Source organism: Lemur catta, chromosome 15 (genome assembly GCF_020740605.2).
Source record: "Lemur catta isolate mLemCat1 chromosome 15, mLemCat1.pri, whole genome shotgun sequence".
Taxonomy (NCBI): domain Eukaryota; kingdom Metazoa; phylum Chordata; class Mammalia; order Primates; family Lemuridae; genus Lemur; species Lemur catta.
This window is the reverse complement of record NC_059142.1, coordinates 29,511,654-29,655,832: the sequence shown is the minus strand read 5'-3', so window position 1 is coordinate 29,655,832 and position 144,179 is coordinate 29,511,654. Positions and strand designations below refer to the sequence as shown.

General features: G+C 45.7%; 2 protein-coding genes, 1 long non-coding RNA gene and 1 pseudogene across 4 annotated transcripts; 1 reads left to right on the top strand and 3 right to left on the bottom strand.

Moving 5' to 3' along the window:
* Positions 1-67,678: 67,678 nt before the first annotated feature.
* Positions 67,679-74,212, bottom strand: LOC123620455. Its single transcript, XR_006728842.1, has 3 exons — positions 74,165-74,212; positions 71,482-71,658; positions 67,679-67,749 (listed from the first exon to the last, which is right to left on the bottom strand). It is a non-coding gene; the product is annotated as an uncharacterized LOC123620455 (long non-coding RNA).
* A 6,365-nt stretch (positions 74,213-80,577) lies between these two features.
* C15H17orf67 (chromosome 15 C17orf67 homolog) lies at positions 80,578-97,391 on the bottom strand. Its single transcript, XM_045525701.1, has 4 exons — positions 97,320-97,391; positions 96,027-96,127; positions 81,599-81,735; positions 80,578-80,994 (listed from the first exon to the last, which is right to left on the bottom strand). The coding sequence occupies exons 1-3, from the start codon at positions 97,372-97,374 to the stop codon at positions 81,619-81,621; spliced, it is 273 nt and encodes a 90-aa protein (XP_045381657.1). The 5' UTR covers positions 97,375-97,391; the 3' UTR covers positions 80,578-80,994; positions 81,599-81,618.
* A 10,265-nt stretch (positions 97,392-107,656) lies between these two features.
* Positions 107,657-108,737, bottom strand: LOC123621166 (annotated as a pseudogene). Its single transcript, XR_006729015.1, has 2 exons — positions 108,646-108,737; positions 107,657-108,549 (listed from the first exon to the last, which is right to left on the bottom strand). The product of XR_006729015.1 is annotated as a U2 small nuclear ribonucleoprotein A'-like (transcript).
* A 225-nt stretch (positions 108,738-108,962) lies between these two features.
* On the top strand, positions 108,963-130,072 carry DGKE (diacylglycerol kinase epsilon). Its single transcript, XM_045525699.1, has 12 exons — positions 108,963-109,055; positions 109,562-110,047; positions 117,103-117,262; positions 119,300-119,419; positions 121,201-121,344; positions 121,622-121,779; positions 122,117-122,168; positions 123,628-123,741; positions 125,397-125,468; positions 128,020-128,147; positions 128,372-128,483; positions 128,851-130,072. Exons 2-12 carry the CDS (start codon positions 109,584-109,586, stop codon positions 129,028-129,030), a joined length of 1,704 nt encoding a protein of 567 aa, XP_045381655.1. The 5' UTR covers positions 108,963-109,055; positions 109,562-109,583; the 3' UTR covers positions 129,031-130,072.
* The last annotated feature ends 14,107 nt before the right edge of the window (positions 130,073-144,179 follow it).

Sequence of the window (144,179 nt, the reverse complement as noted above, 5' to 3'; positions counted from 1 at the left end):
CATCTTGAACATGATGCACATGCTCAAGGCAGAATACTTTCCAACCAAGTCAGGGCAGCTTGACTCACAGTGACTTCCACACCCTGTCCGGGGAGCACTGGTCATCACCATGGTGCATCTGTCCCTCTCTGGAGCATGAGTGGGCTCCTTCCACTCGCTTATGCCAATTAGCGTGGTGGTGGGCAAGTATAGAGTTGGGATTTCTCCAGAACATCTACCCTCTTCGACATCCTACCCTGGTGGAACAAGCCTGGGTAGAGAGGCAGACGGGGGGTGTAATCAGAGTTCATCACGGTACAGAGTAAAATTGTGTCACAGCACCAAAGGTGGGTCAGTAGTAGGTTTATTTATTCACAAGGACATCCAGCCTCATTCCAGAAGGAGATGGTTGGGCTGGGAAAGAAATCAGAAATCTTAAGTCTAAAGGAGAAATGCACAAAAGGGACAAGGACCCAAGAACTGGATGCAGGTGCAGGGGACCAGAATGGGGGAGCCCAGGTCTTCCCAGCAAACCCTTTGCTTGCTCCCAGAGTGGATTCCAGTTGGCTGGCTGTGGATGTCCCAGCTCCTCTACTCTACTCAAGGGATATACCACAAACCCCCTGTCCACCGAGGGACTGTGGGTTTAGGCAGAGCATTTTCAAGGCAGTTTCTGCTTCTCTTTCTCCCCTAGGTCACATTCTTAAACTATCCTGATTTTCAGCCTTTTTAACAAAGTCCTGGCCTGAGTCTAAGCTGTGTCTGCCCCGGTCAAGCGTTCGGATGACTGTACCTCCTGCTGATATCCGGCCTGCAACCTCCTGAGAGCCCTGCACCGGGACTGCCCAACTGCGTCCCTCCTGATTCCTCCCCCAGAGAAACTGAGATAAGGAATGATGAGTGCAGCCCCTCATGCCCCACCCCACAGACCCACATTGGACATGTAGCATGAGAGTGAGAAAAATCCCTATTGCTTTAAACAACTGATACTTGAAGGTTGCTTGTAACTGCAGCATAATCTAGTCTCAGCTAACTAAAACATTAGGTTCTATAATACATGTGTTAAAATAAAATGCATGTCCAGAAAGCTACTACAAGTGCCTATATTTTACAGGTATCTCGGTAAGGTGACAATAATTCTTGGCTCCCTGCTGGAAACTTTCCCCACGCCGTGGATCTCCTGTGCTCACGGAAAAGTGTATTTAATGAGAGTGAGACCGATGCCTTGCTGAGCAAGTGGTACTCCAACGTTAGCAGGCGTAAGATTCACTGCAGAGGTTGATAACATACATTCCCAGGTCCCACTCCCAGGGAGTCAGCTTCAGGGCATCTGGAGCTTAGGAATCTGCAATTTTAGTAAGAGCACCAGGGGATTCTGACACACTCAGTCTTCAGACTGTACTTGACAAATCTCTGGGCCAGTACGTAGTGGACACCCTGCTGAGGGACGGCAGCCGTCAGTACGGCAGAGTGTGGGGTTGCAAGGTAGCCCAGTGGGTGTCGCAATCAGGCAGAACTGGGTGAGAATCCAGGCTCTGCCATGCCCTCCCTGTGTGACCTCGGGCAAGTGACTTCATTTCCCTGCACCCCCATTTCCACATCCAAAGATAATCCTCACCGTTTCAGAATTATTGTGAGGATTCCACGAAATAGTGTATTTATATCACTTGCAGTAGGATCTGACACATCGTAAATGCTCAGTACTTGGAAGATGCCATTATAGCCGTGTGCAGTGGTGGAAAGAACAGTGAAATGAGGTGTCAGAGTCAGGATCAAGTCCCACCTCATAAGGTTGTCGTGAGGATCAAATACGATATAGGCATGTGATGTGCCCGGTACATACTAAGCACTCCCTAACTGTTGACTTTCTTAGTCTCCCCTCTTTCTAACATCGCTGCCGTGGCTGCATCTGACAGACTCTGTGTTTCCAGGTTTTCAAAGTACGTGGAAACAAACAGCATATATAATATTCTGTTCCTGTTCCATGTACATCTGTGCCTTTCTACATTAAACAGCACTGCGAAGACATGTCTATAGCATATCAGAGATAGAAAGGAGCCTAGAGGCCCAGTCCAACATGCTCCCTACCCACCCATTTTACAGAAGAGAAGATTGAGGTCTTGAAGGATTAAGGGATACGAGAAAGCCCCACATGCAGTGAGTGGCCATGTCAGGTCAGCCTTGAACTCTGTCTCTCCACTGTCGGCCTTTGGCTCTTTCCTTCCTAGCATTGGAGTACTGTACTTGACGTTTGCCCATGCACTGGGGGCAGCGGGGTCAGGCACTGGGAAAGGGATGGCTTTAATGACACAGACACAGAGGAAGCGTGGGCTGTGTGTGCTGGGGCAGAGGGAGGCTCAGGAGGGAGCTCCAGGCCACTGACTGTGCCAGGCTCCAGCTCCAAGTTCCAGATGCTTTGTCACAGAGCCCCATCCACATGACATCCAGCACCATGGCACATGCTGGAGAACATACCCTGCCTGGCTCACATTTTAGAGGCTGGAGAACAAGAGAAATCTTCCAGAAGAGAGCCTGGATTCTGTGCCTAGCTCATTAAGGACACACGGGGAAGCTAACCTGAAAGGTAGGGCGGTAGAGTAGAAAGCTCATCGGACTATAAAATTCAGTTCAAGCCTTGGTTCTGCCAGTGACTTGCTGTGTGACCTTGGGCCTCTCCTTTGACCTCCCAGAGCCTCAGTTTCCTCAGTTGTATTAAGAATAATAACACTTGCTGTTCTACCTACTCACAGTTGGAAGAAGCCTCAGAGAGTCTAATCTAACCCCCTAATCTGATAGCCATGGAGCTCACAAATTCATTTGTAAAAAATCCTAGGCACGTGTGAGATAATAGTGTAAGGCGGTTTGCACACCCTTGTGTCTAAGAATCAGGGTAGATGAAATTAGCCAACCACACACGGCTTACTGAGAGTCCAGAGGCTGGGGACATTTCAGCAGCCTCCACCTTGAGGTAGGTGGGATTCTTGAAGACAAAGGGAAGAGTGTTCTCAGCTCCTTTGTCAAGAGAGAAATAGCCACAGATGTCCTGGAGGGAGACACCCAGGATGTAGACTGGGAGAGAGCCCTGGGGGACCCAGGGCCCAGGGAGCCCTGGGAGCTCTGCGTCCTGGTTCCCCACACCAAGCTCCAGGGCAAGGCCCGGAGGAAGGACGGTGGCCAGGCAGGAGCATGTGGCGGGAGGGAAGGCGAGTTGGCAGGCTCTGGGGATACACCCCACACATCCGGAACCCATTGCTCAAGCAGGGCACCGGGCTCCGGAGACATGCGGAGCGGAAGATGGTGGGGTTTTGTTTTATTTTTGGATTTTGCCAAATCAAAAGAATTTGGGAAATTGTGAGAACTGTTGTACTGAAACGCAGGCCCTGCCAGGTTGGCGTAGGACTGTTCCTAAGTAATTCAATCTGGGGCAGGGAGGAGTTGCAAGCGTGCATGCACGCACACTCGCACACACTCACACACACGTACTGCCTGCACAGGCCGGTGGCAACAGGGAGCCTGATGGCCCCTTATTGCTTCCTAAGAGGGTGGCCAAGGCGCGTGGGATCCAGGCCAGCATTCATTCATCAATTCACTCCAGCGTTCACTGAGTACCTAAGATGCATCAGGCACATGGGAGGCTCCGATAGTCCAGTAGCAAAGCAGAGCAGCCCTTCTCCCCAGTACTGAGGCTCTGGTGGGCTACATGGCTGTAGGGGATGCAGGTCCCCCAGCCTTTCTGTCTGAGCCTGAGTAAGTAGAGAAGAACGGGGCATTAGTTGGAGAAGAGATTGTCAGTGAAGAACAAGGGACAAGGAGTCGGGCGCCAGGTTCCAGCAGCCGTCCACCCATCAGCCAGCCACACTTCTGGCTGTTGCTCTTGCTCAGGCAGCAGTCAGGGGTCCTTTGATTTGAAGGAGGGGAGAGAGCCTCCCCAGTCTTAGGGTGTGCATCATAACAGGACTAAAATAATCGTGGTCATCTCATCCCTTGGTTAGCAATTGGCCCGAGGGTAGCGACATATGCCCACTTCTGGCTAAACAGCTACAAGAACTCTCCTGGGGAGAGCTAAGCCCTTTGCTCTTCCCCTTTTTTCCGACTGGCACATGGACATAATAGCTGAAGGTGTAGAATCCACTTTAAAACCATAAGGCAACATGTCAACAAGCTAAGATGACAGGAGTAAAAGAAAGAGCCTGAGTATTTGACAGTACTGAGAGCCACTGCCCCACAGTTGGACAGCCTGCCTTTAGACACCTGTCAGCTGGGACCCCCAAAAAAGAAAAAAAAGCTCTATTTCTTGAAGCTGCTTTTAATTGAAATTTTCTGTTACTTGCAGCAGAGCACATTCCTGAAGCATCTGAGAGAGGATGTTACTAGTATCATCACGAGGAAGCCATGTCACAGGGGATAAATAGACCCTAGATCCAGGGAGAGCCATTGGAAAAAGCCAGGAAATGAAGAATTCAACTAAACATTTTTAAATAACATGGTCTCCTGGATGCCTATGCTCTATTAGGTGCTGAGAGTACGTAGGATGGAGGACCACCTTTATCGAGGAAATTTAGCCTCAAAACTCCTTTTTTTTTTTTTCTTTTAGAGATAGAGTCTCCCTCTGTCACCTAGGCTGGAGTGCGGTGGCACAATTGTAGCTCACTGCAGCCTCGAACTCCTGGGCTCAAGCAATACTTCCACCTGAGCCTCCCAAATAGCCAGGACTGCAGGCGTGTGCCACCACGTCCAGCTAATTTTTAAAATTTTTTTAGAGGTGGGGTCTCATGATGTTGTCCAGGCTGTTCTCAAACTCCTAGCCTCAAGTGATTCTTCTGCTTTGGCCTCCCAAAGTGCTAGGATTATTGGCATGAGCCATCATGCCTGGCCCAAAACTCCTCTCTGAAGAGGACTCACTAAATCTTTCCAACCCCAGTTTCTTGCTCTTCAATGTAAGTTGGTATTATCATTGCATTTGGGGGCTTCAGTAAGATGGGACTTTAAATCCTGTGTGTGTGTGTGTGTGTGTGTGTGTGTGTGTGTGTGTGTGTGTGAAAGAGAGAAAGAAGGGAGTTGGTGTTTAAAAGTTGGTATTGCTCCGTGTCTAATAATGGCATTCAACTGCCTCAGTTCAAATGTAGCTTCTCCCTACCCATAAGAAGTGATGTGACCTACACGTGCCTCACTTTTCTCCTCTGTAATAGCCACTACTTCATAGAGCTGTTTTAAGGATTAAATAAATTAATTCTCAAGTTTAGAATTAAGTCTTATAACAAGTGTCCAGCACATGGTAAATCCTCAAAAAATATCTTTAATAATTTCATTGATTCTGAGATGCACACAGTTTCACATTTTTAACATCTCTGAAACCATAACGTCCCTCAGAGAATGGTATGTGTCACACATAACTGGAAGCATTTGCATTTTTTTCTTGGCAGCTTTTTTTTAATCTGCAGTATCTTAGATTCAATGAAGTGTGGAATTATTATTATTGGAGCAGATTTCCTTGTGGTTAAAAAAAAAAACACTTGTGTAGTCCTGTAGGCATAAAGATATGTAAAGCAAATAGGCACCTCACTGTCTCCAGGAAAGGAGTTTTGAAGGCTTGTCAAAGACACCCTACCCAAGACCTTTCCTTTGCAGAGCTCCGAGTCTCTGGTGGAGGAATGGGCAAATTTGCATAGGGGACCCGCAGATTGAGACGGAGATCAGTGCTTTTTTTTTTTTAACTTTACTTTTTTAGAGCAGTTTTTGGTTCACAGCAAAACTGAGAGGAAGGCACAGAGATTTCCCTTATTCCTTCCTCCCCTCACCCATGCACAGCCTCCCCCATTGTCAACATCTCCTGCCACAGGGGAACATCTGTTACAATCCATGAACCTACACTGACACATTATCACCCAGAGTTCATAGTCTGCATTAAGGTTCACTCTTGGTGTTGTATATTCTGTGGGTTTTGATAAATGCCTAATACATGTACCCACCATGATAGCATCATACAGAATAGTTTCCCTGCCCTAAATATCCCCTGCGCTCTGCCCAGTCAGCCCTCCCTCACCCCAACCTTGGCGACCCCTGATCTTTTTAGGGTCTCCACAGTTTTGCCTTTCCCAAAATGTCTTACAGTTGGAATTCTACAGCATGTAGCCTTTGCAGATTGGCTTCTTTCACTTAGTATAATAATATGCGTTTAAGGTTACTCCATGTCTTTCTATGGCTTAATAGCTCATTCCTTTTTAAGCACTGAATAATATTCCATTGTCTGGGTGTACCATAGTTGATTTATCCATTCACCTCCTGGGTTGCTTCAAAGTTTTGGAAATTGTGAATAAAGCTGCTATAAACATCTGTCTGTAGGTTTTTGTGAGGACATAACTTTTGGTTAAATACCAAGGAGCACCATTGCTGGATTGCATGTTAAGAGTATGTTTTAGTTTTGCAAGAATCTACCAAACTGTTTTGCAAAGTGGCTATAATGCATTGTATTCCAACCAGTAACGAATAAAAATTCCTGTCACTAGACATCCTCACCAGCATTTGGTGTTGTCACTGTTCTGGATTTCATATTATTAATATGTGGAACATCTTTGCATATGCTTATTTTCCATCTGTATATCTTCTTCGGTGTCTGTTAAAGTCTTTAGCCCATTTTTTAATCTGGTTGTTTGTTTTCTTTCTGTAGAGTTTTAAGGTTCTTTTTAGACTTTGAATAACAGTCCTTGGCCGGGCACGGTGGCTCACACCTGTAATCCTAGCACGCTAGGAGGCCGAGGCGGGAGGATCATTTGAGCTCAGGAGTTCGAGACCAGCCTGAGCAAGAGCAAGACCCCGTCTCTACTAAAAATAGAAAAAAATTAGGTGGGCAACTAAAAATATATAGAAAAAAATTAGCCGGGCATAGTGGTGCATGCCTGTAGTCCCAGCTACTTGGGAGGCTGAGGAAGGAGGATGGCTTTAGCCCAGGACTTTGAGGTTGCTGTGAGCTAGGCTGATGCCAGGGCACTCTAGCCCGAGCAACAGAGTGAGACTTTGTCTCAAAAAAAAAGAAAGAAAAACAGTCCTTTATCAAACTTTTGCAAATATTTTATCCCAGTCTGTGACTTGTCTTCTCATTTCTTAGACATTGTCTTTTACAGAGCAGAAGTTTTTAGTTTTAACAAAAGCTAGCTTATCCATTATTTATTTCATGGACCATGCCTTTGGTATTATATCTAAAAAGTTATCACCATACCTAAGGTTATTAAGATTTTCTTCTATGTTATCTTCTAGGAGTTTTATAGTTTTGTATTTTACATTTAGGTCTATGATCAGTTTTGAGTTAATTTTTGTGAAGGATGTAAGGCCTGTGTCTAGACTCTGTTTGTTGTTGTTGTCGTTGTTGTTGTTGTTTTTGCATGTGGATTTCTGGTTGTTCCAGCATCATTTGATGAAAAGGCTGTTAGAGCAACCCTTTTTTTGGATGCAAGGTCATTCAAACATCTAAAGAATTGAGGTTGTACAGTAAGGACACCCGAGCAGAAAGGACATGAAGAGCCTCTCAAGAAGGTGCAGAGAGGAGGCCTGAGACCTCATCTAGAGCCAGAGCCGAGACTGTCACATGGGGATGGGGACTAGTTTTTCTAGAACCATGTGTGGCAGAGGTGGGATTAGCACAGCCAGGGCCTCTACCAGCTTCCAGGTGACACACCTGCATCTAATAGAATCCCCTTTGGGGCCAGGTCTAGTACAGATAAGCATTTGGCAGGTTGCAATTTATCATGGAAGGGTAGACACCAGGAAGAAGAAAACAGCAATCTTCTAATGGGGGAGACAGGAGCTACAACCAGTTTCAACTTGAATAACAGGAGAAGCATGGCCTTATTTTTTAGCTCAAGTAGAAGCAAGTCATATGAGTGAAATTATTATTCATTAATAATCATTGATAATATGACATTATTGCCAGTAGCTGCCAACATTTGTCAAATACCGCACTATGTGTGAAGCACTGGGCTATGCACCATGTACATACAGTCACACTTACTTTACACAGTCAGGAAGTGGCAGCAGTGACTCATTTGACAGGCGAGGAAATGAGACCCAGAGAGGTTAATTAACTAATCTATGGTTACACAGCTGGCATAAAGTGGGGCTCAGGTTCAAACCTGACTTGTCTTACTCCAGAGCCTGAGTTAATCTCTATTCATGATAGAAAATGAAGTTTCTCTGCAAAAATACTAGAGGAAAATCTAGGAAAAACTCTTGTGCACATTGTCTAGGCAAACCATTAATGACTAAACCAAAAATAAACAAATAGTACTTAATTAAACTACAAAGCTTCTGCACAGGAAAAGAAATAATCAACAGAGTGAATGGACAACCTGCAGAATGAGAGAAAATACTTGCAAGCTATACATTTGACAGGGCACAAATCCAGAATTTACGAGGAACTCAAACAACACAACAACAACAATAATTTTTAAAAAAATTAATCCCATTATAAAGTAGGCAAAGGACATGAATAGAAATTTTTCAAAAGAAGACAAATAAGTGGCCAACAAGCGTATTAAAAAATGTTCAACATCACTAATTATCAGAGAAATGCAAATTAAAACCACAATGAGATATTATTTTACACCAATCAGAATAGCTGGTATTAAAAACACAAAAAATAACAGATGTTGATGAGGGTGCAGAGAAAAGGGAACTCTTGTACACTGGTGGTGGGCATGTAAATTAGTGCAACTTCCATGAAAAACAGTATGGAGATTTTTCAAAGAACTAAAAATAGATCTACAATATGAGCCAGCAAATCTCACTATTGGCTATCCACCCAAAGGAAAAGAAATCAATATATAAAAAAGATACCTGCACTCGTATGTTTATCATAGCACTACTCACATAGCAAAGATATGGAATCAACCTAAGTGTCCATCAAGGGCTAATTAGATAAAGAAAATACATATACATGCTGGAATACTATTCAGCTGTAAAAAAGAATGAAACCCTGTCTTTTGCAGCAACATGGATGGAACTGGAGGCCATTGTCTTAAGTAAAACAAGTCAGACACAGAAAGACACATATTACATGTTCTCACTTATAAGTGGGAGCTAAAATATGTGTACGCATGGAAGCAGAGTGTGGAATGATGGACAATGGAGACTCACAGGGGTGGGGGAGTGGGAAGGGGGTAGATGATAGGAAGTTATTTGGTGGGTACAATGGGGTTTGCTTAGTGATGGATGCACTGAAGGCCCTGACTTCACCACGATACAATGTATCAATGTAGCAAAATTGCACTTGTACCCCAAGAACACAAATAAAAAATAAATGGGGAAAAAAAGAAAATGGAGTTTCTTCTTTCAATGGCAGTGTTCCAATTGATTTCTGACTGCTAAGTCTGCTGAGTGGGCATGGCTTTTCCCTCTGCCTGCAGAAGTGCCATCATTCCTCTTTAGTTCAATGAGTATTATCCAGTGCTTGCGGTGTGCTACGTGCTCTGCCTCAACACTCCTTTCCCAGATGATCTTCCCTTAAGTGGCATATTAGTCAGCTCGGGCTGCCATAACAAAATATCATAAATGGGGTGGTTTACACAACAAAAATTTATTTCCTCACAATCTGGCACTGGAAAGCCAAGACCAAGGTCTGGTAGGGTTTAGTGTCTGGTAAGGGCTCCTCTCTTCTGGGCTTGCAGAAGGCCGCTTTCTCTCTGTGTCCTCACATGGCAAAGAGAGGGGGAGATCTTTCTCTCTCTTCCTCTTTTTATAAATCCTATTAGACTAGTTCCCCACATTTATGACCTCATTTACCCTTAATTACTTCCCAAAGACCCTGTCTTCAGATACAGTCACATTGGGGATTAGGGCTTCAACATATGAATTTGAGAGGGACACAATCCAGTCCATGGCAAGCAGTCATGTTATTATGTTCTTTAAAAGGATGAAATTCCAGCCTCAGCAAGAGCGAGACCCCGTCTCTACTAAAAATAGAAACAAATTATCTGGCCAACTAAAATATATATATAGAAAAAATTAGCCGGGCATGGTGGCGCATGCCTGTAGTCCCAGCTACTCGGGAGGCTGAGGCAGTAGGATCGCTTAAGCCCAGGAGTTTGAGGTTGCTGTGAGCAAGGCTGACGCCACGGCACTCACTCTAGCCCGGGCAACACAGCGAGACTCTGTCTCAAAAAAAAAAAAAAAAAAAGTAAAAGGATGAAATTTTCCATGAACATCTACTCTCAAGGATCTCCAAGACCCCATAATTTAAATATTAGATTTAGATCTAAGAAGAATCTCAGAGGAATCAAGCCCAAACTCTTCATTTTACAAACCAACACATGTGACTCAGAGATGGTGGGGACTTGCTTGGAGCCACATGGCTAGTTAATGGTAGAGCTGCAACTACTAATAGAGCCAGGTCTTCTGATTCCAATGGTGTAGTAGCATTTGTTGCTAGGTCTTGAAGGAACAATGATGATCATGATGATAACTACCATGTGACAGGCATTGTATGATTCACTTTATGGAAATCGCCTTATTTAATCTTCCCATTAGTCCAGTGTAATGGGTACTATTATCCACTGATACAGATGAGGAAACTGAGGTTGAGAGTACTCAAGCTCACACAGCTAGTTGGTGAGTGGAGCCTGGATCTGAAGTCTGTGTTCCTTTGGTCTCACTATACTCTGTTTCCACTGAGCAAGCGGGCTCCCTGGTGGGGCCAGGGAGGTGGCCCTATGGCTATAAGCCAAGATTTCAACCCAAGTCAAGGTCATGGATACTCAGAATCAGCCCTGAGGACCAAGGGGCTGCTAGAAGTGATAGAATAAAGAAAGGAAAGGAAGGAGAGAAATAGGTAACAAACCTTAATAGCATCCCAGCATTGGCGTTGTCCTAATTGAGGAGTTCCAGCTCCATCTGCCTGTTTTACCTAAGGAGCCAGGACTTTTTTTTTTTTTCTTTGTCTTCAAGCTCTACATCTCTTTATCAGTAAACTAGCCTTGCAGACAAGTACAAACTCTGCCAGCCCACCCTCCCTTCGGGCTGCAAAGGAAATGAATTTGGCATTCTGTAGTCCTCACCTGGTGTGAATCACATGCAGCCCCCAGGGACCGGGACAGGCTGGATGTCAGGCTGATAGGCAATTGTCTGGAGCCTGGAGAAGGGAAAAAGGAAGGCTGCTTGCAGGAGAAAGGTGAACAGGCTGGCCCTGGCCCAAGAACGACAGGAGCGCCTTGCTCATGCCGCCCGGCTCTGCTTCCCTGGCCCACGAACAATAATGAGGCGCTGTCAGGAAGTGACACTGAAACGCCATTCTCCTTATACCTTGTTCAGCCTCTGGCAAAAGGAGGTTCCCGGAGGGAATATTTTTAGTTTGACAAATGAAAGCCTGGGACCGAGGACAGGAGGGATTAAGGGAGCTCTTCTCTGACACTCCTGGAGACGGGGAGATGATGAGTCAGATACAGAGGGCTTAGGCACGACTTCTCAAGACATTCCTCAAGCATGAGCACAAGCCAGCCGCTCGAATTCCTCCTGCGAGGCCGCCAGCCGGCACTCGGGACGGAGGGGCCGGGCCAGGGGAGCAGCTCTTCTCCTCTGTCTTCCCCTTGGCACATTGTTGGACAGCAGCTCTGGGAGATCAAAGCCGCCCCGGTGTTGCTTTTCCGGAATTGGGACTCAGGAGACCTAGGTTCGAGTCCAGACTTCACCACTTGCCAGCTATGACGCTGGGTGTCCTCATTTCTCCCTTTGTGCCTCAGTTTCTTCATATGTAAATTGGGAGTATTGTAACACCTCAGAATGATTATTATGAGGCTGTGCCTTTGGAAACAGCATTGAGAACGCTGTGCTGTAAAGACATTGTTTGTCCATATTGCTCCCAGCAGCCCATGCACAGATGTGCTCAAAATCTCACATTGTAACGATAATAATAACCAGCATTTTTTTAGGAGTTAATTTTTTTTATTTCAGCATATTATGGGGGTACAAATGTTTAGGTTACATATATTGCCTTTGCCCCACCCGAGTCAGAGTTTCAAGTGTGTCCATCCCCCAGATGGTGCACACCGCACCCATTAGGTGTGAATATACCCATCCCCACCTCCCCCTCCCATCTGCCCGACACCCGATGACTGTCACTACTATATGTGCATTTAAGAAATAACCAGCATTTATTGAGTGCTTCCTATAAACCAGCCTTGTGCTAACTGCTCTCTAATTCAGTCCTGTCAACAGTTCTGTGAGGTAGAGCTCATCGTCCCCACCTTGCAGACAAGGAAACTGAGGCAAAGAGAAGTGGTGTGGCTTGCCTAAGGTCACAGGCTAGCAAATGGTAGGTTGACATTAGATGCCGGCTCTCCCTGACTCCGCAGCCCGTGTTTCGAATCCCTGTGCTGGTAACCCTCTGGCAGGGCCTGTACCCAGCAGGAGAACAGCTCTTCTCAGAAGCCACGGGTGACGGTAAGATCAAGGCAGTGCACCGGGCCAGGCACAGACCAGGAGCCAGAGAGAGGAGAAGGGCCAGAACAGATACGGGAACCGGAGCCCGGAGCAGCAGGTTGAAGGAGCAGGGAAAGCCGCCCCGGGCCAGAGTCGAGGCCTTGGCAGCCGTCCACACTTGGCTCCAATGCGCTTCATGGCAAGGCGGTGGGTGCACGGGTGGGAGGGTGAGTGTGCCGAAAAGTCAGAATCTGCTCACTTGGTTGGAAGAGAGAATGAGACAACGAATGGTCTGTAAATAGGCTTATTTCTCACTTTCTAAACAGCTGGGTTGGGTGGTCCCCTCCCAGGGATTCAGCACCAAGTCACTGGGTGAATTCTACCCAAAATATGTAAAGCCATGATGAGCAACCCACCCTACAGGCCACACATGGCCCCCCTAGTATCATCGGGTCTGCAGTGTAATTTCAGGATGAATATTAAGAGGCCATCAATGTGTGCTGCCTCTCAAAACTGTGCCCACAGAGACATTTTTGTTGCTAAATTTACTGTAATTTCACTCATTAGCATCCTTCTCTTAAGTAAGTGGTCTAAGTTCTGAGAATTCACTTTTGATCCCCTCATAGGAGTTAATAGAGTTATTTTGTGTTAAACAGAAAACAAAAGGTGGCCCACAAGGTCAGTTATTTTCTTCTTTAATTTTCCCACAGGAAGGAAGGAAGGAAGGAGCGAGTGAGTAAGGGAAGGAGGAGGGAGGGAGGAAGGAAGGGAAGAGGGAGGAGGGAGGGAACATCCGGAGACGGTCACACCACAGCTCTGCCCTCCGTGTACTCATAGGAAGGGGTCCCCACTGCCACCACTGCTGAGCTAAGGCCCGGGAGCCCTGTCACAGTTCCACTCTCTCCTTCTCTGGGGGCTCTCGCATCCGGCATCACTGCTGCGGTCCAGGGTCTCACTAGTGTCCCCACCATCACTCAGCATCTCCCTGGAAGATCCACGAGGAAGCTGCTCTCAGACCTGCGTCGAGGGAGGGGAGCAAGGGGCCTGCTTTTAAGCGGTCATATTTTCATTTTTGCCCTGGCCGCTAAAAATGCTGAGAGCTGATTTTGCATCTTTCCTTTCATAATCGTGCAGGACTCCACAACACAAATGTAGGTTCCACCGTGGATTTCCCTGCTGACTAGACATGGGACCTCGGGCAAGTCACTTGAATTGCAGGAGCCCCACCTATATGAAGGGGTTAATTACCACCTACCTCATAAGACAGTTGTAGAAGTGAAATTAGACAGAGACAGACAGATGGACCATACGAGCCTAGCATACCGTAGGTGCTCAATGACCCACAGCTAGTGTGATTATTAGTCTCAGCAGCACCCTGACATTATGTGTACTAATGCCCTTTGACTTCATTTGACTCAACTACCTTTCTTTTTCTATTGCCCCAGAATCTCTATCTTTTTACTTTTCATCTTATGGTAGTATGTGTTTGAGGGTTTTTTGGTTATTTTTGTTTTTGTTTTTTGGAGGGAGACAGCTGTAATCCACCTCAATATTGTGGAGTAGAGCAGGTCAAAAAACACCCCAAACAGGTATAACACTGAAGTAAGGACTCTAATTTGTTCTTTCCCAGCCTCCACAGCCAAGTTGAAGCTGTTTTTTTAGTTAAGCTTCTTCCACTGCAGGATCAGAAAATCTCTTAAATATTAGGAATGTGGGGTGGCGGGGGGGTGCCCCCAGGACACCTGTGAGGAAAGAGAAATCTCGTTTGGGGTGCAAGAATGAGAACAGGATGTGGGGAACCCTTGCAAAACCAGGCCCCTCCCGGGGCTGACAGCTTGTCTCCCTTCTGCTAGGCACTGACCAGCTTCTCTCGTGGGCACACGGACACGCAGGGGCCGAGCTTCCCCGCACGTGCTGTTGCCCCGCTCCCAGCTGGCCTGCCCCTCCTTTGCTCTGCGTGCCTCTTCTCCTGCCGATGGCTTCAGCCACCTACGGTTTCTGCTGCCTCGTGTGTGGATTCCAGAAGGCCCAGAAGGCATCGGCACCCTCTGTATGTCACAGACCTTCAGCTTCGTCTAATCCTGTGGGGTGGAAGGGCCGGGATGGGGGGATCTGGCTGTCCTTTGAGCAGGGCTATGAGAGAGACAGCTTTCCCCTGAAAGGCAGGCCCCATGGTTGACATGTGAGGACATCCTGGCACTTCCAAGTACTCTCCCTGTGGTCTCAGCCTGCACTTCGGCTGTGCTCAGAGGCTCTAGACCTGGAACGACTGGAACCCAAATCCCAGCCACTGACCAGCTGCTCTGTTTCCAGCAAGGATTCTCTCAGACTCTCAGATTCCTCATCTGTAAATAGTGACCCCATAGCATAAACCCCGTAGGGTGGTGACACGGAATAACTAAGATAAACAGAACAGAGCCAGACACGTAGCAAATACTCAGCACCCACAAGTTTTTCTAACTACTATTATTGCAATTTAGAGCTGAGTAGAATTGGCTTCTATCCCACTTGAGAAAGTTTCTTAACTCGTTAAGCCTCAATTTCCCCATCTGTACCAAGGGGACTCCAACACCTACCTCACAGGGCTGGTGCAAAGGGTTGATGCATGTAGAGATCTCAAGCCTTACTTGCTAGATACTAAATAGTAACAAATGCTTGCTCTTCTCTCCCTCATTCCTTATGTTTCCTAAAAAGCCAGGCTCCTCCCCACGCGGTACCTCTAGAAGCGTCCTATGCAGAGCTCAACCTCTGGGTTCTTAGAACCAATCACTGGCTAAAAACTCATCCTCAAGAAGCCATAAGAGGGTAAAACAGGAATCTTGGAGATGAGCTGATCTCATCGCTTACAGATGGGGGAAACTGAGGCCAAAGACAAGAGGCAACAGACCCAAATGAGAAAGGGGCCAACCCAGAAACAAGACCCCGTCTCTCCTGACTTTCCATCCAATGCTTATGTGACACTTTCTAGTCAGCAGACACACCATGCACACGCCTGGGCTCCCATGACTCACCCCTGTGAAGACTTAAAGGCAAGGGCCTTGAGGCAAACTGAAAGTGGGAACAAAAACAGCCCAGGACAGGGGACAGTGGCAACAAGCAGGCCCTCTGCTCAGCCTCCCACACCACGGAGCCCCGGCTCAGCCTTTACAACAGTGACTTGGGAGTTACTGGGGACGGGAGCCTCCGAGCCGTGACATCATGTGAATGGCGGGTGTCTGGGGCCTTGAAAGTGAAAGGGGATTAGGCCAGGGTTCTGGGGCTGGGCCATGCGGCCCTGGGGGCCCGAAAGCAGACCACCTGCCCTGTCTGAGGCATGCTCGCCGAAGCACCAAATAAGAAATGAATTTTAAAATTTGACATTATTAAAAACAATCAGCTCCAATTTCAAAGGCTGACAAGTCTGCCCCTGTGCCCCTACCCGTCCTGGCCCAGCCCACCCCACCAGGACAACTAGCCCGTGACATCAGAGCCTGCCCTCGGGAGAGAGTCTGGTGAATTAGCACTATCTACAGAAGAGGAGGATGGAGTTACAACCTCATCAATCGGGGAGAACTCAGGAATCCCTCCTGGCTTAGCTCATGCTCCTGACTGCTTGTCACAGCGCACATGCCAGGCACTCACTGTTGGCTCTTGATGGCCAACCTCTTGCTTCCCACACTCCTACAGAGTGGGACCCAAGCCCCAGAGAGGAGGCCAATGGCACCTACAGGGAAGACACCAGCCCTCTCAATCTCACCTGCCAAAACAGCTCATAACTCGCTCTCCCTCCAGTCTAGGGGTCCCCAACTTGGGCTGAACTTGGGATGCCGCCCAGGTCCAGAACCTTGACACTGGGTTTTTTTAAAGCACCCTGGGAGACAGGAATGAGTAGCCAGCCAGGATGGACAGCCCAGACGCAGCCACTCCATCCTCGACACCACAGCCTGACCACTCTCTCCAAAGCACAGATCTGCTGCCACCTCCAAGAGGAGGGACCCCAGCTCCTTCCCTTGGGGTCCAAGCTCCTTGACCGAGTACTGCCACTCTTGCCCCATCTTCCTTCACTCCCCCTTACACTCTACTCATCGCATGATCCTCATTTTCTAAACAAACCACCTCTTTCATTCGACCTCCTGGCTCACGCTGTTCCCTCTGCCTGGAATGCCCTGCCCAGCTCCCATCCATACCTGGGAAAGTTTTCCTTAACTTCCAAAGCCCAACGCCAATGTTTCCCTTCCCCGGAAGACTTCCCCCGTGGCCCACGTGGTAGTCATTGCTTCCTGCTGGTGGTCACAGACAGCGCTTCAATAGCGCTTGCCGTGGGGTGGGTGCCGTACATCATGACAGTTCTGCATATACTTGATGCATGTCATCCTCTCCTCAGCCCTGCAAAGCGCGTATTATTATCGCCCACAGTTGACAGACGAGAAAACAGAGGCAGGGAGACGTGAAGTGACTTGCCCAGGATCCCCTGGCTAGCGAGTGATCAGGGAGGGACTAGCCCAGGCTGTCAGGGTCAGAATCCCCTGTGCTAGAGATCACCATGGAGTGTCTTCTTCTCTTCTCTTTCTCTATTATGGGCCGGTCTTACCCTCTAAACACCAGGCTCCTTGAGTGTGGGAATTGTATCTTATTATTATAAGTGTTACAATAGTATAACTGTTGCTATTGCTACTAGTAGATGACTACATCAATAGAAATATTAATAATAACAAACACCGCAATATATGGAGTATTCTCTCTATGGCTTGACCTGCTCCTCCTTTATCTTCTCTGTAACTCAACAACAGCGTTAGGATGTTTGTCATCTTCACTTCATAGATAAATCATCGGATTTATCTGGGAGGCTCTGTGAGGTTAAAACCCAAGGTCACCCGGCCTCTGCCCTTGTTTCCCCAGCACTTAGTCTAGACGCAGTGATCTGTTGGATTAAACTGAATGTCTCCTTCCTAGACCTCTACATTTGAGCTCTAAGATCACAACACATTAATGGAAGATTAGGACTTACTAGTAATTAACCCCTATTCCCTCGGTTCCATGTCCAGGGAATGGTGTTGGGGGCTCCATAGGCATCAATTTGTTTATTCCCCAAACCCCACGAGGTAGGGCGAGTTGTTTGCCCCACTTTTAGACTCAGAGAGGTTGTGACGTGTCCACGGTCGCAGAGCTGGGAGGGGACTGGGCCAGGGAAGGAGCCCTGCTTCTGGGGGCTGTTGCCGCCCCCCCAGCTGTCTCCTGCACCGCAGGTGGGCCTGGACAACCCCAGGCAGAGGCGTGGGGGGCTGGGAGTGAGGGGGCGTGGCCGTGAGCCGCAGGGTCACATGCAATTTTCTCACGTTTCAGCAGCCACCTCGGTCCCTGTAGGACCAGCTCGGCTCTAAGGCACAGGATGAAACGGACCGTCCAGTTGCTGCCAGTGACATCTTCTTTCTGCTCCTTCCGGGCCCCCGCGGCGGCCCCTGTGCATTCCTCGTGACGTCACCCAGCTGTGCTCCCTCATCTCCCGAAGGAAGCTCTGTCACCGTCAGGAAGGCGGAGGGACACGGGATGGCACGGAGACAGGCCGCCTCCGGCGCCTGGAGGAATGCGCTCTGGCCGGCCCTGCGGCCCAGTTTGGGGAGGGTCCCCAAGCAGGGTCACTTCCTGATCAGAAGGTGGACGCCAGGCCTGAAATGCCCAGGCTAGAGATGAAAAATAATCCAACTGAATAAATAAATCACCAAAGAGAGCAGCAACCACCGTCTGCCAAGAAATTTAATCCTAAATGTGGAGAGAGTTGGTCCGGGGTGGGGGTGGGGGGACAGGGAGGACCGAGGTTCTGAAAAGATTTAATTGGTGATAGGGCCCTAAGAATATGTAAATAGTCTCTTGGTTTCTGTCCTAAAAGGAGAAACAGATGCCAAGGACTCCAAGCTGAGTTTTCATATGAAAATCACTAAGACCCTGAGAATGCCATTTAAAATGTATATAATTCGATTGTTATCTCCTATGGGGGAGGGCTCCTTGCTCGAGGTTTCCTTTTACATCAGCCCCCCCCCCCATTGTAAGACCCAAGGCTCCATTTTCCGTCTGGCTGGCCTCCCCCTCCTCCAAAGCCCTACAGTCAGCTCAAGACAGGGAGGGGACAGAGAGTTCAGTGTGGCCCTCTGCTCTCTTAGGCTCTCAAAAGCCTGTGGCTAAACCTTTAACTCAAAGATGATCGAAATAAAGTTAATTTCCAAGCCCAGCCTCTGCTAAGAAACATCCCGCCACAAGGAATCGGTTCCCTGTTTCTCCCTAGGCAGCCAATCCTATTAGTTTGGGCAATATTGATTCTTAGAAAGTTCCCCCATATGTTGAATCAAGTTTGTCTCCATGAAGCTTTTTACTTCCGCTCCTTGGCACTACACAGAACACAATGGGTCATTCTTCCCTACAGCAAACCCTTCTAAAAGCCCTCTTCGGTTTCAGATACTTTGGTTCCTTAAAAAAAGAAGCCAAGGAGTCTAATGGAAGGAGTTTGGGGCCAAGGAGAAGTCAGGACACCTGTGTTCTCAGGCCAGTTTTACCTCCTGACTTTCAAAGGCCTCAGTTTCCTCACCTGTAAAATGGGAAGACTGATCCCTACACCCTTCAGCAATCAATAGGGTGAGGATAAAATGGAGAAAGGGGGATTATCTATTTTGAAGGTAAAACAATCTTATAAAAGTGAGTTGTAATTAAAACACCACCTGAAGCCATAGAAGTAAAGGGATTGGGAATCTTTTCCTCCTCTACAAATTGAGGGGGTTGAACCTATGATCTCCAAAGTTCCTCCAGCTCTGGTGAGCAGGAAGTTGCATGTGAATGGGAGCAGAACAGATCCGAGCAAATCAGCAAGCACTGGCCCATTCGTCCCTGGCCAGGGTGGCTCCTGTGGGCGGATATATTTCCAGAAGTGCAGGGAAAGGGGGTAGAATGGCAGGAGGAAGTGGGGAAGGGGGGCTCTTCTCATTCATTTAACCATTCAGCAAACATACAGCAAACTCCCACTGCATGTAGCACATTGGACAAAGCCCTGTGCAGCAGAATTTCCCTAACGGTGGTAGGTCTGCCAAGGGGCCACACAAGATGATTTTGCATGTGCGGTAGCCTAAAGAAAGAAGCCCCCCAAAGATGTCCATTTCCTGATACCCAGAACCTACGAATAAGTTACCTTGCACAGCAAAAGGTGACTTTGTGGATGTGATTCAAGTTCATAATGAGTTATCTTGGAGTATCCAGGTGGGCCCAATGTCATCACAGGGCCCTGAGACGAGGGAAGCGAGAGGGTCAGAGTCGGAGGAGGCCACGTGGTGAAGGAAGCAGAGGTCAGGGTGACGCAAGGCCACGCGCTAAGGAGTGTGGGCAGCCTCCAGAAGCCAGAAGGGGCAAGGGAACAGATGCTGCCCTGGAGCCTCCAGAAGGAACACAGCCCTGCCGGCTCATTTTGGACTTCTGACCTCCAGAACGGTGACAGAATAAATCTGTGCTGTTTTACGCCACTAAATTGGTGGTGATTTGTTACAGCAGCAATGGGAAACTTTCTATGTCAATTGTTACGCAATTATTCTTTATCTTTTTTTTTTTTTTTAGTGTTTTGTTTGTTCATTTATTTGTCTAGAAACAAGATCCTGCTCAGTCACCCAGGCTGGGGTGAAGTGGCACAGTCACAGCTCACGGCAGCCTCAAACTCCTGGGCTCAAGCGATCCTGCTGCCTCAGCCTCCCAGTAGCTGGGACTATATGCATGTGCCACTGTGCCTGGCTAATTTTTTTATTTTTATTTTTGCAGAGATGGGGTCTCACTGTATTGCCCAGGCAGGTCTCAAACTCCTGGCCTCAAGCAATCTTTCTTCCTCAGCCTCCCAAAGTGCTGAGATTACAGGTGTGAGCTACCAGGCTCAGCCAATTACACAATTATTTTAATCTCTCTTAGAACACATGGACCATGTAAGATACACACATACACACACACACACACAGAACAAGCACATCAACCGAAATTCAATCCCACCTAAGGGCCTTTGCACATTCTATTCCCTCTGTCAGGAATGTTCTTCCCATAGCTCTTCACATAGCTCCCTCCTTCTCATCTCTGTTATCTCTGCTCAAGCTTCACTTCCTTGGAGACTCTTTTCCTGGCCGCCTTATCTAAGGTAAGTGCCATGCACCCCACCACCAGTCCCGTGATGTCCCAGTGTTTTTCAGACTGCAGGCTGCAATGCATTAATAGATTCTAAGATCAGTCTTCAGTGGCTCATAACCAGAATACTTAAAAACAAAATAGGGCCAGGCGTGGTGGCTCACGCCTGTAATCCTAGCACTCTGGGAGGCCGAGGCGGGCAGATCGTTTGAGCTCAGGAGTTTGAGACTAGCCTGAACAAGAGCAAGACCCCGTCTCTACTAAAAATAGAAAGAAATTATATGGACAACTAAAAATATAGAAAAATACAGAAAAAATTAGCCGGGCATGGTGGTGCATGCCTGTAGTCCCAGCTACTCAGGAGGCTGAGGCAGGAGGATCGCTTGAGCCCAGGAGTTTGAGGTTGCTGTGAGCTAGGCTGATGCCACGGCACTCTAGCCTGGGCAACAGAGTGAGACTCTGTCTCAAAAAAAAAAAAGAAACAAAATAGAAAAGAAGAAAAAATATCAGAATACATTGCATGCAGTAAAAGTAAGTATTGTTTCTTAACATTTTCATTTCTCTTTTATGTATACTGGGCTGCAATGTAAAATCATATTCTTACTGTGGATCAAAATTTTTGATCTAATATATTACCCTGCCAAATTTTCTTTTTTTTTTTTTTTTGCCCCACCACCCCGTTGAATTTTCTTCAGAACCACTAACATTCTCTGAAACTCTCTTATATGTGTATTTATTCCCCATCTCCTCCAAGACAATGTAATCTCCTGGTTTTATTCTCTGCTATATCCCCAGAATCTAGAACAGTGCCTGTCCCCCGTAGGCATTCAATCAAGATTTGTTGAGGGAATAAATGAATTAATTAATGAGCCCATGGCTTCATGAATATTATTGTTTAGGACAGGTATAACATTTTTTAAAAGTAAGTTAATTTAAAGGAGCATATTAAGTAAATTATAATACAAGTGGTACCCAGTGAAGCAAAAATCATGAAGATGATACTGAAATACTAAATCTGAGGACTTGAATATTCTCTGCTGTTGAGGGGCCCCCAAGCTAGCTGGGGAGACACGCTGCAGAGGGGTCAAAGAGCAGGTGAATCCTGTCCTGGGATGCTGGCAATCACGTCCACCTCCTTTCCTTTCACCAACGAGAATGCCGCAGCCCAGCGTGCAGGAGTGACTTCTCCAGGCCACGGAGCGGCCAGTTGCAGAAGCAAGAGCAGAACCCCACGTCCTGCCTCCCAAGGCCGAGTTCTGTCTCCTTTCAGCCTGAATGATGGCTCTGGGCATGCTGAGCTCCCCGTGAGTTTCCTTCTAGTACAAACACACTTGGGCCCCTGAGTCCAAAAATCCAGGACAGGAAAGTTCATCCTAAACTCTAGCCCTACCCTGCCCACTCCCTGCTCCCATCCACTGCCTTTTTCTCTTCTGTGACTACTGTCCATGCCGTGGAAAGACACCCAGCTCAAGGATCGGACGGAACTCGCTTCCTGCAGGCCTGGTCTGTTACTGACTAACCAGGAACTTGGACAGTTTCTTAACCTCCCTGAGCCTCACTTTCCTCCTCTGTAAAATGGTGCAAATAAATACCTCTGTGAAGTGCCCTCAAAAAAGTGGGTTCTCAGGAAATGTTGGTTCTCTTTCCCTCTCTGTCAGGGGATTTGTGCGTTATTTTTGTGGCTTCATCTTTCACCAATGCCCACAAAGGGTGGGCACCGTTCAGATGCCATCAGTGACAAGCCTGCCAGGGGGTCCCATCTTCAAGTGTCAGCTCCAGGTGGTCCACAACAGGTGTCCCTGCAAGAGGGCTTTGTCCTCCGAGGTGGAGGGTGCTCGTTCCAGGGTAAAGAGATGCTACAGCAACTATACAAGCGTCAGAGCACGAACGGTGGAAATGGTGACAGGCCCCCTTCCAGCGCTGAGGGTCCCTTTGCCTCCTCCCTTTCCCATTAAGGTGTAGTTTGGCCAGAGCTACGTGATGACTCTTGTGGGCTCCTTCCTCCATAATACCAATATTCAAGCATATTTTACAAGTGCATTGGTAGACAGACAAAAACTAATATTATATCATAAAACATTTTCTTTGACCTAAAAGTACAATTTTTTTCTGATTTGAAAAGAAATTAAAATACATCCACAGGCCCCTAAAAGTATTATATGGCCTCGGCACTGTGGCCGTGGTGCCCTGATCCAGCCTCCCTCTGCTCACAGGGCACAGGCCACCTCGGGGTCAGGTCTCCTGGACTTATTAGAAAGTTCTTCACAGTGAGTAAAAATCTGCGTGCCTTGAACTTTCACCCTCCTCGGCCCCAGCCTTAACGACAGAGAACCAGGGGGCTCCTGCTGCCCTGTAAGAGGGTGGCTGTCTGCAGTGGTTCAATGGTGGCCCCCTAAAAAGATATGTCCATGTCCCAGAAGGTCTGAATTTTACCATATTTGGAAAAAAAAAAAAGTGTCTCTGAGGATACAGTTAAGCATCCCCAGGTGAAACCATCCTGGATTATCCAGGTTGGCCCTAAATCCAGTGACAAGTATCCTTGTAAGATGCACACAGAGGAGACACACATGGAGAAGATGAGGCCACGTGAGGATGGAGGCAGAGATGGGAACTGTGCAGCCTCGAGCCACGGACGCCCCGAGGCCACAGAAGCTGGAAGAGACAAGGAAGAATTGCTCTTCCTCCCAGAGCCATCGGAGAGGGAGTGTGGCCTTGCTGACACCTTGATTTCGGACTGCTGGCCTGCTGACCTATAAGCCACTCAGATTATGGTCATTTGTCACGGCAGCCCTAGGAAATGAACCCGCTGTCCATTCTGTGGTGCTGCTGCCCACACCCCCACCCCAAGCTCCCGCCTCCGGGAGTCGTGGAAAGAACAAACGCTTCCGAGTCCAGGTTCTGATTCTGACTCTGCCAGTTCGTATCTGAGCAAACTGGCCAAGTTACTCAGCCTCTCTGTACTCTGTTAGCTCATCTGTACAATGGAGACAAAGATACCTACCTTGCAGGGTTGGTATGAGGATTAGAAATAATAACTAGAAAATCAATTCCTGTTGGGCTCCAGGAATCGTGCCCAGCGCAGGCCTCTCCCTTGCTCGGATTCCTAAGCAGCCTGGCCCTGGCACTTGGGGAGAGGATGGGATGCCTGGAGTTTTGAGAATAAGGAGCCAGCTCTCAAGGGAGTGAATTCCAGGAATATTCCCAAGTTGGAGGCCCTGTTTGTCTTGGCCGAATGGCCTGGAGCATCCAGGGGTGCACTTGGAAGAAACCTGGGGTCCACTTTCCTCTGGAAAACCAAGAAAGCATTTGATTTTTCCCGGACATTTTCCATTTGATTATTTAGGGGAAGAGACTGTGGGCAATTGGTGGCGGAGGAGCATCTTCATGAACAGGAGTGAGTCCCGGCAGAAGGTTCAGATCAGCAGGGAGGCCATGGATGGGGAGATGACCCGAGTGCCCCGTCCTGAGGCAGGGGGGCGTGCAAAGGGCAAGGGGCCGTGGGGGCTGCAGGCAGTTAGGGAAAGGAGATGGGAATTATCAGTTTGGGCAAAGAGACATAGGAAGGGTAGGAATCGAGGCGCCCCAAGAGATGGGATATGTGGCGGATGCAAAACAGGCAGTCAAAAGCCCCAGGTCCCAAAGGCATCCCTAAGGGCACCTGAAAACACTCGGCTCAAGTGTGATCTTTGCCGGGCTGCCCCCCTCGGGGCTCCTGTGGGTTCAAGGCAGGTGGCTACAGGGGCAGGAGGCAGAGTGGGGCACCTACAAGTGCTGAGATGGGCCGGGCAGACCTGGGTCCGTCAGTCAACTCTGGAGCCCACACTCTGAACCACGAAGTTGCATGTCCCCCCTCGACTATAAAACGTAGACAGTAATGTCTTTTTCACAGGCTGTTTTGAGGATTAGAAACAACCCACTTACCATCCCTAGCGCAATGTGACTGTGCCCGGGCCAGATCCCCACCTGTCTCCCAGGACTTTGTGGCTGACCAATCACTTTGTTAATGCAGTATTAATATTCTTATTCTAATAAATAGCATATGCCTCTCCTATAGCTCCCCTTGTCCTACATAGGACAAATAAAAAAATTATTGAATTTTCTATTTCCATGTATGCAATTACAACTGTCAGTCTGGGCCAGCATGTATCTCCTTGAAAAATGAGGAAAATAAAAAGGAAAGCTGATTTGTAAGTCCAGAAACAAGAAGATGCAAGTGATATATGCCGGGGAGGGGGCGGGGCATGAATTACCCTGTAACTCTTAGGTAAACATGCTGTTTCCACCAAGAGAATCCGCTGAGATGGGAAAAGGCCAATGAATAACATCATGTCCTAAGACAAGAAATAGCACCGTGCTCTATGGTGGCACAGAGATGCCCACATCCACCAAAGAACTCCTGGAAGACCACCCTGGTTCCTTAAATCTTGGCCCCGGGTCCTGACATTGTACAGGCATTTCCCAGACAGTCCATCTCCAGCTATGTACAGTAGAGGCTGGAAGGCGGCTGCGCAACTCACAGATCACACCCCACTTTCTTTGTACCCCCAGAACCTGAAGATTTGTAATCAAACAGACCTGACTTCCAATCCTGGCTCAACTTGTACCTGAGAACTTAACTCCAGTTACTTAAATTCTCTGAGCCTCCATGGAATGGAGATGACAACTTCCTTGGGCAGTTTTAGGGCACAAATGAGGCGACCTATGGAAACAGTCAAGACAGATGGCAGGACTCAAGGACTGGTGGCTCTTTTTACATCACGGCAAGCTTTTTTCTCCGCACAATTCTAGCGTTCCCCAGAAGGCCGAGACTGTGAGGCTGTGTGTTGGGCCAACAGCACCACCTGGTGGTCAGCGTGAGATCTGGCAGATCCCTCCCGTGGCTTTGGACTTGCTCAGCCTGGTAGGGAAGCTCATGTCACAGAAAGAGGACTGCCCCCAAAAAGGAATCTGGTTGAAAGAGGCCTCACAGTCAGGAATGGAGCATAACCAGAACTATTTATAATTAGTCCCGAGGGAAGAAAAACTGGCCAAGAAGGCGGACATTGGTTTCAGTCCACCTTAGGCAAGACATTGCACTTCCCTGAGCTTCTGTTTCTTTATCTATATAATGAAAACAACGGTACATGATTGTAGGTATCAAAAATGAAATAAATATAGGTCCAGCAACAGACATCTAGTAGACACTCAAGGTAATTTTTTATATTTAGGAAGCAATGGAATATGTCTGATCCCCAAAACCATTACCTGATCTTGAGACATACCTGGGATATGTCTTGTGTGCCCCGGGAAAGTTTCCAAGGGGAAACACCCAGCTGGCTCCCCTCTCCATGTAATCTTCCCCTCCCCACCTCCACGGGGACGGCTCCAAGGTCAGACCAGCTTGGGAAGCACCCACCAGGTGAGGTTCTTGAAGACTGGCCAAGGAAGAACATCACTCATTCATTCGTTCATTCATTTAACAAAAGTGCTGAGCATTCGCGATACAAAGAGGGTTTTGACATGGCTCCTGGCCGCAGGGAGCTTCCATTCTAACTGGGGAGCCAGGAAAATAAAGGAATCCTTCAGTGCACTCTGATAGAGATGAGTAGTGTTCAGGAAAGTAGCACACAGGAGGAAGTAACCATCCCAACCTGGGCGAGTCGGATGGATTCAACAGTTCAACAAACATGTGGAAGAACCTACCCAGTGCCGGGACCAATGTGAGGACCTGGGGATACAAGGATCCATGAAACCCAATCGTTGGCCCAAAGAGGTTGTGGCCAACTGGGGTGAGGGAAAGACACAGAGGGAACATGACATTGGGACTGTGGGAGAGGTAGGTTAGGGGAGGTTGAGGCAAAGGGAACAGCCTGAGCAAGGAATGGCTCAGAGGTAGGGACAGAGCAGTGTCTGCCAAGTGGCTTCTCCACAACCACCCACTGCATCTTCTGAGCTGCTTCCTCTGCTCTGGGATTCAGGAAATGTGATTTTTTTTTATTCAATGACATTTTTAAAATTTGTTTATCCTTCACTCTGGTCCCTTTTCCCAAGCGTCCCAGATAGGCAAGCACTGTATCACATCACCCAGAACACACCCAGGCAAGCCCCCTCCTTACTCGTGCTGCCCTGGCACGGGTGATACCCTCATCCCTGGATGCCCAGCTGTGACTCCTTCCCCAGGTCCTGGCCCACCTTCCCCAGGTGCTGAAGCCACCAGCCTCCCTCAACCCCCAAACTACCTGAGGCTCCAGTATCCCTCTGACCCACCGATTGGAGGAGGTTGGGATGGGGGCAAGCCACAGGGGTGTCATGGTGAGGGGGGTGCCCACGGGTTCTGAGCACCCCTCCTGCTGGGTCCCAGGAGAAGAGAGTGGAAACTACCACCCGGGCAGCTCCATTTCCTGAGATCCTACTGTGCTCATTCGCTCTTCAGCTGCAGCAGAGAAAGGCAGTTAAGAGGCTGGGACCTGGAACCCACATCCAAGTTCTGCCACCTCCCAGCTGCGTGGATTTGGATGAGTCACTTAAACTCTCAGTGCCTCCGTTTCTTTATCTATAATGTGGACAATACGGCTGTTGTGAGGATTAAATAAAATAATACGACAAAGTACCTAGAAGACTGCCTGGCCCACAGCTCAGTAACTATCAGCTATTATACAGCAATAACCATTTCTTGAGCATCTGCTATGTGCCAGGACCGGAGCTGCAGCTGTGAACCAAAGAGACCCAGTACTTGCTGCACGGGGTTTACGTTCTGCTGCAGAGACAAACTGAAAGTGAGCAAGGACGCAAATAATCGTATAATCACCCCGTGATGAGCGTGGTGGAGAAAATGGATAGCATGAATGGAGGGGATAAAGGAAACCAGAGGAGGCGATGGAATTAGCTGAGGGGTAGTGACATTTAAGCTGAAACCGAAAGGATGTGCAGGACGAGGTGATGAGCTTGGGAACAGGTGCCAAGGCCCCGCGGCGGCCAAGAGCACTGAGCCGTCAGGAACTGGAAGGAGGGGGACAGCGTGGCTGCCCTGTGGGGAGCAAGAGAGAGAGGGCCCTGGGTGAGGGCCGAGCAGCAGGCAGGTGCCAGCTCCCCCTGGGCCCTGTGAGCCACACGTGGAACCAAGCGTTTCACTCTCAGTCGGCAGGAAGTTAGTGATGTATTTTGGGGACAGGATACACTGTTCAGACACGGCTTAATTTACATTTTCAGAAGATCACTCTGCTGACGGCCATAAGAGTAGAACTGAAGACATCAGAAAGGAAATGATTACAAGATGGAAGGTAGCAGGGGCTCATGCAGGGACGTCGGGACACACTGCAGAGGGACTGGATGTGGGAGAGTAGGGAGGCGGAGGGCAGAGATGACATCTCACCTGGGGAAAGACTGGAGGAGGAGCAGATGTCAAGCAGGATCAAGAGTCAGGACTCGGCACAGTGGGTCACACCTGTAATCCTAGCACTTTGGGAGGCCAAGGCGGAAGGATCGAGGCCAGGAATTCAAGACCACCCTGAGCAAGACTGAGACCTCATCTCTACCAAAAACAGAAAAATTAGCTGGGCTTGAGGGGCACACACCTGTAGTTCCAGCTACTCGGGAGGCTGAGGCAGGAGGATCGCTTAAGCCCAGGAGTCTGAAGTTACAATGAGCTACGATGATGCCACTGCACTCCAGCCCAGACAACAGAATGAGATCTTGTTTATATATATATGTATATATATATATATATATATATATATATATATATATATATAAAAGAAAAAAGAAAGAAAGCACAAATCCACTGGGATGCAGATACCCACTAAAGGCTCCCGGAAGTTCTCAGGTCTCTGAGCTCACCTGTTTCATCCCCACCACATCATTAATTATATATATATATATATATATATATATATATATATATATATATATATATATATATAAAAGAAAAAAGAAAGAAAGCACAAATCCACTGGGATGCAGATACCCACTAAAGGCTCCCGGAAGTTCTCAGGTCTCTGAGCTCACCTGTTTCATCCCCACCACATCATTAATTGTGTCCAAATGTCCTTGGTCCAGGCATCACACACCAGAATAAGGATGAACGGGCCTTCTCCTGGATTCTTGGTTTGCCACATGTCACAAATTGGGAGTCCCCAACAAAGAGGTTGAGGCCCCCTGTATTATGCAGCCCTGGATCCTGTCACTCACTAGCTGTGCAGTTGTCACCAAGCACTTTACCTCTGAGATTGTGAAGTACTCATTGATGTGTGTCCTATGGTATTTCCTGTATTTCAGGTCCCTTACCCCATTAGGCACTGGACTTTTCAGCATCTATTTCTTCAGGGAAGGAAAACTACATCAGAAGCAAAGAAAAGCCTTTTGATTTTCAAAAATAGATAGACCCTGGAATCTCAGCACATGGCAATTCCGTGATGAGTTAGAAATAGGTTGCATGACCCAAGATCAATTGAAGGATACCGCCCCCCCCTCCCATATAAAGAAATAATGGCGGGGTGGAGGCGTGCTAGCTGTTTCCCAAGCCCTTTTCCCCTTGGCCGGAGCGTGCAGGTGGACTACATTTCCCAGCTGCCTCTGCAGGTGGCCATAGCCCTGGGACCGAGTTCCAGCCAACAGAGCGCTGTCAGCGCTGATGCGCGGCACTTCAGGCCTGGACCTAAACAGCCTTCCAAGTCCGATGCTTCCATGCTCCTGGCTAGTCCCCTGGCCTGATGCCGACACTCCTGGCCGCCCTGGAAGCCACACGTTGAAGATGAGGCAGCTACAGGTGGAAGGTGCCCAGAGGGCCACCTGCCAGTTAGGACGCCCATTTTGGATTTCATGTGACTGATTAATAGATTCTACAGTGTTAAAACTATCACGCATTTTTGGGATTAGCATCTAATGTGGCTTTCATTAATACAGCTGATGAATAAATGCTTGGTTGTGATCAGGGCGGGATGGGAAAATAACAGGCTGGTCTTATCTCGGTTTGTGGGATCTGAGAACAGCAGAGACTTTGCCTCATTTCCCGAATGGGCCCCTGGAGGAGCTGGTGTCACGTCCAGAAAAGGAGGGCCCAACGCAGCCTTGTCACTTAAAAATCACCAGAGTGGCGGGAGAGCAGGTGATTGTCCCCTCTGTAGCCGAGAGGGGCCCGAAAGTTAGCTGGAGAGGGCCGGACTCTGGCAACAGAGAATAAGGAATGGCTGGCACGACAGCAACCGCATGCCGCATTAGCCAAGGGCCAGATGGGTCAAGGGACATCTCAGTGGGGACCTGCAAAGACAGGTCTGCCACTTGGAACTTCGACAAAACCCCAAGGGAAACACTGTAGGGCAGTGCAGGGGCTGCAGGGAAATAGAACTGACCAACAACCAAATTTTACCCACACACACAATGGGAGTTTGAAATAGACATTAAAGTTGACTATTTGCACATCTGAGTTTGTGGGCTGAAATCTTTACTTGCTGCTTTTCCAGTAATGGGGTTAAAAATCCTGTTCTGCCTTCCTCGTACAGTTTTGAAAATCTAAATCAAATAATGTACTTCACAGTAAATATAAATTGCTCTGAAATATAACTTATCCCTTTTGTCATCATCATTAATCATCATCATTACTAGCTTTGGCCAAATTGGTGGGGGAGGGAGCCTTAAGTGTCCAGCTCAGGGAGCAGTTAGAGCATGAAGGCCGGGCAGTGCCGCCAGCCCAAGGGAAAAGGAGGAAGGTCCACGGTGTGAGTAAGGCCTCGACTCCCCAGGTCACTGGCCCTAATCCTGAAGAAATGGCTCCTTCTCTACTCCGCGACTCCTCTTACCCTCCTCAAACACAAGCAGCCCTGTTTCCTGGAGGTCTATCAGCTGCTACTGGTGACAAGAGAGAAAGAGGACTGGTTTCTTTTCTGAGACAGAGTCTCGCTCTGTCACCCTGGCTAGAGTGCAGTGGCGTCAGCCTAGCTCACAGCAACCTCAAACTCCTGGGCTCCAGCAATCCTCCTGCCTCAGCCTCACGAGTAGCTGGGACTGCAGGCATGCGCCACAACACCCAGCTAATTTTTCTATTTTTAGTAGAGACAGGGTCTAGCTCTTGCTCAGGCTGGTCTCGAACTTCTGAACTCAAGCGATCTTCCTGCCTCGGCCTTCTAGAGTGCTAGGATTACAGGTGTGAGCCACTGAGCCCGGCCAGAAAGAGGACTTTGGATGGAGAATGGAGCATGAGAATGCTGAAGGGTGTAATCACCTCACTCGGGAGAAAGGGCTGGGTCTCCCTCACGGAGTCCAGGCTGCCTGGAGCCCGTGCCCCATGCAGGAACATGACGCTCTTCCCCTCACAGAAGGCTCCCAGCAATGGGACCTACATTTCCCCCTGGCCACTCACATTCTTTACTATGTTTGGCCCTTAAGGGAGACATTGCTTTGTGGAAATAGATAAATGTTATTTCACATCCAGAACAATGGCTAAAACTAATTCGTCAATTTCTTAAGCACTTGCCCGGTGGCAGGCACTGTACTGAAAACATTAACACCACATATCGTCCTCACGAAAAGTATGATGAACGTCATTTCGAAGACGAGGCACAGAGACAGAGGGGAGAGGGAGAGGGAAAAAAAGATGAGGCACCTAAGACTCAGAAAGGCTAAGTAACTTGTGGCTTGAGCGTGACAAAGTCAGAATTCAAGTCTAAAACTATCTGACTTCAGAGGCCACGCTCTTACCCATTAAGCCATGTGGCATCTCATTTTCTGTCTCTGTCATCATAGGCATTGAGTGCTCTACACATGCAGCAGCTCTGACGCCTTTTAAAAGGGATGTGTGTTATTATCACTGATTACAGGCCTCCTAACTTTGTACAGTACCATGTTAACTGGAATTCGTGGCTAGCAGTACCATGTTCTCACTTTGCAAATCTCAGTTGCCATGAACTGTGCAAGGTAAGGACGGCCTGTGTTACCCTCATTGCCATTGTCAGCCTATCAGATTACAATAATGCTGCATAACAGACCTTCCCAAAACTCAGTGACCTCAAACCACATGCATTTATTTCTGTCGCTCTCAGGTCTACGAGGTGGCTGGGGTCCCTCTGTGTCAGGCCAAAGGTCAGCTGTGCTTGGCTCCAGGCTGTGGGCTGGGTTCAGACCTATCTGTGTGTCCATGCATTCTTCTTGGACCAGTGGCTACCGGGCATGTTCTCGCAACAGATCTTAGTAGCGTACACGAGACCAAATTGCACAAGAACATGGAAGGCCTCTGAGCACTCCCTTAGCATCCCATTGGCCAAAACAAGTCAGACAGCCAAGCCACTGTGAATGGGGTAGGGAAGTCTACTCCACCCACAATGAGGGGTCCACTCCTTCAGTTTCCCTGGCTCTGACTATTGCAGAGATAGTGAGGTTCTCATCAAAACCCAACTGAGCCAAGACAGGGCTTAAGCAAAATTCAGAATCAAATTCATTATAATAAATAAAAGGCCCTCAACTTTGCAGCTGTTTCCTCCTGACTTAAGCTTCACAAGTGTACAAAGTACCCAGGGCTGGACGTGTTTTCTGGGTTCCCCACTGTACTGAAGAGAAAACTGAGGCTCAGAGATGTTATATGATTTGCTACAAGTCTCACGGTGGCATTAACAGTGGCCCAGCCCAAAGCTGAACCCAGGTCTTCTCTCTCCAGGCCCTAGGAATGGGAGGAGGGAGGAAAAGTCATCAAACCCAGATCCTGCAAACAGCTTGGGTTGGGCAAGTCAGACTCGGTTGGGAAGAATGTCTGGGGGGAAGGTGTGTCCCACGAAGATGCCCTGCACACACTTCCCTCCGGAAGCTTGGTCTGCACGGCTGTCCACAGTCCCGCTCCCAACAGTTCTCCATTAGGACGTGGCCAGAGGCATCTGGGCCACAAGAATTTGGTGTCCCTCTGAGTGTCTTCAGAAGAGCAGACTTTCATCTTAATTCTAGGAACTGTGTGAGTTTATTCAGATGCCTCACAGAGCACCGAAGAGATACAGTGTTCTATTTCTGCAGCCACCCCACGGCCGCCCCCATCTTATCCAGGTATGAAGATCAGCTCCTGGTTGATTGGGTTTGAAATGGGATAAAATATTTCAACAGAATTCATGGTGCAGTCTTTTTAGCTGCAAAGTGGTGTTGCTGTGTTGGGGGCATGATAGTAAAGTAAGGATTTTTTTTTAATTTAATGAATTGGCTGACATTATGATGTCAGAAGGACTGGAGCCAAAGGTGTTTTGCTAAAGGGAGTCTCCCCACAGCCCCCGCTCCAGACGACACAGCACCCCTGGAGCCCATAGTACTTGCGACTGTTCACGCTGTTTACACACTCGGCTCCCCTGACTGCTTCTTTGTGGGAAGTTGTTTACATGAATTTATTTTGGGAAAATTCCATTAGACAGGACCAGGATTTCTTCACAAATCATTGCCTCTCACTTGTGTCTTGATCAAATCTGGGCAGGCGACTCTTTCTCCAGAGCCCTGTCTCCCTGTGCTTCTGTCAGGGGTTGGGGGGGGTGACCAGGGGGAGGGGACGGGGAGGACAGTGAAGTGGCCAGGGGTGGCTTGGAAAGAAGAGGCCTGTCTGGTGGGACTGGGAGCAACAGTTAGGAAGAACAAAGGGGCCCCCACTGGCTTGGGGATTGCAGACTCACATGTGTGGTTTTCCAGGCTACAGCTATGCCTGGATCTGCCCCTCTTGTGCCTGGCCCTGTGCTAAGGTACCAGGACACAGAGACAAATTGACAATGCTCCCTAAACTCAAGAAGCTCATAATTTAAAGAAAGCGAGAGCACTGAAAACAAGCAATTCCAATCAAATGGTCTTGGGGTCCTGGTTGGGTCTCCACACCCTTGCCCCACCCAAGCCTTCACCAAGTGTCACCTCACTCTTGCCATTCCCTGCTATCAAAGGAGAATCCCAAACGTTGGATGCACCCCAATCAGTTGCCATTGGTTTGACCTCATGTAGGCATCTCATATACATGCCCACGTAGCTGCTGCATTAGTGCCAGAGCAGCTCCTTCTCATGCCCCAAGGATAGGGGACACCTACCTGGTGCCACACCCTGGGGATCGGGAGATACTGAGACGTCATCCTTGCTCTGTAGGAGCTCAGTCTGGGCCCAGCAGAGGAGGGGAAGGAATGGGACCACAGATAAGCCATAAAGCAGACACCCACGCCAGATGAGGGGGGCTGGCTGTGGTCCAGGTGCACTCCAAGAAGAGCTGGACGGAAGGGGCAGCTCCTGGCAGTAACCAAGTGCCATTCATGGGTCGAGCCACCTTGTGCCATCATCTGCCCAGCAAGCCTGGCTTCCCTGTCGAGAAACACTTCTCCGGACACTGCAGATTACCAAAGCACGTGGTCACAGAGCCCACCGAACAACCCCGGGAGGGGTCTGCTTCTCTGGGTGTGTTTCTGCATCTCTAGCAGGAAGCGGCTGCAGCGTCAGGTTTGCAGAGGCGTCAACTACGGGAACCTCTGCGGAAACAAAATCTTGGGCAGTGCTAATGGCCCACATTTATTGAGCCCTCACTATACACTAGGCACAGGTCTAAGTGCTTCACCTGTGTCCATTCACTTACTCCTCACAGCAACCCTGTAACTTAGGTACTTCCTGTAGTCACTCCTTATTCACAGGGGGCACGTGCCACGACCCCCAGTGGATACTTAAACCTCAGTACCAAACCCTATATGTACTACGTTTTTTCCTAGACATACATACCTATGATAATTTATAAATTAGACACAGTAGGAGATGAACAACAGATTAACAACTAATAATAAAAGAGAACAATTATAACAATACACTGTAATAAAAGCTATGTGAATGTGCCTCTCTCTCTCTCAAAATACTTTATTGCACTGTACTCACCCTTCTTCTTCTTGTGATCGGTCAATCTGATAACCAAGACAGCTAGCTACTAAGTGACTAACAGGCGGGTAGTGTATACTGCATAGACATGCTGGACAGAGGGATGATTCAGGTCCCAGGCAGGAAAAATGGGATGGGGCAAGATTTTATCGCACTACTCAGAATGGCACACAATTTAAAACTTAAGAATTGCTTCTTTCTGGGATTTTCCATTTAATATTTTCAGACCACTGTTGGCCGAGGGTAACTAAAACCATAGAAAGTGAGGGAGGACTACTCTACTACAGATGAGCAAGCTTATAAAATAATACATAATTTGCTCAAAAATCCAATACATGAAACAGGTAAGAGGACAGTCCCTTTGTCCGTGAGAGAGTGGGTTTGCTTTGTCCCACAGAACTGCCTCAAACCAATCCACGCCCTCCGGGAGTTGAGGAGCCACTGCCAGGATCCAGTGAGCAGGGGGTCGTGGGACAGGGTAGTGTGTGCATTTGCTTCAGAGTCAGATCTCAGTCGTATCCCAACTCCATCTCTCACTGACAGGGTGAGTTATGTCAACAAATTCCTTAAACTTTCCAGATCTTGGTTCCCTCATAGGGTTGTCATGAACATTAAATGAGATAATATATGCACAACATCTAGTGCGGCATCTATGGTAGATATTCAGAAATATAGTAACTGTTATTCTTATTAAGATGGGTACAAGGGGCAGCATGTTGCAAGGAATAATGCAAGATGTTGTGCCATTACAGGCTGTATTTGGGAACTAGAGACTGTCAGAGGACTGGCCTTATTTTACTTTATAGTCCCCACTGTTCTCAACACAATGCCATGCACATCACAAGTGCTGTTGAATGAATGAATGATTTAGTGGGTGGATGGATGGTTGGTTGGATGAATGGACTGATGGATGGATGGATGGTTGGATAGTTGGATGGATGAAAGGATGGATGGGTGGACAGATGGATGATCTAAACTGATCAACTCCCTATAAAAAATCTCCACCAAACCCCTGTGTGTGTCTCATTTCAACACCTCAGGGAACACTCCAGTCTTTGACTCCACTCTACTCTTTCAAACCTGTGGCTCATCTTGCCAGATAACCTCCTTGTTGTCTCCTGTCCAGCCTCTTCAATGATGCATTGTTCTACCATCTAGTAGTTCTGGACTCTGGCTTCACCTCCGAGCAGTGTCTTTTGGAGTCACACACCACATGCCATGAGCCTGTTCCATCCCATTTCCCAGTTCTACTCTCCACCACCCCAGCCTGTGCACAGTGCTGTGTGGTTGTTAAGGACGAGGTAATGTCCAGGCATTCATTCCCTGGAGCCCCAGGCCCTGGAGACCTGGGCTAGAACAGTGGTTCTTGTGTGTCTTGGCATTCCATGGCCAGACTCCAGCCATGCCCTGGGGTGGTTCCATGCACACCCTAAGTGCTCTGTGCTCTGCCTATACAGGAGCCGGGAGCACATCCGGCCTGAGGCTCTGTCGCCCTCCATTGGCAGCGGCTAGAAGCAACAGGAAAGCCTCGCCTCCAGCAGAACATGGAACCTTGGCATCCATGTCTCCCTGGAGGCCAAAGCAGCCCCCAGCTGCAATCAATCTAAGTGCAGCTGCTTCCCCAAGGTCAGGGCTGCCAGCCAGGCACACTCACACACCACCTAATATACCATTGTAGCTCTGCTCTTACCATGACCAGTTCCAGAAAATCTACCTGACACCTTGGAGAATCTGTCCCCTCCCACTTACAGGTGCAGTGGTACCAAGAAAACCTCAGATGCGGGTCCTTAGGGGATAGCGCACATCACCTTCCTGGCTTCGTACCTGGTGGGGAGGGCAGAGAGGCCGACTGATGTCTGTCCCACGACTGGGGAAAATAGTGAGGCCAGGCTTAGGCTGTCAGAGCATCAACAGGTCCCTGTCTTTTTTCACATCCCAGCCTCAATTTCTGGAAAGAATGGCCCACATTGCATCAGAGCTCTGGGTGGTAGGATGCTAATTAACAATTATAGACTCAGTGAGAGGGCACCAGCTCTCACCTGCCTCAGGCCAGGTCTGTGCAGACAGACACTGATGACAGATGGCACTCACTAGCGGGAAAGGGCAGCTGTAGCCCACAAGTCCTCCCCCACACTGCACGTGGGGACCGTGTCCAGAGGGTGATGTTGTCTGCCACTTGCTGCTCACTTCACCCTTTGGTCACTGGCCTCTCGTGCCCAGGGGCCCTGCCCCAACCTTCTCCCAGGAAGCCCACGACCTCTGCCTCAGTGCTGCCTTGTCCTGGATGCCACCGTTGTGCTATTGATTCCAGAAGCACGGATTTTATTGGGCTGTGGAGGTAGAGGCGCTGCTCGGGAATCGCTCCCATCAGATTCCGCCTGGAGCCCGTCTCTGTGATAAGCACATCCATACCCCTTGCAAAGACACAACACCAAGCCAGGAACGGGGGCAGGAGGCTCCTTGAAGGACGGAGCAGGCGCCTGAATCACCCAAGCAGAAGGTCAGCTCCCAAAGAGACTTGTTAGTTTCAACTTTGGCTAAGGTTACCCGATTGAGCTAAAATTTAGGGTTTGGTTCTTTTTTTTTTTTCTTCCCTTCCCCCACCTTCCTGGAGAAGAAGAGGCTCGTGGGAAGAGAAAATGTTATAGAAAAAGGTCCTTGAACCATAATTTCACTGCATATATGATTATAGTGTGCAGAAATGTATGTCCCCATTGAAAACACACATGCAGTGACCTCAGAGGGGGACGAGAGGATTAAGGGAGACGGCGTCCAGTGCTTACACTGGCTCCTGGCTCAGAGTAAATGCACGATCTCCTGGCTCAGAGTAAATGCACGATTAAGTAACTGCAATTATTATTATTTTATCAAAACGAGGTTTATAATTACTCTGCTTCAAACATCCTAGAGGTGCAAAGAGACCTCAGGGCTCTGACTTATCCCTCTCACATCTGGGCCTAGGGATGCAGAGACCTGGTCTGACAGGTGCAGCATGTCGCTCAATTCCATGGCTGGGGCCAGAGCCCCTGTCCCTGAGCACTGGCTGCTGCAGGCCCAGGCCCTTGGGGTTGCTGGGGACAGCAGGAGTAGAGCAGGGCACGGTTCAGAGGACAGCTGCCTACTCCCATGACTTTGACCCTGGCCACATCCCCGGGACAGGAGTTTGGGCTTTCCCCAGTCCAGGCTTACTCTGGGCAGGACCAGTAGCAGAGCACCTGGGCCATGCAGAGGAAGCCACCATGTGCACCAGAGAGCTGGGTGCCAGGGTGCCAGTGATGTTCTGTTCTTGATCTGGGTCCTGGCTGCAAAGGTGCAATAACCTTGTGAAAATTCCTCAAGCTGTATGTTTAGTATTGGTGTTGTTTCCTGCATTTTTTGTTACGCTTTGATTAAAAGTTATTTTTAAAAACCATCAGAAACCCAAATGCCTTCCCCACAACCTCTGGGCTCTTCACAGCACCTGCCTGCCGGGCAGCGGGCAGCATCCTTACTGCTGTTACTGTCAATTGTCCAGTTTAATCCTCACCATTGAGAGACTGGGTCAGGCCAGCCAGGGACCCCATGAGATATCTTACTCTTTTGCCACAAAACTCAGAATCTGATCTTGATTCATTTTTTCATTCATTTAAGGTATTTATATGCACCATACGTTTACACTCGTCAGGCCCGAAACTGGACTCCCCATCCCTTACCCGGTAACCTGCTGGCCTCCGGTAGCCGGGTCATCACCACTTACCCAGAGACAGAGCCCAGAAGTTGTGATGTCACCTCTAGTCCCCCCACCTTCCTGGTTTACAACAACTAGTTATGCTGCAAATGCTGCCTCAGAAAATTCGCCAGACTCCATCTCTTCCTCTCCACGCACACAGCCAGTGCCCGGTCTAGAGCACGTGGGCCAGTACAGTGGCTTCCTACCTTGTATCTCTGTCTACAGCCTCCACGACTTTGAAGGTGACCTCTCACGCTGTTATCAAAGACAATGTCATTCATTACCAAAATTTGTTGATGTCACCCTACTGCCTATGGGGAAAGGGTCTTAACCCTTTTGCTTGGCCAACAAGGCCCTCCATGACCCAGGCCCACCTCCCCTGCATCCCTCCATTCACCTGCCACCAACTCTCCACTTCCCACGGACCCCTAGCACGTCTTTATTTCCGTGGCTTGGCTCACACTCTGCTCCCAGTCCCAGATACTCTCCCCACCTCCCCACTTTTCGCCATTTCACTCAGCCTCCAGGGCTCCGCTCAGAAGTGACCTCTGAGACGCCTTCCGTAATCCCCTGATCAGATTTAATTGCCTGTTCACTTGGCATCTACTACATGCTGGGAACACTTTAATACCATTTTGCCTTCTCTTGTCATGAACATCATGTGATCGGAAAAACTAGCTGCCTCTCCCCACAAACGGATTCCAGCATCTGGACGTTTCTAACCACCTCCCAGACCTCACGCTGGTCCAAGCCATGGCATCTCTTGCTGGGATTTTGTCAGTTGTCTCCTAATTGTTCTCCTTGCTTTTATTCTGGCCTCCTCCTCCATGGGAGCTCTTCCTCAAAGAGCGATGCTGTCAAACATGTCTCAGGTCGTATCGCTCTTCAGCTCAAAGTCTTTCTCAGAATAAAATCCAAAGTCCTCACCAAGGGATGCAAGGTGCCTGGACCCACAGGACCAGAACCAGTCACCTCTCTACAATGTCCTGGGATGGGGCCCAGTTACACCCAACAGGGTCCTATGGAACAGGGCTCTGTCACCTTACAAGGTCCTTTGGGAAGGGGCCCAGGTACCTCTCTACAAGGTCCTACAGAATAAGAAGGTCCAGTCACCTCCCTACAAGCTCCTCCTCAACAGGGCCCAGCCACCTCTAATTTATTTCCAGACTTGTTCTAGTGGTAGAAGCTTTTCTGCTGAGGCCTGAATATAAAGCAGTTAAAGATGGGAGCACCCTAATTGAAACAAGGGGGCAGGGGGCTGCCTGTTCATCTGTTCATCCCTCTAGGCCTTGCACCCCCCACCCTACAAGACTCAGGCTCTGCACAAAACCCATAGGACCCCATAGATCTCAGTTTAACCCCCCCCCTTGGCCCATGAGCTCCTTAAAAGCAGGTTTATATCTTTTTCATTCTTCTTTCTCTAGCCCCCAGCTCTGTATATAAAACATGTACGTATTGGTTGATTCATTCAGTGAAAGAAGGATTCTATCCAATTGGAAAGCAAAAATATTTCATATGAAATGCCTAAAGAATTGTCACTACAAGGCACATGAGCAAATGCATAGTTTTATATTTCCTTAAGTTTTATGCATTTTTGACCCAAAGAAAGCACCCTAAGTTGGGTAAGGAAAAGCAGGGAGGGCTTTCTAGAAGAGGAGGCTTTTAAACTAGATTCTGGAGGATGCATAGGACAGCAGAGAAAAGCAGGGACAGAATCCAATAAAGAGAGACAACAGGAAAAAAAAGACATGAGTCAGGATAGAGTTTCAGCCATGTGGGCAAACCCAGGACTCAAATAGGGGGTTAACAAGTGAAGTCTGGAGCACACATGTATTCTCTTTTCGTTTTACATTTTCCAGTGCTCCAGTGGAGGCAGACAGGGGTCCAGCAAGAATGCCAAAGCAGCCACCTCATGATTTTGACAACATTAATCTGAACTGTTTCATGTTCACTGTGTCTTCTATCTCAATCAAATTGTAGGACAGAATGTAGTAGAAGGTATTTCATTCTATTGCTAATGAAAAGGATGAGAAGAAAAGACACTGCTCCTTTTTTTCATTCATTCAGCTAATATTGGTTGGGCACCTACTGTGTGCTAGACACAAGGCTAGATGTAGGTGGTATCAAATTATTAATAGCTAAAACTCACCAACCACGCTGGAGGTGCCTTGGGCTAATAGATGTGTAAACAAATAATTACTGGTGGTGACCACAGTAATGGAGAGAAGAGACACAGGTGCAGAGGAGGAAACGGCTAACTCCGCCAGAGAAGTCAGGGGAGGCTTCAAGGTGGAGGCAACCTCTGAACTGAGTCTTGAATCTTTTTTGTAAAGGGCCAGATAGTAAAAATGTGAAGCTTTGTAAGCCATACAGTCTCTGCTGCAACTACTCAATTCTACCATAGATTGGAGCACGAAGTCAGCCACAGATGATAGATAACTGAATGGGTGTGGCTGTGCTCCAATAGGACATTATGTATGGACACAGAAATTTGAATTCCATATTATTTTCATGTGTCATGAAATATCACTTTTCTCCTGCTTTTTTCCAACCATTTTAAAATGTAAAAATGTAAAAACTTGGTTCGTGGGCCACAGAAAATCAGATAGTGGGCTGGATGTGGCCCCCGGGCTATAGTTTGCAGACCCCTGCCTTAAAGGATGAATTGGCTTTCCCCAGGTGAAGATGGAAGGATGGTTTGGGGATGACAGCAAAGGTGAGTCTGCCGTGTTAGAGCCTTAGCAAAGTCTTAAAGACACATAAACATAGAGTCTAGTTGGTAAATAGAGGCTTAGTAAGAGCAGGGCTTGGGGTCCAGGTTGAAACGAGAATTTACAACAGCTTTAAATTGAGTAAAAACATTATCAGGTTTGTATTTTAGGAGCATTAACTCTGGAAAGAAGAGAGACTGGGGAGGGGGGCTGGACAAGAGACAGTGGCTTTCATGTGGGTGATGTTACCCTGCATCCCGCTGACACCAGCCCACAAAGGCAGATTGTTCAATATTCAAGAGTTTTTATAAGATAGCTGTTGAACACCGTCATTGTTTTAAAATTACACTATATATTAATAGAATTACAATTAAATAAGTTACATTTAAAACAAAGGTAACAAATACTCAAAAACTCATCACTTCTTCATTATTTTATGACACTTCACTATTATCTTTGCTCTTGAGATTTACATGGAGTGCATCCATCTGGTGGAGATGCTGTATAATCACATGCTACTGGGTATCTCTTCCCAACTCTGTATTCAGCAGATCTCACATGGGTAGTTTGAAATTGACCACGGTGGGAATGTTTACACCACAGGACTTGACAAATGCTACAAATCAGGGCTTTTTTTTTTTTTTTTTTTTTTTTGGTCCCCCAGGGAATCAATGATTAAACATTTACCAGCAGGCCACTGAGTGCAAATGCAAGGAGATGAGGCCAGGACTAGGGTAATGATGGCAAAAGTAGAGAGAAGGGAGTGATTGGGATAGAATCAGACTCAGCCAGGTAGCTTTGGAGGGAGGAGGGAGAAGAGGAAGAGAAGGCTGCCTTCCAGCCAGAGAGAGCAATGTCCAAAGAAGCGCTTGGAGCCCCAGACTTCTTCCACGTGCGTGCTCACAGACGCCCAGAGGTGAGTGTGCGCCGCCCTGTGCGGCACAGGGACCTACTCGCCGGAAATCACTCGAGGGGGCGCTGCCCCAGCCCTCCCCGCAGCCGCATCCCTGCACCGGGCCGCGTCTGTGTGTGTTGCCATCTCCTACATAGCTGCATGCACAGCTATCCGGGCCCCCACAGCGCTCCACGAGCGGTCTGTGTGCAGTTATAACCACACAGCCATGCACGGACAGCCCCACATGCAGATCTCCCCTCCATCACTTCGCACAGCCCCGAGGTGCCCGGGGGCTGCTTCCTGCCCTCGCGCTGGGGACCTCGCGCCCGCTAATTGCCTCTGGTGGGAGCCGCGCGCCGCCAGCCCGAGGCACGCAGCCCACCGCCCGCGACCCGGGGCAGACCTGCCCGGGAAGCTGTGCGACGGGCAGCTCTCATCACGCCGCAGGCCGACCCGCGTATGGAAATGAGGCTCGCGTTGGCGGGGCGCCCAGCCGCAGGCCTGCGGCCTCCCGCCGCCAAGTATCTTTAGCATGAACTCCCTTCGCGTCGCCCCCGCCTCCCCCTCTCTCCCCTGCCCTGTCTTACACTCCCACTCGCTGCTGCCTCTCTCCAGGCCGGGGTCTTACCCTGCGGCCTCGCATCCCGCATCTGACAATCGTAATAACGATGGCATCACAGCTGGCACCTCCTGCGCTAGGCACTTCACGCCCACTATCTCTTGGATGTGCAGCGAGGCCCCACTTTAGAAATAAGGATCCTAAGGCTGTAAGGGGGCAGGCCGATCGGTGGAGAGGTCCAGGACTTGAGAGGTCAAGGTTGCGTGGTCTGGGCGGCTCCCAGAGCTGCACGCGCCAGGTGGAAGGGCCGCTGGGGGCAGGGCGGGGACAGGGAGGCCAGCACTAGGCCGGCGATGGCCCGAGTAGAGAGAAGGGGGTGATTGGCATAGACTCAGCATCAACCCGGTAGCTTGGGGAGATGAGGGAGGAGGAAGCGGAAAGGAAGGATGCCTCCAAGCCAGAGAAAGAGCTGGTGATGGAAGACAGTCCTTTTCCGAGCCAGAGCGGGGCAAAGGCCGTTCAGGGGGCTGCGATGGGGAGGAAGACACCACCCTGGCCGCGCAGGCTCTTCCCGGTTGGGCCGCTGCTTCCTCTCAGACAGGGCCAGGCTGCTCCCTGAGGGATGTGATCTGGAAGCTCTCCTTGAAGACGCAGCCCCAGGACATCCCTCGAGAATGTCAGTCCATCGTTTCATCGCCATCCCCGGCGTTGGGGTCCAGCCACCCTGGGGAGAAGGGAGGGAAAGGAGATAATAAGATTTCTCTTGTTCCCAGGGGACAGCGGCTGGCCGGGGAGGCTTCCCAGGACTTTGTTCTCTCAATGCTGAAGTTAACCCAGGCTGGGGCTGCACTCATCTCCTGCTTTCATTTGACATGTCACTGTCCCTTGCAGATTTGCCTACTAAAGTATATGTGTATTAGTATATAAAAAGTATATGTACGCTCCTCTCTCCCCGCTGCCTTCCCTCCTGCCTTCTTCCTGTTCCCTTTTTCTACAATTCTAGCAGAATAGTCCTTCTGGAGTGGAACCACTATGGGCCTCCCTGTGGTCTCTACCCATCTGCTCCTGCTTCTGCCCTCTGGGGACATAGCAACCTCATAGAATAGATTCTTTTATCATCCCCATTTTAGAGATGGTGAATCAGAGCTTTGGAGGGATTAAGTAACCTGCCCCATATTTCATGGCCAACAGGTGGCAGAGCTAGGATTTGGACCCAGGTAATCTGATGCAAAAGCCAGTTCTCCTAACCACGGGGATGCACACTGGTTTGCCTCTGTCTTCCATTTGCAAATCTTCAAATACTAAGACTCTCCACATCTCAGTGAGCCAAGATGCTTTGGCTTTATGGCCATGCACCTGCCAAGCATCCAGTCACTCAGTCTAGTGACACAGTGAAGCCACATCTTCTCTACCCTGCTCTCCTAAAGTGGATTTGTTAGAGCTGAGCATAAGCCCTAACCCTCATGCCTGCCAGCCACCTGCTTTTCAGCAGGAATGCATTGGCCATGCAAATCCACTGTATGTCTTTTAGAGACCTTAGAGATTCAACCACAAAGGAGCGATAACAGAATAAACTGTGCTGAGCATATATACCAAGAAATATGCCCTCCATCTAGTTCTGTCACCCATTAGGGGATCGTCCCTAAGTCAACCTCCCATCCCTCCCACTGCTCCTTCAGCACATCTTCTCTAATTCTGTGCAGGTGGGTCTTCACTGCCTACCCTCTGTCCGAGGCTCCCATGCCCCGGGCCATAATAAACCTAGCTGAAATGCAAGTCCAAGCCCTGCCCATTGTCATCGCAGTAAACAGCCTGGACCCGAAGACCACCCCCCTCACTCCCCAGAGGATTAATAAATCAGATTCAGACGCCTATTGTTCTGCACACAGTCAGAATCAATTGCAGGATTTTAAATCTCTCAGCACAGAGCAGCTGGCTGGCAACAAGAGGCCCCGCTATGTCTCTGGGAAAGCTGGCCAGGGATGGAAATAAGAAAGAAAAAGGGGAAGACCAAATAATCAATAGCGACCATGCACTCTTGGTCATGTCCACACAGTATCACTCAGGAGGCGGGTCCCTAACTTTATCGCCACTCTCACATAGTAAGTGGCCGGGGGAGGGGGGCTGGAAAGAACCAGGTCTGGTGGACAGAGGGTTAGTCCTCAGGTGGGTGGAGTGCTCCACACCCACCTCCTAACCTGACCAATGGCTAATTTCATCTGCAAATGTTTGAATCTTTCAAAACAGAACACTCACTGCCCAAAGCCACACCGTGAATTCTAGCTTATTATCCCAGAATTCCCCGGAAGAATTCATAGAAATCCTTAATATCTTAATTACCACTCTCTTGCCATCCCCACCCCACCCCCCAGGCTTTGGTTTTATTTTGTTATTGCTGTTGTTGTTTTTAAATCCCTTACTCTCATGGGAGACATAGTGTGCCTGCCACTGCCGCCTGAGTGGCTGCTAGCATTTTCCCTAGCTGTTTATGTGGAAAATCATAAAAATATTTGGTGGCCAAAAAAAGAGAGGGGAAATGCTTTGGTGGTCTGATGCAACAGAAATGCTTTTCTGGAAAAAAAAAAAAAGCTGGATGTCTTATTCTAATCCCAAAGCATGCATAAATGCTGTATTGATTGAAAAGTACTAGGTGGAAGGCACATTTTTCTCGGAGACCTGCCCCACCCCACCCCCTCCAAGCAGACAAAAGCACTGTTGGCAGCTGGCAGAGGGTAAGTCACTTATAATCTGGCCACAGGGTTTGGGAAGAGCTGAAAGCAGAAATTCTTGAGGGCTGTGCTCCACCCTGGTTCTGATATTACAGTCCTGCCCCCATGGCCTAATTCTCTTTGGCTGAAAGAGGAGGCAATGATGCTGATGCTGATGTTGATGATGATGGTGATGATAGTGATGCAGATGTTGCTAGGCCAGGCACAGTGGTGCATGCCTGTAATCCCAGCACTTTGGGAGGCCAAGGCAGGAGGATCACTTGAGGCCAGGAGTTTGAGACCAGGCCGAGCAATGTAGTAAGACCCCATCTCTACAAAATATAAAACAGTTAGCCAGACATGGTGGCCTCCCAGCTACTCAGGAGGCTGAAGCAGGAGGCCAGAGGATCATTTGAGCTCAGGCATTGGAGATTGCAGTGAGCTATGGTAACACCACTGCACTCTAGACTCTAGCCTGGGCAACAGAATGAGAACTTGTCTGAAAAAAAAAAAAGCACGTGAGAAAAAAAGAGAGAGAGGATACATTTCTGTTGTTTTAAGCTACCAAGTTTGTGGTAATTCATTATGGCAGCCCTAATACAGAACTAATACAGAAAGGAAAGGCCAAGCCAGACATGCCTTCTTCTGAAAAATCAGTAAAGACGTATGATCAAAAAGAGCTTGAAGTTCAGAACGTGAACTTAGTGCTGGCTTCCCTATCCACACTCCCCCAACTGCTTGTGAAACTAAATAAGCTTCCCTCACCTTCCCTGCCATCTGTCTCCCATTATGGCAATTATACCATGTCCTGGGTTTACTATGGAAAGATAAAGCCTTAAACGAAGAGTCTGAGTAATTCAAATATTGTCCCATAAAAGAGGGAACTACTTATGCTGGGTGGCCGATGAGGGCAGGATGAAGACCAGAGAGTAAAAGAGAGGAAAGCCAATTTCAGCTCCACCTGTAGAATTTCTGAACAAGCAGAAGTGATCCAAGGCAAGTGGGCTACCTCAGACGGGAGCCCCTGATGAAAGCTGGCCCTGAAGGTATTACAAAGAGGCTGGGGGATTTCATCTTTTTGATATCATCAAAGGCATCCCTTTTAGGACAGGTGAACACACTGATGATCACGGGCCCTCATCCATCAATACAGAAGCAGTAAAGCTCTGAAGGGATTGAGGCCTGAAGTGGTGACTCCTTCACGGGCCAGACTCGGGTGGGATACTGACACGGGCAATGTACAAGATGAGGTTCAGGGTCTGCTGGGCCCCAACCTCTGGAAGACATGGCGCACTCCCCATAACACATGACTCTGCCCCTGGCCTTGGCTAATTAGATTCTCAAGTATTTTGACTAATATGGACACTAATCAGGGATCTCTAGGGGCTAAAGCAGAAAGTTGCTTGGATAACTGGGATCACAGCAAGTCATAGCCATGTGCAAGTTAAATTTACAGGGTGGCAGGACATAGGAGTAAACAGAAAAAGCCAACAGGTGGGGAAAGAGCAGAAAGAAGCAGATTCCCAGTGTTCTGCTTATTAATTTCTGCATATCAAACTACTCCAAAACTTAGTGGCTCAAGACAACAACCATTTCCTTACATATCATGAATTTGTAGGAATTCAAACAAGGCTCAGCTGGGTGATTCTTCTTTTTACATGGAATCAACAGGAGTCACTCCATGGTAGTCAGCTGGCCGATGGGCTGGTGCAAAGTGTCCAGGATGGCTTCACTCACATGTCTGGCACCTGGTGGGGACAGCTAGAAGGCCTGGCTCAGCTGGAGCTGTAAACCAGAGTGCCTACCCGTGTTTTTACAGCGTGGCCTCTCAGGGTAGCTGGACTTCTTATGGGGTGGGTCAGTGCTTCAAGAGCTAATGTTTCAGTGGACAAGGTGGAAGTTGTGTGGCCTTTTATGGCCCAGCTTTGGAAACCACATGGCATCACTTCTGACACACTCTATTTGTTGAAGCAGTCACATGCCACCCAGATTCAAGGAGCAGTGATATAGACCCCACCTCTCCATGAAAGGAGAGGCCAAAGAATTTGTATCCATGGTTTAAAACCATTATCCCAAAGAGGAAAAAGAGATAGGAAGAGTTGCCTTCTAGTTCACAATTCTCATGAGGTAGCTTCATCCTTAAAAATAAGCCCTCTTTTTACTTAGCTAACATGTGTCAGTTTCTGTTCCTTGCAGCCAAAGTAGCCCAGTTATGGGTGAAATTATGTCACTCAAAAAATTCATATGTTGAAGTCCTAACCTCAAGTACTTCAGAATGTAACTGTATTTGGACATAGGGTGTTGAAAGAGGAGATTAAGTTAAAATGAGGTCATTAGAATGGGCCTTAATCCAATATGACCAGTGTCCTTATAAGAAGAGGAAATTTGGACACAGATAAGTACAGAGGAAAGACCATGTGAAGACATAGGCAGAGGACCATCATCTACAAGCCAAGGAGAGAGGCATCAGAAGAAAGCAACCCTGCTGACACCTTGATTATATACTTCCAGCCTCAACTAATAGGCTCAACTATTAGCCTCAACTAATTATGAGAAAATTAGTTTCTGTTGTTCAGCCACCCAGTTTGTGGTACTTTGTTATAACAGCTCTAGCAAACTAATGCACACCTTGACAAAAACAAATGTGCCCAGTGTATGAATCTTGGTGCAGATACCAGCAATGGGGAGTCCGCAAGCCTGCCAGTTAGAGCAGGGTCTGGCCCACGCCAGGCAGCTCCAGGGTGCGGCAAGACACGAAGCACACTCTTGGCACAGGTCAGCCGCCTGCCCAGCGCAGCCACTGGAATTGGGAGATATGAAATGAGGGACCCATTTCTCCCATCTCCACGCCCGGCAAATGGAAGCACTTGCCATCATCCTCTACAAAGGCAATGGGATGTTTTTCTTTGCAAAGAGAAACACTGTCCTCATCCAGCTTTCTTACAAAGACAGAAATGTAGGCATGGACCAACACTCTCTCTCTCTCATATGCACACACCCTAGCCTTCTGCACTCCCTTCCTAACTTACTTCCTTCTCTGGTCCACTACAAATGCCCAGCAACAAACCAGAAGCCAGGAAACCTGGGTTTGGTCCCAGTTGTACTAGATTTTGCTTAATTTTCCTAGATTTCTGTTTGTTCAGCTTTAACATGAAAGGATTGGCTGATAGGTGATTTCTCAGGTGAATTTCCACAGGAAAGACTCATGGTTCTGTGATCTCCGCACAGTGAAGGTGCACTGGGCCAGCATTAGGGAAGGCGAGTCTGCTGCCACTTAGCCGCGAGCTACTCACGTCACGTCTCCCAGCCTCGACCTCCCCCACTATGAAACGTACGTAATGGTCTCAGGCTCCCTCTGACCGTCTGCACCCAAGCCTGCTCTTTTTCCTGCGAACTCAGTTTCCAGACTTCATTTGTCCTTGCCCGTCCTGCCTTGAACCAAAACATCTCCCCCATCATCCTGAGTCTCCCCTGCGTCCCCTTATTGCTTTATTCCCTCCTCCTCTGAGTCCTTCCCAGTGCTCACCCGAGGAGGACCCCTGCTCCCACTGTTCCTCCTCCTCCCCAAGCCTCCCATGCGCAACCCTGGCCTCAGTCAGTGACTTTCACGTCCCTCTGTTTCAACCCCCCCCCCCCCGCAGTGATCACAGTGGCAGCCCTCCGGGGTCCCCTCTTAAGGCTCACCGCCAGCCTCTCGCATCTCCTGCTCACCTACTCCTATAAGGCCCACCCTTTGTCCTATGAGACCCCTCTTTCCTGCATGCTGAGTCCACCCCCTCCTTGCCTGCACGATTCCTCACTTAAACCGCCCTCCTGCTATCACTGTCAGCCCCTCTCCACCTTGTCCCTCAGCCACATTGGACCGGTCAAGCCTTGCAACTCTATAGTCAAGCCAGTAATCAACCTTCTCCATCCCCAGCTCTGGACACCAGAATTCCCCTAGAGAAAGACCGTCCAACCGCGTGGACGGGACCAAAGCGAGTGAAAGGCCTCCGACAGCAGCCGGCCCTCAGCAGAGACTGACCGTCCCTCCACTGTCCCCCCACCCAGTCCTTCCTCTGTGCCCCCGCCGTGTCTTCGCAACCTCCCCCTCAGGCCCTCCAAGGCCCCAGCCTGGGAAACTGACTGTCTCACTCTCACAGGATGACTTCGCCTCCTACTTTGCGGAGAAAATAGAGGCGATCAGGAAAGGCCGCCTTCGCCTTCCTGCCACCCCACCTGCAGCTGTGCACATTTGCAGTGTCCTTCCTGCGTCCCTCCTGCTGCATGGAAGGAGCACTCCTCCCCCTGTCCAGGCCTAATTCCACCACCTGTGCTCCAGATTCCACCCACCCCTTCTCCCTGCAATTCCCAATCCTCATTAAAAAAATCTGTTTTCTTCCTTCTGCATTTTCTTGGTCCTTTTTGACATGATGGGCTGTCAAGCAGACAGAATTTGAAAATACTGTCGAGCTGTACAACTATTCAGAGTCCACTGCAAACAAACACAGTGCACCGTCGCCAAACGCTGGTAACAGAATGGCGTACTCGACCCCTTATAAACTCTCGCCAATCAGCCTCGTGCAGTACTGGTGCCAGTCAGGTGGGGGAAGTTAGGACTAACTCATGAGCGTAGCAGCCGTCAATTTAGCCCTTATGGCTTGCTAATGTTCTAATTGTGCTGGTCAATCAGGGAGGATTATTTCGTTGAAACTTATTTTATCCTTTGGTATTTTAAATATTCATTTTTTAAAATATATATAAAAGATGAACAAAAATGTATTAATAAAAATAAAAGAATTTGTTCTATAAGATCTGGATTCAGTCAAAAGGCTGCACTTAAGGACCTAGAAGGCCACATGTGGCCTTAAGGCTGCAGGTTCCCACCCCTGTCCTAGACTTTTGCCCTCGCCTTTAGCGGCAACTTCTTCCCCCCTTTCCTACCCTGGCTGGGAGGCCTGAAAGCAGGAACCAGTCTGGAACTTCTTCCTTATTTGCCACTGATGGATTTTAAAAGTGAAAATCTGTTAGGGTTTTTTTCTTTCTGTTAATATAAGGGTATAGGCTCATGGTTTATTTACAAAAGAGTGAAACAATGCAGGAACATTTAAAAACCGAAGTGGAAATCTCTTCTACCAGAGAGAACTACGTCTAGCATGCTGCTCCCAGGCATCTGACTAGTCACACACGTGTGCACGTGCCGGACTCTGCACAGACGGGTTCAAAGTCGCTGGATGGTTCTATAACCTGCTCTTCTCGCTACACAATAGGCTGTGGGCATCCTTCCACGTCAACAAATACGGATGCCTATCATTACTGACAGGATTCCGTTGTGTGGACTTACTTCACTGGTCTGTATTAATGGGGTGTTGAGTTTGCAACTTACACTTCCCCTCCTCACTCTGCCTCTTGTCAAGTAAAACAGAAACTTATTGCAAGCATTCAAGGGAATCTCTCCAGGTTCAATGGCAGGAAGCACAGTCAGGCCACACAGGCCAGGAAATATCAGACCCCTCTCTTTTCTCTCTTGCTCTCTCTCCACTCTGATGGCCTCCGATCTCTGCTTTCTCCTGGGCATCCACTTAATTCTTCTGTCTCTACCCACCAGTCCCCCTGTCCGCCCATCAGTAGGTCCATGGTCCATCGAGGCCACCCACGTACACAGTCACAGGTGTGGCATGGGGAAGTCCCCCTGCCAGCCCCCCATGAGCACCGCAGCCTTGGCAGATCGGTTGCCCTGAGCCTCAGCCTCCTCCTGTGTGAAACACAGAGCACTTCGTGGTATCCACCAGGGGGCTACGGGGAACAGAAGACACAGGGTGGGGTGGGTTGGAAGCGAACCTAGTGAAGGAACTATGTATCCAGGTGGGAGCAGGGTTAGGGGACCCCACATGGGATGTGATTTTTTGTTGTTGCTGTTGTTTTTAGAGACAGGATCTCACTCTGTCACCCAGGCTGGAATGCAGTGGCTTGATCATAGCTCATGGTAACCTCAAACTCCTGGGCTCAAGCGATCCTCCTGCCTCAGCCTCTGGAGTACCTGGGACTACAGTGGCCTGCCACTACATCCAACTTATCTTTTTTTTATTATTATTATTTTGTAGAGACGGTCCCCCTGTGTTGCTTAGGCTCCAACAAGGGATGTTGAGGCACTGAGGGACCAGCAACAGTGGGAAGCTGCTGCTTCCCCCGGAGCCGAGAGGCCAGGGAAGAGCTGGAGACAGGGAAGGGACCCACCACTAGAAGTTGTCGCTGCCAAGAGACATAGAACGGTGGCACAAAGGGAGCACAGAGGAAATGCCCCAACCTCTCTTCCCGCCCTCTGATGTCCTGCGAGTATCTCCCCTTGGGCAAACCCAGCAGGAAGCCAGAGAGCAAGCAGGCAAAGAGTGACATGGACAGGGAACGGCATCGCACTCTCTCAGAGCTCGTCTGTGAAGCTGGAAGAGGCAAGCGCTGCGAGCTGTGTGGGGCAGTGCCTGCCCGCAGTAGGCACCAGAGCACCCCAGTTCCTGTCGTCATCCATTGCACTGTGCATGCGGCGTGAACACACACCCTGCCCGCCGCTCTGTTCTTCTGTCCCCTCTTCCTCCCTTCCAGGGGATGAACTCAGCTGTCCTTGTCTTCTTAGAGAGGAAAAAATTGATAAAGGTGACAACATTCAGCTCCATTTCAATGATCAAATTTCATATCCAGCCTCCTTTCACAGAGTTGATCAGGGTGCTGCGGACAAAAGCAGCTGAAACACCAAAACCTCCGGTATCTTCACCGAAGCCGTACAACCCTTTGTGCAGCCTACCAAAAAGTGGCCGTCAGGGCTTCATCCTGCATGTGCTCTTTGTCGAGGAATCAAGGAAATGAATCGACATTGACTGAGCCCTGCAGTGTGCCCTGCACATGCTGTGCTCGGGCCAGTGTCACTTACTGGTTAAGAGCATTCACTTTTTGGAGCCAACCCTGGGCAAGCTGGTGGGCGTCTCTGAGCCTCAGTTTCCTCACTGTAAAAATAAGAAAGCTGCCCTCCCGCAGGTGGCCGTGAGGATGGACAGAGAAGGCCTGGCCCAGAGAAGACCTTCTGTAACCTCTTGTAGCAAGTGTGACAGATGAAGGAACAAGGATCAGAACAGGCAAGGGACTCCCCCGGACCCACACCAGCAAGCTGCTCCCGGCCCCAGGTCTGCCTTGGCCCAGAGCTGGTGGCATTCCTCTCTCTGCCCCTCGCAGCCTCTCCCAGTGACACAGCCCCATCAGAAGACAGAGAAGGCGAAGCCAAAAACATTTCTTTCTGCTTGGTTTGAGAACACGTTCTGTAGTTTTACTCGTCTGGTAATTACTTCTTTATTGTTAGGGACAGATGGGAATATGGGTGTCGAGTCACTGGCCTCCAGGGAGGGCAGCTCTGGAGACAGCTCAGAAGGACATGGGTGGCAGAAGGGACGACTTCCACAGCAGGCAGCGTCAGGGTGGCCCGTCCACACGAGGGAGTGGAGGGGCTGCCTGCATCTTGTCTTTTGGGTTTTTCTTTCATGGAAACGGCCAGCATTGAGCACTGGAGTCAGAACCCTGGGCACCCCAGCCCTACTCCTGCCCCACCCATAACCCGGAGCAGCGCTTCCCCAGGTCCTGTCCTGCAGGTCTAGAAAAGGGGTCCTTCCTTCTCCTGCAAGGCTATGGGGTGACATCAGATCTGGGAGCCAGTAAGTCCCTGTGGGGAGTGGTTCAGAAAGGAACTTTGGAGTCAGCTAGACTTGGGTTTGGGTCCTGATGTGAGCTTTTTTCTGTGTGACCTCCGGGAGGTTACATAATCCTTCTGGGCCTCAGTTTCCCCATCTGTGAAGGAGGGGTAATAAAGAGTAACTCCCCCTGTCTTTAGGAAGGTGCAGTGAGGTCGGGGGAGGCCTTTACATAGTGCTGGGAGGTGCACGTGGGGACAGGGCCCCGGGGAGCAAAAGCCACGCTCTCCCGCCTGCTCAGGCCAGGAGTGCCAAGAGCAGCTTCCCCGGGGCGCTTCAGGGAGACCAGGCTCCTGTCTGCCGGCCCTGCTCAGCCCGGTTTCCTGTTGTCCTCTTTCACTCTTTGAAAGAAAAGAAAAGAAGCATCCTTCCTCTGGAGACCTTTGTCCTGGAACTAGCCAGGGAGCTAGAGACATTCACTCCATGCTGAGTATGATGAGCTACTTTCTGGAGAAAATAAATGTTATTGTTTACCTAATGGTTCTCCTGCGAGAAATGGGTGTCTGTTCCTTTAAACAGGCGCAGCAGACAGAGTGGCTCCGGGGTTGTTTGCAGCGGAGGGGAGGGGGAGAAGGAGGGCATCCTGTTGTTGAGTAGAAGGGACAGAGAGGGGCAGGCAGACAGACAGACAGCAGGGGTAAGGTCAGCAGAGACACGAGCAAGGGAACCCAGCTCCTTTTTTTTCCCCCCTATGGAGAATTTTCTTTTTCAAAAACAAAAAATTTATTTTTTTTTTTGACCTGTATTTTTCCAGTCTAACCCAAGATACTACTGGTTCACTTAAGACAAGGGAAACTTCTCCAACTGGACTCTACCAGGGGTGGCGTTTTAAGAGAAAGAAGGTCCTGACAGTCTCAAATCCTTTATGTAGAGCTTTTCCCAAATTCAGGCCTTGGAAATAGGAATCACGAAAAACACATCTCATTTCCTGAATGGCCCTGTTTTTCCTACATTATCTCCAGTCCTCCCAGCAGCCCTCCAGAGAGGTTTATGCATCCCTATTTTACAGACGTGGAAACTGAGGTCCAGGCAGATCAAGGTCGGGCCCAAGGTCAGACAGCAAGTTGTGGGCTGAGGTTTCGCCACTTCCGGCTGCTCTTCCTGGCATCCCTCACTGCCTCCTTTGTGAACACAGCAGCAAGCCTGAAGGTGGACTTCTGACTGCGTAGTTCATCAGCCTCTGGTTTAAACACTTCTAGCAACCCTGTAGTTCTTTAGGGTTCTCCAGTATCAAGGAACAAGCCCCAAATTGTAAACTCCCAAGGGTGTGTCTAATTCAACCACCACCATTCTCAACAACATTATAGAGTATTTAAAAAATTGAAGCATTTTATCCATGGCCAAATCAGACTGGGTGACTCTTCTGCCTGCATTTAGCAGGTGGCTCCCAAGCCCCCACAGGATCTGATCTCTGCCTATCCCTCCAGTCCCATCTCCTCATTCCCTCCCTGGCTCACCATGTAGCTCCTGCGACACAACCCTACAACGCTACAACACTACCCTTAGTGAGAACGGCAGCCTCAGGGCAGCAGCACCGGCATCACCCTCTGCCCTCTCCAGAACAACTGAGTCAAAATCTGCCTTTTAATAAGCTCCCCAGGTGCACATCGAAGTGTGAGAAGCATCACTATTGCACATTCAGCTTTTTCTACCACTGGGCCTTTGCACATGCAGCTCCTTCTGTCTAGAACACTCCTTTTATTTATCTTGACCTACCTTGGCCCTACTCATCCTGAACTCATATGTGACTTCCTCCAAAAGGGCTCCCTTGACCCTCCAAGAAAGTTATTCTCTCTTAAGAGTCTAGTTCTTTTCTTTCATAGCACTTTTTGCAGTGTGTAATGACATACCATCTTACTGAATGTCTGCCTCCACGAAGGCTGAGGACACGTCTCTCTCACTTGCCAGGAACATAGTAGGAGCTGCACAAACGCACATTGAATGAATCAACATGGTGCTATTTCTGGTGCCTCTTAGAAAGAGAAGTTCACAGAGTGAACTTGGTCTCTATTAGGCATTTGGTCTCTGCATGGGACGGTTGGTCTTTATGGACATCTTCATTCAGTTTCAGCAAATATTTACTGAGTGCTATTATGTCTCTGGAGCTGGAGTCATACATGTAAGTACTTGCGACAGAGTGGACCCCAGAATTTGGAGCAGTGATTCTGTAGTCTTGTTCAGGGAACAAGGTGGGGGCTGAATGAAACTGGCCCAGGAAGTATGCATTCCTGGTGGTGACAGCAAGAGACCCTCAAAAGGAGGGAAAGGAAATTAACATTTCCCAGCCCCCAGGCTCCTCCACAACTAGCAAGTGTCAGAGAGGAATTTTAAATCCACTAGAATAACATATGAATGGCTTGACTAAAACCCATGACTTTTGCCCTGTTTTTTTTTTAAGTAAAATTAAGAATTCACACAGTTAAAAAAATAAAATACTCCAGAAGTGCCCTCATCCCTACCCCATGCTTAGTTCCAGTCTCCAAAGATAACTACTTTTGAACTCTTTTACCCATTTCTTCTGGTAGTTTATTTCAAATCTCTAAATATATTTAACTGTTTCTTGGTTTATTAATTTTATATATTGGTTATAGATTCCTTCTTATGACATCAAGAAGAAAATTTAGCTGTTTTATAGCACTCCCACCTCCTTTACCTATTCTCCCCAAATAATTATATCACTATTAATTATCTTTGCAAATCCAAGTAATGTACTTATATCTCAATGTCTTAATCCATCACCTATTGCCGGTATTTCTTAACTTTCTACTTTATAAAAATATTAGGGCCTCTATCTTCTCCTGGCTCTCCTCCCCATAGCTGTCTCCCAACTTCTGACATCTGCATATTTACATTGTCAGGACTGAAAACATTTACATTCTGCTGTCTGGCAAACATAAATAAGTCTTCAATTCTCTATCTATGGAAACATTCTAAAATTTGAAAATAAACAGTATTTACATTATCATTATAAATAATGTGTAATAATTATGTCTCCTTTATTCTAAGCTTTATGATTTTCCTTGAGTTTCTGATCGCCTTTTTCCTTGCTTGATTTGTCTTTTTTATAACCTCTTCCCTCCCCCAACCCCAAACTCTCTATCATGCAAAGTATTCAGTTAAGCTCATTTTTTTTCCCCAGGAGACATCCCCAGCAACACGACCCCCTTCACCCCCACCCAACTTCCACACCATGGTTTCTTTCTAGTTGTCTGGAAAACTGCTCTTCTGGGTTAGACCTATAGTATTCTGAAAGCTGTGACTTCCTCTTTCTTGTTTTTTTCCCCTCATTTTTACTGGAGCACATTCTCAATTAACTTCCTAAGAAAGAATTTGTGAGAGACACCTTCTGTAAATCCTTGTACCTTTTGAAATATCTCTTGCTTAGTTGATAGCTTTTCTGAATAGAGATATTTAGGTTGGAAATCAGTTTTCCTCGGAACTCTGAAGTCATTTGCTTACTTACGTATTCCAGCATTCAGCATTCCTAACACCTCTGATTCTCATTCCTTTATAGATGACGTTTTCTTTCTTTTTTTCCTTCCCTCCTTCCTTTAAGATCTTCTCAATTCCCTTTTTACTCTGATATTTCACAGTGATGTACCCTTTTTCATTTGCTTTTTCACTCACCTTTCCATCTGGAAACTCAGACACTTCAGCTCTGGACATTGTAAACATTATTTCATTTGTAAATTCTTCCCTTGTATTTTCTTTATTCTCTTTCTGGAACTCCTATAAATTGAATGTTGTACCTCCTGGATTATCCTCCATCTCTCTTATTTGACTTTTCCCAGTTTCTATCTCTTTATCTGCTTTCTGGGATATCTCATCATTCTTATCATCCGGGCCATTCCCTTGATTTTTTTTCATATTACTTATATTTTTTATCTCTAAGAGCTATACCTTATTCTGTAGTTGTTACTTTTTTGGCATGTTGAATTTTCATGGCATAATATCTTCTCAAATCTCAGAATAATAATTAGAAGAAAAATTTTACTTCTTTTCTGATCTCTAACTTGTATTTTCTAGAGTCATGCAATTCTCAATCTTCTCTTTCTCTCTCTTTCTCCCTCCCTCCCTGCACCACCTCTCCTCAAGGTGTTTCTCAAATATTAGGTGATCTTTAGCTATGATTTTACATTTTTAAATAAGGCAAAAATAGCATAAAGATATTTCTCCCAACTTAATTATGCATTCATATATATCAGATCAAAATTTCAATAGGATTTTCCATGGAATTTGATACACTGATTTTATAAGTATATACATATGGGCTAGAATTAGCCAAGATAATTTTGAAGAAGACAAACAGAGAGGGAAGTGTGCCAAAAAATGGGTTGTTCAATAATTGGTACTGGGCAAATTAACTATACATATGGAAAATTTTAAATGAGATTTCTGACCCACTCTACAAATGGAAATAAGTTTCCAATGGATTAAAGACTAAATTTGAAAAAAGAAAAGCTTAAAAATTTTTAAGAATAATAGAGGAGAGTATCTTTATTATATTGGCATATAAAAGGATTATTAAAACAGGATGGGGAAAAAATCCAAAAAGAAAATGATTAATATATTTTTAACTAAAGTAAAATTTAGAAGTTCTATACAATGAATGATACCATAAACAAAGATAAAAAGCAAGTCTCAGAAAAGATGCTGAATTCACATGACTGACAATGGATTGTAATAGATTGGTACCCAGAATATATAAACACCAGCTACGAATCTCTAAGAACCAAACAAGCAAGAAAAGAAAAAAGCAAAATAAAAAGAGGAAGGGCAAAGAATGTTCCTAATTACCTCCAAAAAGAAAAACCCAAGTGAGCAATAATCATATGAAAATGTAGTCAACCACCAGGCACAGTGGCTCACACCTGTAATCCCAGCACTTTGGGAGGCTGAGACGGGAGGATCACTTGAGGCCAGGAGTTTGAGACCAGCCTGTGCAACATAGTGACACTCTGTCTCTACAAAAAATTTAAAAATTAGCTGGTTGTGGTCATGCATGCTTGTAGTCCCAGCTCTTTGGGAGGCTGAGGCAGGAGGATTGCTTGAGCCTAGGAGTTCAAGGCTGCAGTGAGCTATGATTATGCCACTGTACTCCAGTCTGGGCAACAGAGAGAGACTCTGTCCGGAAGGAAAGAAAGAAAGAGAGACAGAAAGAAAGAAAAAAAGAAAGAAAGAAAGAAGGAAAGAAGGAAAGAAAGAAAGAGAGAAAGAGAGAAAGAAGGGATGAAAGAAAAGAAGGAAGGAAGAGAGAGAGAGAGAAAAGAAAATATGGTCGAGGCCAGGCACAGTGGCTCATGCCTGTAATCCTAGCACTCTGGGAGGCCGAGGCGGGTGGATCGTTTGAGCTCAGGAGTTCGAGACCAGCCTGAGCAAGAGCGAGACCCTGTCTCTACCAAAAATAGAAAGAAATTATATGGACAGGTAAAAATATATATAGAAAAATTAGCCGGGCATGGTGGAGCATGCCTGTAGTCCCAGCTACTCAGGAGACTGAGGCAGGAGGATCACTTGAGCCCAGGAGTTTGAGGTTGCTGTGAGCTAGGCTGATGCCACAGCACTCACTCTAGCCCGGGCAACAGAGTGAGACTCTGTCTCAAAAAAAAAAAAAAAAAAGAAAGAAAGAAAACAGAAAACATGGTCGAACACTCTGATAATCTGGGAAATACAAATTAAAACAATGAGTCACTCAACAGATTACAAAAATTAATATATCTGTCCACACTAAGTGTTGATGAGGATGTGGGGGAGATATTGATTCACCACTGGCGGGAAGGTGAATTGATGCAACCACTTTGAAGAGCAATTTATCAATATTCAGTAAATCTGACGATGTCCAAATGGCACAACCCAGCAATTTTACCTCTGGGTATGAACCTTAGAAAAACTCTTTCATGTAAGCATGAGCATTTGTATATGAGGGTTTTTTGTGGCATTGTTTAAAACCAAAAAAAGAGAGAGAGAGAAAAGAAAAGAAAAAAGGAAATGACCAAAATGTTCAAGAATTAGAGAATGGATAAACAAATTATGGTATTTTTTAAAATGGAATTGCTTACAGCCGTTAAAATGGAGGGAGGAGAGGAAATGCATGCATGTGCCATTCTAACCCAGAAACCAGAACCCAGCTTACTGCTCCAGATGAATTAAATCTTCGTCTTTAGCAGCCCTTTGGCTGCAGCTAACAGAAATTGACTTTGATTAAATAAAAGAGAAGAGAATGTTTTGGAAGGATGCTGAGATAGCCCACAGATTCCTTGGAAGTGCCTGGGGAAAGGCTGGGACGAGGCATCTCCAGGACCTCGGCAGAGGAGCACAGAACCCATTCCTCTAGCGCAGGCTTTCTCTAACGGCACTGCTGAGATTTGGGGCTGATAATTCTGGTCGTCGGGGCCTGTCCTGTGCATGGTAGGATGTTTAGCACCACCCTTGATCTACCCACTGGGTGCTTGTAGCAGCCGCCCCCCCAGTCACGGCAATCAAAAATGTCTCCAGACACAGCCAAATATCCCCTGGGGGGCAAAATTGCCCCTGGTCAAGGACCTCTGAGTATGGTCGCCTTAGGAGCATCAACATCACCTGAGAACTTGTTAGAAATACAAATTCTCAGGCCCCACCCCAGACCTGCTGAACCAGATGCTCTGAGGGTGGGCCCTGCCATCCGGGTTGCAACAAGCCCTGGGATGGTTCTGGTGCTCATTGGAGCTCGAGAACCGCCGCTTGTGGGCTCAGCCTTGGGATAACCCAGCTGCGACTTCCCTCCATCCCTATGTACCCGCTCAGGATTCCAGTGCAGGGGCACATGTGTCTCCTTAGTCTGGTTAGATCACATGCCCTTCTCCGCTTCACACAGAACTATGTCAAATAGGGAAACTCCCCCAAAATTGGTGGTGGAAGCTGCTGTTTCCAGAAAGTGGAGAGAAGGGATGCTGGGCTGGGTCTTGACAGGAGTCTTTCCTGAGGTTGATGGCACTATTGAGCTGCAGGTTGGCCTCAGATGGGTACAGGGGCTGTATTTGGAGGTGCCTGTGAACTGGAAGTGGAAGACTGGGACTCACCCCTACCTCTGCTCCTTGCCAGCTGCATGACATTAGGCTCCGTGAGCCTCAGTTTCCTCATCAGCAAACGGGAACAATTCTTACCCCTTAGACTGAGGTGAGGGTCAAATAAAATAATGTTAAGGTACAATACAGGTATTTATTAGTATAGGAAAGGCATAGGTCTGTAGCAGGGGACAGGGTAGGCAGTGGAGCGCAGTTGTTTTCTCAGCATTTCGAAAATAACCAAATGGCCCTGCTTCGTGCCAGACTCACGCTGTCTCTGGTTAAAGCACCAGCAATGGGAATTCTCATGTCTCCACAGCAGTATCTTGATACCTTATGTTTATGTGGTGCATCAGAGCTTGCAAAGTGCTTTCTCATGCATTACTTTATTGGATTTGATCCTTCCAATATCCCCAGGAGGCAAGGAGTACCAGCATTCAAATGCCTATTTTATAGGTGAGGAAATTGCAAGTCCGCATGATGAACACTTGACCAAGATCAGAGAGCTAGCAAGTGTTAGCACCAAGCTCTAGTAGAACTGGAACCAAATGCAAACCTTCTGAGACAGGGAGCTTGTCACCGCCGTGCACTCTGATGCCAAGAAAGGACACCCTACTACAGTGAAACACACAATTTAGGAGACCTTTATGAAGCAGAAACCTACACATGTGACAAGGTTTCCGAGAACAAGTGAGTACAACTCACAGCCCACTTCTTGCGCCTGGAATGGCTTAATCCAGAGCTGACTAGCTGGAGACCCACTGGTTCCATCAGCATGGCAGAGAGTTTTGTTTAGCAGCTCAGTGTTTTAAAAAGTGGTGTATCTGGGCCGGGCATGGTGGCTCATGCCTGTAATCCTAGCCCTCTGGGAGGCCGAGTGCAAAGGTAGGCAAAAGGGGGTGTGCAGGGGCTGAAATCCAGCCTGCCTCTACCCCCAACATCATGCCCAGAGCTTAGTAAGTGGAGTTTAGACTGTATTTTGGCCTCCAGTTGCCCTCTCAGCTGAGCGGTCTTGTGCAGTGTCCAACCTGTACAAGCAGACATGGCAGCCCAGTTTCCCCGAAGATGATCAGGCAACACCAGGCCCCATTCCCACATGGCAGCGACTGCAGGGAGCAAAGTCATAGCTGCCCTCCTTGAACAAGGCACACACTGTATCACCACACTCCCCTCCCAGCCTGCTTCCCTTGTTTGTGTCACCTGCCTGGCCCCTAAGGTATTTGAGCTGATGACCCCTGTCTTAAACAATGAATATTTTTTACTTTGGTTTATCCAGGTAACTAGTTTCATGGTCTATTTCTGAACAGCATTTTTCTTTCCCACCCAACCCCCTTTCCTAGCACTCCTAGTTAATCTATTTATTTTTACTCTACCTCCCTCTAAAAATACATACAATACACGATTTTTTTTTAAAAAGTCAGACTCCTGGTAATCTCTGGAATGTGGGAAAAGCACTCTTACCACAAAGTTATATTAAGAAGTTTAATTATCAGAAAATTGCTGTATAATAAATATATCAAACATGAAGTATGTACACTGTATATATACACTGAGAATTCCTGGGCAACCTCAGGCTATAAACCCATGCACCTCACCCACAACCTCAGCCCACTCTTTATGTCTTTTCTTTGACTGGCATGGGAGACTTTGAGGTCCACTGGCTTCTGTACAGCCTCCCACCTTTCCCAGAGCCCACAAGTTTTGCTGAGCTTTCAAAGCAGTAAGGAGAACTTTCTAAGCTCATCCCGACCGCTATGATCATTTCTCCTTTCTATTGACACTGGCCCAATCCCAATTTATTTGTGCATTTCCTACCTTTGAGGAAGCCATGGGGCTCCAGGTTGCTATTGTGGGTTGTCTCAGTCAGCCACTGCTGTGTAACAAACAACCACAAACATCACGGTGGCATACGACAAAAGGCGTTTCTCACCCATGTGCCTGACTGAGGGTCAGATGGGGTGGCTTTGCTTCAGGCTACCAGTCCACAGGTCACCTGGGCCCATGTCATGTTTTTCTCACAGCAATGGCGGAAGTGAAGAACAGAAAGCTCCAAATAGCACAAGTACATTTCAACTCCTTCCCACGTCTCGCCCATTGACATCTCATTTGCCAAAACAAGTAAAATGGCAAAGCCCAAAGTCAAGTGCAGGGAAGTGTACTTGCCCCCCGGGAGACAGATGGATGAGAAGAGGGTGGAGTGAATATTTACAGACAATGCTCACATTCCACTCCACCCTTTTTGTTCTTTCCTTCCCACGTTCAAAATCCACTCACTCCATCCCTAAGACACTCCAAAAATCTTAGCCAATCCGGGTCTTGAGCTGGAAATCCAGAATCTCATGTTCTACCTCAGATCTCACAGAGGTGCCTCTTAATTTCGTAGGGACCTAAAAATCAAAAAGACAAGTTGTTTTTCCAAATGTCTCCAACATACAATGGCAGGACAGGCAAAAACCTTCCCGTTTGGAAAGGGAGAGAGAATGGGAGGCACCTGGCACTCACTGATCTCACTGATTCGGGTGTTTTGCCAGAGATTTGTGGCTAGGTCCACCTAACCTGGAAGTCTAGAATGTTCCCTGACTTGGCCCCTGTTCTACACTCTCAGCACAGCTCCCAAGTCCTTTCTTGTCTGGACTCTGGCTCTGTCCTCCGGTAGGGCTTCGCTTCCCATCAGACTTGGCCACTTCTGAGAAGCACATTGGAGAAGGTGACAGGGGCCACACTGTCAGTCTGCTTCCCACCTATAGAGAGGTGGAGACCTAGAAATTTGCTTACATCACCAACAGTCTCATTTTCTTTCCGGTGGTGATTTTGACAATAAGCTCTCTGCAAAACTTTGTTGGTTTTCAGTGAATTTGATTCCATTCAACTCCAGATACCAAAAGCTGTACCCACAATTCTTTTGGAAACATGCCTCTCTCTTCTCTAGACTCTTACCTTTGATTTTTCTAGTAGTCCTTTTGTCCATCTGAAAGGGTATAGAGACTCCTGCCCTCAGAGCAGCTATAGCTTAGTGGAGCTCAGAATCAAAAAGCTTAAACTAAGGAAAAGTAGTGCAATTGAACAAAACTTTCACCGAGTTTCCTGGTGGCCAAGGCACAAAGGAAAACCTGACGAAGTGCACAATTAAAATATGCGTGCTAGTTTGTGAGGCGGTCACCTTTTTTTCCTAGGAACCACTGAGTATAATAAGCATGGTAAAATTCAGTTGGAGACAACTTCCTACCATGAAGACAACTTCCCACAGGCCTGAGAACTCGATAATGACCTTGGGATTAAAAAGGAGGGCCTGTCAGAGCTCAGGCTGAGGCATCATATCCTGAGGGCAGCATCCTGTTTCCTGGGAGAGAGAGGAAGTCAGGGTGGGGACACAAGAGAAGACATTTAGAACACCTTCCAAGAGAGAGAAACTCAAGATTTATCCAACTGTATTTTATTTTGTTTTTCAAGCTGCAAAAAGCTGAGGACCATCATAAATTAATCAGCTCAGTTAACTATAGAACAAGGAGGAAGATATATTATTTCAGTTCCTTGATGTGTTCATTTGCTGGTTTCATTGTACTCTGGTGACTTTGGGGATATTACTTGGTCTGATGGCTGAAGACTGATGTGGGTTTTGTTTTTTGAGGCTGTTGGGGAGACAAGATCCTGGGGGCTCCCATGTGAGGTTTGGGGAAGAGTCATCCACTCCAGCCCATGGGCTACAGTGTCTCCTCTGCTCTGGCAGGGCAGGGTATGTGCCGAAGGAGAGTTATTATGTTAGTCATAGGAAATGTTAAAAAGAGAAGCTTCTTGTGTTGAAATTCTGTTTTACTAGATGCAGTGGGATTTGGTTCCCAGGACAATCAGTTTCCAAACTCACTGCTCATTCATGGCCTTTGCAAAACAGTGTCACCTCCTCCGGTTCAGTAGTTTACATCATTACATTTTGTTCTAGAAACCAGGCTTCAAAGCTCTGGGGGCTGCTTTGTCAGAGGAGGACAGGCAGATGTAGACATTGTATTTACAGCATATCCCTTGTTAGGAATTTCAGGGAAGGGAGCTGTCCTCTCAGTTCAGAGCTACCTTGAACACGACACTACTGTCCTCAGTTTGGCTCTGTTGGGCTTGAGGCAGACACGGGGGCTCAGAGAAAGGAAGGCAAGAGAGTTCCCTGGATCCCAAAGGTGGAGTTGGAAAAGCACCTTGGAGCTGATGCCACCAATACAAGAGGCAGTTTTGTCTCCTCGGCCTGGTTCCTGCCTGGTTCATGGCAGAATACCAAAGCCAAACTTTGCTCAAACTCTTTCCCGGATTCCCAGTTGGGTCTCCCCTGTCCCGGGTTACTGGAATTTTCTCTTCTTACTAAATGTGCTTTGTGATCTCAGTTGGTGGGCGGCAGAAAACCCACTGCTAAACAAGGAAGCAGCTGAAAACCCAAGATGCCACACCTCTAGCCTGGTACCCGGTAATGCCCCACTCCATTCATTCATTCGTCTCTCCATTCACAAATATCTGCCCTCTGTGCGCTAGCCCGTGCGAGGGCCTGCAGGTCTAGAAGTTTCATTCAAAACTGGAAAGCATAATCCGTGGTGGTCAGAGTGGTTGGAACAAGGGGAAGTGCCTTCAGTCCACGGTGACAGGGTTGAGCGCAGCCTGGAGGCAGGGTCTCCACTTGCGACCCCTCTCCAGCTGGGGTATCCTAAAGAGCAGCGTGAAGAATGAGATGGAGCCAGCGGGTTAGTAAAGCAATTAAAGGACAAAATTAAGACCACTCTCAGCACCGGTCCCCAAAGAGGGTTAAGGATTAGAATATAGCGCAACAAGCCTCATCTGCACCTCGCCTAAGAGCCCGGCCCCAGGATGCTGCGGAACTCGGGGCGGCCTCCCCGCTGTGGGGCGGGCATCCTTGGCGGGCGAGGAAATCATCAAAGGCCCCAGCAGCAGGAACGCTGCGGCCATTAGACAGTGGAAGACAGATTTCCTCTAAAACGTGCCTTTAAAGCCAGCTCATTTACCTTCCTGGGCCCCAGGAAAGCCCGAGATAGGTGCCATCCAGGAAACCCGGACCCTTTAAGATCAGCACGGTTTAATGCAGCATAAGAACCTTAGGTCAGACCAAGAAATGACTTCCTGACTGTAAGGGCTTATTGGACCATGAAAGAGGACTCCTAGAGAGACTGTGAAATCGCCTCCTCTCAGTGTTTTTAGATTCCTTTTCGGGGCAGGGGGTGGGGATGGCAGTGGGGGACAGTTGAATGAGGGCCAGCCCAGAGGCGGGCAGAGAGCTCTGATGAATCCCTGAGCCCCTCATCTCACCCCTGGAGGCACTTTTCAGTCTAAGAACCACGGTTTCCCCCTTTCTGGGTGGAGAGCTGGTCCAAAAAGAGGGCGGGGGCAGCAAATATTAAATTCTGCCTAAGTGGCTCTTACGGACATAGGGCAACAGGAGTAGACTGAAGCCTTCACGTTTTACTTTTTTCTTTTGCTTTCCAGAAATGGGTCAACTGGGCAGCAGGCTCCAAATCAACTAAATAAGACATATTGTCAGCCTGGAAGCCATTTGACTATTTTAAATACGTGGGGTTTCTCCAGCATCGCGGCAGCTGTAGGATGTAAAATAAAATCCGTTTCTCTCCAGTCTCCGGGCAGCTCTGAGGTATCAAATGGACACTCGGGGTGGTGGCAGGTGGGGGGGGGGCTCTGGCAGGCAAGGGGCAGGAAGCAGAGAGTGCATTTTCTTCATGTTGTAGAATATATTTTTTAAATATCAGAGCTGAACCCTCAGAATCCCAGAAGCTGTAGATTTTATATCAGCACAATGTCTGAGAATTTTGGAAATGCCCCCAAAGTTTGAACACAAACTCCTTGGGTGACATAGTCCGGCAGCTGGGCGTGGACATTCTCTGGTCTGAAGAAGGGAGAAAGGGTGGGAGGGTGGGGTGGGAGGGAGCCCTTTCATCTGGGCTGTTTGGGGTCTGTGATCCTCCTCCAGGATAACTCTAACTGGGCCTGCAAGCACCACTGTCACACAGGGTGGACAGATGCCACAGCCTACTTGGTGAAATGAGTTCACATATTTAATGACTGTTTACTGGGCACTGGCACTGCTCCAGGAAGTATGCTATGGGGTTGAGGCTGGGCTTCTGATAATGGCATCAGTGGCCTTGGTCTTACCTGACCCTCCCTCCCTGCTATGTCCCTATCCTTGGTGCTTTGGAGAGTGGAGAACTCTTTACTCACTCACTCATTCATTCATTCAATCATTCAATGCATCAGTAACTACTCATTGCACTCCTCCCAAGAGCTATAAGTGTGGCAAGAAATAAGTCAGCCCCCTGCCCTGCTCCTATGGGCCTCACATTCTAGTGACAGGGAATCCATAAATAATGAACAGTGACATATCATAGAGATAGAAGAATTTTATATTTTATGCTTATTATCAGTAGAAATATTTTTAAATTTATATATATATATATAAGTGCATACATACATAAAATTTTAAATGGTGATGAGTGCTATGAAAAAAACAAACCAGGCCCAGGTAATAGAGAGTGACTGGGTGGGGCCCAACATTAGCTCAGGTGGCTGGGAAAGGCCTCTCTGTGACACTTACCCTGAACCCTGCATGACCAGGGGCCGGCCCAGCTCCTGAAACCAGGGGAGGAAGATCTAGGCAGAGGGCCTGGCAGATGCCAAGGCCATGGGGCAGGAAGGTTGGTGTGTTCAGGGAACAGGAAGAAAGGCAGAGCTGGAAAGAACCCTATAGATCCAGTCAATACTTAACCAGAATTAGCACCAGGTAGAAATTAGAGATCATTTGGGATCAATTCCCAGGTTTACTGTCGAAAAATCTGAGGTTCACAAAGAAAACATGACTTGCTCAGGGTGACCAAGCGACTGAGAGTAGAGCCAGGACGGGTCCCTGTGCCTGCTGACAGCCCCGCCTGGTGTTTGTTCCCCTGCTCACATGTGGCGGGGCTCACGTGTGTGCAGTACCGGCCTGCAGCAGATCCCTGCACGTTTAGTGCCCGCGGAGACCGACATGGCCCTTCGTGGGGGAGAAAAAAAGCAAGAGCAACAGGAGGCGCTAAAAGAGAAAAGAGCCCAGGCTTCAGTGTGAGCCAGAGTTGACCTCAAGTTCAGACTGTCCCTTCCTATATCTGTTACCTTGGGGACATGATTTAATCTCACTGATTAATCTCATTTAATCTCCACCTCACCAACTATAAGGTGGGACAATCACAGTCCCACCCCGCAGGGGTACAGTGGGGCTAGTGTGAGATGGTGTATTTAGAGGGCTTAGCACAGTGTCTCGTGCATATGAGGGCCCCCGTCACAGGTTCGTTGTTATATGATGATTATATAGTCCCAGGCCTACAGGAGCGGCCTCCAACATGCTGGAGAAAACACCCATGCACAAACACCGCAAACACTTAATGCTTATTCACACACTTACCTAGCGTTTATTGAGCACCCATTCTGTGACAGGCGCTATGCTAATCACTGGGAATACCACAGGGAACAATCGCAAATGTGGTCCTGCTAGTGTAAGAGACAGGCAGGCAGCTATCCACATAACCACACAAAAAGTACAAATGTGCAATTGCAAAAAGTACTAGGACAGGGAGTTTTGCAGTGCTGTGAGAGACAATCAGGAGTTGGGTGACTTGGTTGGGGAAGAGGCCAGCCCAGGCCTCCCTGAGAAAGTAAAACTTGGGGTGCAACATGAATGATGAGCTTGAGATAACCAGGCAATGGACGAGAGCAAAGGACAGTGTTCCGGGCAGAAGGAACAGCACATGCCAAGGCCCTGGGGTGGCAGGGACATGGAAGGAAGCCAGAGTGGCTGCCAGGGGATGGGGCCCATTAGGAGAGGAGGACAGAGGTATTAATATGAGCAGAGGCTGGACCAGTGAGGGCCTTGTGCCAAGATAAAGCATCAAAGGAAATTTAAGCAAGGATGCTTGGAACATAATCTTGCCAGTCTCTCAAATGTGTTAATTCATTCAACAAACATTTACTGGGTGCTTTGTGTGTACGAAACACCGTTCCAGGCACTATGAGGACAGGGAAGATGCCCCAGGAGCTCACAGTCCTGTGGAAAAAGAAACAAGTATCACCCATAGCTCAAATCCCCAACTTTATAACCTGTGTAAATCCAGACCCTCTCCCCACAATTTATGGAAATTCCCACTTTCTTCCTGCTGATCCTGTCTCCATTCTCGTGTCTATAGGGGCAATCCCAGAGTGGACATGAGCCATTTGGGACACCATTCTAGTCCCCTTTATCATTTTTCCACAAGAAATACAAATCCAGTGGTGGTTTTGTGGACTTGGTGACTTTGCTGTGGATCTGAGGAGTTACAGTAAAGGATTATGTCCTACACCCTACAGCCTTCCACCGTCTTGCTGGTTTCCCACCAATAACCACCCACTTCCCCAAGGCCCAAGCTATTAATGGCAGGGGACTTTCCCCACTGTGCAGCTCCCCAGGAGAGTGATCTATTCCCCACTCCCTGCTGTGACATACCCCAGGACAGCCTGCTGTCCCCAGGATCTGGTGAATATCATGTGCTCCAGCTCCTCACACGGAAACACAGCACTGTCATACAGATAGCAGTGAGCTCCACAGTAGAGGTAAATTCAGGGTGCCCATGCAGAGGTGGCAAGGAAAGGGGGAGCCTATCCTAGCCCTGGGCTTGGGAGGGGGTTCTGGGAAGGACTCCTGGATAAATAGGGGAGATAGGAAGGGGCTATTTTAAGCAGAACAAATGACAAAGACAGAGAAGCCAGAGAGGGTATGGTGCGCTTTAGAGGGGACAAGAGTGGCTCAGTAGGGCCAGAGGATCCAGTGTGGGAAGCAGCAAGAGACGACATTGGGGAGGGCGGCAGGCCATGCTCAGGACAGCGGGCTCCACGCTGGAACAGCAGCGCTGCTACCGAGGGGTCTTAAGTCTGTCCTCTAAGTGACGTGATTAGAGAACTTTAGAAAGATTGTAGGAGCTGGGATATGGGGTCACTCAACCCAACCTCAAGGCTGTGAGAGCCTCAAGATCAGTAGGTACAGGATCAGCGCAGTCCCGGGGACTGAAGCCTTGTGATAAAGGCAGGCGGGCAGAGCCCAGGGTGGCAGTCCCTGTGGCCTGATGCCCACTCTGTTCTCCAACAACTCCTCTTGGGTATTTATGAGACCGAAAACTAAGTCTGCAAGATTCACAGACTGTCTGGACCTGCTAGAAGAATTCACACTAATTTTCAAATGTCTTTGAGTCAGCAAAACCTCAAATGTACTTTTTCCAGAGTTCTTTCTTCCTCTCCACCCCCACACTACCACCCTGCTGCTGCTTAATTCTAAAAGCCACATGGATTTCAAGGGAAACGGAATCCGTCTAGTCCTGGTTCATTCACACTTGAACCCTCAAACAGGCTGTTTTGTAAGAGATGGTGGACCTCCAAGACATTCTCACCGGCTCCCTTAGACAGCATCTTACTCTGAATCAGGAAATTGTATTTTGCTAGAACTTTATGTTCAAGTTCAATATTCACGTCAGAAGCCACGAAATGTGAGCAGGTTCTAAATTTGGAAAAACATGTTCTCCAATCTCTCCCCAAAGCATTCCTTCAGCTGTTGACTCTGGAGGCAACTTCTCTATACCATCCGGTGTTTGCTCAGAATGACACACGGAGCCTTCAAACACGGAAGTTGCTTACTCAGCAGATCAATATAGCATTATCCCCCAATAATCTGCTTTGGTTGAACGTCGTAGAGGGAATCCAATACATAGCCCACTTCCTTTCTCGGCAAAGCTGCTGGGTTGAGTACTGTTTCCACACAACACATCTGCCCTGACTTAAACTTTGACTTCCTACCAGTGTCCTTTCTGAGCTATTTGCACTGTGAACATAACGCCTAAAAAGATTTATTAAAAAAAAGAAAAAAAAAAGAACCAAGTGTCATTTTTAGAAAGGCGAGACACCCAACACATCCTACTCTGAGTAGATTTCTTTGACAGCTTGTGATGTTGCCTGAATGGTAAACATACCCTCAGACTCCAAGTAAATAGTCCACGGCCTGTAACCTGGGTATAAAAGAGGAAATTTTACACAACGTGGCCACAGACGCCTTGTCATTCCCCAGAAAATTAGAGGGTCTTCCAGTGACCCTGTAAATTTGTCACACGCATATTCTTCCACGACTTCAGGAACAGATGGGGCCTGTTTTGATAGTGTTTTCCAGCCCCCACAGATAACACCCTGAGGGTGGATGGAGGGGGACAGCACGACAGCCTGCCATTGCTTCCAGAAACTCAGCCTCGGGGCCTCCTGGGCCTCTGGTCGTCTGAAAGACACTTTGTTCGCACGAGCATGTCATTGCTGAAGGGAAGCAGCACTAACTTCTTTATTGGGTGGCCACTTTGCTAAAGCATAAAGATGTGAAAAGATTGACTAAATGAGAGGTTCAAACCCAGAGGATGGGCTGGAATCAAAGAGAGGCCGTAAGGGGTCTTAAAAGGCATCCTTCTGCCTCCAAGAAGGATCAGAGAGGTTTTGAAACCAGAGGAAGGTCTCACAGCCTCCCATGGCAACTCCAGCATGTCAGCGGAGATGGAGAAATACAAATCAGCATCTTCGATGCCATAACTATTGGTTCCCTTTCAACCAGGTCCCTCCAGCACTAATAATAGCAGCTGATATCGACCGAGGGATCCCCAGGTGTCTGGCACCGTGCTGAGCGCTTGATGTATTGAATGAAACATTAATGCATCATCTAATGCTCACTATCCCAATGTCGAGGAGGGAAATGAGACTCCAAGAGCGAGCAGCTGCGGAGGACAGCGCTGGGAGCAGAGGTATGCTCTGTGCGAGTCTCTCGGGCTCTCTTTAACTGGGCTTTCTCATCTGTAAGGCAGACAGACCTAATAGCAGTAGTATGATACAGAGGCTTTCTTTTGTCTTTTGTCTTTTCTGACGAGGTCTGTGTGCTTTATCATACCATCAGCATTTCCGTCTTGATTCTCATTTCCAAAGCACATCATTCATTCTTCTGTTCAGCAAATGTGATTGAGCACTTACTATTTATGTCACTGCCATCCACACTTTTAATCAGGGCCTTTTTAATTAGCCAATCCATTGCCTTTTCACATTGTTATCATGCCTTTAACAGCTTTGTGCTACTGTCTGTTTTATAAAAACTAATCGATGTCTGTCTTGTGCTTGTTTTTTTATACCCTGCTTTTTTTTTTCCCCATAGAGATGGGGTCTCTGTATGTTGCTCAGGCTGGTCTCCAACTCCTGGCCTCAAGTGATCCTCCCACCGCAGCCTCCCAAAGTGCTGGGATTACAGGCATGAGCTATCACGCCCAGCTGTTTTGTACTTTGCTATTCACAAAGACCTTTTATATAGACTTATTTATGTGATCCTTATGAAAACCCAGCAAAGCAAAGCAGATATAATATTATTTATTATTACTATTTTCCCATTTTATACACAAGTAAAGTGAGGCCCAGTCATTTTAAGTAAATGCTGGAGCCAGAATTCAAACCCAGACCTTGTGACACCTAAACCTGAGTCCTTCCCGGTACCGCACACAAGGCAAATGTGGACATCACCCGCCAGAGCTGCCATCTAACAGCAGAGCTCGTAGAAGCACCCCCAGGCGCAGTGAGGCAGGTCGGCTTGGTGATTACACATGTGGACTCAAGCCGGACAGCCCAGTTCTAAATCTTGCCTCTGCCACTGACTAGCTGGAAAACCTTGGGCAGGTGACTTAACCTCATGATGCCTCAGTTTCCTTATGAGTAAAAAGGATATAATAATAGCACCTACCTCAGAGGATTATTGTGAAGATCAATGGTTGATATGTATAGAGCTCTTAGGACAGTGTCTCGATTTAGCACAGGCCGTCTAATTGTCCATTGGTTTAACACCATCATACAGACAACTGAAAGCAAACAGGCTGTGCAGGGAAGGACAGAGTAGAGCGAAGGGCTCTGGCTGGGGACCCTGGGAAGAAAATTAACCGGAATTAACCATCAGGAGATGTGGTTCTACTCCTCATTCTACCATGTGCTGTCTGTGCATCCTCGAACCAATCAGTCACTTTACTCCTCTTTGATTTCCTCATCTGTCAGGGGACACAGTTCAGCCAGGCTGGGCAGGGGAGACTTAGCAAAGATCCAGGGACTCCCTCATACGACCCAGTGGCCCCTAGAGACTCTGATGAATGCGCCCAGCCACCCACTTTGGTTAAGACCAACTGAGGAAGATAACCAGTTAGTTTAACTTAAGACCAGACTGACGAACTCATCCTGGTTTGCCTGGGACTTTCCTAGTTCTAAAACTTTCACATCCCAGGAACACAATTCCAGGAAAACCAGGAGGCCTGATCATCCTAATTACGTCAGCCCCTTTAAAAAAAAAAAAAATGTATTTAATCCAATCAATCATTTTCCAGACTTTGTGGCTGATGTTACCATCTTCATGTATTTTGCCCTAGCTGTGTGGAGCTGTAAAATTACACAAATGCATTTATTTCAGAAGAATATTTTACATCATTACTGCAGCAGTCAGGATAGGCTAGGTTATCCAAGGTGACAAATTAACTCCACAAAACCGACAGCTAGAATATGCAGCGAACGGCACTACAGCTACAAAAGCAAACCAGCCTCACTTGCCATAAAGAGAAGGAAAATTTTTTAAAAATCAATGAAAATAAAACGATTAATTGTCACTAGATAGTGGTGCTGGCTGAGGTTTTGTCTGGCCCCAGGGGTCTGCTCACTCTTTGTTAAAAAGAGAAATCAGTAAGCATTAAAAACATCCTGGAATTTTCTCCTTTCCATAGCAGGATTGAACATAAAGTAAGTTTATCACTCTAAGAGTTACTGTAATTTAATGTCATGTCTGTCTACCACCTAAAATCATCTCCCTGCCACCAGCAGAGCACATTGCACACATTCAGGAAAACGGAATCAGAGACAGTGTAAAGGTGAGAGGGTAAAGGCCACCAGGTGAGAGGCCACACAACCTTGCTTTCTTCAGGAATCCCCACCTGCCCCAAAGGCCACCCAGGGAGAACTACAATGGGTCAAGAGACAGAGGAGCACACAAGAGAATCCTTCTTCCAACAAGATCAGCTGGGAAGATCTCTGGCAAAGCGAAGTAAAGCAGCAGCAAAGGACTGATGACTTTTCGACCTCAATAAGGCTCAGCCGGCTCCCCAAAGCAGGCTAAGAATGACAGTGAAGACTCATCATGTGGCTGAAATTTCAAGGGCCTGTCACTACTATTCCTTCCAAAAACATAAAAGTGCAAAAACTGTTTTGCCACCTAAGATTGGTTACCCAGACAAATGCCAAATTGTCCCACAGGAGAGCCCAAGCCCACCCTGTATCACCTTCCCTTCTCCAACCCTTCCAATTCCATGCCTTGTCCACTCTCTGGCTTCAGATGCCATCTGTGAGCCAGTGACTCCCAGTCTCATACACCGGCTCAGCCTATCTGCTGCACCCCAGGCCTTACCCAGTAGCCCCCCTTGGACATCTTACCAGGACCTCAAACTCAACACGTCAATTGAACATGTGGCCTGGTCTGCCCCAAACCAGTTCTCCTTTCACCCTCTACTACTTTGTTTGAACTCAAAACCTGGGAGTCCTCTGTGAATCCTCTTTCTCCCTTGTCCCCATATCCAATCCTATCACTCCTATCCCCTAAATGTCTACAGAATCTACCTACCTTCTCCCCTGCCCCTATTCCAAGCCCGCTCCCAGCCTACTACAGAGGTTGCTAATAGGTCTCCCATGCCACCTTGGCTTCTCTGTAACCCTCTCCAATACACACTGCAGATACCCATTTAACGCAAATGATGTTTTTTTAAATGTAAATCTCATTACCTTCTTTTCCTTCCTTAAAATCCTTCCCTTGTATCCTATAACCCTTGTCATGAACCCTCAAATCCTTACCCTAATCCTAACGACAGCCATCAAGCCTGTGGATGGCCTCCCCTCCCTGCCTCTGCAAGCTCGTCCCAACTCACTCCCCCTGCCCTGTGCTTCTCTCCACTCCAGCCCTTCAAGGCCTCCTCTGGGTTTTCAAACCTTCCATGTCCTCCACTTCAGGGTCTTGCACAAGCTTGGAACAGGCTACCTCCTCTCTTTGCCCAGCCACCTCCTGCTCATTCCTCATCACTCAGCTTAGACAGCAGTCCTCTGGGAAGCCTTCCCTGACCCCCGGGCCAAAACGGGGTCCCCTACCCCCTCTGTAGACTCCACAGCACCCCGAGCACATTGGCCTCTTCCTCACAACCCTCAGCAGAGCAGTGGTGCTTGTTCCCCATTAGGCTGCACCCTCCATGGAGAAGGACCCACCAAGACCCCCACACCTAGCACTGGGCCCAGGGATATGGCAAGTGCTCCGTACACATTTGGAGACCGAGTGACAACTATGAGAATCTGTCCCAAGCAGTCTGAGTCCCACCCACACACAGATCTGTGTCCTCCTCTCCGCCCACCTTCTGCAGAAAACTCAACAGCACGCATTCTGGCCTTAGAGAACGCCGTATCTGGTGACACCACTGGGAACGTTGACAAAAATGCGGCCGTAGTGGGTTCGCCCAGCTCTCAGGAAGGAGTAAGTATCGAGTCATGCTGTGTCACTCACAGGAAGAGCGTGAGCTGGTGCCGACGGCGCGGGGTGTCCCAAGCCTTTGGTCTTGGGTTTCTCTTCCTTGGGTATTTATTTCCATCCGGAGAAGCTGGCTGACTTCATTAATTGTGAGTGTGTGTCCACCCAAAGCAGCCCTACGCCGAATGTATGGAATACCAGGCCTTATATGGGCATCCTTGTTGATTTATATGTTGTTAATAAGCAACAGGAAGTGAATGTCTAAGGTGAAATGCCAAATGCTTGTCTTCCCTCGTCGCCTCAAAGGAGCAAGGTTGTTGGTTTGGTGTGTTCTTGGTTTTTAATGGAATAACAACTTTTTAAATGAAAAAGACAGAGTTATGAGGCCCATGGTCGTTCAATGAACTGTACAGGGACAAACATACAGTTCAAAGTGGCAGCAAAGAATGCAGATTCTGTGTCCAGTGTCTCAAAATAAGAACCACTAACACTTAATCGAGATTTGTGCCAAGCAACTTTCAAAGCAAATACATTCATTTATTTCATCCTCATGACAGCTCCATGAGGTGGGTTATTATCCCTATTTTGCAAAGGAGAAAACCGAGGCCCAGAGAGGTTAAGCCACTGGCTCAGTTAGTAAGTGGCAGAGCTGGAATTTTAACACGGGCAGCCTGGCTCTAGAGTTCAGAAGTAGCCGGGCTCCATGGGGATGCACTCAGTGCAAACCAAAGCCAAATCCAAAGGCCTGCTTCCAGAGGACCCAGACCCTTGCCTTTATTTGGTCTTTTCTCTCTGAGGGCCACAGAGAAGCTGCAACTAAAACCCTGGCCTCAAGGAGGTTACAGTTTTGCAAGGAAATCTAACCAGAGCACACATGATTTATAGTAATGTAAGTTAGTAAGTGTGAAATGCCATGCGAGGGGCCCAGGTGTTGTGTGGCAGGCTGTCCGAGGAGGGAGAGGTCCTGAAGCATCAATTGCCAGATCTGCATCCCTGCTGTGCAATTGCCAGCCTCTGTGACCGTGGGCAAGTCAGTTACCCCCGAGGCTCAACCTCTGACTCTGTAAAATGGGGCTGATGACGGTGACATGCTGGTTTCCATCTCATGGGATGGTGTAGGATTGAGCAAGCATGCAAAGCATTGAGGACAGGGGATGTATTCAGTATACATTGGCCATGATTATTTCTATCAGAGGAGTTCAGCATATCATTACTTATTCACAAATATATATCAAGTACCTACTGACAATGTACCAGGAACTGCACCAGGTGCTATGGATGCAAAGAAAAACGAGACAGCAGCCAGGCTTTCAAAGAGCTCATTGTCCAGAGAAAGGGATAGTGGGGGAAATGGGTGGCCAGGCAGGTGGGAGTGGTGGGTCCTTGCAGCAGGAATCAGCAAAGGTGCCTTGGAGGAGGGTGACAAGGACGCGGGAATGGGGTGACAGTGTTCCCCCCATGTGCAAAGCACCAGCGAGGAGGCAGCTTCAGGGCATCGTATCTGCTGAGAGGGTGGGACGGAGGGCGGGCAGTGCCTGCACACAGCTGGCTCCAGGTTCCAGGCAGGTAGCTGTGGTGCTGTGAAGTCTACCTCCAAGTCCTGAAGCCTTGTTTACCTCCAGAGTTAGCCTGAGACAAAGGAATAACTAAACATGGAAGAGGAAATCTAAGTGGGTTGTTTTTCTCTTTTCTTTTTTGTGCCCTGTTATTTGCCTGTTAGCCAGACAGGGATAAAACTAAATTTATGTCTCACCAAAGAGGCACAGGAAAGTGAAGGGAGAGAGAGAGAGATCGCACAGGGCTTTTTTTTTTTTTCTTCAAAGTGTCTCCTCGCTGGAAGCCTCCAGATCTGTCTCCCGGGAGCGGTTCACCCTCCAGAAAATATGACACTGTATTTCCTGCCCTTGTTTGTTAACACACCCCATTACCATCCATCTCAGTTTCATGTAACTGCCAGCCGGCATTAACGCCCTCCTCCTCGCCCAGGCAGAAAATAGAAAAGGAAGAATTCAGCAGATCCCCGCCTCCCCCCCCCCTCCCGCGGCACCCTCGGCGGCACCAAGATAACGGGAGCAGAAACCGCAGTTGGATCCTTATTCTTCCAGCCCAGGAATCCAAAGGACGGGACGGTTTAACCACCTTCTGCATTTTCCTGCAAAGAGAGCCGGCTTGTTATTTCGGTTGTCTGGGCTCCGTTCTCTACTACGGAGAGAGATACATTAATTAATTTTTTTTTTTTTAATGTGGGGCAGGACATGTTGCAAACTGTCAAGAACTGGCAGTGGGCGCCCGCCCGGGTCAGGTGAGCGGCCGGCGGCGCCTGCGGCGGGGACACACTGACCCCCAGTGGCCGGCCGGGCCCTCGCAGGCCCTGCGCCCGCCCTCGCTCCCGGCGGCCCCAGGCTCGGTAAAATCGCTCCTTGCACAGAGCAGCTCTGTGTGGGCCCCGCGGGTGTGGCCGGCGCTGCGTCTGCACCGCCTGCCTGGCACGCACGCGCGCGCGCACACACACCCCCATGCCCATCTTCTCTTCCAAACCAGAGAGGCAATTGCTCTTCTCCTTTTCCAATCCCAGGGAACACAGATTCCTAAGAACCTCAGTAAGGCACGTTTCTCTGCTCTTGAGGAGTTCGTGGGAAAGGCAGGCAGGGTCCCGGCCTGACCCGGGCCGAGAGGAAGGGACGGAGCTGGCACCTGCGGAGAGACTCTCAGTGCCAGGTGCTGCGCACACCGTCATCCCACTGGAGCCTCGCGATAGCCCCAGATCTGGAAACTGAGGCTCTGGCTGTCAAAAGGCTTGCCAGCGTCACAAAGCTGATGTTTTCATCGATTTTATTGATTTTATTGATTTTAATAAACAAATATTTACCTAGCACTTGTCTACCAGGCATTCTTCTAGCACTTTCCCTATATTAAAATGACGTATGTGGAGCCCTCATCATAACCCTATGGGGTAAGTACTACTGTTACCTTCATTTCACAGATGAGGAAACTGAGGCACAGAGAAGTTAAGTAACTAGGGAGCGTGGGTCCAGGTTAAACCCAGGCAGGCTGGCTTCAGAGTACTCTTCAACCACTGCACGGGGCCGGGGGGAGAGAGAGAGAGAGAAAGAAAGATACCATGTAGAGATGCTTTGTGGGAGGAGGTGTGTGGTGAGCTCCCTGCAGACCCAGACTGTATCACCACCTTTAGAGTCTCCCATCTGCACTTAGTGGGTGCTCAGTAAATGCTCAACTGGACCAGACCCCGAGGGAAGGTCCAAGGAAGGTGGGAAGGTGGGAGGGAGGCCAAGAGCCCTGCAAGAACCATTGCGGTAGAAGAACAGGCTGCGTTCTCCACTTGCACAGCCATGAAAATGTATTTTCACACACACCCGCACTGCATGTCCTCTTTCCTGGCCAGTACAAAGGGATTAGCTAAACTGCAGTTGACCATCCCTCACTCCACACTGATGCGATTAATACTGTCTAAAATGTCGGGGCCCCACTTTTGTTTATCTCATTTGTAGACCCATGAAGTAGGTATAACCAGCCTCCATTTCAACATGAGAAAATAGAGGCCTTTTCCAAAGGGGCTGAGTAACTTGTCTCAAGTGTGCCTAAGTAACAAGCAGAGACCCGCACAGCCCAGCTTCCTGACTCCAAAGCTGCCTTCTCACGCTGTCACTGTCAGCCAGGAACACCCCACAGGGGCACGCCCAGCCTCCTCCATCCCCTGCCCAAGCAGCTCTGACCTTCTCCCAAGCAGTTCCTTGAACTGGCCGGGCTTGTTCCTGCCTTCAGACCTCTGCCCTGGCCATTCCCTCAGCCTGGAATGCCCTTCCTGTACGCGAATCTTCACATGGTTGGCTCCTTCCTGCCGTTCCGGTGTCAGCTCAAATGTCACCTCCTCCGAAAAGCCTTCCTTGTCCACCCAACCTAAAATAGCCTTCCAGTCACTCTCTATTGCATCACTGTTTTATTTACTTCCCAGCAGGTATTAATCCCTGGTAATTTCTCGTTTTGTTACTATTGTTAGTCCCATCTCATGTCTTAGAAGGGCTATCAGTTACATGGACAGACATAGATAGCTCTACCCACAGTAAGTCATTTAATCTTCACAACCACCCTTTCCTGTGGGTTCTGTCATTAGCCCTCATTTATCCTCCAGAAGAGGTTCAGCAACTTGTCCAAGATCTCACCCTTTATAAGTTGTGATCTAGTCACTATAAAAACATCAGCCCTTCAGCAAAGAAAAGACAACTGAATTTGTAAATGGGCAAAGGACTGAAATTGACGTTTCTCCAGAGAAGATGTGCTTATGGCCAATAAGCACATGAAAAGATGCTCAACATCATTAGTCATTAGTGAAATGCAAATCAAAACCACAATGAGCTACCCCTTCGCACTCACTAGTATGGATTAATTTTTTAGAAAAATGGAAAATAATACGTTGTTGGCAGGCATGTAGGGAAATTGGAACCCTCATACATTGCTGGTGGGAATATAAAATGGGGCAGCTGCTATGAAAAACAATTTGGTGGTTCCTCAAAAGTTTAAACAGAGAACTACCATTGGATCCAGCAATTCTGCTCCTAGATATTAATATATAGCCAAAAGAATTGAAAACAGGTACTCAAACAAAAACTTGCACGTGAATTTTCATAACAGCACTTACCACAATAGCTAAAAGGTCGAAGCAACCCAGATGTCCATCAACTGATGAATGTATAAACAAAATGTGATATGCCCATACAAGGGATATTATTCAGCCATAAAAAGGCGTGAAGTGCTGATACATGCTACAACAGCGTCAGTGCCCTTAAAAACATACACTAAGTGAAAGAAGCCAGATACCAAAGGCCACACACTATATATGGTTCAATTTGTATGAAATACGTAGAATAGGCAACTCTGGAGAGACAGAGAGCAGATCTGTGGGGGGCGGGGGCTGCAGGGAGGAACAGGGAGTGACTTCTTAATGGGTTACAGAGTCTCATTTGGGGATGACGAAATGTTCTGGAATTAGATATTGGTGATGGTTGCACAACCTCGCGAACATACAAAACACCACTGAACTGTATACTTTAAAATGGTGAATTTTATGATGTATAAATTTTATCACAACTTTTCTTTTAATCAGCCTTTAATCAGTTTGTCAAGGGGAGGGAAGGAGGCTGAGAACCAGGCTGTATGTGACCGATGAAGAATCCCCTCTGCTCCTACAGGTAGTTTCCGCCCCCGATACATGAGCCATGCCTAAGGTGCTTAGCACAGTGAAGCCCTTCCTTCCCTGCCTGGACCTGGGACCCGGCTCCGTGTGGGTCCCCCTTATTTTTAATTCTGCTTCCCTCCTTCTCTCTTTCGGGACCTATCAGTCTCATTCCCTTGCGCTCTGTCCCACACGCACATATTCAGCTCCTAGTTCTTTTGAAACACCCTGAGAGGCAGGTGGGAGGTGGACGAGGGAACAGTCTATGCACCACGGTTCTGTGTACCCTGGGCAAGTCCCTGCATGGAATGTCAGGGCCCATGGAAGGCATCTGGCACGCAGCTGACGCCCCCGCCAGGTGAGGGGTGCAGCTGAACCCCGATAAGACACATCCTTGGCCCTCAGGGAGCTGAGATTAGAAAATCACTTAATTCAAGGCAAGAGTATATCAGGCTTAGGGCAAAGGTATATGGTGTTTGTGGGGTGGGGCCAGAGTAGTGAGGGGCTTCCTAGGTTCAAATCCCAGCTCCTCCACCCACCAGCTGTGTGGACTTGAACAAACTACCTGTGGTGACTTTCTCTCTAGACAAACCCACCCAACCTTCCTGAGACAAGCCCTCCCCATAGCCTGGGTTGTGTGGGCACCCCTTCCTTCTTACCTTTTGTTGAGGATGCCAGATTCTACGTTCCCTAGAACCATTTCTCCCACCCTCCCTTACCCTCTGAATTTCTGCTTTTATTGGTCCTTAATTGTCCAATCTTTGATGCTGGAGCTGTGGGGCAGGTGAGGGCCACTGGGCTGCAGGAGCTGCAACCCACCTTCTACAACAAATGTCTCCTTTGCTAGAAGACTAGGGTGTGCACCTGGTATTAAGTAATGGCCCTATTTCCAGAGCTGGCCTTGAGCAAATAAACTCTTTACCAAAAAAATATGGCCCTTGTGCAAAATTCCTAGAAGTTCATAGTTTCATCCATTCATTTATTCCAACAACAGCATGTTTTCTGATGCTACATTTACACAGATAAACAAGGGAGGGAATCTCTGCTTCACTTTTTCTAGGGAAAGGAAAGGAGACACCACAGAAAGTAGATTTAACACCAATGTTTATTAGCGCAGAAAAGAAGAGGAAAAAGAAACAGATGATAAAAATCTCAGCAGCCCCAAATGGTGTGCTTCACTACTCCGAACAAGACTTCCCCAGATTCCTCAGGACCGGCAGCCTGCCCCAAACTCCGGGTCTGGAGGCTCCGGCTCCATCAGCCCACGTAGGATTCTTGTTCTGCCCACCCTTACAGACTGGTAGAAAGAGCTTTAGGGGAGTCTGTACCTTAAGCTATTAGTTTGAATGATTTATGCAGGTTAGTGAAATGAAGCAGGATATATATTTGCCATCCCCAAGGCAAACTTTGGCACACCCGGCATTCAGGACATACGAAGACATCCATTTCCACAGTTTAACAACAAACGAAAGAAGGAGACTTGTCTTGTTTCAACATTATTCAGGTCGTTGCATACAAAATACTTGCTGAAAAAGAACAAGAAAATAATCTTAGGATGATGATGGTGGTGGTGGTGGTGGTGGTGATGATGTTGATAAAGAACAAGTAGGAGGAGGAGGACAGGAAAGAAGGAGTACACTAAGAAAGAGGAAGAGCAGACTAAGGAGGAGCAAACAGCCATTCAGCTGTCATTTCCTGAGCACTTCCTATGTGCGTGCCAGGGCAACCCTATTTTCCAGGCATTGACTTTTTCAACCCTTAGAACACCAATGAGGGAAGACGTGGGTCAATCCCACGATGCTGACCCCACCTGGAGAGACCCAAGTCTCAACAAGCCACATTTCTCCATATTTGAATTCTGGACTGATGTTCTCTGAATGGCAAATAGGGCCACATCCCTCCCTATCAATGATCTCCTGGTGACTCAATAGAGGTCAGGCTCCCCTGTGTGTCCTCTGGGCTCCCCTCAACCTGAACCCCCCATCTCCCCTGCCTCACTCTTGCCACCCCTGACCCATGACCAGCCAGCTGGCTGGTCCCCCAGCACCATGGTCCAGAGAGTCTCCGGTCCGTGCCATGCTATCCCCTGCCAACCCCCTCAGACAGAAGGCCTGGAAGAAGGGGACGTACCATGGCTGGTCCCAAGCCCCTTACACGGGATGGACTCTGTTCCTGTCGCAATGGGGTTTGCAGTGAGGGTTCAGCCAGTGCTCCAGGAACTGCTCCTCGGCGCGGTGCTCCAGGGCGAGCAGGTGGTGCATGTACTCCTGTCGAAACAAACCCACACTGAAGAAGGCTGTACCCGCGGCGACAGCTGAGCTGCTGTGGCAGCACCCTGTCTGGCTCCTGAGACACAGGAAGGGTGGGGGAGGCAGACGGGGAGGAGAAATCACCCGCCACGCCCCTGCCTCTCTCAGGGGAGACCAGTCAGATCGACCCACTCGGTGGGCAAAATAAAGAAGTCTGGCGATACTAAATGCTGAGAGGGCGCGTCTCCATGGGAACTCACACACACGCTGCCGGAGTGTAACACGGAACAACCACTTTGGAAAACAACCAGCTGCCTACAATCCAGAAATTTCACTCCCAGTGTACACCCTGGAGCAGTGCACCTCAAACTATCAAATGTCAGAGTCACCTGGATGGCTGATTGAAACACAGACTTCCAAGCCCAGCCCCAGAGCTCCTGACTCAGTGGATCCTGGGTGGGACTCAAGCATTTGCATTTCTGACAAGTTCCCAATCAATGGTGACATCACTGGTTGCTTTGAGGACAAGAGAAGCTCTCGTATCAGGAGAGGTGTATAAGAATGTTTATAGCAGCAATACATTTGTAGTAGCCAAACACCGGAAAGGTCCCAAATATCCATAACAAGAGAATGGATCGATAAATGATGGTAGGATCACACGGTGGAATATTACACAGCAGTGAACATAAATTATACTGTAGCTACATGTGACAACATACACAGGTCTTAGAAATAGCACACTGAGTGAAAACAGCAAGTTCGAGGAAGCTACATTGATAGTGTGACTCCATTTCCATAAAGCTCAAAACATGCGTAACTACATAATATATTACTTATGGCTATATCATCTTTTTTAAAAGGCAAGGGACAACCAGAAGAAAGCTAGAGTTGCTATACTAATATTAACAGAAATGACTTGAAAATACAAAAATGTTACTAGAGACAGAGGAGCATTTTGTAAAAACAATCTGGCGGTTCTCAAAATGTTAAACAGAGTTACCATTTGTACTCCCAGCTAGCAGGGACAGGACAAGGAGCAGCAAGGGGCGTGCTGCTGCCAGGGAAGGGGCAGAGAGCACAAACAGCAGGTGGCCGTGATAGGGCCCTTCTGCCTCCTGCGGTCCATCAGCCTCTGAATACGCCCAGCCTCTGCCAGTGCAGGTCTTTTCTCCTCCTCTCTCAGTCTGCTCGTGCTCTGCCCGTCATTCACGTGAATGTCACTTCCAGCCTTTGAGCTCTGGTCTGCAGCAAAGCCAGTTCAGTCTGTGGGTTTCTGGGTGTGGCTATCCATTGCATTATCTCATGTAGATAATGCACAAAACAGAAAAGTGATAAACCAACACCCAAAAGAGGCGTCTCTTAAGTAGAATAAAGCGTTACTTCTCTTGTCTTAATCAGTTACAAAAGTCTCTTCCTTCCCTCTTCACCTTGTCTCTCCATCTTCTGGTGCAATCTCTGGCTCAGGCTACCACAGGTGGTTCATCAAATCTGTTCACGGCACCACATCACTCCTCTTCTTTACCGTCCACGCCGACCATGGGGCAGCCTGATGCCCAGGGACACTGCTGACTCCTCCCCACCCTCCTCCACCCTCCTTCCTCTGCCCCAGCTGCCGCCCCAGCCCTGGGGATGGATCCCTGCCACAGCGTCCTCCCCTTGTCTTACCTCCTTCCTCTTGTGGTGTTTTTTTTGTTTTTGTTTTTGTTTTCTTAATAGACCTTATTTTTTTAGAACAGTTTTAGGTTCACAGTAAAATTGAGCAGAGATATAGAGAATTCCCATATACCCCCTGTGCTCTGTCCCCACACGTGCACAACCTCCCCCAATATCAACACCTGCCACCAGCACAGTACATTTGTTACTATTGATGAACCTGCATTGACACGTTGTTATCACCCAGTCTGTAGCTGACATTAGGGCCCGCTCTTTGGGTTGTACATTCTATGGGTTTGGACAAATATACCTTGACATGTATCTACTACCATTGCAATATCACACAGAACATTTCACTGCTCTAAAAATCCTCCTTGCTCTGCCTAATCATCTACCTATCTCCTGTCAATCAGTTTTCTTTTTACTGTCTCCCAGAGTTTTGCCTTTTGCAGAACATCATGTAGTTGGAATCCTACAATATGTACCCTTTTCAGACTGGTTTCTTTCACTTAGTGGTATACATTTAAGGTTACGCCATGTCACTCCATGGCTTGATAGATCATTTCTTTTTTGCACTGAATAATATTCCATTGTCTGGATGTACCACAATTTATTTATTCATTCACCTCCTGAAGGACATCTTGATGGCTTCCAAGTTTTGGCAATTATAAGTAGAGTTGTTACAAATATCTATGTGCGGGTATTTGTGTGGATATAAGTTTTCAACTCCTTTGAGTAAATAACAGGGGATGCAATTACTGAACTACAAGTTTCATTTTATATGAAACTGCAAAACTGTCTCCCAAAGTGGCTGTACCATTTTGTGTTCCCAACAGCAATGAATGAGAGCTCCTGTTGCTCCACATCCTCACCGGTGTTCAGTATCATTGGTGTTCTGGATTTTGGTCATTCTAATAAGTGCACAATGGTATCTCATTGTTGCTTAAATTTGCATTTCCCTAAAAACATGTGATGTTGAGCATCTTTTCATATGCTTACTTGCCATCTGTATATCTTCTTTGGTAGATGTCTGTCCAGGTCTTTTGTCAGGGTGGGTTTTTAAAATATGAAAATTAAAATATCTTTATTGGCTTTATTTTATTTTATTTTATTTTTTGAGACAGAGTCTCACTTTGTAGCTGGGGCTAGAGTGAGTGCCGTGGCATCAGCCCAGCTCACAGCAACCTCAAACTCCTGGGCTTAAGCGATCCTACTGCCTCAGCCTCCCGAGTAGCTGGGACTACAGGTGTGCGCCACCATGTCTGGCTAATTTTTTCTACATATATTTTTAGTTGTCCAGATAATTTTTTTATTTCTATTTTTAGTAAAGACAGGGTCTCGCTCAGGTTGGTCTCGAACTCCTGACCTCGAGCGATCCACCCACCTTGGCCTCCCAGAGTGCTAGGATTACAGGCGTGAGCCACCGCACCCGGCCTATTGGCTTTATTTTTATCACAGTAGTGATACATATAACTTTTTTAAGTCCTATGGAAATAGAAAATTATAAAGACCAAAAAAAGTCCCTCTTGATTTTTCTGTATCTTTTTGCAAAGTGACGTTTTTTAAAAAATTTGCCCATGTTGTTTCTTTGCTTAAAATACATGCATGGCTCCCATTGGGCTCAGGAGAAAGTTCCAATTCTGTAATGTGGCTACGGGCTCTCCAAGATCCAGCCACACCCATCTCCTGAGCCTCTTTTCTTGCCATCAACCCGCTTGAGCTTTGTTCTCCATTGTTCCTAGAACGAGCCATGCTCGATCCTCTCTCGAAGCTTTCCTTAGCACCTGCCATTCCCTCTGCCTAGAACACCTCTGTGCCTTCTCTTTTTCCTGTCTCATGCTTATCTGACTTTTCAGGCCTCTGCTTCAATGTTACCTCCTCCAGGAAGCCTTCTCAGATTTCCTGTGACCCCACTTCTTCTTGGCCCCCAGAGCTCTCTGGACCAGCATATCCTTGGTCACTCTGGTTGGCAGTGACCTGTCCCTGAGCATAGCAACTTTATTGGCCTGCTTCATATTGTTTAGTGCAGATGCCACATGGTTGGTTCATGTATTGGTACGAAAACTTGATGTTCCCTCCAAAAGATGGGAATGTTTTCTAACTTGGAGGAATGTGTGCTGTTGATGTTGCCCTGAAGGAAGGCTGGGTGCTGTAATTGTGGGATATGGACAATTGCAAAGCATGCATGAAATATAACCATAAACATACTTAGGTAGCCCAGAACAACAGGCCATTAATCAGAGAAGCAGCATTTCACCTCGAAGGAGAGTAGACATAATCAATAATATTTGTGACATGACTAAATTGTTTTGGCGTGTTTTGATATCCTAAAACCCCTAAATCATGGAAACTCTCCTATGGCATTGATAAAGCTTCAAAAAAGGGTCCAGGTTAGACCTTTCTGTTTTTAAATTTCTATTAATAGAACATCCTCTAGGAATTCTGCATCTTGTATTAAACATAGTCATTTAAAAGGGTGGGGGGAGAATGTGCAAAGGAAGGAATTATGAAGTGGCCAATTTTCCTGAATTTTTTTTCTTTCCCCCAGGACCCATGCAGCTTGGATTTGTTTTGGTTATGGTGGTTGTTTTCATTTAACTCATCAAAATACACTCAGTGTCCTGGCAGGGAGCCTCCAGGTCAGCTGGGGTGGAGGGTGGACGGTGAGAGGGCTCCTTGTGGAACCCAACAATGATTCCCCAGCTGCTCGCTGGACATGTTAGTGAATTTTGAGCTGAGTTCCTGCCCTGTCCAGGGAGCCTTTGGCCAGAAGAATAGCAATTGAGAGGAACAGGAAGGCGGTGTGGAGTCATATAAATAAGGAACAACTCCCCAGCACATAGCTTGACTTGTTCCACTACTCCACAGGAGCCGCACACTGAAGCCAACCCATGTTGCCTTCTTCTTCTTCTTGCCTGCCGGTTTGCCAGGCGGTGTGGCATAGCGGCTAAGAGGTCTGGGTCTCGTTCAAATCCAGACCCCACCCCTCCAGCCTCAATCTGTCCATCTGCAAGATGGACATTGCACCAGCACTTGCTTCATTGGGTTAGTAAAATCAAATGAGATGATACAACTCAAGTTCTGTGCCAAATAAGTAGCCTGCATTTGTCCTTCCAGAACCATTCTCTCCCCTTTTTCACCTGGCCCTGTGGCCCAGATGAACTGTGAGCACAGACTCCCCTGTCCTGCGGCTTTCCTCTCCTCAAGGACACACCAGCAGGTAATCAGAGAGTAGGAGGAGAGAGAAGCCAGGGTATTCACCCTGCTGGTTCATCCCTGAGGAGTCACGGTCACGCTGAGTATGAACACAATCACAAAAGACATAATTTAAGCTTGAAGGTCATCTTTCTAAAGAATTTCCATGGTTCACCCCAGCAATTGGCTGCAACCCTGTCCCATTGGCCACAGCTCCAAGGCGGGGTGCCCTCTCCAATTCCAGGAAGCATTGCCTCCCTTACCCCTTCATGCCTAGGGGGTCGTGAGCCTCGATGCTTCATCATTTCCTGTTGGTTTACCTTAATCCTGCCCACACCTTTGTAAAAAATCTCTTTAGGGCCAGACGCGGTGGCTCACACCTGTAATCCTAGCACTCTGGGAGGCCGAGACGGGCGGATTGTTTGAGCTCAGGAGTTCGAGACCAGCCTGAGCAAGAGCGAGACCCCGTCTCTACTAAAAATAGAAAGAAATTATATGAACAGCTAAAAATATATATAGAAAAAATTAGCCGGGCATGGTGGCGCATGCCTGTAGTCCCAGCTACTTGGGAGGCTGAGGCAGGAGGATTGCTTGAGCCCAGGAGTTTGAGGTTGCTATGAGCTAGGCTGATGCCACGGCACTCTAGCCTGGGCAACAGAGCGAGACTCTGTTTCAAAAAAAAAAAAAAAAATCTCTTTAATAAACTCTCGTCCATTATCTAGTCTCCTGATGGCTCCCCGATGCTATGGGAGCTTGGCACACCACTCCTGGCCTGTAATAGGAATCCAGTAAATGCACGCTGTTAGTTTTGGTTGCTATTAGATAAGAAAGCTCTGAGTACACTTGGAGGTTGTGGAGGGGAGCGTCCTTCCCAGGAACTGGGACACAGGAAGCTTTCAGGAAAGGTTTACTAAAGAAAAGACTAGGGCCGGACATGGTGGCTCACACCTGTAATCCTAGCACTCTGGGAGGCCAAGGCAGGTGGATCGTTTGAGCTCAGGAGTTCGAGACCAGCCTGAGCAAGAGCGAGACCCCGTCTCTACTAAAAATAGAAAGAAATTATACAGACAGCTAAAAATATATAGAAAAAAATTAGCCAGGCATGGTGGCACATTCCTGTAGTCCCAGCTACTCGGGAGGCTGAGGCAGGAGGATCGCTTGAGCCCAGGAGTTTGAGGTTGCTGTGAGCGAGGCTGACTCCACGGCACTCTAGCCTGGGCAACAGAGTGAGATTCTGTCTCAAAAAATTTAAAAAAAAAAAAGAAAGAAAAGACTAGGACAGTGCTCCTCAAAGTATGGTCTGTGCACCCTTCGGGGGCCCACGAGGTCAAAACTATTTTTAGAATAGTATTCTTTTTGGAATAATACTCCGACATTCTTTGCCCTCTCACCGTACTGGCATTTGCACTGATGTGCCAAGCAGTGGTGGGTGAAACGACTGGCACCTCTGCAGGAATCTAAGCAGTGGTCAGTGGTACCCAGCTGTACTTGTGGTCCTCATAGCCTTCCCCACCACTCACCCGCCGCTACAAAATTAAAAATAAAACATTCTTAAAATGCCGGTTTCACCGAAGAACGCCCTGGTGAAGCTGTAGAGAGTGACCCAACGGGGAATATGCAGGCTGCACATCTACCTGCCGCATGACAGAGTGCGAGGGCTGTCCAAGGCAAAGCACGTGCACAACTGCTGGTGTCAAGGATTGAACTAGCTGTGTCTCGTGTGAGTGTTTGGCAGACACCGTGAGAGTGAACGAAGTGAACCTGTCACCTCAAGGAAAACAGTTGACACTATTTGTTGCTAAATGATAAAATTCGAGCTTTCAGGGGCAAATTAGAACTTTGGAAAATTTGTGTCTGCTACCATGAAGCTGACGGCTTCCTAGTACTTAAAGACCTTTCTGGCTGGATGCGGGGGCTCACACCTGTAATCCCAGCACTTTGGGAGGCCGAGGCGGGATGATCACTTGAGGACAGGAGTTGGAGACCAGCCTGGGCAACATAGGAAGACCCTGTCTCTACAAAAATCTTTTAAAAATTAGCCAGGTGTGGTGGTGCACACAGGAGGATCTTGATCCCAGGAGTTCAAGGCTGCGGTGAGCTATGATCACACCACTGCACTCCAGCCTGGGTCACTGAGTGAGACCCTGTATCTAAAACAAAATTTTTTAATGTAAAAAATATATAAAAAGACTTTTCTGATGAGATCACTGATGATATTAACAAATGTCACCACTGATAGGCAGCACCTTTGATAATCACATGCTCATTTGCATCCTTCCTCATTTAATCCCTGTCCCTCTCAGCCAAATACGCAGCTAGTTTTTCGAAGGCAGTGATCAAGTTATACCTAGTGTATGTCTTAGTGCTTGGCACACAATAGGATATCAATAAGCCCACCTGAGAAAATGTATAAATGAGCAAATAAATAAATGAAATGACTGTTCTCTCCCGTAATCTTACTAAATCCTCCTTGGAAGTTTCCTTGATATCTGTGCCAGTGTGCTCATCATAATGGCCCAGGCCAAATGTGCATAAAAAGCATCAAAAAGTAATATATATTTCACACTCCTAAACAGCAGCTGAAATCATCACTGAAGAAAAACAACCAAAACAGACACACACAGAGAACAAGAAAGAAACCAGCACTGGTTTCCATGACATTTCACTATTTATTTAAAATGTTAGGAAAATGAATATGCCACAAAGGCAGAAAAGCAAATCATTAGTCAAAGATGAAAAGGCAAACTGCAAATCAGCCGAAAACCACAAATTCAACAACTGCATTGGCTGAGTTAGAAACGACCCAGCATTAATGATAATCTCAAATGTTCCTGGCCCAAGAAAGAAGGGGTAGATGGAAAATAAGTTTTAATTTCTTTAGATTCCTTTCTTTAAGGAGGAAAATAATTAAAGCAAAACAAAACCATTATCTGCGTCCCATGTCAGATGCCAACTGTAATGATTTAAGTAAAACACTTCTTAGTAATCAGAGCAGAAATTGGAAGTAGTCCTTTATTACGGCACTGGAGTGGTGTGATAATGAAATTAAATACCCACTGGAACTTGATCTAAGCTGGGAATCATAAAGTGGACAGTTAATACATCAAGGTAGGAACTTTTGCCAAGAAGGCAAAAATCCTTCTTGTGACATTTTTGCAGAAATAAAATCCATCAACATTTGAAAAAATTATTTTGCTCATTAGGAAAAGCAAGGTGATCACACAGACTGCAGGGGGGTTCAGAACTTAACTGCGTAGGGGAACTGAGGTCTCAGCCCCAAAGGAAGACGGATCAGAGCTGGGAGCAATGTACATCCCTCACTCTGAACCGGTCTTTGAGACCATGAGGAACAAAAGGGTAATGGAGTCACTACATACATTTGTCAAGGGACTAAACAAGAAGGCATATTTTACAAAGTCTACTTACAATAAAGCTAAAATGATTTATACTTGCCCAACAAGAACATTCCTTAAAGGATCACAGGCCAAAATGGAACACTTCCTAGAAAGCCGTATTCCCAAGGTATGCGAGCGCTTACAAATACAATCACAAAAGACATAATTTAAGCTTGAATGTCATCTTTTTAAAGAATTTCCATGGTTCCCCCCAGCGACTGGCAAACAATTTCTTCCCTAAAATCTGAGAAGATTAAGAGAAATGTAATGAGTTTAAGTGAAGCAAGAGAAAAGATTTCTTTGAAATAACCCCCAGATTCTACAGCACAGTTATGTCCCACAAAGCATCTCCCCTGGGGAGAGGCAAAGAAAGGAATGGAAATAAGTAATGAGCATTTACTAAATGCCAGTACTGTACTGTGCCTGGTGCTGGGGACTCAGAATTGAAACTAATCGTCCATCTTCTCAATTTAGAACAGTCTACAAGGAGAGACGTTAAAAAGTGAAAAATAGCAATCTTGTGCTGCAAGTGCTATGCTAGAGGGGTGCACTGGTTCGCTGGGCAGGGCAAAAGCATCAGGAAGGCCTCCCCAAAAGGCCATAATTTAAGGTGAGTCTCTCAGCCAGGAAGATGAGCAGAAGAAACAAGGATAAAGGCAGGTGCCATGGGAGAAGAACTTGAAACACACCATCATCCCACATATGATGCACCTCTTCATGGATTTCCAATACCAATGAAGGTTTTCCACACAAAACCCTACAAGTCATTCTTATTCCTAATCCTCCCTCGCTGCACCTGCTCCTCCTGCCCCAGCAATAGCCACTGGTCTCCAATTTAAGCCACCATAATCAAGCTCCCACCGTATCTTTACCTTAAAACCTCTACTGGAATACTGTCTTGGAAGACAAGAACAGATATTGTTAAAATGCTTTTGGAAAGTAATTCAATAATATATACAAAAAGCTTTAAAAATATTGGCCAGGCATGGTGGCTCACGCCTGTAATCCTAGCACTTCCCTCCTACCCCACCCCACCTCTCTCTCTGACCCTCCTTCACATACTGGGGCTTTCATCCTCTTCCTCCCTGGCTGCCTCCATACATTCGAAATCCCTCCTACTTTCTTACGCAGAGCCATCTGCCTCCCTCTATCTAGGGTCCTGGCAGGTGTCCCTGCTCCAGGTGTCTGTGCTGGCCCTCCATCAGGCACAGGGGCACCCAGGATCCCTTCAGTAGCCTCCTCTCCTTCCCACCGCGAAGTCAGAAAGGAACAGATGCCGCACTGGACCCACAGGATGTATGCCAGACAGCCGAGCCCCTTGTGCACACAGGCACGACTTGTCTGAACCTGTTTCCAAAAAGCCTCAATTCCACAGAAGCCAACCTCTGCCAATATTTAAGCCAAGTGTTGATGATAAACGTGGCTTAATAGATCTTCACGGCGAGACTTCTGCAAATCTTCGTACTTGTTTTCATGTTGAATCCTTTAATACCTCCCCAAAGCACCGCTTGTTTACGCTTATCCATGGCCTCTCCCCTCTCCGAAGGCTTTTCTTTTGTACAGTCCCATAGGGGGGAGGCAAAATAAAATAACCCGAGCAGTCATCACTCAGTGATTTAGTGTGAGTGGTGAGCACGGTTCCCAAGGGCACACGCGTTCCCCAGAGACCACTGACTCCACTCGTTTGCCCAAGTCCACCTGTTTGTCTCCTCGGCACCATGGCACGGAGGTGCAATAACACATCCAAAAATGTCACTGCCCATTTCCCGTGGACAACAGTGTCTGAAGGCCAGCACTTCAGAGGCTCTGTGTCCGGGACTCCAAAGGGCTCCTGGGAACAGATCAAGTCACATCATTCCCCTGTTTAAAATCCCTTGATGGCTCCCGCTGGGTACAGAAACCCAACCCTGCTGCTGTGGCATCCAAGGCCCCCGCAGCCCCAGCACAACCTTCCACTGCCAGCTCCCAGCACGCCACACAGCCCAGATGCGCAAGTCAAGGCCAAAGTAGGAGAGGACTGGAACCCACCGTCTGAAAAAAATACTCCGTGAGGCCTTTTCAAAACCCACACACCCTCACACACATCCTTACACACACCCCCACAAATGCCCTCACACACACCCTTATACAATCCCTCGCACACTTGTACACACACTGCCACGCATGTCCCCCACACACAGTGCTGGCGATCCCAAATCCACAGGATGGTGCGCCCCTCCTGCCCTCTTCCCTGGCAGAAGGACGTCTGTGAGCAGATGCTCTCAGCTCACACCCAGAAGGAGGGCGGGAGGTGGTCTTGGCTGAAGGTCCAGGGCAGGAGGGTGTGGTTCCCTGGGGCCAGGTGTCCTTTGACTCCTAACTCCTCCATTCCCCTCCCCCGAGCCGTCTGGCAGTTCTGACGGCCACTCCTGACCCCCTGGCCAGAGCCCCGGCCTCCTGGCCCCTCACGACCTGAGGACAAACGGGAGGCCCCACGTCCTACACTCAGGCCCAACTGGGAGTAGGGCCAGGATCATTTTGACAACCAGCCTCTCAGTAAAAAGCAGTAAATCTCCTCTTTTTACATGGTTGGTATTATTAATTTTGTTTTTAGTAAATTTATGAAAACAAAAAGTCAACATGAGCCCAAGGGGAGGGAATGGGTCAAACAGCAGAATATTGAGTACGGCTGCAGCAGGGCCAGCACGAGGAGAGGAGGCCCCTGGTTTTCAGGAAGTCCCCTCCAGGGACCCCAAAATAAGCCACCCTGGCTGCTCGCCCGAGTTGATGTCCTGCTGACCCAGAGGTATGTGTGAGGAGGGGGTGTGAGGGGGTGTGAGGGGGTGTGAGGGAGCGTGAGGGGGCATCCGAGGGGGTGTGGGGGAGATGTGTGAGGGTATGTGAGGAGGGTGAATGTGAGAATGTGTGAGGGGGTGTGTGTGTCCTCCAAGTTGCACACTGGCACCAGGAAACCTGTGTCAGCACCACAGCTCTACCCAGCACCCTACAATATGAGACCTGGAATAAACCTTCTAAGCCAGAAGCCAGCCGAACTCTGCATTTTACAGATGAGAAGACTAGGCTCCCAAAAGAGGAAATGACTTACCCAGAATCCAAAACCCAAAGTCCACAACTAGCTATGGCAGAATACGGACTGGAATTGAGCTGGGTGAAATATTCTTCCCACCCCTCCCCCACCCCCTACGCTGCCTGAAAACTCCTTCTCACCCTTCAAGCCTCAGCTGGGTGGACACCTCCTCTGAGAAGCCTTCCCAGCCTCCCTCCTCCTTCCAGTTAGAGCTCAAGGCTCTCTCCTCTCAGACCCACAGTCTGTTGGACCGGATGGCCGTGTTAGAGGGCCCGAATCAGGACGGAATGTCCTGGCTCCATCTCACACAACCGGCACTTTGAATGAAGAATGTGTCGCTTATCTTTCATCCTCAGGGCCTGGTCCCTGGTAAGGCACAGTCAATGTAACGTTAATTAAGGGCTCATCTTGATCAGCACCTGCCACTTGACTCCCTCACTCTCTCTGTCTGAACTGGGTCTACACATCTAAGATACTTACTCTCCATACAACTTAGTTCAACATTTAGCTGCTTTCTAAATGCCTTTGTGTTCCCAACTGGACCACAGGAGGCTGGTTTCACACGTGGCTGGTTTCACACGTGGCTGGTTTCTCCCAGAAGGCCCCGCACCATGGCTCTCAGCCTCAGCTGCACACTGGCCCCACCCCCCACATCTAGGCCTCACCCCAGGCCCCAACTCCATGAGTGGGACCCAGGCATCAGGAGGTTAAATTCCCCAAGTGGCTCCAGGATACAACCAAAGTTAAGAAACACATACCTAGAAAAATATGACACCAAAAATAACTTCCAGATTCAACCAATTCTGTGTGTGTGTGACTGCGTGTAATTGTAAACAAGAATGAGAGAGACACAGTGTGACACACAGTGACCAAGAAAGAGGCTACTTGGCGTTATGTAAACTGGGCTCCTCACCCCTGGCACTACTGACATTTTGGGCCAGATAATTAATTCTATGTGGTGGGGGGCTGCCCTGTGCATAGTAGGATGTGTAGCAGCGTCTGTGGCCTCTACCTGCTAGATGCCAATAGCAGCGCCCCCAACAGTTGTAACGACCAAAAATGTCTCCAAACACCGTCCAATGTCCCTAGGGAAGGGGAAAAATAATCCCCCCTGGGTGAGAACTGCTGGTATAGACCAGCCACCAAACAATTGAGTGCATATTTATCTTACATTTCAATGGTCAGTCACATGACCTCTTTTCCAAATGGTAAATTGCAAAGTTGGAGGCAAGCAGAGAGTTGTCAAAGATTAAGGGAGATGATGACCACAAGCCAGAACAAGGCAAACAGAGACAGAGTTTTTGGAAGTTTTGAGCAGGGGAAGGACCACACAAAGCAGGGTTTTAGGGACAAAGTCTAGCACGGCATGTAGGCTGGCACAGGGATGGTGGGGGAAGAGCTGGAGCCGGGAAGCCAGATGCAAGGTCCAAACTACCTGCTGGCTGATGCCCACAGTGCCTTCAGTTCCAGCAAAAGCCGTTCCTCCACTATCACAGTTCAAAAGAGCCAGGTGCAAATGCTGGCAGAGAAAACATCAGGTGGCAGGCTTTGGAATCCGTTAGAGCTGCCACCTGCTATGGGGGCCTGTGACAAGCCCGCCCCCCCCCCTGCCCCCTGGGTCCCCAAGGGAGAGCCTTTGGAATAGCCACTCCAGACATCACGCTGAAAGCATGTGGGACCAGTTAGAGCCCCCCCCATGGGACCCCCTCCTCCAGGCATCATTTGCCTGTGTCTGTCGTGCCCATGCCACCCCCGTCACCTCCACCCGCCCTCCTTCCTCACCTCTGCCCCTTTGCTCTGCACCCCCACCCCCAGCTTCTCTCTATATCTCTCCGAATTCCTCCTCACTCCCTTTGAGGCTCCTCCTCACTCCCTTTGAGGCTCCTCCTCCTCCTCTGCCCACCTCTGAGTGTTGGTGTCCCCAGACTTTAATCATGGGCCTCTTCTCCTCTAACCACTTCTAGAACCATCTATCTAAAGCCCAGATCTGTGCTCCCTCATTTGAAAAATCCTTCAGTTGCTCTCAACAGAACACAAGATGAAGGACAAGGTACTCAAACCCTTCTCGATCCTGCCCCTGCCCACCTCCCAGTCCCCTTCTACCCTGCACCTACATATTCTGAGCCACCTCTTATTTTTCTTCTTCTTCAAAAAAAGCCTGAAGTGGATTCATTTTTGTCACACTGCACAGCAGCCATCTGCTTCCTTCTGTCTCCACCGCAGCCTCTGAGCAGAAACCCAGGCAACCCGCTGCACAGCCTCCGCCCTAGCCGTGTGCCTGGTACTTAATACTCAGAAAAGTCGTTACCATGTGCTGAGTACCGTTCCCAGTGCTTTACTATGAATTATTTTATTGTAGCCTCATAAAATTGTTACTTTGTATTATTATTTCCAATAATAATGTTATAGTAACATAAGTAATAATACTTAGTATCCCCATTTTATAGATTTGAGTACTGAGGTACAGAAATGAAGTCAGGAGAGAGTGCCCAGTTCAGAAAGACAGACAGGTGGACACTATGAAACCACAGGGCAGAGCCGAGACCAGAGACCAAAATCAGAGGGACGAGATCGGGGCAGGACCTCACAAAAAGCTGGGACAGAGATTCTGCCAGCCTAGACAGACCATCCCTGGCCCAGGCTGCCTGGGGCCCAAGGGAAGAGGGAAAAGATGGGCTTGGTTTCAACTAAAGGGAACAGCTCCCCAGCAGCCAGGGCAGGGGTGACACTCAGCAGCCATCAGGATTCCGGGGCTCCCGCCATCAGCCCCGCTGTTTCTACCGTATACTCACTGTGTTCACAACAGGTAAGTCGGGCTGGCACCTCCAGAAGAGAAAATGAGGAGGTAAAAGGTTGAGATTGCACGTACCTTATACCTGAAACTCTAACAGGATGCCCAACTAGCAGCCCACGCTAGGACCAACACCTAGTTTAGTTTTACAATGAACGAGCCTTCCAATATTGCATTTTCTTTAAAATTGCCAGAGCCAAGCACTCACCCGCATTGGCTCGTCAGGGAATCCGGGTTTGCTGGGCCGATCCTGTCGCCGGGATCTCAGGAGCTGTTTGGCCTCCTTTTCCTTCAGAATGGGGGAGGCCTCTGGAAAAGTCAGGAAGGGACCTTGAGGACTCTCACACGCCATCTCCACAGTCCAAGGCAAAGGACTTGCAAGTTCAATTTTGGTTAAAACACTAATGTTCTTTCCCAGGGACCTGTCCCAAAGGACTTGGCATTCCAGAGGGCTCAGGGAGGAATTTTAAATTGTTTCTACTATGGTTAACTTAGAGAAAAGCTGCGCAACCTAAATATATTTACTGATTGCAATGGTCTATTCCTTTAAAAGTGAGTGTTAATTTAATGAATATGTTTTTTAAAACATATTTTTTTCCAAAACAACCATATCAAGTTAAAAAAAATACATACTTTCTTCAGTTCTCTGGTCTGTGTTTTTTAAGTTTGCTTTAGTGGAATTTTTTTAAATCCTCAATAGACTGAATCAAGTTTAAAGTTGTTACTGGAAGATGCCCAGTAACAATAAGCTTATGTTAAACTTGATAAATGACAACCCCTCAAAGAAGATACTACAATAATTATATTGTTTTGATAATCACAGGCAAATTCTAAAAGATATTGTCATCATAAAAGTATATCAAGGCCAGGCGCAGTGGCTCATGCCTGTAATCCTAGCACTCTGGGAGGCCGAGGCAGGTGGATCGTTGGAGCTCAGGAGTTCGAAACCAGCCTGAGCAAGAGCAAGGCCCCATCTCTACTAAAAAATAGAAAGAAATTAGCTGGACAACTAAAAATATATAGAAAAAATTAGCCGGGCATGGTGGTGCATGCCTGTAGTCCCAGCTACTCGGGAGGCTGAGGCAGGAGGATTGCTTGAGCCCAGGAGTTTGAAGTTGCTGTGAGCTAGGCTGATGCCACGGCACTCTAGCCCGGGCAACAGAGTGAGACTCTGTCTCAAAAAAAAAAAAAAGTATATCAAATTTTGGTGATCTCATATGAACAATAAAAGAAAGTAAAGCTGAAGATTTATCAGCATTTTTGAGAATTAGTGCACAAATACCTTTAAAGATTTTTTTCAGAAATAATTTATCCCTCCTGATAGCAATTCTGGAAGCCTGTTCTTACAGAAAAAAAGAAAAGAAAAAGCATTGAAATATCTTTACATTATATACCACCTATTGTTTTAAATGAAAAAAATGCTTTAAAATAGCAAATAAACTATTATTGTAGTTTCTCATGTCAGCATAGAAAGAGGCTATGTTTTGGAATAAATGCCCACCTGGGAAGAAAGTCAGCAAGGTGAGAGACAGCACAAGCACCAGCAGTTTCTTCATCCTGCCTTGGTTCCTCTCTCCGCCCGCCACTGAATGAATCCTCCCAGACTGAGCCAGCCTATTAATGCTTGACGGATGCCAGGTCAGGCCCAGTGTCTGTCAGTGCTTTCACTAACAGGACTTACCATATGATGTTGAGTGTATCTGACTCTGAGTGTTTTAGTAATGACCACTAAAATATTTTCCCCTGAATTCCTGTAAATTTCCATCCCGAGGAAGGAAATGATCCCTTTTGTAATATGTCTTTTAGAGTCTGAACCTGACAAAAGCAGCACGTGATATTCATTTCATGTATACAGATATTATACAGTTGTTTGTGAGTGTTTACCTGTAGCTTCATTTTATGTTCCTTTTTCATTGAGGATTAAGAATCTCTTACATTTGCGTATTTTATGACATTTTCTCCAAAACTCATTCACCAATCTAAGTTGACCTTCCCAATAATTTCAGAGGGAAGCGGGAAAATTAACAAGGGGCATGATAAAAACAAAAAAAAAAATTTTTTTGTTTCCAGCTGATTTTGGAGCCGGAAAAAACAGGGTTCCAATCCTGGCTTCACCTCTTTCTGCCAGTGTAACCTTAGGTAAATCACTTACCCATTCTGAACTTCAGTTTCCTCCTCTGTAAAAAGGAAATAACAGTATCTACCTTATGGGGTGTGACAAAGGATGAGAGGAAAGCTATGACCCTTGTGACATCTAGTACTATTCATCATTATCCACTTCCATTTTGCAAATAAGGAAAGTGAGATTCGGAGATGTGAGGTCAAGTCCAAGTTCAAATGTTATGGATGCCAAGGTAGAGCCTGAGTCTTCTGTCTTCAAACCTAGAATGTGTGCTCTTCCCATTAAGCCCCATAACCTTTATCCTTCATCATTGACAGGACCTCACACAACACGCTGTCAGTAAGACAGTAAACAGCCTTGCTCCAGACTTAAGGTTATTTTTGTAGATACAATAAAATCTCAAGAAGCTGAAGTCCTTTCAAATTCAAATCATCTATAAATGTTACGTGAAGAAATTATTAAATATATTATAAAATACGTCTGGAAGGTATGTGGCATTTATTTGGATTAAATTCTCCATTCAAAGAAATGATCTGATGTTTCTGTGGTTACTTTACCAGCTCAACAGAAAACAATACCCTGTCTGTAGCTGTACCAGTTTATGGTAATGTGGTGTAACTGATACTAAACCTAAATGTGCTGCCCAGTCAGTTGGTATAAAGATATTTTGAGAAGATTGTAAATAAGAAAATAAATGCATCCCTAGTAAAATTGCCTCACATGCTCACTTGTTCAAAACTTGATATTTGATTTCATGCACTCTGTTGCTATTGATATCTTTCTGTTTTCATGTAGTTTTCAATAACTGAGGAATTTTAGGATCATGATTTTTACATATATATTTGTCACACTAAACATCTTGAATTTTTTTACATGCAAGTTCAAATTTTTCATTCTTTTTGCTCTTTGTGGTTGGATAGGACACTGACTATATTGTTTTATTATGTCAAATAAACATCTTCTCTGTGCCTAGCTAGAAATTTCTAATGTATCCAATGTAAATTTACTATAAAAATATTTTTTAGACCAGGCGCAGTAGTTCATACCTATAATCCCAGCACTTTGGGAGGCGAAGGCAGGAGGATACTTGAGGCCAGGAGTTTGAGACCAGTCTGGGCAACATATCGAGACTCCATCTCTACAAAAAAAATTTTTTTTAATTAGCTGGGCATGGTGATGCATGTCTATAGTCCTAGCTACTTGGGAGGCTGAGGCAGGAGGATCACTTGAACACAGGAATTCAAAGTTACAGTGAGCTATGACTATTCCACTGCACTCCAATATGGGCAACAGAGTGAGACCCTGTTTCCAAATATATATATATATTTTTTAATTTAGTCACTTTTGTCTGTATCAGCTCTGCCCAATAACATGAGCCACAGATGTAAGTCACATATGTAATTTAAATTTTTTCTAGTAGCCACATTTTTTAAAGTAAAAAAGGTTAAAATTTGTAATATTATATTTTATTTAACATGATGAAACAGCCAAAATATTATTATTTGAAAATGTCATCAATATAAACAAATTACTAATGAGCTATTTGACATCTTTTCTTTTTTTACCAAGTCTTCAAGTGCTCAGAAGCCCCATGTGGCCAGTGGGCTGCCATGTTAAACAGCCTGGGTCTAGATTCTTCCATCTCTTTTGCCATCACTCAAGTCTAGGCCACTGCCCCTCTCACCCAGCTTCCTGCGCCAGGCTCCCAACTGGTGTCCCGTCTTCCCTCCCTCCCTGTGTTCACTTCAACCCATTCTCCATGCAGCAGCAATGGTGAGCCTTGCCAAATAGAAACAGAACATAGAAGTTAGACCTTGTCACTTCCCTGCTTAAGAATGTTTCATTATCTTCCCACTAGGCTCAGAACAAAGTCAGAATCCTTACCAAACACTACAGGACCCCCCATGTTACCTGCACCCACCGCCCTTCCCAACCCTACTCTGGCCGCTCCCCTCCAGCCCCCAGCAATCTAGCCACACTAAGTTACTTCCAGCTAGACAAGCCCTTTGCCACCTCAGCACCTTTGCACACGCTCTTCCTCCCTCTTTTCATGATTGGATCCTTCTCATCCTTCAGGCTTCAATTTGAAATTTCTCCTACCCAGACAAGCCTGCCCTCACCAGCCTACTTAATAAAAATCCCCTGCACCCCCACACCCACCGTTACTCTCCATGTCATAACACTCACCTTCATAAATATTGTATCTGTTTACTTTTTAAAATCTGTCTCCTCCACTGGACTGTAAGCTCTAACTAAGCTTGTATTCTTTTGTAATCTTTTAAAAAGCACAAGGGAACCTCTGGTGGACTGGAGAAGTGACACTGGGGAGAGTTGATGCCTGTATCACACCCTGGGACTCTGGGGCAAGGTCTCAGGTGGAGAGGGCCCTTCAGGCGTGATAATGACAGGGCCATTCAAATGCCCTTCAGCTTGGCCTCTGGAAATATTGTCCCAAAGGGTGAGGGGCGTGCTATAGGAAAACTGAAAGAGCAAGGTCCCTTGCGAGTGTCACTCTGGTGGGAGAATTCTTTTTTCTTTTTCTTTTTTTTTTTTTCTTCAAAGACAGAGTCTCACTCTGTCACCCCGGGTAGATCACAGCGGCATCATCATAGCTCACAGCAACCTCAAACTCCTGGACTCAAGCGATCCTCTCGCGTCAGCCTCCGAGCAGCTGGGACTGCGGGCATGCACCGCCACACCTGGCTAATTCTTTCTGTTTTTGGTAGAGATGGGGTCTCGCTCTTGCTCAGGCTGCTCTCAAACTCCTGACCTCAAGCGATTTCCCACCTCAGCCTCCCAAAGTGCTAGGATTATAGGTGTCAGCCACCGTGCTAGGTCAAGAATTCTTTTCTACCCGCTACCCGCATTCCCAGTGATAGATCACTGGGTGAGGTGGCGGGGCTCTCCGTGTAAGACGCAATTCCCACCCAATCCACAAGGTGGCGCGCAGAGAGCAGAACCTGGCACCACCAAGTTGAAGGCCGCCCAACCAAGGTTAACCACGCAAGAAGTTGCCAGGGGCCAGTGAATCCATTGGAAGTAGAGAGATGGAGAGAAATGGCACTACAGCACCTAAAACTATTTCCGTACTATTTTAGGTGATGCACTATTTGATGGCCTTCATCGAACGCCGTGGCCTCGGAAACCTGCACCGTAAGTCCTCGCTTAACGCTCTCGTCCACAGGTTCTTGGAAACTAAAACTTTCAGCAAAACAATGTACAACGAAACCAATTTTACCAAGCTAATTGATACACACAAGAGTTAAGCTACTACGTTATATTTCTGGTCACAAAAACAGCACCAAACTTCTAAGGAAAGACCCAAAACACTTCTAATATTAAACAATGAAATAAATGTGAACTATACATACATTCGAGAAAGATTAATAAAAATAAGTAAGATAAGTATTTACCAAAATATTCCAGTTCAGGGTGAAAACATCACCAAACTTCTAAATAAAGACCCAAAACACTTCTAATATTAAACATTGAAATAAATGTGAACTATGCATACGTTCGAGAAAGATTAACAAAAACAAGTAAGATAAGTATTTACCCAAATATTCCAGTTCAGGGTCTCAGTGGCCAGAACCTGTCCTAGCAGCTCGGGGAACCAGGTGGGAAGCAGCCCTGGACAGGACACAGTCGGTCGCGGGGTACACTCACAGACACCCCGACTCACGCAGACTGGGACGACCATCTAAACATGCTGATTCACCTAACTTGCACTTCTCTGGGATTTGAGGGGAAACCAGAGTACCCAGAGGAAACCCAGGCAAACACAGGGACAACGTGCAAACCCCACACAGACAGGGGCCCTGGCTGGGAATTGATTTTTTTCTTATCAACGTTATAACCAAACAATATTCAACAAAAACAACTTTGGTATTCACCAGACCTTGCACCAACTGACTACTGCTTCTCTCAGGCTTTGGACCACTTCTTGCAAGCGAAAATATTCAATTCTTAACAAGCTGTGGAAATCACATCTTGAGATTTCATCGCCACTCACTCTCCAGCCTTCTTCACTGCTGGCATAAATAAGCTACCATTAAGATGGCAAAACTGTGTCAATTGTTTAGGCACATACTTTGATTAATTGTACTGCTTCTTGTTTGAGATATAATAAACTAAACTTTTGATTTGAAGTCAGACATTTCATATTTAATGACCTAATAAAAAATAATCATAATAAAACTCAACTCATAGGTTGCTTTGAGACTGAAAAGAGATAGTACATGTAATATACTTGATAGACAGTAAAAGCCTAATACTTGGAAACTATTTTTATTATTATTCCCCCTTCTCTATGCAAATCACCCTCATTTATATTTGCATATGCACCCTATTCTTGGACACACAATAGAAAGTCTAATAATTTTTTGGATGACCAAAGATATAGAAATTAATCACATATGTATTAAAATATACACCTTTATATACAGCTGAAATAAAAATTTGTGTTAGAAAATATGGTTCCTTTTTAAAATGATTTGCCTCCTGTGTCCACACCTATGCTCCTGGCTAGCTCTTACATATCCTCAGCACTTACACACACACACACACACACACACACACACACACACACACCACTTCCTCTCGGAAGCAGCAATACAATGGTAAGATGTTTTGGCCTTAGGCAGAGGCCTTTCCAGACTGCTGCCTGCTTCTACAAATGGACTATAATTTGTGCTCTGGGTTCAGGACACTGGCCTCAACTTAATGGCTGCCCAGCCTGTGAGGACACCCAGCTTAGTGTCAGGTTCCTGATGGCCAGTGCCAAGCTTCTCTCCAACCTAAACAGGAATGAAAGGACCATTGGCAGAGGCTTAGGAGCACAGATGGGTACAAATAAACGAACTAGGGAGTGGACTGTGCACGGAATAATTTGTGAAACCACTTCTAAGGCTACTGTCACACGACATTTCATTCAAGAAAAATGCCAGGCCTTTAACTGGAAGAGAAGAGCTCTAGTTCTTCTGGGAAATGTTTTATTTTTCTCTGTGACATCTCAGTTGGGATGATAAAGCTTCAGAGACATTAGGAGACTCTCTAGCAGTAGTTCTCAAACCTTAAGGTGTTAAGAATCACCTCAGGGGCCCGGTACAGTGGCTCACTCCTGTAATCTCAGAATTTTGGAGAAGCTGAAGTAGTAGGATTGCTTAAAACCAGGAGTTCGAGACCAGCATGGGCTAAATAGTGAGACTCCTGTCTCTACAAAAAAAATTTTAAAAATTAGTCAGGCGTGGTGGTGCATATATGTAGTCCCAGCTACTCAAGAAGCTGAGGCAGGAGGATCACTGAAGCCCAGGAGTTTGGGGTTGCTGTGAGCTATAATGATGAAACTGCACTCTAACTCGGGCAATAGCCACCCTGTCTCAAAAAAAAAAAAAAAAAAAAAAGAATCACCTAAGGTTCACCAGACATGTAGAAAGCCTCTGATGTGGAAGATATAGACAAGTTTATAAAAAAAGAAAGAAAAGAAAAAGCAACTTGGCCAATCAGAGACCACGCAATTGGAGAAAATAAGTAAATAACACTAATATCCTCTGAGATGAGAGAAAATTTTTGCTTCCATTAAATGTGAACAAGATGCTATCAAAAAAGAAATACTTAGAAAACAAATTAACAAAAAAAATTTAAAAACATAACAGCAGAAATTAAAAGCTCAATGAAAAAATTTAAGGATAACACTAAGGAAATCTTTCAGAAAAATAAAGCAAAGATGAGAGTGAGATTTTTTAAAAAGAGAGAAAAATATATTTTTTGATGAGAGAACATTTACCCAAAAACTTGAAAACTTTTATCAACACAGAAACCTGCATTTATACTAAAAATAGAAATGATATGGATAGCTAAAAATATATATAGAAAAATTAGCCGGGCATGGTGGCATATGCCTGTAGTCCCAGCTACTCAGGAGGCTGAGACAGGAGGATTGCTTGAGCCCAGGAGTTTGAGGTTGCTGTGAGCTAGGCTAACACCATGGTACTCTAGCCTGGGCAACCAGAGCGAGACTCTGTCTCAAAAAAAAAAAAAGAAACCTGCATTTAGATGTTTATAGCAACAACATTATTCATAGTTGTCAAAATTTGGAAGCAACCGAGATGTCCTTCAAGAGGTGAATGGATAAATAAACTGTGGCATACCCAGACAACAGAATATCATTCAGCACACACACACACACAAAAAAAGAGCCATCAGGCCATGAAAAGACATGGAAGAAATTTAAATGCATATGACACAGTGAAAGAAGCCAATCTGAGGACAGGCTGCCTGTTGAGCCTGCGGCAGAAGCTTATTTGTACTTTATCTTGATGACTGCCATGGTTTGAGTGTCCCTGCCAAAACTCATGTTGAAATGTAATTGCCACTGATGGCACTGGGCAGTGGGGCCTTCAAGAGGTGATTAGATGAAGGGGATACCACCCTCCTGAATGGATGAAGGCTGTTATCTTGGGAGTGAGTTGTCACAGGAGTTAGTTCTGGAGAGTGCAGGTTGTTTATAAAAGCAAGCTTGGCTCGCTCTTGTGGTCTCTTGTTGCAGGTGTTGGCCAGCTTACCCTTCCTCCTCTCCTCCAGGTTATGATGCAGTACAAAAGCCCTCGCCAGAAGCTGCTGTCATGTCCTTGGACTTCCAAGCCTCCAGAACTGTGAGCCAAATACCCAGTCTCAAGTATTCTGTTATAACAACAGAAAATGGACTAAGACAATGACCTGATGAGATCCCTGCTCGCCCATTCCTCTGTTCCCATGCCCCATTTCCTGGATGAGCTGAAGACACTCATGTCTCCCTGAGAAACACTTCTATGTTAACCTTGAAGGAGGCCCTGAGGAGCTGAGAGGCAAGTATAGAAAGCAGCCCCCTTCCTCTCCAGCCATATTTTTGCCAGATGTTCAAACCACAGCCCTGCTCCAATATCCTCCCAGTGATTTCCCGAGGTGGGGTCTTGTCAGGGAAGCTGAATCCAGACTCTGTCCCAGAGACACTGTTCAGCTTAACTCCTCCTGGGAAGCTTCGCTTATCAGTGGCTTTACTGCTATCTCCCAGGAGGTCCAGGTTTGGGCTTGTTTTCAGTCTTTCAAAACAAACCTATATTGTCTAGGGATAGTCTCAGGGCTGGTAAAACTGTAAAGAAAAGCAAAGAAATGAAGACCACAACCTCAGGATAGTAGTTCCCTCTGTCGGGGGAAGAAGGGTAGCAATCAGGTGGGCACATGAAAGCCCCCCAATGTTCAACATGTAAACCTCAGTAGTGAGTACACAAGGTTTTGTTTTATTATTTTTTAAACTGTGCATATGTTTTATAAACTCCTCTTTATGTGTGAGACATTTCAAAATTTAAGCCAAAAAAAGTTGAGTAAATAAAGAATTACCTGGGGAACTTGTTAATTAAGAAGGCAAACTCCTACTCCACTACAATTCTGATTCAGGAGAGCTGGTCAGGACCAGAGAATCCACATTTTTAAATGATGCTGATGCAGGCAGTCCAAAAACCACACCCTGAGACACCTTAACCTGTGTTAAGAGCATCACAGTCTTTGGCATCAATAAACCTGAGTTCAAAGCACCAACTCAGTTGACTCCTGGCTGTGTACTAGCAAGCAAGTTCTCTTCATCTGTAAAATAGGGATGATAAACTTAGCACAGTGCGTAGGACCTACTAACCAGTCAACACAGGTTGGCTATAATAATAATCATTATTATTACTGTTTTTAGTGAAATAAGAGTGTATTTTCTCAGATGTGGTAATTTCTATTAATCTGACACTATACAGGTAAATTTTCCAGATGATTTTGACTCTGCAAAGAGAGACTATTATGGTTAAAAAATTTTCCCCTAAGCCTTAAACTTTTCATATTCTTTAGCTAAATGTGAGAATCTAAGGAAATAACCCTAAACAGAGGAATTATGTATAATAGCAAAATATTAGAAACAACTTAAATAGCCAACAACAAAAGTAAGGTTACACAAACTGTGAGCTATATTTATAGATCGGAATATAATGTAGCCATTAAATATGACTTTTTAAAAACATGTAAAAGTTATTTTGTAATGCTAAAATGAAAATGAGCCAGATAGAGAATATATATCTAAATGTCATCAAAAGTACGTATACAAAACAACAACAACAACAACACTGTTTCCATAGAAAATAATGGAAGAAAATAGACCAAAATGTTCAAACACAGGTTGTTTTCAGGGTGAGATACGAATAATTCTTTTTTTCTTTGTTTTTAATTTTCCAAAGACTCTATAATGGGAATGAAAAAAACCGTCACTTTTTAAAAGTATATTTTTGTTACCTCTCCAGATTTAAACTAGTTTCAGTGTTCTGCACCAGCTAGGATTCATAAAAGACAACGACGTTTCCACACACAGTGCAGGCTATCAGAGCAGAAGGGATGCTTCAGACATATCTGTAACCCTCCCATGTTGCAGATGAGAAACCTGAGGCCCAAGGAGGTGAACTGATGAGCACAAAGGGACACAAATGTGTGAAGTCCAGGATCTGTTCCCAGGACTCACAATCCCATATAATGCTCTTTCAATTACACAACACTATCCTCTCAGTCTTCATAATCCACACTGTTAATCACTTCAGCCTCAGTATTCAATATGTGATCCTGGAACCAGCAGCAACATCACCTGGGAGCTTATTAGAAATGCAGATTCTCGGGCCTCTTCCCTGGGAAAGGAAATCAGAATCTGCATTTTAACAACATCCCCAGAGCAAGGTTCTCAGAGAAGAAACAAAATAAGAGAAACTCTCTCTTCAATGGCTGAATTAACATGAAGCTGACTTGGATGACCAAGCTAAAACAAAGTGATCTCAGTCCCAACATTGGCTGTGTGATATGAAGTCTGTTTCTCAACCTCTCTGTGCTTCAGTTTGCCTCATCTGTAAAATAGGGATGATAAACTTAGCATGGTGCCTAGCAAGTGCAGAGATAGAAGCTCGGGTGCACTAAGCCTGCAGTCCCCAACCCCCTAGCCACAGACCAGTACCCATCTGTGGCCTGTTAGGAACCAGAGCGAGTGAAGCTTCATCTGTATTTACAGCTGCTCCCCATCACTTGCATCACCGCCTGAGCTCCGCCTCCTGTCAGATCAGCAGCAACATTAGATTCTGCGTTATGATGAGTTGTGTAATTATTTCATCATATATTACAATGTAATAATGGAAATAAAGTGCACAATAAATATAATGTGCTTGAATCATCCCAAAACCATCTCCCGCCCCGAATCCAAGGAAAAATTGTCTCCCATGAAACTGGTCCCTGGTGCCAAAAAAGTTGGGGACCACTGCACTAAAGCATCACAAACAGTGCTAGAAAATAATGCTTCTTCTTAGGCACGTTTCACCAGGCCTGGTGCTCTGTAAGAGCTGGGATTCCCTGTACAGTGCCTGGCACATACTAAACGCATGGCCGGTATGTGTTTAAATAAATAACTGGCAAGAGCGCAGGTAACATTTATCAATTTTTGGTTTGGACTGTCCCATTCCTTAGTGTATAACACTCTCCAAACTGCCAGTTTTCTCCATTCCAACATTCAAAATCCTGCCAGTGCCCACCTCCACCAGACGGTGAGGAAGAGGGGAGGTTGAAGGTCATAGACTAAGTTTAACTCATACTGTAAATCATTCATTCTAGAACTTTCTGATTATGAATCCACAGCATTCTCGCATCCAACCTTTTTTTTGTTGTTGCAACACAGTGAGTGGTCTTTATTTTTACTATTTATAGAAAACAGACATTTAATTTCAAAATTTATATTACAAAATGATCAGCAATAGTTTTAAGAATTTCAACAAGGCTGACAGATTGCACTTTGCTGACACAAACAAGGCTATTATCCCATGTTCAAAAAACATGTCCCAAGAGGGCCTATTACACATCTGCCACACCGCTCAGGACCCATTTGCTACTGTGTCTTCTTCCATCTCTTCTTCACCATCATCAGTCCGCCCTGATCAGCGTTCTCTGCCAGGGATCTGACCAGACTGCAGCAACCCCTGCAGCCTCTCCACTTCAGCCAGAGGCGATGCATTTGCTATAGCATTCCTGATTGCTTCCACATCCCCTGGAGATGGCCCACCTTTCTTTTTGTCAGTTGACAAACCAGCACCTGGATTAAAAGTTTTGCTTCTCCTGGCAATCTCCTTTGCAAGCTGTGCACCCCGTTTGCCCTTGAACATTTTCTCTGCTTCCTGACGCTCTTTTAGTTTCACTTTCTGGAAATCCAGTACTCTGACTTGTGGAACTTTATAAATCACGTATAGTCTGTAATGCTTCTTATTTGTTACAGGATTTCTTAGAATATTTAGATAAGTCAGTGATTTGAGAGATGCCAAAGGGTCCAGATCACCCAGTTCCACAAGACTGTTGTTGGTGAGGATGAATTCTGTCAGACAGGGCAGAGCCTGATCCAGTCCCTCACCTATACGGCATATCCTGTTGTTGTTCACTAATAATGTTTTCAGTCTTCTCAACAAAGGAAAACCAACCATCCAGTTTCCTGATTTCATTGTCAGAAAAATCAATAGCATCAAACTGGTCTAAGGTAGCACCTAGATTTTCAATGTCAGAAATTTTATACCCAGGAAGTAATTAAGTCAGCCGCGTCGGGGAGCAGGAGCGGGGGTAACAGAAGGCTCACAAGAGCCTAACGGGGGCGTCGTTTGGTAAGAATCCGGTGTACTGTGCCGCCTGCTCGATCAGCTCCGCCGTCAGCTTGACCCTCCTGCCGCCGCCCGCTGTCCCACCGCACCCAACCTTTCTAAACGCCCCCATTGTTACTCTGCCCCCGTTTTCCCTAGGCCACGCCCCCACGCCAGTGTTTCCCCCCCCTTCCATCGACTCTATCTTCTACGGCCCCGCCCCCTCAGCCTGGCAGCTTTCCCTCTCCACCTCGCGCCTCCGCCCCGCCCCTCCGCGGGGCTCGCCCCCGTAGGCCCCGCCCCCCAACCGCCCGGCTCGGCGTGCGTGCAGCTCGCGGCTCTGCGCTCCGCACGCGCGGCCTGGTGGCTGCCGCAGGGCCCGGCGTCCGGCTTCAGCGGCGCGAGGGCGGCCGGAGGCCTGGCCGGGTGCCGCCCCTCCACCCCGCGCGAGGTAGGACCCGAGGGCGGGCGGAGCTGAGGCGGGGGTCTCCGGAGGCCTCGCAAGAGGGGCCGGGGCGCCGGGCCGCGCGTGGGTGCGGGCGGGACCCTGGAGGAGGCCGCGCCCGGAGTCCGGAGCGGCGGGAGGCCCCGGAGGGGAGTGCGGGGCCGAGGCCGGGCTGACGGGTACGGGCAGCCTGTGGATGTGTGTTGCGCGCTTCCCCGGGTCAGCCCGGCGGTGAGGTGCGGAGGCGGCGGCAGCCTTGGGCTCCCGCACGTTCTCCCGAAACGGGGCTGGGGAAGGAGGGAGGGAGGGTACGCGAGTGCGATGGCCGGACGCCGCCCCCTCAGATCGCAGGTGCGCGGTCGGCGACCGGGAGGCGACGCGCGTGCCCGCCCGGGGAGAGAGCGCAGCCACCTGCACGGATGGCGCCCGCCGTAGCCCCTTCATGAAGAGCAGGAAGGAGGGCGGGGGGCGGGAAGCGAGCCTGGAGTGGACCCTGCCCGTTTCTTTCCTAGTGAGACGCCGTCCTCGGAGAAGATGGAAGAGGAGAGGCGGCCGGCGCCGGGCCCGCCCTCCGAGGGCCTGTTTGCGGACGGGCACCTGGTCCTGTGGACGCTGTGCTCTGTGCTGCTGCCGGTGTTCATCACCTTCTGGTGTAGCCTCCAGCGGTCGCGCCGGCAGCTGCACCGCAGGGACATCTTCCGCAAGAGCAAGCACGGGTGGCACGACACGGACCTGTTCAGCCAGCCCACCTACTGCTGCGTGTGCGCGCAGCACATTCTGCAGGGCGCCTTCTGCGACTGCTGCGGGCTCCGCGTGGACGAGGGCTGCCTTAAGAAGGCTGACAAGCGCTTCCAGTGCAAGGAGATCATGCTCAAGAATGACAGCAAGGCCCTGGACGCCATGCCCCATCACTGGATCCGCGGCAACGTGCCCCTGTGCAGTTACTGTGTGGTGTGCAAGCAGCAGTGCGGCAGTCAACCTAAGCTCTGCGATTACAGGTATGGCCTTTGTGGATACTGGCCCAGAATGCGCAGTGGAAGTCATGATTTCATAGAGTGGATGTAAAGGCCTGCTTTCATCTCTCCAAACGGCCTAAACTGCTCATTTCTAGGAAGCAAGCTAATAAACATCCCTGGTATTGTGCAAGCGTGGTAGCTTTGCAGTAATCATTTGCTGCAATGATGCGCCTAGCCTCCACTCCTCAGCCAACCTGCCCTTTTGGGTAATAAAACTTGGCTTTTAACTTCCATCCAGAGATTTCTAAATGCTGCGTGCTTCATGGCCACTGTTGTTGCTATTAATTATCTCCTTATTTTAAATAAGGAAAAATAAAGTATGGATAAATTAACTTTTTCCACAAAACTGATTCATTATGTGTTTTGTACTATGAGTGTACGGTGAAAATAAATGCCATTCCAAGGCAGCACTTAAATATCTTTTGCTAGGATAGCTATTAGTGCCATAGTGAAATTTATTCAAAAAGAACTCTGAAAGGAATATTCCTTTTGACAGATGGTCTTCCAGTACATGTAGAATCTTAGATTAGTGGCCTTGATTAAGCCAAGACTATTTTAATGGCTTTTACATACACACTGGACAACACATTTGTCATTAAATAGATGATGTTCTTTGTTGATGTTAGAGATAGGTAATAGGGGATGCTGCTTTGCAGGTCATCCATTCTCACTCATTTCATGATTGAGAAAATTATAATCTATTAGGTCTACTCAGTTGGTAAATAGGACTGTTTTCCAGGATTTCTAACCCCCTGGATAGGATTAGGAATACTAACACATAGCCTCTAGCTTCGTCTGAGCCTTAAGTCTGGGCATCTTCATTGTAATGGGTTTTATTTCTGACAAGTGGGAAGGTCTATAAACATGTTTAAGAACGGAAATAGAAAGCTGGCGCTACACAGGAAGCTACTTTTTTTATATTTTGCAGAAGAATCTTTTTTAATCAGCGTGAGCACTGTTAAGTCAATACCTGTAAATCTTATTTTGAGTAATTTTACAATATTATCAGAGTTAAATGTAATAAATTTTCAAAATATATTTCAGACAACTACAAAATTTTATAACCATTTTTTATTTGGTGTCTTTAAAATTTAGATGCTGTTCTTCTGGCATCAGTGAGAACCAAGTTACGAGTTACTCTGAATAAATGCCATAATAAGTATTGCTGTATTTCCTTCCCTTCTCTGTGTCTGTGCAGAATTAGATAAAAATGGCTTCCGTAAATATCTTAACCATATTTCAAACACGCCTTAGCAGACAATCGTAGTGCTTCTGATCCTTCATCCAAATGATCTTTCTAAAATGCACATCGGATCAAGTCTACTTAAAACCCCTTAAATTGCTCCTTATCACTTATGCTGAATGTTTTACAGTGTAAACTCCCAGGTGCTTATTAATGGGCCCATAAGATCTTAGTGCTTTCTGACCTCTCTGCCCTTCTAGTTTTATCTTCCACCACCTGCATTAAACTTCATGCATCCCCAGCACCAAGCTGCCTGTAGTTTCCTTAAAACATCGGGCTTTTTCTTACTGCTCTTCTTTTTCTCAAAGCTTTCCGTCCTTAGTGTCCTTCTTCTGGCTAGCTTCTGGTCATCCTTAAAGACTCATTTCGTGTCCTTTCTTTCAGGAATGCTTGCCTGATCTACTCCTCTCCCCCCACCACACACACAGATTTTTCCATTTTTGATGACATTATATCTCAGTGGTTCTCAAAGTAAGGCCCCAGCAACGTCAGTATCACTTCAAAAGCTATTAGAAATTCGAACTACTAGGGTTGCCAGATTTAGCAAAAATAAAATATTTATAATATTTGGAACATACTTATACCAAAAAAGTATTTGTTGTTTATTTGAAATTCAAATTTAACTGGGCATCCTCTTTTTAGTCTGACAACCCTGGCACCACCCGAGACCTGCTGAATCAGAAACTCGGGTTGGGGATCAGCAGTCTTTGCTTTAACAGGCCCTGCAGTTCCTTCTGAAGTTGGAGAACCACTGCTACATTTATATATCTTGTAAAACATCAACCTCTGTCCTTAATTTTGTATTCTCCCATTGAGCACAACAAATGTGATAATAGATTTCTTTTCTCATTAGCATGTTTTGTTACAGGTTATTTATTGAGCAGTCTGTTCCCAGCATGCTGTACCCTTTACCCATGGTAGAAATAGTCTCTGTATAATTTAAGAGGTGTTTATCATTCCCAGGAGAAAAGAGCACAGTGTCCTAAAGTTGTGTGTATTCTACAATGTTCTGAACTGGTTTATTTTAGCTGATAATTTTATGCAGGATTACAATCTGCTGTGACCTTCTGTAGGAATGAGATGTTTTGGAATGAGAAACAAATAATGATTTAGAACCTTTAAACACACACCAGACTGTCCCTTCCTGGATTTCATCCAGCCCTGAGGAGAGTTCCTTCCATGTCCGAGTCACATTGTTAGGGAAGTCGGTCAACTCTGAAGACTGGTCAACAAGTTAGCATTTCAGAGGGCAGTAATAACAGATGATAATTGATTTTAAAGCCTGTAGCCCTCTTAAACTAGGCAGGATAAGTGAGAAAGGCCCTTTAATTTATACTCATTCAGTCATTGTATATTTATTAGGCATCTATTTTGTGCCAGATACTGTGCTGGAGTCTACCTTCCTTGTAGACTTTTTCTTTTTGTGTGCTCCTACCTGTACCCCCACCACTACAATATATTTCTGTACCTAGTATCTTACAAGAATAGCACATAAATTCATGAAGCAATTCATATTTTCATATGGAGGAACTTACTAAGATAATGTTCTATGTCTTGCTAAGGGTTTTAGTTATATTAATATGTTCATTTATCAGAACTCAGCAAGTGTGCATATTTGTACATTTCATTGTATATAAATTTGAGATCAAAAGGTAAAAACCTATAAACAAATCATGACCTCTAGGTAATAATATGCACACTTGCTGGCATATTTAGGAAGTATTCTAGTATATGCAATTGGCAGTGTACTAAAAATAAGATGGATTAATGGATAGATAGAAATGTTTTGAAACAATTACAGTAAGATGTTAATTCTAGAATAAGTGGTAGGCATACCAGTGTTCACTGAAAAAAAAATTTTAAGCAAAATATTTTTAAAAACAAAGAGACTCTTTGTTTTTGGAAATACTTGCTGAAATATTGAAAGGTGAGTTCTCATAATGTCTGCAATTTACTTTCAAATGATTCAGCAAAATATGAGTTTATATTGAAAGAGAGAAAGAAAATAGTGAGAGAAAATTTTAATTAAGAGTCAGGGCCAGGAGTGGTGGCTCATGCCTGGCTGGGAGGCCGAGGTGGGAGAATCGCTTGAGCTCAGGAGTTCAAGACCAGCCTGAGCAAGAACAAGACCCTATCTCTACTAAAAATAGAAAAATTAGCCAGGCATTGTGATACAAACCTGTAGTCTCAGCTACTCGGGAGGCTGAGGCAGAAGGATCACTTGAGCCTAGGAATTTGAGGTTGCTGTGAGTTAGGCTGATGCCATGGCACTCTACTTAGGGCAACAGAGGGAGACTCTGTCTCAAAAGAATCAGAGTGAAGGGTAGGTTTAAAGGTTATTCATTTTGCTATCCTTTCGACTTTTCTGCAAGTTTGAAATTTTTCGAAATAAAAAGCAGAAAAAATAAAGATCATAAGCAAATTACACAATGACATGATGTTAAAACTAAAATATTAAGACATTATTAGTAATACTTTATTTTCTCATCAGGTTTGAAATCTGGGTTGTTAAATACTAATTATAAGATATGTAAAGATAATAATAGGTCTCAAGATTGAATATGATATTTCTAAACAAAAATACTATACTGAATAACTAGTAAGCATTTTAGCTTTACCTTTACAAAGCAAAGGCTCATTATAGCCATCACCTTGGTTAAAAGAATCTTTCTGAAATTTGTGAGAATTTAGTAAATAATAAATGATATGTCACAAATTAGTTGGGATAGAAAAGATTATTTTATGAATCATGTTAGGACAAATGCTCTTTGGAGAAAAAAAGGTTATCTCTTTGTCATACACCAAAATAAATTCCGGAAAGATTAATGGGGGGTTCTTAATTTGCTGGTTCCAGGAAATTAAGTATCAGGAAAGCCTGATACTTTCATGAGCTTCTTAATGGAATCTACAGCCCCAGAAGGTTAAGAAACATGGAATTAAAGATGTAAATATGAAAACCAAATTGGGGCAGGTAACTATAGGTGAATATCTAATTTGGAAATGATAAAGAACTTTAAAGCATAACAGCATTTAAATAAACTACAAAGGGAAATGTAGATCTATATATCAAAAAATAAACTTAAGTACATTAAAAAGTAAATGTAAGCCCACTACAGTAGCTCACACCTGTAATCCTAGCACTTTAGAAGGCTGAGGTGGGAGGATCGCCTGAGGCCAGGAGTTCAAGACCAGCCTGGGCAATAGTGAGACCCTGTCTCTACAAAAAATAGAAAACTTAGCCAGGTGCTATGGTGTGTGCCTGTAGTCCCAGCCACTCAGGAGGCTGAGGCAGGAAGATCACTTGAGCCCAGGAGTTTGAGGTTGCAGTGAGCTATGATGTTGCCACTGCACTCTAGCCCGGGCAACAGAGTGAGACCCTGTCTCCAAAAACAAAAGTAAATGTAAAAGGAAACTAAAGCATGTTTGCAGTAAGTATGACAGAAAAGAGGTTGATATCCTAGGTAAATAAAAGTGCATGCAGTTATTAAAACCTAGTGGAAGATGAATATAGGACATAAATTCATAAAATAGAGCCGAAAGAAATTCAGTTTTATCTAGTGATCAAAGACCTCCAAATTAAAACAACAGAATACCTTTTTTGTCTATCAGATTATCAAGGAAAAAATTTTAAATACTAATGAGCAGTATTAGCACATGTTAGATATGATAGACACCTTCTTGTACTGGTAACAACCATACTGCACAAACATCCAGAACCTATCTAAATGTCTTTTTTAAAAAAAGAGAAAAGGGCTTAAATAAATTATAGTATATCTATATTGTATAGTATTATACATTCTTTACAAACCACATTTTTAATACATTAACTGTCATGTAAGTTGTATTTAACTCATGCTAGTTTTGAGCCCAGGGCCTCCTGAAGCATATGTAAGTGCAGCTGGTTCATGAAACTCTTACTTGTTAATGTTCTTATTATTACAATAAATATTGACAATTGTATATAACTCATGCACAGAAAACAATAAAAAATAACAGGTTTTTCATTAAATTAGAAAGGATCATTTTGGTTTTGAAGTTTGTATTCTATTTTCACAATAAAACACTGTGGCCCCAAGGAAAGAATTTATTTTCTAGTGTGGCAGTCAATGAATATTTAATAGCGTACAAAAATATTCATGATACAGTGTGGGAAGAAAATCAGTATGCACATATGTATGCATCATATTCCTACCCTGAAAAATAAACACGTATGTACTATAAAACTGAGAATGAATACATCAGGAAGTTAAGAGTTACTGACTCTGGATGATTTTTATTTTATGCCTTTCTGTATTTCTAAATTCTCAAGCATAAGCTAGTATTATTTGAAATATAATTTTAAAAATTTATATAGTTCATGGATATATTCTGGTTTTTAGGATCTTAAGCAAAACAGTAGAATGTAGGGTCAAAAGTTAATGTTCTTCCCATCCCTCAGTCCTACTTTTCTTCCCAGAGGAGACCATTATGAAATAATTCAGTGGGTATCCTTTCAGATTACCTTCAATAATAAATATACTATTGTAAAGTTAACGGTAGACCAGTAAGGGAGGTATTATACTTCAGCACATAACCAGTCTATTATAGTTTATCAAGCTTAGTTTGAAAGCAAGTATCAAAAACATTACCGTGCAAGTTATTATTTTCTGGTTTTCTCTTTGACGGATTATGCAGATGACTCTTCTTTCAGCAATAAGTAAGACTCTTGAATAAACGGTAGTCATTACACGACAAATCTGAACATCCAAAGGGAAAAAACAGCCTTAAACTAGAAGGCCAAAAGGGGACCCTCTGGGTGAAAGAGTGTTTTTCTTCTTTTTCTAATTCATTTAATTATAACCAGTCTTTTCTGATGGCCTGCTTTTGTTTGTCCAGACAGATCTGCCTTATCCATGAGTGGATTAAATACTTAGCAGATTAATAATAGAAACCTGGGACCTTTACCAGCACTGTTCCCTGTTTGTTTCATGAACTAGATCCAAACAAAGGCAAATCTGAATGCAAATGTTCTTCTATTTGAAAGGCAAACATGTAAATTATTTTTGTATTAACTGCCGAAAAGAAATGGACTATTATATTTATGAGTTAAGAGATTTTCAAGCTGGACCTTGAGAAACTCTTCAAGGGCCCAGGTCAGTGGGACATTTAAGCCGCAAGGACTTTAGGCCTCACAAACCTGTCTATTTCAACCAAAGCGCAAATACACCTAAAACTGTTGTTCTAGATCAGCTTAGGTTTGTGTGGATTATATCGATACTTACCGTGCTATAAATTAAAACTGAGAGATTAAGATTAATAAATATTAATAAAATAATGGTAACATAAATAATGTATTTTTATGAAAATTTAGTGAGAAGAATAATTATTGTTTTACAGTTTTGCACATTTCTTTGTCTTAGAATTAAGCTAGATTCTCATATCTGCTCCTATTATGATAACACATGTCATATAACTTCTGGAAAACTCCACTGTACACTTTTGAGAGAATGAGAGAGAAATAACTTTTTAGTATTATTATTAAAATTATTTTAACCTCACAGACACCCTGACTGGATCTTGGGGGCCCCACTCAGACTTCAAGAAACGCTATTAGATTAAACTGCCAAATATGTTCAAATGTTATTGCTCTGTTTTCACTGTGCTGACATGGTTATATATATTTTATTTGCCAGATTTTATGCTTAAAGTGTAATGAAATTACTGTTTTAATTTTTTTGACAAAAATAATTGGTTTGTGGATCAGTAAGATTATGGTTTCAAATTAATTAATGTCTTTGCTTCTTCCTTCCCTCAGGTGCATTTGGTGCCAGAAAACAGTACATGATGAGTGCATGAAAAATAGCTTAAAGAATGAAAAGTGTGATTTTGGAGAATTCAGAAACCTCATCATTCCACCAAGTTATTTAACCTCCATTAATCAGATGCGTAAAGACAAAAAAACAGATTATGAAGTGGTAATTAAAGTTTATTTTTCTTACATAATTGATTTCTAAAAAGTTAAGTCATTGTGTGAGACAGTTGAGACTGTAGTAAGAAAAATCAGGGCCAGGAATAAAATAAATTTAAAATAAAAGGACAAAACCATGGTGGAAAATAAAATGCCCTTATAGTAAGCCATAAAATCCTCCCCGGTTCCTAGCGATGTGTTAGAAAATTTGGCTCTTGAGTTCTTTCACATCTAGGCAGAAATTGGAAATGTTGTATGAGTGGTTTCTAAATCACTGCCTGCATCTGAATCACTTGGGGAGCTCTTTAAAAATAACAGATTTCTGGCTGGGCGTGGTGGCTCACGCCTGTAATCCTAGCACTCTGGGAGGCCGAGGCTGGCGGATCCTTTGAGCTCAGGAGTTCGAGACCAGCCTGAGCAAGAGCGAGACCCCGTCTCTACTAAACATAGAAAGAAATTATACGGAGAGCTAAAAATACATATAGAAAAATTAGCCAGGCATGGTGGCGTGTGCCTGTAGTCCCAGCTACTCGGGAGGCTTAGGCAGTAGGATCGCTTGAGCCCAGGAGTCTGAGGTTGCTGTGAGCAAGGCTGATGCCACGGCACTCTAGCCTGGGCAACAGAGTGAGACTCTGTCTCAAAAAAAAAAAAAAAAAAAATACAGATTTCTGAATCTACTTCCATTTCCATGTTTGATTTAGTCGGTCTAGGGTAGGTCCAGGAATCTGTATTTTTTTAATGTCCTCATGTCCTCAGCTGGTTCTGATGAACAGCCAGGTTTGGGATTCATGATTATTGTCAGTAAAAAGAAAACAGGTTTTCCTCACACGTTGTTATAAAATTTTTCTGTTTGGAACTTTACATAGGGTCCCCAAGAGATAAGTTTATGTTGCACATTAGATGGTTCCACAAATAATGGTGAACATTAAAGCTGTTGACAGTACTTTACAGTATGTATGTATGTGTATGAAAATTGATGTAAATATCTCTCTCAGTCTTTATGTAGCTCTTTAGGAAAGATTATAAAAATTTACAGATTTATTTCCTACTTTAATATGCCAAAATAATTGAACTATTTTGTTTTAAAATTATACCTTTTTCAAGTTAAGATTTTATATCTTAAATGTCACCTTTGTCAATATTCCTGCATGAAAAGGGGCACTTTAAATTTTTCAAACATTAAAGTTGTTTTGATACATATTTTTTAAACGTACAATCTCTTATTTATCTGAATTCAATCTGAGATCACAAGAGATGAGAATCACTAAGTAAAAACCACAGAATAGCTTCATTAATGGTTACACCTATAAGGACATGGAAAGAGGAAAAAAATGGTTAGATTGTGAAAAGCATTAGTTTCATTTGACTTTGGGCTATTAAAATCTGGATTTTCGAATCTATTTCTGAGTACCCCGTTTAAAAAAGAAGGAAAAAAGCTTTCAAACTAAAAGACACTGGAATACATCCAGAAAAGGAAAATCAAGGTAAGAAATCAGAGAAAAATCAGTGTTCGTTCTGTGAATGGTTGAAAGAACTCGAGATGTATTGGCTAGGAGATGAGACTAAGAGAAGGGACAGTGCTTTGGTGTTTGAGCACAGAGATTCTATGGAAAAAGAAATGATTTCTAGTTGGTCTAGGAAGCAAAATTAGAATAATGAATCAAAGTTATTGAAAGACAAATTTTCTACTCAATTTAAGCCAAAACTTTCTAATAATTTGACTTAGCAATGTAATAGGTTGCCTTATTAGTAAGTTCCTTCTTAGTGAGTGTCCAAGCATATGCTGGATGACTCATCTAAAATAATGTAAAGGAGAGTTATACATCAAATGGAAAGTATCTCTAAGGTCCGCTTCCATTCTTAGATTCTTTGATTTTTATATTGCATTAAGAGTAATGGTAATTGTTTTTTGGGGTTTTTTGTTTGTGTTTTACTGGTACAGTTTTTATTTCAGCAAATACAGCACTGTTGTTATTAAAGCATGGAAACTGTGCTTGCCATCTCTGAGATATTAAACCTTTTTCATTCATATTAATTTTTATAGCTAGCCTCTAAGCTTGGAAAGCAGTGGACCCCATTAATAATCCTGGCCAACTCTCGTAGTGGAACTAACATGGGAGAAGGACTGTTGGGAGAATTTAGGATCTTGTTGAATCCAGTCCAGGTAACAAAAGAGAAAACCTTCCTTATTAATAATCTTTTCATTTTTAGCTTTTCATTTTCCCAAAATGCAATGGTTTTTAAGGCTTTAGGTCATTAGTCATCTGATTATAAGAAAGAATAATAATTACAAAAGGATCAAGACATCCATAAATGTGGAGAAACAGGAACCCTCAGGGTGGGAATATAAAATGGTGCCACCACTTTAGAAAAGTTTGGCAGTTTCTTAAAAATTTAAACATAAATTTATCATATCTCCTAGCAATCTCACTACTAGAAATCTGCCCGAGGGAAGTAAAAGCATATGTCCCACAAAGACTTGCATGAAAATGTTCATAGCAACATTATTCCTAATAGCCAAAAAGTGGAAACAGCCCAACTGACCATCAGTTGGTGAGTGGATAAACAAAATGTGCTGTACCCATACAATGGAATACCATTCAGTGATAAAAAGGAACAAACTACTGATACATACATATTACAATAAATGAACCTCAAAAATACTATGCCAAGTGAAAGCCAGACACAAGACCACATACTGTATGATTCCATTTACGTGACCTGTCCAGAAAAGGCGCAAATCTATAGAGACAGAGAATAGATTCGTGGTTGCCCAAGGGAATCTTACTGACGCAATAAAAATGTTCTAAACTAGATTGTGGTGGTGGTGTTTGGCACAACTCGGTAAACTCGGTAAAAATCATTGACTTGTTCACTTTAAATGGGTGAATTTTATGATATGGAAATTATACCTCAATTTAAAAATAAGGAAAGGGATAATGCCATTAAGATTGAGCATATATACTATTGATAGCAACTTCTACTTTGAAAAACTAAACAACCCATTGTGTAACAATCAGAAATGCAATTACTTTTTTCCTTCCAGTTTGTATTTTTTACTTTTAATATTATATAGCTTAAGAAAATTATAAAAATAATTTAAAAAATCACCTGCAATTTCCCCACATCAGTTTTCATTGGTATTTGTTCTTTCCTTTAATTATCTATGCATTTTCATATTAATGCTATAATAATAATCTAGATACAAATTTACATTCTGTTTGTTTTAACTTAATGGTATAAATGTTTTTTTCCTATTGCAACACAGTCCTCATAATTACATATTTAATGACTAAAATAATTTAATGGATAGTCATTATTTATCCAGTCTCCTGCTGTTGAGGGTTGACATTGTCTCCAAGATTGTACTATTATAAATAATGCTGCAGTAAATATCTTCATACACAGGGCATTTTTGTCTTTTGAAATGTTTTCCTAGGATTATTTATGGAATTATGGGTATCAAGGTCCTTGCATTTTTATGTCAGTTTATACGTATTGCAAAATTGTTTTCCAGAAATTTGTACTAACTTATAGTAGTGATTTTTTTAAACCAGTATAAAATATGAAATACTAGTTAAAGACAAACTTAGCACATTGTGAACAGGGAGGAGGCAATGTGGTATAATGGATAAACTATACGTTTGAATTTGTATTTCAGCACTTAATTATCTGGAGAATCACAGGCAAGTGATTTAACTTTCCTGCACCTCAGTTTCCTTATCAATAGAATGAGACTAACTCCTGTTTTGTAGGGTCAATGTGGGGATGAGCCACAGTGAATATAAAGAGTCTACCACGGGGCCTGGCATATTGTTAAAGATAAATACACAGTAGCCAGTATTGCTAATTAACCATAGCTCTGCTCATCTAGAGAGAAGTCGTTCTCAGAAATGAAGGACAGTGTTGGATAAAAATAATTTTTACTTTTTCTTCCATTTTTAGGTTTTTGATGTAACTAAAACTCCTCCTATCAAAGCCCTACAACTTTGTACTCTTCTTCCCTATTATTCAGCTCGAGTACTTGTTTGTGGAGGGGATGGGACTGTGGGCTGGGTCCTGGATGCAGTCGATGAAATGAAGATTAAGGTATTAGTCTTTCAGAACTACTACAGAAGCACTTCTAAGATAAATATACAATATTTTTGGTTTATATTTATCATGCAAATGAACATTAGAAAATATTGCCGATTTTAAATAGCTAAGAAGGAGATGTTATGATTAGCAGTTAACATAACCTTTAGCAAAACAACATACAGTTATTATATTTGTATCTATATTGCTTTGGTCTTTAAATTTTACAGAATATTATTGTCCTACCAATAGTTTGAAGAGAAAAATCTAAAATATATCTTCCATATTCTAGGGACAAGAAAAATACATTCCACAAGTTGCAGTCTTGCCTCTGGGAACAGGCAACGATCTATCCAATACATTGGGTTGGGGCACAGGTTATGCTGGCGAAATCCCAGTCGCACAGGTGTTAAGAAATGTAATGGAAGCTGATGGAATTAAACTAGATCGGTAAGTTACATTTCCCCAAAAAGTGGATTTTTGAGATTTGGCAATATCGTTTGGCTTGTAAATGAAGACTTGCATAGATATAAAATGAAACATAATTTAAATGTAGAAGACTATATTGTGCTTAGACATAGATGTGATGTCTCCTTTTGTTGTTATATAGAGCTAGAGTCATAAGTTAAGCTGAGCAGTTATCCCAAATTTGCATGCTCACTTAGATGTGGTTACTTTTTCACATGCCATTTTAATAGAAAAACCTCGTTTATCCAAACATCCAGGCCATAGTTTTTTTGGTTAAAAGTACGAGTTTGTTTGTTTTTTTTTAACTTCTCTTTTTTAGGTGGAAAGTTCAAGTAACAAATAAAGGATACTACAACTTAAGAAAACCGAAGGTATGTTTTTAGTGCTTCCATTGCAAGTAATTTCATCAAATATGCATGGAGTGCCTCCATTACGTAAGGTGCGGCACTCTGTTGTGGGGTATGGAGATCTAGTGCTTATCCCGAGGGACCTCGCTGTGGAGCACAAGAGAAAACTACATCTCACCTCACAAGCTGGACTATGAAGCGTGCTCTAGGAGAGAACAGGGTGCAGGCATGCTTAGTTCTGCCCCAGCTGATCAGACAAGGCAGATTGCAGAGGAGGTGACATGGGAGTTGGTACTTAAAGGAACAGAGGACTTTAGAGCAGAGGGAGTCGAGGTGAGAGAGCACAAAGCATGGTTAGCAAGTAGCAAATAATAGAAAGATAGCAGATCTGTATATTTAAAAGATGCTCTGGAGATAGTATGAAAATAGCTTGGACATCTGCACTAGGGCAGAAACAAGGAAAATCAGGATGAAGACAATCCAGAGACACTTTAGAGGTAGAATTGATCAAGACTAGGCCGGGTGCGCCTATAATCCTAGCACTCTGGGAGGCCGAGGCGGGTGGATCACTCAAGGTCAGGAGTTCGAGACCAGCCTGAGCAAGAGCGAGACCCCCGTCTCTACTAAAAATAGAAAGAAATTAGCTGGCCAACTAAAATATAGATAGAAAAAATTAGCCGGGCATGGTGGCGCATGCCTGCAGTACCAGCTACCCGGGGAGGCTGAGGTGGTAGGATCGCTTAAGCCCAGGAGTTTGAGGTTGCTGTGAGCTAGACTGATGCCTCGGCACTCACTCTAGCCCGGGCAACAAAAGCGAGACTCTGTCTCAAAAAAAAGACTTGACAACTGATAAGTATATAAAGAGAAGAGAGAAAATATATATTACCACTAGATTTCTAGTTTTTATGACTAGATGTATAGAAATGACATTAACCATGACAAGAAAAATTGGAAGTTTCAGGTTTGGGTAGGAAGAAAAGGAGTTAGATTTTGGCTGCGGATCCTGAACAAGAAGTTGGAAGTTTAGGCTTCTTGCTTAGGAACAAAGACAGAGCTGAAGATGTAGGTTCAGGGATCCAGGCTGGGTTTGGAAGTAAAATAAACTGGGAGGGCCAATAGCCTGAGTTGAGACTAACTGAAGCTGAGAGCCTGAGAGTTGCAAAGAAGGTACAAAGCAAATGCCATGAGAACACAGGAGTGAAAAGTCTGGGTGCATAAGGTAGAGCCCTTCTATAATAGATGGTCAGGTCTGAGGTGTAGCGTATAAAACAGAAATGGAAAGTGAGATTCTTGTCCATAGTTATTAGCCTTGAACTAAAGCTTTATTTCTGGTAACTTCACCAAACAGTATAAAATAGCTCTGTGTGAAAAGTAAATTCAGGAAGTATTCAATTTTCAAAAAAGCATAAAGATTAAGGTTCACATATTACGACATAGGCTTGGATGGAAGCATAGTCTTGCTCATTTTTACCCTTTCCCACAGGAATTCACAATGAACAACTATTTTTCTGTTGGACCCGATGCTCTCATGGCTCTCAATTTTCATGCTCATCGAGAGAAGGCACCGTCTCTGTTTTCTAGCAGAATTCTTAATAAGGTGTGTTGGATAAAATAACATTTCCTGCTTATCACCGAAGGTACAGTAAAAATCAATAGTTCAATTATATTTAGCACTTTTAGATTTGGATCGGACTAACTTAGGGAAACATTTGCCTGCTCTGTTTTTTAAGACCATCAAATTAGATCCTTAAATATCTTTTATCAAAGTATTTTATAGCTGTAACTAATACTTTTAAGTTCAAAGTTGGGATGTTTTATAGCATATTTTGCTTAGATGGCAATTTAAATGAAATATATGATAGCTTATCTTAAATGGCAACTAAAATTAGAAAGAAATTTTAGGCAGAATAAATTTTTGGTAAAGTCATTACTAAAAAACAGATTCCACTGTCTTGGAAAAATTCCAAAAGGCAAATTAGGTAAGGAAAGGAGCAGCTTATTTACCACAGCTTTTAGCTAAGGTCATTTCCGGTCTCTAATAGAATTGATTCCTTTGATGGAAGTTTTGTTTTGGAATTCTTTTAAATGACTTTTGGTGATTGAGCAACAGGATGTGAAAAGTAAATGCAAAACAATTGTATTCCTGATTCTGTTTTACAAATATTCCAAATTTAAAAATAGTTCCCTCTTATTAATATAGTTACTAAGGCAATAAGTATTGCTATTTATGTATTTGGTAATTAACTCAACATCTCAAAGCTTCTATCACCTTTCTGTATTAAAAAGTGATCATAAAATATTTATTAATGCCAGGCATGGTGGCTCACACCTGTAATGCCAGTACTCTGGGAGGCCAAGGCAAGAGGACCACCTGAGGCCAGGAGTTCAAGACTAGCCTGAGCAAGAGCAAGAACCCGATCTCTACAAAAAATAGAAAAAATCAGCCAGGTGTGGTGGCAAGCACCTGTAGTCCCAGCTACTCGGGAGGCTGATGCAGGAGGATCACTTGAGCCCAGAAGTTTAAGGCTGCAGTGAGCTAGGACAACACCACTACACTCTAGCCTGGGTGACAGAGTGAGACTCTGTCCCAAAAAAAAAAAAAAAAAAAAAAATTTGTAGATTTATCTGCATTATTATTCCTTAAGTCATCTTAAGTACTAGGAAAAGGTGGAGTTTTCTAGTTTTAATACAGTATTTCTTTATAAAATACCGCTTTTTGTCTAAATTGGGAAAAAACACCATTTAGACACCAACCACCCCTATCCATATTTCTTCTGAGAAACGGGCTTATTGAACTTAAAAGTCATGGCCTTTATTGTCATTGTCTAAGAGAGGGGGATGATTAACATTTCATTTATTACGCCATAGTTCACCCAGAATTTTTAAACCATTAATAGCATAATAGAATGAAATGTAATGTTAAAAATGATGCCAGAAGTATCTGTAATATGTTAGAGGCATTTTTATACTGGTTTAAATATAAAATATGTAACTATATATTTTCATTGTTGCCCCCAGCAGGTTCCAATTTTAACCTTTAAAACTATTAAGGTGGAGGTGTTGGGTGGGGCCAGAGGTTGCACACCAAAAGTATCACTTTTGATTTCCCTTCTTTCCATCAGTGCCTAGTCTTCTCTAAGGAAACGTGATTCAACTTGCATATCATAAAGTTTTGGTACAGTGTATTGTTTTCTTAATGTTTACAGGGTTTTAGGTTGTTTTAATATCATATTTTCTGTCCATTTTTCGTAGGCTGTTTACTTGTTCTATGGAACCAAAGATTGTTTAGTGCAAGAATGTAAAGATTTGAATAAAAAAGTTGAGGTAAGCTACTAATACCTTTTCCAAAGTTTTCAGCAGACTGTGGATTATAAAGATTTTTTTTAACAGAAATGTTAAATTTTCTGTTAGCATATTTTGCTTACATATGTGGAATATTTGTGTGTCAGGCACTTTACTAAGTGCTTTATACATGTTATCCCTCTAAATTCTCACTGCAACCCTGTAAGGCAGATATTATGATATTCCCATTATATAGAAGAGAAGACTTTGAAATGAAATAGTTTGCTCACATTCACAGTTAGTGCCCAGATGTACATGTAATCAGGATTTGAATCTAGATTTATCTAAATCTGGAATCTGTTTTACTGTTAGTCTGAATGGCCTCCATTCATACATGATAACAAATTTAAAGTTATCCAATACAGGCTGAGCACAGTGGCTCATGCTTGTAATCCCAACACTTTGGGAGACTGAGGCAGGATTGCTTGAGGCCAGGAGACAAGCCTGGGCAACATAGCAAGACCCTGTGTCTACAAAATAAAAATTAAAAAACTGGCCAGGGGTGGTGGCATGTGCCTATAGTCCCAGCTACTCAGGAGGCAGGAGGCAGGAGGATTGCTTGAGCCCAGGAGTTCCAGGCTGCAGTGAGCACTATGATTGTACCTGTGAGTAGCCACTGCACTCCAGTCTGGGCAACATAGCGAGACCTCATCTCTAAAAAACAAAATGTTGCTTTACCATATTTTCTTCTTCGTGGGCTTTGATAGTATTGGTAGAGTGAGGCATATAAGATAGCACCTTATTCCATTGTCTAATATTTAACATATATAAAAATTATTTGTGAAGCCACCTAAAAATGCCAGAAACTGTCTAGGTACTAGAGGTACAGTGATAAATTCCTTGTTCTGTGTTTATAGCCTAGGGAGAAGAAAGATATTTAAACCGCATTGCAGCGCAGCATGAGAAGTGATGTGATAAGAAAAGTATGCAGTCTTGTAGGAATAAATAAGAGCAATACATGGGCTGCAGAGATGATATAGGGAAAGTAACAGTAACAAGGAAGTCTTTGTAGAAGTGACATTCTGGCTCTGAAACTTAAGAATTAGTTAAATGAAGAAGGAGAGGAAGATCCTTCTAGGTTAAGAACAGTATGTGCAAAAGGTCTAGAGGCAAGATCTGAGTTCAAGCTGGAGCATAGCTTGCAGGAAGGAAAGTGGCAAGAGCTAAGGCTGGAGAGAGATGGTCAGAGGCTAAATCACAGAGGGTCATACCTGCCTGGTAAGGAACTTGGATTTCTTTTTCTTCATTGTTGTTGTTGTTGGGACAGGGTCTCACTGTGTTGCCCAGGCTGAAGTGCAGTGGCATTATCATAGTTCACTGCAACCTCAGACTCCTGGGCTTAAGTGATCCTGCCTCAGTCTCCTCAGTAGCTGGGACTATAGGCACGTGCCACCATGCCCAGCTAATTTTTCTATTTTTTGTAGAGACAGAATCTTACTGTGTTGCCCAGGCTGGTCTTGAACTCCTGGGCTCAAGCGATCCTCCCACCTTAGCCTCCCAGAGTGCTAGGATTATAGGCCTGAGCCACTGCACCTGACCTAGAGCTCAGATTTCATCATTAGCACAGAGCTAAGCCATTGAAGGGTTGTAATTAAAGAATCATACATTTGCATTTGTAAGTGTCAGGCCACATGCTCTGTAAGGGACGCATAAGAGGAGAGTAAAGCTAGAGACAGACCGTTTGGAACATTTTAGGGAAGAGAGAGTGTTCTGCACGAAGGTACTGTCAGGAATAGTGACAAGAGAGGGATAGAAGTAGCGGCAACTGTTTCCCCAGTAGTTAATTGGATGTGGAAGCTAAAGACAAATAACTCAAAGATAAGCCAGGTTTCTGGCTTAGGCAACTGGCGTTGGGGTGGAACGCTACTCTTTCCTAGGAAGTAGGTTGGGGCGGGGGTAGTAGGTTGCAGAGAAATTGCTTAACTCAGGTTTTATACATAGAAGTTCTAGGTGCCACAGTCAAAGTGTGTGATAGGCAGTCAGACATACAGATCTTGCCCAGTTCACTTTCCTGGGCCAGTGAGATAGGACCATCAGCACAGACGTGGCAGTGGAAGGCATGCAAGTGGCTAAGATTGCCCTCCAGAGTCTGTAGCTTGAGAAGAGAAAGGGGCCGAGTACATAGCTGTGAGGAGTGCCATCAGCGTAAGAAAGGAAGCAGAGCTGTCAGTAGTGACTGAGGAGGAACATCCAGGGATGCAGGGTCTGTGGTTCCCAGGAAGCAAAGGGAGAGGTTTCAGGAAAACAGGGAGGGGTCAGCCGCGTCAGGTGCTACTAAAACAGCGAGTTAGATAAGGCCTGAAAAAATCTGGGGACTTAAGAAAAAGGACATCATTGATGACCTTGATAGAAACAGTTCCACTGAAGACGGGAAAGGCCACATTCCCCTGAGTGAGAGGCAGAAAGCAGTCGTGTACACATGCATCTCTCACATCTTACGTGAGCACATTTATGAAAATGGGTGTGAATTCTAAGTGGCTATGTGTGAAAATAGTGCACCCCATAGTAACTAACTGTTTGTATTTTTTTAAAGCTAGAACTGGATGGTGAGCGAGTAGCATTGCCTAATTTGGAAGGTATTATAGTTCTGAACATTGGCTACTGGGGCGGTGGCTGCAGACTTTGGGAAGGGATGGGGGACGAGACTTACCCTCTAGCCAGGTATGTGCATTTACAGTCTGTTTTTTATGTCACTGTTTTCTTTAAAGCAGTCTGTTGTTTATAGACTGAAACATTTTTCCCTGAAATTTTCTTTTTTGTGTATCTCATGAGTATGAACAGTTAAAAAGTTGATGGTTCACCTAATATTAAGAAGTAATTGCCCTAACATGGCTGATTTTATTTCATTGCACTGTATTATCCACATTTCCTTTTTCCAATTTTAGGCACGATGATGGTTTACTGGAAGTCGTTGGAGTATATGGGTCTTTCCACTGCGCTCAGATTCAAGTGAAACTGGCAAATCCTTTTCGAATAGGACAGGCACATACCGTGCGGGTAGGTGAAATACTGCTGTAACAGGCCAATTTGGCCCAGTCCATTTCTAAGCCATTGATACGCAGAGGAAAGGGTATACACTACAGCTTTCTTTAATGGCCCATGCAGCTGAAGATCACCCTACACTAAGGGCTTGAGTGGGATGAGGAAGAAATGGGAAACATGTCTCGAAATCCAATTAAAGAAAGAAATCACTCACTGAAAAAGAATCCTTTAAACAATCAATGAATAAAGATATATTCAAATTAATTTTCTAAAAATGAGATGGCACACGGGTTTAAGGGACTATGGATAATATTTTTAAGGAAGACCTTTCTGAACTTTTTGGGGACTGACTTTTTTCTCATTGTTTGTTCCCTAATATCAGCTGATTTTGAAGTGCTCCATGATGCCAATGCAGGTAGATGGGGAGCCTTGGGCTCAAGGGCCCTGTATTGTCACCATAACTCACAAGACACACGCATCGATGTTATATTTCTCTGGAGAACAAACAGATGATGACATCTCTAGTACTTCGGATCAAGAGGACATAAAGGAGACTGAGTAGATGGATAAGGAAATGAAAATTTAACATAGACGCCTCTCAAGTAGATACATGTTCATCCAAAAGTAGAAATTCTCTAGTAGCTATTCAGTCTTAATTTCACTAGTAGTATAATGGGTATACATTTATGTAACTAGCATCCCCAAAACAGCCAACTTCTAGTTATTTACAAATGCCTGTGTTTTTTTCAGCAAAATAACTTGATCATATATTAGGTTTTAAAAAGTCACAAAAAGTTACACAAAAGTGAAATGTTTTTTGTGGCTGTATGTTTTGAGAGTAGAACTCACTCTGAAGTATGCACTGTCTCATTCCTTACTGAACCGCACATTTAATGCACACATTATACTACCAACAAGATGTAGGTGGAAAGATGATTTCTGTCCCAGTTTTTGACATGGTGACACTATAGCATTTTACAAATTAACTTGCTTTTTTGAAAGGAAATACTAATGTCCAACCAGCATGGTTAGTTCTGGGCATCCTCCTGCAGCATGCCTTTTAAGGTTTCCTACAGCCCAGACTGAGTGCATCTATGTGTATTGACAGTACTTAAAATTATTAGTATAATTTTTATTTTAGGGACATGTTCAGACCCCTAAATGTTGTTTGATTGGCCCTATTAATGACCATGTTGAGCTGAAATTCAGGATCTTTTTTATAACCCTACTGGAGCCAAAACAGAACCAGATAAGTGAATTGGTAAAAAATAAAATTAAGAGCACTTTGGATTAAAAGTTGTAAGTTCCAAGCTGGACAATTCATCAGCTTCTCTTTTGATTAAAAGACAATGTCAACAATTTTTTTTTTTACGTGTTGTTTAAAGGAAACTTACCAGTCAGATTAATTGCTCAAAAAAAAAAAAATTCAAGGCTGACTGATAAGTTTTAAAAAATTCATTAGTCTTACAGTGTTTTGAAATACAGTATCATTTTATATCCAAAGTACTTAACAGAATTTCCCCTTGGGGAGGTAAGTGGATAGGAACCTCTGCTAAATGTTTATATCATATTTATTTTAAAACAAGAGAGATATATATTTTTAACTTATTTATTATTTACCTTGTGGTATGATGCCTATGTTTAGTGTTTACATTTTATAGCTTTATTTAATACGTTAAATTGATCACATAAATTCTGCTAGTCACAATCAGAAATTTAGCCTGTTGACTAAGTAATTAAAATCCTTATTAAATTCTCCAGACAGGCCGGGCGCGGTGGCTCACGGCTGTAATCCTAGCACTCTGGGAGGCCGAGGCGGGTGGATCGCTAAAGGTCAGGAGTTCGAGACCAGCCTGAGCAAGAGCGAGACCCTGTCTCTACTAAAAATAGAAAGAAATGATCTGGCCAACTAAAAATATATATACAAAAAATTAGCTGGGCATGGTGGCACATGCCTGTAGTCCCAGCTACTCGGGAGGCTGAGGCAGAAGGATCGCTTAAGCCCAGGAGTTTGAGGTTGCTGTGAGCTAGGCTGATGCCACGGCACTCACTCTCTAGCCCGGGCAACAAAGCGTGTCTGAAAAAAAAAAAAATTCTCCAGACAGATATATTATCCAGATATTCTCTTTCTCCAGAGATAGTCTCCAGTGTTTTAAAAAAGGAGGAGGGCATGAAAAGCACTGGGAAACTACTTTTGGATAACTGAAAGCTTTGTTTCATGGTTTTATTTGTCCTTCAATTACCAAAAACTCATTGAAAGGCTAGTTTCACAGTTACCCATTAGAGGGCGCTCTGCTATGGCTGTTGACAGGCCACCCGCTAACGTCCCGCAGTTAGGCAGACCCAGTGGGCATCCAGCCTGGTGTTTTTGTGACAAATGATCCATAAGTGGGCCTGGTGGTCTTTCATGACATTAATTCTGAAAGCTTCGAATTGTATCCCCGGAAACACCATTAGCTGCCTTTAAGGGTCTGTTACAAATCTCTCATCCACAAATTGTCATAAACTTCAATTTGCATCACCTTAGGCCCAGGCCATGTTTCCAAGGAACAACTTAGTAATGTATACAGTAATCAGTACATTATATAAAATATGGGTTTTTTTGCTAAATTAACCTCTTCCAGATCTCCACGGGTGATCCTAAATTCTAGTATTGAAAAATGTGAGATCTGTTTTTAGTTTATTTATACACCTTTCACAGTAACCCTGGCAGTGGTAGGAGAGTTTTGTAGGTTTTCCTTTCTGGGCTGATCGTGTTCTCAGTATAATTAAGTTTATCCTTTAATTCATGATCCAAATTGTAGTAGAAGCAAAGCAAATAGTTAATATGAGATACAGGAATTAAAATAACTACATAGTTTTTTCATTGCTAAAACTAGTCTAACCACAATGTTGCATTGTATTTACAGCAGATTTATATACAGTGCCCTGATTTATTTAAACAAATTGATTTTTCAATTATAACCCAGTGAGGTTTTTGTCCCTACTGACCCTTCATGTTTCCTGCTGCTTTATTCACTCGTTCAGACTTAATTTTTATTTAGGAAAGTTATTTCAGAATACCATATCATAAAACTTATTATTTTATCAAAATTCACTTTTTTAGGCACATGTACCCAGCATTTCAAATAAATGTATAGGCATGTGCCTTGCTTAAATACAATTTGTAAGACTTAATGTTTGCAAGTTATATATTAGGGTGGTAATTGTTAATTTACCAGGGATTCTACACTTTACAAAACAATTTGTCATAAGATTTTCCTGTACCATTTAAAATTGTCTTGATATTAAAAAATGAACTTCTACATTCTCAGGAAGAAATATATGAAGTAAATCATATCTCGATATCTGTTTTCAGATTTTCTCATCTTTTACTGTCCTAATACATTCCTAACTCCTTACAAACTTAATGGCTTAAATACTGAATACCTTGGCAGCTTTTATAGATCCCATAGGCAGATGATAATTTTCAGTGCTTTGTTATGCTTAATAGAAATCAAACTGACTTGTGTTTTAAAATACAAGTTGTCTAATTAGTAAGATTAGATGATTTATACGTGTTTTAGGTTTTCTGCAACAATTAGCTGGTGAACCCCTAATGTAGGTAATGTTTATAAAAATTTTATAGTCAAAATTATTTATTTTTATTTTTTTAGGGTATGTCAGAGATGTGTAGTATTTGCTTTTTGGGATACATTTGCCTAGTTATAAAATATACTGTGATTCAGAAATTGTAAAGTCCTTTTTGCGCTATAAAAATGAATACTACCAGCATGTCAAAAGAAAACTAATTTGCATTTGTAATATAAAGTAAAATTGTATTTAATGTACATTATTGAATTTTAAATTTGCACTAACTCGAGAACTTTAAAGGTTATATTAATTTAAAGATTAATATGAACCTGAATACATAATTTGTTTGGCCAAAAAGGTCAATAGAATGGGTGATAGTTCTGTGTGGTTTTCCTTCAAAATGATAATATTGAAGCAAGAACCAGCACTTTATATTCAGAAATTTTTTTTTTCAATTCTACCCAGTTTAGGGACAGTGGAATATAAGTAGATTTATAAAAAATACAAATTTAAAAAGCAAAAATATTGTTATTAGTCTATCCTAATCTGAATGAAGGCACATTCTCAGCAACAAGACAGAAAAGGTGGTTTTGGTTTTACTTTTAAAAAGTATTCATGTCTTTCCTCAAATTTAGGCCTATCTCCTGTTTCTCAAAATATCTGCAGCATCAGAATCACTTGGGCAGGTGTTGATAGTATCGATTCCTGAGCCCAGCCCTTGACTTAATGAATCAATGTCTCTGGAGACAGGACATAAAAATCTCTGTTTTTGTTAACAAACACCTCAGACGATTCCAATGCATACTGAAATTTGAAAGCTGCTGATCTATACCTCGTGTTCACCCAGGGCTTTTGCCAGATGGATACCATGCAGAAAAATTAAATTAATTGGATGTTCTTAAAATTGTTTTTCCTTCACTAACTGCCCACTTCCCCTAAAATCATTCTTCTAAAAGATGGAAAAACTTGTTCGTATCCTAAGTAAATTGATGTATTTGTCTGAACTATTACATAAAAATTGATACAATTTGTACGTCGAATCATAGTTTTTGGACTGTGATCCAGGAAGTCTTGGAGAACAAGGAGCTGCTGCAGGAGCTGGTGCATTGGGCCCTCAGGGGCAGCTGGGAGGGGAGGCTCAGCCTCCTCACTTCAGTGAGGGCAGCCCCGCTTCTGAGTACTGGGTGCTGCCTAAGACCTCGGTAGATAGAATTCTACTATTTTTTTTAAAAAAGGATTTGGAAGCTACTACTATAATGGACTCTGTCACCTGGTTAATTTTCTACTGATTTTTACATATTCAGAAACCTCATTTTTTTGATGGAAAAAATATTTTAGAGGTCTTAGTTGCTGCTTTGAATGTGGCCACTTGGCTGTTTCACAGTTTTTTAAGGGCATTTTATTGAATAGTAAAGCACTGAACTTGTGTTTCTAATATTAGTATACAAATAAACTGTTTAATTTTAGATATGTAAATACACATACACACACATGTGTATATATACATTTACCCCCATGGCCCTGATTGTATAGTCAGTGCATGAGGCTTGGAGGTTCCAAAAAGGTACATTCCAAGGTTTAGGAAAAGAACAGAAAAATGTCACCCTTTAATACAGATGTTTGCAAAACTTAAAGGATCACGCTTAGCCATCTGCAAGAATGTCTGCAGAAAATAAGCCACCTGGAAACTATAAATGTAAGTGTGTGGCTGACAGACCAAGGGCACTTCCTCAGTTCTCCCTAAGGATGCCTTGGGCTACCTCACCATTAAAGGAAGACATCAACGCAGAATGCACTAAGCAGGAGAAAAACTATAATCTAGGAAATTTCCATCACATGATACTTTCAGGTGACTAACATGACTTGAAAAGGAAGAGCTAGAAAGTTAGGCCGTTTTCCTTGTTCCTCTAGCATTGTCCAGGCAAGAGGTCATCCTGCTTGAATGAGTAGATTTGGCATCTGAGAAAAATCCTAGAGTAAGGCAGGGTACTTGGTGTAGTTGGATGATAATGGCTCGTAGGAACATTTGTTCTCATTACTGCAGTTCTGGGCTCTGCCAGCAGTCTTTCAAATTTGATCTGCTTTAATGAACTGTACAGATGAATTAGAGCTCTAATTTGTGATTCTGTTTATAAAGTTTAGAGCTTAGCTTGAGTCCTCAGCGCAGTCACTTGTACAGGTGAACTGGCTGCATCGGGTCTCTGAACCCACAGTGCTGGGGACACGTGACAACGCCACTTGAGCAGCCAGCTGGCCTCTTGCATTCTCTTCCCCGTCTGACCACAGGACTGTGTACCTCCTACGTAACTACCCTGTGTTAATTGCTTTTGTTGTCATGGGTCTGTGTTGTTGTGGTCAGTGCCTACAGATAGAAATGAGAATTAAAGCATTTGATATGCTGAAGATGTTTGCTTGTTTTTTAATAAAATTGAAATCACAGCACTTGATAAGTATGATACTGTGTTGTTTTTTTGACACAACAGTGAGATAAAATAAGCAGCTTTGAGTTAATTTCAAAGAAAATGGTCCTTGTTCTACAGCAGGGGAAACATACTGTGTGGCAAGTTCCAAATCAGATACTTGCAGATAGAAGAGTATGAAATTTATATTGCATGTCTTTTGTAGCCTAGGGGTATAAAGTGTGCACATGCAATGGATAAACATACATTCCCCTGCTTATAGACTGGCTCCTGGCAGAGTAGAGCAGTAACTGGAATGAATCAAATGAGGTGAATTCACCTTATTTTCATTCAGTAGAGTGTGGAAGAGTATAGAATTTACTTGACCTATCTAGGTTGGGAACAGCCTCCGCCACTGTTTTAACATTGGGCAAGTTACTCTTTCTGCCTGAGTCTTAATTTTCTTTCTCCATAAAAGAATGTGGGAATTAATGCCCACCCAGGGGCTGCAACCTCCAATGCTTACAGGAGGTAGGCAGGGGATAAAGGCAGGTATGATGGAGACTGGTAAACTAGATGCTGCAAGAAAGCAGGCCCAGTGTAAACAATTGATTTTTCTAGAAAAAAATTTAGACTTCTTGTATGAAATATTTTTAAATGGTTGGCAATAGTTAATAATTGATTACCTATAGCCTACCGTAGGGTTGGTTATATGATGATTATAGTGGGGGATGAATGCATCTTAATATGACTTGCAGAATAATAATTATGTGTTTCCTTCCATTCAAATTTTCATAAAGCTTTGTGGTTTATCAGCTATGATCTAAGTTTCACATAACATTTTGTAGCACGCAACTTTTTATTATTCATTTCATTAGGTATTAGAGGAAGAGTCTGTGGTCTCACTTTATTCTGTCATCTTTACCCAGAAGTCCATTTTTACCAAAAATTTTTGTAATAAAAATTCATTTGATCCCTTGCCTACTTTTTTTTAAAACAGACAATACCAAGCATAAATGCACTTTTTCTTGGTCAATAATTTTAGACATGAATTATACCTGGCTGTGATAGCTGCTAAAGTTCACAAGGAAGGCTTTCTTTGGACTTCTTAAATATCTTCAGCACACATTGGACATGTGGCATTGTGCTAGATGCTTTAACTTTTTATCATGTTACAATCTATACTGTGAAGTAGGCATTAGCAACTCCATTTTACACAGTGGTAACTCCAAGCTACAGGTTGATCCCAGGCCATCCTCCCCACTGCCCTTTCATCATCAACACAACCACCAACAACACTATAAAAAAACTTAAATATTGGCAGATGTCTAACTGTGCCGAGCATTAGGAACGCTAGGGTTTATGATATGGCCCTCAAAAGGACTCCCCATTGTCAAAGAAATGTATTCAAAGGCAAATTATTCATGGACGGAATTGGAGATTTTGATGAGCCAACAGTGTTACACATTGACTGTTGTAAAAGAAAAAAGTCTGAAGCACAATAAAATTTTAGAGTTTGAGTAAGAAGCAATTCATGAATCGGTAAACACCAAACCAAAAGAGGTTTGGTGTTCCAATGACAAAATGTCAGAGGCAAGTATTTATAGGGTGGATACTGAAGCAAAATTAAATTGTTTTGCTGCAGTTTACAAAGTTGCCTTTTTTGGTTTACCTTGTTGGGCAGTCCCTAGTCACATAATCATATGTTCATTGGCTGTTTGTGATTGCTGGGGTTAAGTTTTGTTTCTGTCTAACATAAGCATTTACCAAAAATGACCCAAGTTAAGTTTCGTTTGTAGTTTCAGCAAGGTTAAGGCTATTCTTAAGGGTTAGCTGGCTTTGTTCATTCAGGAGTTATTCAGGCTGTCTCCACCTTAATTTTGCTTTAACAATTCCCCCATTTTGGTCTCAACAAGCGGAGAGTGACCAAATGGCGTGGCATTATTCTTAGTTACCACTTGACATAGACATTGGGACAAAGAGCCAGATGTTATCATCAATAGGTACAGTGGGGATCAGAGTCTCCAGTGTTCGTTTCCTTGAGTTGTCTGATCTTATGGCAACCACGTGACATGATAGTGACTGCTGGAAAGCATTTAAAATCTTCGAGAGAATACAATGCACCAGACGAGTAAATGCAATAACTATAACGAAAATAACAGCCAATTGGAAAAATCCCCTGAGCAAAGATTCCCAGGAACCAAGATTTAATTAACTGTAATCAAGGGAGGTGGTGCCTATCTGATAAAAAATTCATATTTGTTCTTTAAGATCTTTAAAATTGGGGGCAACAATACCTTCTTTACTAACATAAAGACAACACTTCTCAACCGGCAGCAGTGGCTCACACCTGTAATCGTAGCACTTTGGGAGGCCAAGGTGGGAGAATCACTAGAGGTCAGGAGTTGGGGACCAGCCTGAGCAACACAGCAAGACCCCATCTCTACAAAAAATTTAAAAATCAGCCAATGTAGTGGCACACACCTGTAGTCTTAATTACTTGGGACATTGAGGCGGGAGGATCGCCTGAGCCCAGGAGTTCAAGGCTGCAGTGAGCTATGATCATGCCACTGCACTCTAGCTTGGGGGACACAGTGATACCCTATCTCTGAAGAAAGAACCTGTTATTTCCAGATAAGTAGGGCATGATATAAACAGGAACATATAAAAGCTACATGGTCTGGAGTTTGGAGTTAAATGACATAATAACATACTAGCAGAGCATGCGATCATCTATAAAACAATTTTATATAAAGCATTTTATCCCTCATAAAAACCCAATCGAGTAGGCAAAATGGATATAATTTTTCCAAACGAGTACACTGTTTCCCAAATGAGTACGTTGTGATTCAGAAAGGCTAATGACATGCCAGTGTTGCACAGAGCTAAGACACCAATCCAGTCTTCTGACGCCAGAATCTAGTGGAGTGTGTTGTTCCTTCCCACCTCCACCCCCACCACTAAATTATGCCATCTTCTCTTGAGGTCAGGGGTTCTTAGCCTTTGTTGTGTCGCAGGCAGACCTCTATAAGAAGTTAGCTACAGACACCTCCCCCCACGCACACAGCTATGCATATTCAGCAGAATTTTGCAGCCCACTTCAGGGGCCTCCTAGCCTCTGGGTAAGAACCTCTGAACCAAGGACACCAGCCCTAGCTGGGTTATCTCGGACATACTTAATTTAAACTGGAAATGAGCCAGGTTTCCTCTGCTGTCTCCAGTCATTTTCTGTTGTGACTTCCCTGCAAGGCCACAGAGGACTCAGTGACACACAGGTTCAGAAGAGCTGGTGCTGGTGGAACACTTCAGAGAAAGAAGGTAGCACCTAGGCGGTGTCCCCAAGGAGATGCCATTCTGGCATATTGAAGGACATCGTGTTGGAGAAGCTGGCCAGAAGAAAAGGTTGAGGTAGAGGATTAACAGAAGATCAATCTGGAGAAATAGCAAATGACCAAGTTGTAGAGTCTTGACTAAGAAGCTAAAGCATGTTGAGCTCCAGTCTGTGAACTTCAAAGTGCCATGTCCAAAACTGCCTTTTAAGAAGATGACTCTGGGAGCAGTGTGGAAGAAGGGTTGTAAAGGGGAGAATTGGGAACAGGACGGCTATTTGAAAGAGAGAAATAGAGGCAGAAATGAGAACGTTTACGGAGGAAGAATTGGCAGGTCGAGATGCAGGACACCTAGCGGAAAGGGTTAAGGGCCTCTCAAGACCTTGAGCCTTGGAGGAATGACGGTGTGCGACATGTGCGTGCGCACTCGTGTAGATGATAGGAACAGGCCGCGGGGCGTCAAGCTCACACAGGCAAGGCCAAAGCCAAGGCCTGACTGAGTCAGCCAGTCAAGTTACGAGGAGACATTTTTAGGTTTAGGCAGTTTGTTGCTTGTACAGACCCCAAAACGAATAAGCCAAAAGGTGCCAGCTTCCTGGGATTTTTGTCTCATACACCAAAGAGCGTATAGCACCAAAGGGGAGGATGACTGCAGTGTGACCATGGGACACCCCGTTGCCGAGGAGCTAATAATCCTGGAAGCTCTATTCTGAGGGGACAGGGCAGAAAGTCCCCTGCCTCACCAGAACCCCAGAGATGAGAAAGCGTCTCCTGACAGCTTCCCAGGGGAGATAAGGAAGCGAGCGGAAGATGGCCTTGCGGCGGCCCCTTACAGCCCTCCCAACCCCCCACGTCCAGGAAGGACGCAAGGCGTTCTGCCAAGACCCAGATAAGCCACGTCCAAGTCTCTGCCTGAGTGGTTACAGGCAAGGTCACCGTGACACTGTGGCAGAGCTGTTCCCCGACACAGAGAGCTGGCTTTGAGGCACAAAAGATAAGCTTAGTTTTAGATCACTGGACTGTAAAGTTACACTGGGACATTTATGTAGGATTGAGCGGGGCTGGTCAGAACTAAAAGTGTAGATGTGAGTGTTATTTCAGAGGCGGTGGAGTGATTGTTTGAGTGCCAGCACCGTAGTCCCAGGGTCCTGGGTTCTCTTCCTTACTAGGTATGTGTTGTGGATACACATGACTGGGCTACAAATTACCTGAAAACTGGTCGGCTTAAATAACATTTCTTTTGCTCCTGAACCTGCACTCTGGGCAGCGTGTGTGTTTTTTCAGCCTCCCGAGTAGCTGGGACTACAGGCATGCACCACCATGCCCAGCTAATTTTTTCTATATATTTTTAGTTGTCCGGTTAATTTCTTTCTATTTTTTGGTAGAGACGGGGTCTTGCTCTTGCTCAGGCTGGTCTCAAACCCCTGACCTCGAGCGATCCTCCCGCCTCAGCCTCCCAGAGTGCTGGGATTACAGGCATGAGCCACCGCGCCCAGCCTGGGCAGGGCGTTTTTCAAATGAGTCAGGTCCCTCCCAGTGTCAGCTGGGGCAGCTCAAAGGCTGGAACCGATGGAGAGCTCCCTGGTCCACGTGTTGGGCAGCTGATGCCGGCTGTTGGCCAGACCACAGGCTGGGCCGCGGGCACAACACCTGCAAACAGCCTCTGCATGTGGCCGCTTAGGTTTCTCAAAGCGTGGTGTCTGAGGTTTAAGGAAAGTGATTGGAGAGGGAGAGCTGGACAGAAACACAATCTCGGCCGGCGCGGTGGCTCACACCTGTAATCCTAGCACTCTGGGAGGCTGAGGCGGGAGGATTGCTTGAGGTCAGGAGTTTGAGACCAGCCTGAGCAAGAGCGAGACCCCGTCTCTACTAAAAATAGAAAGAAATTAGCTGGCCATCTAAAAATATATATAGAAAAAATTAGCCAGGCATGGTGGCGCATCCCTGTAGTCCCAGCTACTTGGGAGGCTGAGGCAGAACGATTGCTTAAGCCCAGGAGTTTGAGGTTGCTGTGAGCTAGGCTGACGCCACGACACTCTAGCCCGGGCAACAAAGCGAGACTCTGTCTCAAAAAAAAAAAGAAAAAAAGAAACACAATCTCCGTTTGTGACCTAGCCTCAGAAGTCACACAGTGTCACTTTTACCATATTCTGTTCACTAGGGCACTGAAAAAGCTCTGTCCAGTTCCACCAGGAGGGGAAGCAGACTCTGCCTCTTACTGGGGGTGCAGCAAGGCTCTGGAAGTGCAGGTGGGACTGGAAGCCGTACGGCCAGTGTTGGAAAGTACAGTCTGCGACAATGTTAACATCATTTCCCTCCCTTTGTTTTTATTGCGGCAAAATACATACAACATAAAATTTGCCATTTTAACTAGAAGAGTACAGTCCAGTAGCACCAAGTCCATTCACAATGTCATGTGACCATCGCCACCACCCATTTCCAGAAGCTTTTCAACATCCCAGGCAATAACTCCATGTTCCCATCTCCTTCCAGCCCCCGTAGCCACCATTCTGCTTTCTGTCTCTACGAATTTGCCTGTTCTAGATTCCTCCTACAGTAGAATCATATAATATCTGTCCTTTCATGTCTGGCTTATTTCACTTAGTGTAACATTTTCAAGGTTCTAACATGATCTCTTGAGCCTGCTCCCTCATCTGTAAAACGGGGTCTTAGAACCTACCCACGGGGTTGTGTGGAGGATGTAAGAAGTTAATACACGTTATACATGGTCTGCAAATTCCTCCACACTCCTCCCATCAAAAAGTGGAGTCTCGTTCCCCTCTGCATGAATGTGGGCTGGTCTTAGCGACTAGAAGTGGCCCAGAGGCTCCGTGGTAAAAGATGACGTGGCTTCTACCCGGGACTGTTGGGGCACTTGCCCTTGGAGCCCAAGCCTTTCTCCATCTCACCCAGAGAAAATCTAGCTGCTGGGAAGAGAGCAAGCAGCCGTGTGGAAGGGCCACAGCTGCCTGCACAGCCACACACTCGAGGGAGCAAGACTGACCCCAGCCTTCCAGCCACAGCTGAGGCCAAGCGGAGCACAGGTGAGCCCTCCCCGCCAAACCCCATTACAGATTGCTGATGCGGGAGCAAAATCAACGTATTCCTCCCCAAGTTGGTGGTGGTTGTTACATAGCAGTAGATAACCACAACACCGGCACAGCAGTCGGCTGCTGATCGATCCCCTCCGCCTTCCTTGCAGCAGACCCCCAGCTCTGTCCAAATGATGGCCAAGTACTCGGGGAAGGTGGCCCCACCCCAACTCAGAGGTAACCAGCGTGGTAATCCCGTTCTCTTTGCAATTGGAGGTGCACGTGTGAGCCAGTTCCAGCCAGTGAGAAGTGAGGGGGAGATCTGCAGGGCGCCTCCAAAAAAGGCTCCTTGGCTCTTAAAGAGCGACGCAGAGAAACAGAGTCAATGTCATGACTGCGAATGATGCCTGCAGCAAACCTGAGGACAGAGCCAACAGGCCGTGAAAGGCGGTGTGGGAAGAAGGAAAGAACACCTTGGTGACAGTGTTGAGGCACTGCCCCCACCAGCCCTGAACCGCCCGCCCCACCTTGGGACTCCTGGTCATGTTGAGATGACGGTTTTCCTTATGTTTTAAAGTTGGGTTTTCTGCTCTTTGCTACCCAAAGCAGCAGCATCCTAGCTGCTACGTTTGTGTAAAGTCCTGGTGCATCGCCAGGAACACAGGAAGTGTAAATAAATGTCAGCTGGGCCGGGCGCGGTGGCTCACGCCTGTAATCCTAGCACTCTGGGAGGCCGAGGCAGGAGGATTGCTCGAGGTCAGGAGTTCGAGACCAGCCTGAGCAAGAGCGAGACCCCTGTCTCTACTAAAAATAGAAAGAAATGAGCTGGACAGCTAAATATATATATAGAAAAATTAGCCAGGCATGGTGACACATGCCTGTAGTCCCAGCTACTCGGGAGGCTGAGGCAGGAGGATCGCTTGAGCTCAGGAGTTTGAGGTTGCTGTGAGCTGGGCTGATGCCATGGCACTCTAGCCTAGGGAACAGAGCGAGACTCTGTCTCAAAAAAAAAAAAAAAAAAAATGTCAGCTGGGACGATGATGCAAGTGGGTGGATTCTTGGAGGGCAGAATGCAGAGATGACAACAGCAGAGACCCTGAACCTCGAAGAAGAAATATTCCTGTTTAGAGGAGAGTGGACAGCTGGAGTCGACGGAGGATGAAGCGGCAAAAAAACAGGAAAGGGAAGCAGAAGTGAAGTTTGATGCAAGCAGAGGAGATGAGAACATCAACTTGCAAGGAGCAGCAGTTCCTCCGTGTAGAATGCTGCCCAGGGGCCTTTCCCCTCCCACCAGTGGGGACCCCAAAGGGAGCCAGATTTGACACACAAAAGCCCACCTTTGTGGATTAGCTGGTGTCTCCTAAGGTGTTTTGCTAGACCAGTGATTCTCAAAATGCAGTTCCCACAGTGTGCCCGGCTGTTGGCGTTTGGAGGCCCCCACGGTGTGGTTTTGGAGGTGAGGCAAGGAAGGCCACACTTCCCTGAAGCCTCTTCTCTCAATTCTCACTAGAAAGTGCTACCAAAAGTTCAGCTTGGCACTTGTCCCCAAGGCCGCTTCAGAAGAACGAGGACCAGTGGGAGGCTGAGGCAGGAGGATACCTTGAGCCTAGAAGTTTGAGGCCAGCTTGGGTAACATAGAGACATCTCATCTCTTAAAAAAAAAAAAAAGAAAGAAAGAAAAGAAAAAGAAAAAAAAGAAAAAAAGAAATATATGCCAGCAATGTAATCTTAAAAAAATACCACTGGTCTCGGTGGCATCAGCCACACCTGAGAACTTGCTAGAACTGTGACTTCTCAAGCCCCACCCTGTTGAATCAGGAACTCCACAGGTGGAGCTCAAGAATCTATTTTAAACCCTCCAGGTGATTCAAATGTCACTAACATCTGAGAATCATCTAGACTACATACCTAGCAGCAGGGCATTTTCTCCCAAGGATGCTGTGTCTTACGAATTGCTCTGGGCGTGGCAGGCAGAGCCAAGGGAAGGAGAGAACTAAATCCCCCGGAAAATCAATGGCTCGCGTGGGCAGTGAGGCCTCCCCAGAGCGGGGTGCAGATTTCCTCCAGCACGATTGAAGGGAGGGCTCTCTCCAGGCAGTGAAACCAGGGGGCGGATCCAGGACAGAAAATCCTGACAAAGATCTCAAGCACTTCCTTAGGGAATCCTCTGAAGGATCTACCTCTTTTTCTCTCTCTTTTCTGTAGGAATCTGGGAACAATCATATTTAGCATCGGGTTTTAAATTCTACTTGTTTTTGCTCACTTATAAGTTCCTCTGGCTGACCCCAAACCTACAGCACGTCTGTTATGCACACTGGATTAGGGTTCGCGATGCTCATCCACACATCCGACCCACAGCTCTTGTGTGTCTCCTGTGTCCCCGGCCCTGCTCTGAGTACTTAGGAAGCAGCAGACAACAAAAGGGAGGAAACTCCTGTCCTTGTGGGAAACTCCTCACTTTTGTAACAGAGTAGTCACCGTCCTCCCGTAGATATGCAAGGGTAATGTTCACAGTGGGGAATACGTAACAGAAGGAATGGCCTCAGGGTGAAAAATAAAACAGCAAAAATCTTTTCTGTCTCTTTAAAACATGCCCCCACTCTCTATTGGGAACCGAAACCTACATCAGGCCAGTGGCCGGGAGGGACAGGGTAATGTCTTTTGTTCTTTGTGCTACGGGGGATGGCTCAGCCCCACCCTGGCCGGGCAGGTGGAGGTCCTGGAGGACCAGGTGGGTCTCCCAGGTGGGCAGAGGTCACAGAGGTCTGGGCAGAGGTCATGAGATTGTCTTCCCCAGAGGTGAGAGGGAGTACAACTAAACAGCAATTGAACAGCAATTGCCTGAAGCTAACTGGCTTTACAAGCTGTGTATTTCTGCTTCCTAGCAGGACAACGGCATTATAGACAGTAGTCTCCATCCTCCTCATTAGCCTGCAAATTAATAAACTCTCTCCTTCTCCTCAAATCATTTGTCCTCCTTCTTCTGAAGCGGCCTCGGGGACAAGTGCCAAGCTGAACTTTCGGTAGCACTTTCTAGTGAGAATTGAGAGAGGAGGCTTAAGGGAAGTGCGGCCTTCCTTGCCTCACCTCTAAAACCACACTATGGGGCCTCCAAATACCAGCAGCCGGGCACCCTGTGGTCCCGGGGCCCCCCCTCTCTCCCAGGGCTTCGCTTGGCCTAACCTTCTCCCCTACTTCATTCTGGACACTGAGCGAGTGTCACTCCATCAGAGGGGCCTTCCCTGAACACCTCCGCTAGACCAGCACACACACACACACACACACACACACACACCTATCATGCTTTATTTTCTTTATAGGCTTCCCCTGCCCCAACTCGCCACCCGCACCCCAACTAATATTTATCCGTGTGTTGTC

Bases quoted from the DNA above. Each gene is read 5' to 3' on its own strand.
- C15H17orf67 (XM_045525701.1), bottom strand. From the start codon at position 97,374: ATGAAGAAACTGCTGGTGCTTGTGCTGTCTCTCACCTTGCTGACTTTC. The intron at 96,128-97,319 runs GTGGGCATTTAT...TGACTTTTCCAG, and splicing joins CTTGCTGACTTTCTTCCCAG to AGGCCTCCCCCATTCTGAAG. The intron at 81,736-96,026 runs GTGAGTGCTTGG...TTGTTTCGACAG, and splicing joins TCCCTGACGAGCCAATGCGG to GAGTACATGCACCACCTGCT.
- DGKE (XM_045525699.1), top strand. From the start codon at position 109,584: ATGGAAGAGGAGAGGCGGCCGGCGCCGGGCCCGCCCTCCGAGGGCCTG. The intron at 121,780-122,116 runs GTAAGTTACATT...TCTCTTTTTTAG, and splicing joins GATGGAATTAAACTAGATCG to GTGGAAAGTTCAAGTAACAA. The intron at 123,742-125,396 runs GTGTGTTGGATA...CATTTTTCGTAG, and splicing joins CTAGCAGAATTCTTAATAAG to GCTGTTTACTTGTTCTATGG.